At 38.1% G+C, this 122,804-nt stretch overlaps 3 protein-coding genes and 1 non-coding gene across 8 annotated transcripts; 2 read left to right on the top strand and 2 right to left on the bottom strand.

The window, feature by feature from the left end:
- Positions 1-18,471: 18,471 nt before the first annotated feature.
- Positions 18,472-56,842, bottom strand: LOC122295883 (transcription initiation factor TFIID subunit 10). 2 transcript variants are annotated; one of them, XM_043105149.1, is made up of 8 exons: positions 56,512-56,842; positions 55,795-56,106; positions 55,595-55,659; positions 37,438-37,500; positions 37,244-37,306; positions 36,970-37,027; positions 36,817-36,867; positions 18,472-18,851 (listed from the first exon to the last, which is right to left on the bottom strand). In XM_043105149.1, the coding sequence occupies exons 2-8, from the start codon at positions 55,885-55,887 to the stop codon at positions 18,771-18,773; spliced, it is 474 nt and encodes a 157-aa protein (XP_042961083.1). In that variant the 5' UTR covers positions 55,888-56,106; positions 56,512-56,842; the 3' UTR covers positions 18,472-18,770. The 2 variants fall into 2 exon arrangements, with proteins under 2 accessions (XP_042961083.1, XP_042961084.1); XM_043105150.1 differs by lacking the exon at positions 37,244-37,306 and having other exon boundaries at positions 56,512-56,831.
- A 10,427-nt stretch (positions 56,843-67,269) lies between these two features.
- LOC122297257 (peroxisome biogenesis factor 10) lies at positions 67,270-81,787 on the top strand. 4 transcript variants are annotated; one of them, XM_043107264.1, is made up of 12 exons: positions 67,270-67,280; positions 68,105-68,324; positions 68,411-68,442; positions 69,616-69,705; positions 70,099-70,193; positions 70,312-70,519; positions 70,868-70,937; positions 71,034-71,112; positions 71,902-72,035; positions 80,249-80,343; positions 81,022-81,116; positions 81,228-81,787. In XM_043107264.1, exons 2-12 carry the CDS (start codon positions 68,123-68,125, stop codon positions 81,328-81,330), a joined length of 1,203 nt encoding a protein of 400 aa, XP_042963198.1. In that variant the 5' UTR covers positions 67,270-67,280; positions 68,105-68,122; the 3' UTR covers positions 81,331-81,787. The 4 variants fall into 4 exon arrangements, with proteins under 4 accessions (XP_042963198.1, XP_042963196.1, XP_042963199.1 ...); XM_043107262.1 differs by having other exon boundaries at positions 69,613-69,705; XM_043107263.1 differs by lacking the exon at positions 67,270-67,280 and adding an exon at positions 67,348-67,369 and having other exon boundaries at positions 68,106-68,324; positions 69,613-69,705.
- A 20,973-nt stretch (positions 81,788-102,760) lies between these two features.
- LOC122295653 (thermospermine synthase ACAULIS5) lies at positions 102,761-107,318 on the top strand. The gene is made up of 10 exons (XM_043104742.1): positions 102,761-102,975; positions 103,184-103,250; positions 103,343-103,437; positions 104,776-104,878; positions 105,644-105,732; positions 105,854-106,010; positions 106,112-106,187; positions 106,319-106,377; positions 106,476-106,612; positions 106,866-107,318. The coding sequence occupies exons 1-10, from the start codon at positions 102,830-102,832 to the stop codon at positions 106,996-106,998; spliced, it is 1,062 nt and encodes a 353-aa protein (XP_042960676.1). The 5' UTR covers positions 102,761-102,829; the 3' UTR covers positions 106,999-107,318.
- Positions 107,319-109,243: 1,925 nt separating this feature from the next.
- On the bottom strand, positions 109,244-109,399 carry LOC122297939. The gene has a single exon (XR_006239002.1). It is a non-coding gene; the product is annotated as a 5.8S ribosomal RNA (ribosomal RNA).
- Between the last annotated feature and the right edge of the window lie 13,405 nt (positions 109,400-122,804).

The raw sequence follows: 122,804 nt of genomic DNA, 5'->3' as shown, positions 1-122,804 counted from the left end.
GTTTTCTAAGTCTTGGGTTGTTGATGGGTTGTCTGATTCTCTTACCAAGCATGCATTTGAGTAAGATTTAATTCTCTATGACTTTGAAATTTGTGATTGAAGATGGTTTTGAGAAAAATTTTCAAAAATTTCTTTTATGTCAAGTGGAGTTTTGTGGATACTTTGGTTTAAATCTTTGACCTTGAACATAATTGAGCACATAGTCGTTTTTCTCTTATTCTATTTTACTTATGAAGAGAAGAAGTTGAATTAATTGAAAGAGGGAAGTTCGATTTTGCTTTGCTCTAGAATCCGTCGATGGTCCTTGAGGCGAAATCCTAGTTGAGACTAAATATTAGAGAAATGATCTAGGCATTTCTTTGGCATAACCAAAAAGCTTTTACAACCGTCCTAAATATCATGCCATCATTACATGGTGTGTTTCCATAATCAACCCCCTTGAGCCTTCATAAGCCTTTATTTATTCTTTGAACTACATAAACCATGCCGGCTCTAAGCTTGAAAAACAATGAATCTACCTTTGATAGTTTGAGAAAATACTTTGGTGGAGAGTACATTTAAAAGAGAAAATTGGTTTCATGATGAACCGTATTATGTTTGCTCTGTTTGATCAAAGAAGAAGAATAAGGAGAAAGGAAGTGACTGAAAAAAAAAAAGAAAAAAAAAAGAAAGAAAGAAAGAAAAAAAAAAAGAAGTCGCTAAGCGGAGTATGTATCACCTCAGATTTTGTTAAAGGAATTGTTGGTATTGCTTCAGTGATTACAACAACAATAATGCCACAAGTATGAGCATATTGCCAAGAAAGAGCTATGATTTGAATCATGTGGGTATCTCTTTTAGTGTTCTTTTCACTAAGTATTTTCTCAGTTTGCTTTGATTTTCCATATCCAGTTCTTTCTTAACCCTCACCATGTGGCCTATCATTACAACCTTATTAAAGACCTTTTGATCTCTGATTTTGGTGTTGACTACATTAGTGGAGAGGATTTCTGAAAATTGGACTTATGGGGTTAAGTTTTAAGAGAATTCTTCTGATTTTGGTTGTTCTACTTTTATCTGAGTTTGCAGGTGGTTTGAAGTTAAATTGACTATAGCACACACACACTCAAGGTCTTAGCTTTAGGTTGAAGTAAACACCAAACTCTTGCTTGATAAATTGTAAAATTTTTTATTGATTTTCTTGCTATCTTTGATGTTAAAAGAGTGATGATACTTCTCTTTGGGGTCGAGTTGATATTGCCTAAACTATCATTTGCTTTTCTTTTTGTTTGTGAATAAACAAAGTTGTAAGTTTGGGGGTATTTGATGACTTGCAAAATTTCATATTGCAGATTTTACAAGATCGCTCGAGCGGAGGCTTTTGGCTACTCGAGCGAATTTAGGCAGATTCAAACGCTCGACTGCCGCTCAACAGTGAACTCAAGCGGGTTGCGGAAAAACAAAGATCGCTCGAGAAGAGACATTGGCCACTCGAGTGAAATCAGGCAGAGTCGAACGCTCGATGTGCGCTCGACACCCCGCTCGAGCGAACATCGTATTTTGACAGATCAAGGGTTTTCTACCGTCACACCATATAAAAGGGATTTTTCACTCTATGGCCGGGGCTGTTGACTGGAGAACACTTTTTGGGACAGAAAAACACAGCTAGAAGGATTCAAATAATCTGTTTTGGAGAGGGAATTCCAATTATTGCACGTACGTTGGAATCATACACGAGCACAGACGGAAGAAAAACATTGAATCATTTCCTTGAATTTTTAAAGACGAGTTGCGGCTGCGAGGAGTATTTTTCAGCGTTTATTTTCTTCCATTATTCTCAAAACAATTATGGTGAATTCGTTTATATTGAATTCCATTTCTAGCATGAGCTAAATTTTATTTATTTTAGGAAAACGATGTAACCTAGTTCCGAACTATGCTTGATTGTCTATGCTAATTTAAGGCAATTCTCTCTTTGTTTATCTGATTTATTCTGAGTTTATTGCTTCTAATTAACTGGCCATTGATTAGATGATATTTAATCTTGTGATTTGCTATCGAAAGAGGGAATCATAGGGTAGATCTTGAATATTTCAGCATAAGTAAGTATAGAGATCGAAAGACTTGTATGAACCTATGTAGTAATTAAATCATTGGTCTTATTACTTTCTTGATTATTTAATTTGCATATTCTTGTGTGAATTAATGAACAAGAATAATTTCCAATTGACTATCGAAAGAGGCTGTTGGATGAATTAGAGATTTGCTAATGAACAAAAAGAATTAAATTAAATTAGCTGGATGAGAAAAGTATAGTGAAGAATTAGGTGAAATCGATTTCCTAGAAGTTTTCTTTCCCATTAATTTGATCTTCGAACGTCAGTTTTATTTCCTTTGCGTATTTCTTTTTGAGTTGATCTTAGTTTAATTTGCAACTACAAAAATCTTAGTGATTCCTCTAGATAAAATCGAGATTAGTATAATTTTGGTATTTGGCAATAGTAAGGTACCAATCCCTGAGGACGATTCTCTTCTTATCACTCTATTATAAAACTACGATACTGTGCACTTGCAGTTTTGCACCGGTCACCTAACTAGGAGGGATATTTACATCCCTCTCGGGTAGGGGTGCTACCCGCACCATACGGTGCAGGGTAGGCCCCGCCCGCCCCCGGTGTGCAGGGGCGAGGTACCCCGTCCCGCATGACGGGGTACGGGGTGGGGGGGCAATCCGTCCGGCCCCCCGGTGTTCTTCATGTTGTTTTTGTTGTTCTGTGAGATGGGCTTCTTCACTGGAAGGAGTTCCATGGCAACCTCCTCAGCGGTGTCGTAGGTACCCAGCCACAGTCGTACACGTCTTGTGGGATCTCGAATCTCGGCCGCCCACTTTCCCCATGGCCGTTGTCGTACTCCTCAGAACTTCTTGCCATTCGACGGAGCCACCTTCAGTGGCCTCCGGCTGGCCGTGGCCTCTCCAGCAGATCGTTTCTGGGTTTTCGAAACAACGTTGTTCTTGCAACCGGACTCGATGTTGATCTCCTCGACGTACCGCTTCACATGTTGCCGGCCCAAGAAATCATCGTCCTCATCGCTGGACGAGTCCGTGGCGTCAGGGTCAGTCACCGATATCCGTACAACTCTCGGGTGGTTTGGCTCATCTTGTCGTTTCCGATGAGCATCAGGCACTTGTCTGTGCTTTATGAGTCATGGGGATCGGAGTACGAAGCAGAGGGAAGGTAGGAGAGAGGGGCGGGGCGGGGGAAAAACGGACCGGGGGGGTCCGTCCCCGTCCCCCGCCTCGCTGGGGAAAAACCATACGGGCCGGGGGGCCCCGCCCCAGCCCTGACGGTGCGGATGCCCCGCCCCGCCCTATGCGGGGGCAGGGCGAACGGGGCGGGGCAGCGGGTAACGGGGCCCCGCTGCCCACCCCTACTCTCGAGCTAGGCCAACTTTATCTTCAAAGCCTAGTGCTCAATAGTGCAGTCAGCCGATAAATTTCAAAAGGGAGAAGAGGGCCCACGGCCTAAGCAGAAAGCCGATTGACATGGAAAGGTAGGACACCACCTACCCTGACACTACCCTACAAAAACACGTAATGCTAGAGTCACACAGCATTTAAAGATCGAATATGAGACATGGACAAAGATCATGGCAAAACCTCATGTCACTGATAGAGTGCATAGAAGGCAGCCGCACCCACCCACCTGCCACAAAGGCATGGCCAAGGGAGGTCACATCGCATTAAAGATGATATCGTGATATCCCATACAGAACCAAGGCCTTTGACGCGAGATACAAAGTACCCTCTCACAGTATAAAGCCAGACGCCATGTTAGAATTTGGGACTTATGGTCTCTTGCTTACTGAAATTATATCTAAAGAACAAAAATCTAATTTAAGAATCTTAGGTGACCCTTCGACCTCAAGCCTTTCATTTTTTTTGTGTTGTAAGTAACTGAGTCCAGTACTCGGTGTGCAAAACACGTCAGCAGCAATGGCACCGTTTTTGGAATCTCTATAAAAATAACATGTCCTTCATATGTTGGCTACAACACATTCTTAGAAAACCTAAGAATAGAAAGTTTCATCAACAAACATGGAAGGAAGATTTGCAGAAATGGAGGACCTCATGAGGAAGATGGCAGAGGAAGTGGAGAAACTTCAGCTAGAAAATGAAGCCTTAAGGAGGAGGAACAGCGAGTCGTAGGAAGATGCAAGGCCGAGTCAAAATGAACACGCAGAATCTCAGAGTGTTGGCGGGGTAAACACCGACGAGGAAGAAAGAAAAAGGATGAACCATGAGTTACGGGCCTCATGGATAAATATAAGGAGATGGCAAAGAGGATGAGGGCTTCGTTGTCGGTCGACTAGCTGCTCATCAGTACGGACTTGCCCTAAAGCTCGAAGGTGATGGTCACACCACTACCTCCAAAGTTCTGAGCCCCCCAAATAGAGATATACAATGGGTCTAAAGACCCTCTCGAGTATTTGGAGACCTTTGAGTCGAACGTGAGGTCATTCAACTTGTTGGAGAAGACATATATGGACCTCACAGAGACGTGAAAGTGCAAGCCATCCCTTCTTGAGGCTTGGTTTAAGGAGATGAGAGACCTGGTGATGGGCTCTAAGGTAGATCAAGACTTAAATATCCATTGCAAGTTCCAAATGGGGCAATCACAAGATCGAGAGATAAGAATAGCAAGGAAGCAATGTAAGGATTGGTGCAATCCACTTAAGACGAGACTAGCAAGAACCCAATATTCAATATGGGCTTGAAAGAATGAGATCCAATTCTCATCCATGTGATACAAGCAATGGAAGAGTGCAACATAAATTATGGCCTATTATTATGTTTATGTGATTGAAGGTCTTGGACTTGTTTATTTCATTAAAATGACTTATTTCATTAGTTATAGGAATTAGTCTAGAATAATTGAGCTTGAGGATGCTTGGTCCACATATGTTTTACTTTGTTGAATTAGGGTTTCAAAAGGCTAAGTTACTGTAGCGGTACTGTAGCTGCGATACTATTCACTGTGAGTTGAATTTATCTCCTCTTATTCTTGAATGAACTTTTGAACTTATCAAAAGTAAACCACAACGTTTGTGGCATTCCTCCTTATAATCTGGGTTATTAAGACAAGTTCTTCAATGGGTTTAGTTTTAATATGATCTAGATTCTTGAAACGAGTTCCTCAATGGATCTAGATTTTTCCGTCCACTAACTTGATTTTGGCTTTCTTCGGTGAGTTTAAAATTTGATTGTGGGTTCAAGGGGTTCCATTCTCGCGGGTTCATATCATTTGGTATTCAGAGCTCGGTTTCCAATTAGGTCTAATTCTATCTTTTTATTCTTGCATCTTTAATTCTATGGATTCATTGTTCTAGGGTTGCAAAAAAAAAGAAAGGCTGGTTGAATATCAATTGGGGCTGCCGAAATTGCCCTGTTCTTTGATTAGGGTTGCCGTATATCATTGTCTTAGGGTTGCCATAACACACACACAAAAAAAAAAAAGGTGAGAGAAAAACGGGGCTATCGAAATTTGCATCATCTTAGGGTTTCATTGATTCTCTTCTATCTCCTTATCAATTTTTATATGTTTGAATTTCATTATTTGATTGTCATAATTGAATATTGTTGTTTGTGATTGAATTAGTGAGAAATGAAATGAAATGAAAATAAAAAAATGAAAAGATAAGAAATTTTTTATAAAAAAAAAAAAGTGAAAGAAAAGGATTTTAGGTATAGTTGTTTGAAATATTTTGCCATATGAAATTGAGTGATTTGGCATTGATTGAGACTTATCATTAAAGGGATTGAATACATATTTCTCGTTGGTATCTTGTTTTATAATTACTCTTTTCTCGTATCAATTCCTTGAATCTCGTGTCATTTTATTTTTTCTGTATTTCTCTTGTTCTTATTTCTTGGGCCTAATTACTAGTTGGAATAAACCAAGGTTGTATTGTCTTGATTAAGTTCAATTAATTCTTAAAGAATTTGAGTGGAAAAACTCTTAATGTAAAAGGCAAGAGAGTATGAAATCATTATCGGGAAAAAACCAATTAAAAGTGAAACATAAGTGAAGTGCCACTTTGAGTGTAAACACATAAGGAAGTGTATGAGGTTTTTACCACTAACATTATTTTTGTGCACTATATTATGATGTCTCATAATAATGACTCAATACTGAAGGGGGTGGCAAGCAATTTATTTTTTGTGTTGCAGTTCATGTAACAAAAGTTTGAAAGGTTGAATTTGGCATTGGGGGAAGTGAGGGATATGATGGATCACTAAGGTATAGTGATTAGAAATCTGCAATGTGGGAAAGATAGGAGGAGACGTGAGCCAAGTAATGAGAATGAGTGTGACTATGAAGAGTATGGTGAGTCTCTTATTGCCAGACATACTCTCAATACACAAATCAAGGTAGATGAAACAGAGCAGCAAAAAGAGAATATTTTTCATACTAGATGTCACATGAATAACAAGGTATGTATTATGATTATTGATAAAAGGAATTGTACTAATGTGGCTAGCACTATTTTTGTTGAGAAATTAAATTTACCTACTTTGAAACACCCTAGACCATACAAGTTGTAGTGTTTGAATGATTATGAGGAGGTTATGGTAAATAAGCAAGTGCTAATTTCTTTTTCAATTAGTAAGTACAAGAATGAGGTGCTTTATGATGTAGTACCTATGCATGCTGGCCATATTTTGTTGGGAAGGCTGTGACAGTATGATAAGAGGGTGATCCATGATGGAGTCAAGAACATATAAAGCTTTGTAAAGGATGGCAAAACAATCAAGCTTGCTCCTTTAACCACAAAACAGGTCCATGAGGACCAACTGAAATCGAAAAGTAAGGTTGATCAAAAAAGAGAGAGTGAAAGTGAGGTTCATCAAAAAAGAAAAAGAGAAACTGAGATTGAAAAAAAAAATGGTAGTAAGATTGAGGAAGAAAAAAATAGTGGGACCGAAAAGGAAAGAGAGAGAAAAAAGATGCGGGTGAGTCTAAAACTTCAAGAAAAAGAGAGAATGAGTCGAAAAATAATTGTGAGGTCGAGAGTTTAAAAAAGATGTTGAAAAAGAGAGTGAAATAAAAGAAAGTGAAAAGGAAAAAGAGAGTGAAATAAAATAAAAAAAAAAAAGTGAAAAGAAAGAAGAGAGTGAAAAGAAAGAAGAGAGTGAAAAGAAAAGTGAGAATGAAGAAAGTGAGAGAAAAACAAAGAGAGAATTAAGTTTTTATGCTAATGCAAATTTTAATACTAACGAACTTAACAAATTTTTACCTAGTGTTGTTATCTCTTTGTTGCAGGGATATGATGTCATGATTCTTAGCGGTATGTTTAATGGATTGTCACTTATTAGAGATATAGAGCATTACATTGATTTTGTGCAGGTACGATAATCCCTACCCGAGCTTTCTTTGAAAAATATGAGTCCTTAACACACTTGAATGGACAAGGTAAGTTGACTAGGATGCATGCCAAGTGGGAGAAATATATTGAGACTTTTCCTTGTGTAATCAAGTACACACATGGTAAGGAAAATTTGGTAGTTGATGAATTAGTAAGAAGGTATGACCTTATCTTTATTTTAGATACAAAGTTATTGATATTTGAATACGTTCAGAAATTATATGCTAATGATTATGACTTTGCTAGTGTGTGTGGAGTATGTGAGGAAGCATTATTTGGTATGTGTCATAGACTATATTGGTATTTGTTTAGAAAAAATAAACTTTGTGAGCCTACTAGTCTTAAGTATGAGTTGCTTATGCGTGAAGCACATGGAGGTGTTTTGATAGGTCATTTTGGTGAAAAGATGACTTTAGACTTGTTGCATGACCATTAGTGAGAGTATTATTTCCCATTCATTGAGCTTTCATATAGTTGGAGTGGTCACTTTAGTGTAAAGAAGATTTTAGGCGTATTGCATAAACACTTTTGGGAGTATGGTTTGCCATTCATTGAGGTCGCATGTAATTGGAGTAGTCATTTTAGTATAAGCAAGACTTTATGTGTTTTATGAATATTTGTGAGAGTATCATTTGTCATTCATTAACTCGTTGCATGAACGTATGTGAGAGTATTATTTGTTATTATTAGAGTTTGCATATAAGAGGAACATGCATACTACTATTTCTTATTCTTTTTTTTGAAATTGTTTGTGGCTTTAATCCACTTATTCCTTTTGATTTAATGCCTTTACATGTTGATGACAAAAGTAGCTTGGATAGAATTTTTCAAATTCTTGATAAAATTAATGATAATTCATATCAAGTGAATCTTTCAGATAAGTATCATGTTTATGCTATTTTTAATCTTGTAGATCTTTTTCCCTTTGATGCAGGTGGAGATTCGAGGTCGAATCATTTTGAGGAGAGGGGGAATGATGGGCTCCAAGGTAGATCGAGTCTTAAAGATCCTTTACAAGTTCCATAAGGGGCAATTATAAGATCGAGAGTTAAGAAAGTAAAGGAAGCTATGCAAGGATGAGTACAATTCACTTGGAATGAAATTAGTAAGAGCCCAATACTCAAGATGAGCTTGAGAGGAGGAGATCCAAGATACCAACTATAGTAATGTATTCAGCCCATTTGATGATGATAAAGCTCAAGCAAAAAAAAAAAAAAAAAATCTCTATACTCTTTTTTCTTTTTCTTTTTCTTTTTCTTTTTTTTTTCAGTTTTTCTTTTCTTTTCCTTTTTCTTCTTTTCCTTTCTTTCTTTTCTCACTAATTCAATCACAAACAACAATATTTAATTATGAAAAGCAAACAATTGAATTCAAACACACAAAAATTGACAAGGAAAAGAAGAGAATCAATGAAACTGCAATCCAAGCAAATTGACAAATTTAGAGATGCAAGAAACCCCAGAATTTTGAACCCTAGATGATGCAATTTTTTGCCTCTAATCAATATGGCAACCCAAGACCAAAACACAAAAAACCCTAATGATAGAGTAATTTGGCAGCCCTAGGAACAACAAAATTTCTGCACTTTTTTTTTTTGGCAACTCTAGAACAATGAAGCCCTAGAATTAAATTCATAAATATAAGAATTAAAAGATAGAATCAGATTTGATTGGAAACATTGCTCTGAATATCAAATTATATGAAACCGCGAAATTAGAATCCCTTGAACCCACAATCAATTTGGAAACTAACCCAAGAAAGCCAAAATCAAGTCAATGGGATGGAATAACCTAGACCCGTTGAGGAACTCATTTCAAAAACCTAGATTATATTAAAATCTAGACCCATTGAAGAACTTGTTTCAAGAATCCAGATTACAAAGGAGGAACGCCACAAAGGTTGTGATTTACTTTTGATAAATTCAAAAGTTCAATGAAGAACAAAAATGAGATAAACTCAACTCACAATAAATAAAATTCATCAAATTTCATAAACTTTCATAAAATGTTGCTACAAGGAGTTTAAATAACCATTCCCAAAACATAACCCTAGCTAAAATAAAGCTCATTCTTTCTAAAAATACCCTTAAGTGAATAGTGTCACGGCTACAATAACTTAGCCTCTTGAAACCTTAGTTCAACAAAATAAAACATATGTGAGCCAAACATCCTCAAGCCCAATTATTCTAGACTAATTTCTTTAACTAATAAAATAATTCATTTTAATAAAACAAACAAGTCCAAGACCTTCAATCACATAATTATAATAATAGGCCCTAATTTATGTTGCACTCTTCCATAGCTTGTATCACGTGGATGAGAACTGGATCTTCTTCTCTCAAGCCCATCTTGAATATTGGGCTCTTGTTAGACTCATCCCAAGTGGATTGCACCAATCATTGCATTGCTTCCTTTCTCTTCTTGGTTCTTAATCTTGTGATTGCCCCATTTGAAACTTGCAATGGATCTTTAAGACTCGGTCCACCTTGGAGCCCATCATTTGGTAAAACCATCTTCATGTACTTGAATGGCATCTTCGTCAACTTCTCCTAGGGTAAGTGTGTATACCTTGGCTTGCATAGGATACCTTAGACCTCCATGTCCTCCTCCTGGTGCCGTTTGCTGCACTGATGGTGCCTAGGGCCAATCCCAAATGAAATGTCCCATCTACCCACATCTATAGCACACATCTGTAGAACACATCTCATATTGTTGTTCCAGCATATCCGATATCTAGTTAAGTGCTCTAGCTAGCTCCCTCATGACTACTCAGCGTTCACTCTCCTTGTGGAACTCTTAGTCACAACATTGTTAAATCCTACAACATAACTCAAACCTATTACATACTATCCCAACTCACCGTCCTAAAGACAGATTAGCTTAACGCTAGAGTTTTCAACCTATCGCACTAAATCAACTCCTATTTTTTTGGTACTATCCTACACTTTTAAGAGTTGCCTAGAGTCACACATAAGCGTGGAACTCTGATACCAAGTTGTGGCGTCTCGTTCCTCATGAAAGACAAGGTGAAGTTCCGTGGTGCTAAAGATGTTGGCGGTTCAATCAACACCCCAGAGGAAATTTAGGCCTGTAGTAATCTTGAGGGAAGTACATGTGTAAGGAATTTGATTTATAACAATGTATCGGAATGTAAACAAAACACATTGTGGTGAAAACATTGGTTAGAATGTATCAGAATGCTATACTTCATAAAAAAAGGGGCTTCCCACACTTCATTAACCTGAAAACGTTACATCATCCAAAGTACATAGAGTTAGTCACCATAAGTGGTCAGCTGATTACAAATGAGCATTACGCTCACCAATGTACATCCTACAGGCACAGGGCAGCTACGGCGAGTGCTGGTGCTAAGACAGGTTCTAGTCTCCATAGTCAAGACTCGGGCAAGATTGACTCTTCTTTCTCAAGCATCATGCTAGAGTTTGTACCTATATCAAAGTCTATCGTCTCGATAACAAAACGATAGGTAGGTTAGGCAGCTATAATAAGACCATTAATGAAAGATAATGCTACCGAAGATACCATGAAAACATTTCATGTAAATACTAAAGAAAATATGTATATGCACAAAGAGGAATCATCCTCACTCTTGCAACTACATTCATCCTCAAAGCCAAGTAAGGAATCACTCTTTTAGTGAAAACACATATATATAGGCATGACGAGGAATCACCCTCTCAGGACATTGCCCTCTCTTTATGCAAAATAGATTAAAAAAATTTCATAAAAAAAAAACACAAAAGTAATATAATTGCTAGGAGTTACCCATCTCCATGTAGTTAGAAAACTAGTGAAAACCCAGTATTTGGCCTATTTTAGCCAAAAATAGGCCAAGCATCATTCTTTCTCCACACATTTGCTTGTCACACAAATATTTGCTCATATGCATTCATTCACTTGCTCATAGGTAGACATACTTGCTCATAGGTAGACACTCTTACTCATAGGCGCGCACACACAGAGAGAGAGTTGTTGCCTCGGGGATGATACTCTACCCAGCCACAACCAACTTGAAGATACCAACACGTGACATGCTGGGGGATCCCACATTCTGACAATCACGTAAGGCCAAGTACAATATTGTTCCACCCTCACTCCCTACAAGGTATTCTCCTTCTCATGTGATGTGCATGGCAACGCTTTGCGAAATGGTCTCGAGAAGTTCTCCATCCCATACCATGAATAAAGACTCACGTTGACTCCACGTACAAACACACACATCGATATCTAGGGTTCCACATAGGGTCTCATCATCAAATATAGAAAGTAGTTAAAAACATCAAAAACTTGAAACATTGAAAACCATCAAGTAAACATAGCTAGAAACATAGTGCTTACTTATTTATGCTTGTAGAATGGGGGAGAAATTATGGAAATATGCCATACCTCTTACACACAACATTCACCCCACATTAACACTATCTTAGAAGCTAACCTACCTTCCTACATCGAAAGTTCTCTCATTGCATCTCTGCTCCTTGCTTTCCACAATAGTCGTCTTTCATTGCAGAGCCACTCCAGATGTGACCTTTCAAATGGAATGTGACTTTTACATAAGGTGCTGACACTTTTTCGAGCCCTTTCGTGTCATCTCGGAAAGTTCTCATACTAGTTGTGTCAAGTCCTCGACCGTTGCTCCTCTTTGGCAAGTGATCCTATCTCGCCTTTGGGTAGGTAGCTCATATCTCACCCAAGCTCATCTGTCCCTTTAGCTCCTCATTCTCACCCTCACGATAGGCAACTTTTCTAGATCCTCTGCCATGGTTGAGATGCTCATCTCAACCTAGCTTTGGGACACGTTAGCCGGCTTCCACATAGTATTTGCTTACCCAGATATTGGACTAGCTTCACTCTGCGTCTACCGCTATTGATTCCTTAGACCATTGGAGTGTTTCTCATATTTGCCTTTCCTTCAACTCTATGAATGGTTTGTTCCATTCGCATTAGTCGAGGCCCTCACACTCGAGCAGTAAGTCAGGATATTCCTCACTAGCAGGTTCCAATGCTTGACTCCACACAACACAACATGATAATAAAGTCCTCTAAGCATTAGGATGAAGCTGGGCCAAGGTGAAACCCAAGTACTCCAAAACATCCCAAATTAGACAACAAAAGGGGAGACGTAACCCTATTAGGAACATGCTCATGAAAAGAGCCACATTTCTAGCAAACCCTTCCCAATCAATCGCCCCACGATCGGGCCCAAGCTCCTCCAACACAGCTGGATTGAAGACTCCTTTTGAGTCCATTGCAAAGCCCATATCAACCTGTGAAGTCATGGTGGACCAACAACTACCCTCGAAGTCGTCTAGGTGGTAGGAACTACCACACCTGGCCTTTTGAGGGGAGTATCGGGGGTGGAAAAACCGAGAGCCTCAAGAACTAAAATGAGAAGCATTGCATGGAGCCATCAAAAGCATATACAGATTATGGGTTGGGAAGAAGAAGAAGAAGATTTAGGGTTTAGAAGGGAGAACGATAGTAGGAAGTGGTTAGGGTTTTGGGAAGAATGTTTAACAGTATAAAACAAGAAATTATGAAAAGATGGGTTTAAGTAAGGACTGCAACGGTTAAACAGCCCCAATGACATCACGACAAGCTTAACTGACACAAATACAAAACATGCAAATCCCATAATCTGTGCTACATGAAAGAACGTGGAAGATGAAACGGCACATGCTGCTTCATATAAGGGAAGACGCACCACCAAAATTATGGGTTTAATAAGTTTGGTCCAAGGAGGTCATGAACCGAAAGTTTAGGTCCATTATTTTTTCCAGATAACACCATTAGCTATCGGTCCGATTCGGTCTGTGAACATTTTTTCCTCTTTTTTTCTTTTTTGACAAAAAAATTAATTAAATTAGTAAAATTAAAATTAAGTGATCTTTTTAACATTTTATATATGGTTAATGAATATTTAATAATTTTATTGTATATATGGTCTATGGTGATCCATTAGATAAAAATAATATTATATATATAAATATTTAAATATAAATACATTCGGTCGGTCTCAATTCGATTCAAAAAAATACACCCGAGATTGACCAATAAGACTATCAGTCCGATCCGAACTAAATCATTCAGTCCAATCGGTTTTTTCGATTCAGATTGATAGTCTTACACCCCTAACCAAAATGGTTAATACACCCAGAAGTCTAAGCGCCACGCCCAAGCCATAGGAAGCATTAATAAAGTCCAAATTGGAAATTCCTGACACACTCATGTGACAAGAATTTGCGGAATAACTAGAGGCCCACAAATAGACCCACGTAAAGAGTGAGCTGAGCACACTGTTACGAAGGCCCAACAACTAGAGATTTGAGGCCCACAAAGCAGTAATTAGAGGTTGGAGCTATTGTGCTCTAACATAGAATTCAAACTCCATCATCATTAATTGAGAATTAATGACGAAACATGTAAGATTCCTCCTGGCGTGATCTCCACGTGCAATACTCGCCCACGGTATCAATTCCTCCCAACGTGACAGCTGATTTGGAACTCAGACAATTCGCAATCCAGCAAGGATTAGAGAAGGCCAAGCCAAGAGACAAACTTTCTTATCGCATGCCCAACCCATATAAATAGAGGTCAAAAGATACATTTGAGGTAATTCTCAACACCCTGAAATTGGAAATTGAGGTAATTCTCAATACCCTGAAATTGGAAATACTCTCTATATTATATACTGACTTAGGCATCGAATGTGTCCCTAGACACATCCAACCCTTCTACTTTCTTATTGCAGACTACTAATAATTGTTGTCAGTGTGCTGCGAAGCACATCTTCAAAAAGGTATAATAGTTTTGTCTTTCCAATTATACAAAAATGCTTACATGAATCTATTTCACTTTATCAAATAACCTATAGAATCACAGCCACCACAGGCCCAGATAAGGTGGATCTACAAATCCATTATTTAAACATATTTTTGAAGTGGAATCCAAACTTTCCAATATCTATACTTATATAAATTGCGAATCCACTTTCTACAGTATTTTCGTCTAACTTTTCTTTTCCCGTTTTACCCTTAATTTTATTTGAAAATTACTATGGCTTTAATTTTACTTTTCTTTTACTGACAGACATTTGGTCTTTTTACATTCTTACCGCCTGATTTTTTTTCCCTGTTTTGATTTCAATTTTGCCCCTTAGTTCTATTGTTTTCTTCATTATATTTGTTGTCGTTTTGCTTCACTGCCTAAACGTCGTTGTCTTTTTACACTAGATCTTATCACTTCGCCTGACTCAAAATTAAAACGTAATATATGCATTCCGTTTATTTGTGTTCTATATTCAGACTTTCTTTAAAAAAAAATTGTCCGTGTCTTTCGAATTGGGGCGGCCTACTGGTGAATCTCGGCTGTTGTAGGTATGCTTCTCATTCTTTCTTCTCTCAATACTGGATGAATGAATTTATTACAGTATATAATTACATCATATGCATGTGCATAAGCATTACAGCAAAAAAAATATCGAAACAAAATAAAAACCATATTTGCATATTCGGATGTGATCAAGTGGATCAGTAGTTTACAGAGAATAACCAAAACAAAATTAAACAAATCCATACAGATAAACACGGGCCCGAAAAATCAAACAAATCGCATCTACTGATAAACACGGAGGTGGAGAATCCATGAGGGAGAGGGCTCGTGGGCGGTGACGAGCAGCCGTAGGTGGCAGATCTGAGGCAGGAAAAAATAAATATCAACCCAAAAATAGAAAAAAAAAATTACAAGATATTATTAACAGTCATACGCCGAACAACAAGAAATAAAAAAATAGAAGAAATCAAAGGCAAGGGGAAAAAAAACTTCAATCGAAAACAGAAAAACCTTAGGAACACAAATCGCAAGAAAAAACAATTTTTTTCTATAAATGTGAAAAATAGAAAGTGAATATACATGAAACGCAAGGAAAAAAAATTTTGCAAATCTGAAAAGTAGATCAACTCAGACGCAACCTAAAAAAAAAAACTAGATCAGCTCAGAGCAAGAAAAAAAAAATTTATGTAGATTAAATGTGTAGAAAGTGAATATACATGAAACGCAAGAAAAGAAAATGATTCTACATATATCAACTCAAACACGAAAAAAAAATGTTTTCTACATATGAGAGGTATACAAAGCGAATATACATGAAATACGAGAGAAAAAATAATTTCTGCAGATCTAAAAACTAGACAAACTTAGTCGCAAGGAAAAAAAAATTGACAGATCTGAAAACTAGATCAAGTCTGGCGAAAGGGAGAAAAAAAATTCTACGAACGAAAAACACAAAGCCAACATAGATGAAATGCACAAAAAAAAAAATTGTGCAGATCTGAAAACGGCAACTTCAAATTTGTAAGGTTTAAAAAAAATGTACTACGAACTGATAAGGATAGAAAGATTAAAACAGAGAGAGAGAGAGAGAGAGAGAGAGAGAGAGAGAGAGAGAGAGAGAGAGAGAGAGAGAGAAATGAAAAAAGTGGCAGGCGGAATGAGGAGATGAAGGCTTAAGCCGTAAGGATGAGGGGGAGAGGCTGAGATGAAAAATGTGGAAGGAGGCCGAGATGAAAAATGTGGAAGGCCGAATGGAGCTCTGAAGGCATAATGATGGTTTTATATCTATGGCCGTAGGGTTAGGGTTTTTTGGGTGTGAAAACGGGGCCGTTTTAGTGTTTTGGGCTGTTAGGTGGCCTAGGTTTTGTTCCTGATTTCAGGCCTAGAGTTGGACAGATTTTTTTTTTTTTCCCGAATAAGAAAAGATCCAATGTTACATGTTTGTAAATCTAGCTATTAACATATAGTTTCTTTAAATGTTTTTGCTGAGTGTTAGAATTTTACATAACATATAGTTTCTTTAAATTTTTTTACTTAGTATTTGAATTTTACATAAAGTTATATTAAGAATTTAAAATTTTGAAAAAATAAAATTTAAGTTATTCTAAAACTTTATTTTTTTTAAAAAAAAATTATGCTCTAATATTTATACCAAAATTAATAATAATGTTTAAAAAAATTTTGAATTTGTTAATGTCCTATGGACAAATATAAAAGATGATACATCAACTAGGGTTAGGCGCGAGATAGGGCGAAATGGGAAAAAAAAAATCACTAATGGGCCTTCTTTTTTATCAAATAAGAAAAAAAAATATTGTTATGTGTTTGTTTAGTCAATAGTCTGATTTGTTTCTACCGTTCCATCCACTATCTTGTTAATTAGTTTCTTTAATCTCAATAAATATGGTTGATTAGTTTCTTTGATCTCAATGAAAGAGTGATTGATGGTGCAGGAGACTTATGACACTAAATTAACAAGAAAAAAACCTATGATGGGAAAAAAATTAATCACTATTAATCAACTACTCCGCAACAAGCTTGAATTTACTAACTTAAGGTTATTTAGTAAATTGAAATATAGAAGGAAAAAAAAATTGTTTAAAATAATTTTGAGCATTAGATGTTATTACAAATAGTTAGGGCATATAAAAATGTTAGGCGAAAATACTTTTCCTCTAATAGTTGTATTTGTTTATTTAGTTGTTAACACATAGTTCATTTAAATTTTTTCACTTTATATATCAATTTTACACAAAATTCTATTAAGAATTTGAAATATAAAAAATAAAATTTAAAATGCTGTAAAAATTATTTTGTTTTATATTATACATTAATGATTATTGGAAATTTAATAATAATGTTTATAAAAAAAAAAATCGTTACTTAGCTATTAGCACATAGTTCATTTGTAAAATTTTTTTTATTTTAATTTATACGTTAATAATTATTACAAATTTAATAAAAAATGTTCAATTTAGTAATATCCTATGTAAAAATATAAAAGATGATGCATTGCTTGGGGTTGGCTGTGCGATAGGGGAAAATGGGAAAAGATTTCGTAAATGGGTTAAATTGAAATGCAGAAGGGAAAAAAATAGTTAAAAATTTTTTTTGAATATTAAATATTATTACAAATAATTAGGGCATACAAAAATGTTAGACGAAAATATTGTTCCTCTAACATTTGCATTTGTGCATATAGTAAATATTTTTATTATATTTTATTTTTTATATAATAAAAATATAAAAAACAAAATATCATAAAAAACACTATTATATTTGCATGAGAATTGCCTACATGAAAATCTTGAGAGTTCTCAGACTTTTACCATCTAATCGATTTGCAATAGCCTATATGGAAGGTTTTTTTTAATATTTTTTTTATAAATACTGAATTTATTTATATTATTTCTTATTATTGTTAAAAAAAATTTCTGAAGTAATTTTTGTTTTACATATTTGTCGCTTTTGCTTTGCTGCTCATAAATCTGGTTGTTATCTATTTCCCGTATTCACATGTTCTTTTGTTTCTCATCTACTTCCTGGTATGTTCTTTTCTATTTTATTTGAAAAGGTATTATTCAATTTTCTTATATTCATATAAATGCACTTGTAATTAAGATTAATTGTTGATATTATATCTTTGTTGTGTGAATATTTGTTTTTCTCAATTTATTAATTTCTTTTAATACATTTGTTTTATTCTAAAATTTACTATCTTATTTAATTCTCTAATATTTGCATTTGTATATATAATAAATATTTATATTATATTTTTTTAATATAATAAAAATATAAAAATCAAAATATAGTAACATTTTAAACATTAATTTATGTCAACTGGTAAGATGACATTATTATATTTGCATGAAAATAGCCTGCATGGAAATCTTGAGAGTTCTCATACTCTTGATCACGTAATCAATTTGCATAAGAATGTTGGCAGGAAAGCTAATTTTTACTTTGAATGTCTTTGATTTATATGGGCATCGTATATTTGTTATGTTACTATCATTTGCTTTTTCTTAGTTATTAATGCTACGGTTTGCATTATTTCTAAACAAAATGGAAGGTTTTTACAAATTAGACGCTGTGGAAAACGTGGTTATTTGCATTGTTTATCATGATATATGGTCTCCATTCTTACCAATAAAGCGCTGAAGAGAAGCATGAACCGTCAATGCCATGTAGGTTGTAAATACTAATACCTCCAAGCAGCTTTAAAAGTAATCTTATTACTAAGAATTGAAGAAAACAAAGATTGTCCAGTCAACATGACAATGGAACGGACATTTTTTTTTTCTTTTTCTTTCCCCCTAACCACTAAAAAAACAAAAAACAAAAAGCAGCATAAATAAGCAACGGGAAGAACCAGGTATAAAATCTCCATTCGACCAACATTCAGACAGAATAAAACTTAGATCGCATAGTTATTTTGCACTCCTGCACTTCTTCCACAACCGATATATATCATAGAACTTCAAAAACGAATTGAGTACAGATTCAACCCAAAGCTCATTCATCCCTTGAAGCAGGATCCATCCCAGTTGAAGGGCTATCAGCAAAATACTCTTGATGCTTCACATTCACGCCATGCTGCTCATCAATAACCAATGAATCAGTTCTAACATTTATACTAATGACAAAATCAGTACACAGGCTAAATTAAAAGCAATGAGTTCTAGAACATTTAAATCAGAGACCAGACATCCAGACCAGTTCAAACATCAAAGCACCAAAAAGATGACTTAAACTGGCAATGAACATTCAATTAATTCTAAAATCACTCATACAAATGGATCCAAAGCTATTGAAGAATCCTATTCGGTGTCAGAAATGGAGAGAAAGTATCCTTATATTTGTGCATATGAGTATATGACACTCATACGAAAGTCTTACGTTACTGTATTTGATGCTGGGTTAGGGTATATTTCAAGTAATATGCCTGCTTTTTTACCGTAAAATTTTTATTAATGGTGTCAGATCTAAGTAGTACAAGATTACTGAAAATGAAACGTTCCATTCAATGCACGGGTTACTGATAATTTAAAGCAAATTACAAAAAAATGACCCATTTTTTCTGGGTCATGTAATGGATCCGGCAGAAATAGTTTATTGATGGACGCTGCATAATGTCACAAATGCAACATCCCACCCTCTTGGTTCTTAAAATTGAAAATGGGGACAAACCAGGATAATCTAAAACCTGACACAACCATGGAGCAGCGTTGTTAAAAGCGAGCTTAAGCGCAATTTGCTAATGCCGAAGCACTTTGCTCATCAAAAGCATAGCACCTATACAGAAGCATGCTTTAAGGGCACTTTTTGGGACTTTTTGTGCAAGCTTAAAGCGGAAAAAAGCGCGCTCTTATGATTTTCTAAATAAAAATGATAAATATCATTCCAAGACCAAGAAAATGATGTAAACAAATATTCTTAAGTATTTTGATGATATTGAAGACCATTTAGATTCTATAGCTCAACATAATGTCATATATGAGGTATATGCTTTGAACTTGATATAATAGTCCAAATTGGCTCTCTAGATGGAATGAAATTTGATTGCTTATATTAGCATAGAAGTCAATACCTACTGTTAACCCCTAAAAATAGCACAACAGGCCGGAAGGGGAGAAAGATTCATTTCTGGCCCGCTGAGGCTATTCGGGCCTCAATCGGTTAGTGTGGAGTTCCCGACGGTGGACCAGTCGAACTGTACGACATCGGTGCATACATACATAGCAGTGAACAGTAAATAAACACTGGAAAAATAAGAGATGGGGGACACAACATTTACGTGGTTCGACATTGGCCTATGTCCACGGGTCGTTTGGGAGGCAAATCTACTATAATATGCTTATTTTACAGTCTCTCATCCTCACTGTACAATGAAGATCTAAGCTCTATCTTCTCGTGGAGATCCCATTGTTGCAATCCCTCTCATGAGGTTGAAGAATCTAAAGGCGTTGAAATCCAAGAAGAAGTCCCTTTCATCGTCTAGCAAAAGCCCCCTTTATCTCCTGCCCTCCCTTGCTTTATATCTCATCTCCAATTTTCCTCTTGACACCATTTCCCTTTCTCGGCATTTTGTCCCCTTCTTCCTTCCTCTCCTTCGGCTTTCTTCTAGTGAGGGGGCCCTTTGATGGGCTGGGCTCTTTATCTGAGCCTGAGATATTTTATCCTCTCCACCTACAATTCTTGAGTTTTTTTGGTCATGGCCCCTTCAGTATATTTTGATTTAAGCATGTACTTTAATTTGATTACGACTATCAAAATATATTTTTTAAAACGAGTGGCTATCAATATCATATATGTATATCAAGTAAAGCGCGAGAAATTTATAAAATGTTTTGTTTAAGTAAAGCTTTGTTTAAGTAGTTAGGGCATTCTTTGTACTACACATGGCTTTGCCTATTCTTTTATTAATACATTTTGTTTACTTATCAAAAAAAAAAAAGTAAAGCTTGCCCACCACATGGGTGGGGTTGCCCCTATGGTGACCGTTCCTCTAAGTTTGATACATTTAAATAAAAAAATGTTTTTACTTTAAAGCTTATATATTATTATTATTATTAAAAAATTTAATTATTTAAAATATTTAATTTGACATGTGGCAATTTGGAAAGTTGCCACATGCTTTCAATTAATGTTGATGGACGAAAAAATTAACAAAGGGTCCTCTTTCTAATAAACTCATAAGTCATATTAGGCATGCAACCCGACCAATCTAGTCTGGCTTTGGGACCGACCTAGCGATCAGGGCAACACAAACTGACCCAACCCAAGGCGGGTCAACCTATTATTATTAAGTGACGAAGCCGAAGGGATGGCCTAGCCCCCCATAAACTCCAAAAACCCAAAGAAATCTCCAGGCTTTGCAATAAGTTTTTATTGGTGTTTTGATCTTGTAATACCCCATATGATAAGGATAAGAGTACGTGGTGTATGGGATCCCACGTTGCTTGGAAATGAGAAGTTCTTGTTCTTTATAAGGTTCCAATGAGACTTTAATTGTATCATTGAGTAGTCATTTTGGAGTATAGGCCATGTGGTTTGGGCATTCCATTGGGGCGTTGCAAATGGTATCAAAGCCTATCCCAACCAGAAATGTGGGACTTGAGCCGTGCCACCTACGACGGACTGGCCCAATGAGGACGTCGGGAATTTAAGAAGGGTAGATTGTGATACCCCATATGATAAGAGTAGGTGGCGTATAAGATCCCACGTGAACGAGAAGTTCTTGCTCTTTGTAAAGTTTCAATGGGCTCTAATTGTATCATTGGCTACTCCTTTTGGAGTATATGTCGTGGTTTGGGCTTTCCATTAGGGCATTAAAGATCTCCCAAAAATTTTTCAATCTCAAATAAATGAGTTGACGTTTGATTTTTCACTATGAAGTTTCCTTCCTACCTCGTGTTTGTCCCGATTCATTCTCTCTCGCACTTCGATGCATGCACTCAATCTTCCTTTCCTTCAGCTCTTGTTGCATTGTTGAAATGGAGAGGCTGTCTCTTCTCTCTCCTCTTGCCATTCCCTTATCAGTTTATTCACAATTTTTTTTTTTTTAAATGTTGAGGAACATCTCCAAGGCAGGGCCCTTTGGACCCACCCTTGCAAAGTATCGATTTGGAAGGAAAAACTCAATATTCCAATATCTCAAGTAATGATTACATTCCCCTATATATATAGATGATAATACTCATCTATTTTAGGGATATTTACAACTTACCTAGGAAAGAATCAAAACTACCTAAAACAGAAAGCTATAAAAACGGAAACTCATATCTACGGATTTGGTAATAGACTACCAAATCCCCTAAAATCATGGGATAAGAAAACATGATCTGTTAGCTGTAGATCTCCTCAATCTTAGCCCCTAACATTGTTGACAGATCATCAAATTAAATCTCCCTATAATTCTACACAAAGTAAACCCTGGTCCCATGCATCGCACCCTCGAAAGTTTCCCTAAACGGAACTGGTTAAATCGCTGGTTTTTCACTAGGGAGTGTGGCCCCAAAAGATTGTTTGCACCCATGAGGTGTTGAATCTTAGATCTTGAAGGGAGTGATACTCCAAGACCAAGGCCTTCACCACTTTGGCCAACTCCTTGGTCTTCACAATGTTTTTGATATATTACTTGGGAGTTTGCATCTTTCTCTTCCTTCTCACCCATCTATTCACTCAGTTCTTACATAATTTGAGATTTTCTATCCGCAAAAGCTCGAAGGATCATGGCAAATTTTAAATTATTTTTTTATTATTTTTTATTTACAGCTGGGTTAAATTATGTAATTCTTGGCTTCTGCAGAAAATTATATTTGCAGAGAAATAAACTGGAAAATGATTCTAAAACAAGGAAGAATCTTTTGGGTTTATGCACCTTGAATTGCTGCTTCAGAATACCATGTTAGAAGCTTTTAGTTAGCAGATTGAGAGACCAGACCCTGGGTCTTAAGTATCATTTATCATTTTGTGTTTTCCTCTCTCTCTCTCTCTCTCTCTCTCTCTCACAACTGATGCTGCACTAATTCAGGGTCTTAAGTATCATTTATCATTTTGTGTTTTCCTCTCTCTCTCTCCTTAAGTATCATTTATCATTTTGTGTTTTCCTCTCTCTCTCTCTCCCCCCCCCCCCCCCCCCCTCTCTCTCTCACAACTGATGCTGCACTAATTTTCTCTCACAACTGATGCTGCACTAATTCAGGGTCTTAAGTATCATTTATCATTTTGTGTGTGTGTGTGTGTGTGTGTGTGTGTGTGTCTCTATCTCTCTCTCTCTCTCTCTCTCTCTCTCTCTCTCTCTCTCTCTCTCTCTCTCTCTCTCTCTCTCTCTCTCACAACTGATGCTGCACTAATTCTTCCTTTGTTATCATAGTATTATGGAGTTGGCATTATAGAGATGGATAGGAGTTTGCATATAGAATCCAAGGTATTTGTATTTAGGAGAATAGGAGGTAATGTGTTCTGTATTACAGACTCTCTCTCTCTCTCTCTCTCTCTCTCTCTCTCTCTCTCTCTCTCTCTCTCTCTCTCTCTCTCTCTCACAACTGATGCTGCACTAATTCTTCCTTTGTTATCATAGTATTATGGAGTTGGCATTATAGAGATGGATAGGAGTTTGCGTATAGAATCCAAGGCATTTGTATTTAGGAGAATAGGAGGTAATGTGTTCTGTATTACAGAAAAGGGTAGAAAACATACTATGTCTTTATATCTATCCGGTTGAGTGGTGGTTTGGTTTGCTAAGGAGATAGAGGTTTGTTGGAAGAATCTTGGTAAGATGGCAGATTATCAGACTAGAAGGGAGGGAGACAGTTTTTATGTTGCAGGGGGGCCATAATCAGTCTGGTAGGTTTCTGAAGATGTTAGAATATGGCACTGGTTCGGATAAAGGAATTTTTGTCATCCCTGAAGGGAGGAGTGGATGTGGATGGGCTGGTTTTGTGAGATTCTTACGAGAATTGGTTGGGTCCTCTTCCATTGCGACTTATCATGCTGATAGAGGTACGTCCAAGGTTGGGCAGGTTGTAAATCATCCAAGTAGTAATTTGATGGCTGTTACTTCTTTACATGCTTGTGACGATAAGGCTGGATGAGGTTCTTATGTGGCAGCATTGATGAAACCTGTGCAATTTTCAGAGAGATTAGGAGGTGCCAAGAGTAGGAAGGAGGTTATCTCACCGGAAGATGGAAGAAGGAAAGAGCCCGCGGGGGGGTACAGAACTCAAGCTTAATTATGGTGATAGTAGGAGTTAGAAGGTGTTGGAAAACATAGCAGAAGTGGAATGGACTCTTTGGCATTTAAGTTCTGAATTAATGGCATAGAAGGATAAAATTGTCTTTTTATTGAATAAGGTTGATGGAGGGCTGGGTTTATTGATGGGTTTGGGCCATAAGATGGAAGCCAAAGATAATAAAGTGAGGCTGGTGGAGGGGATAAGTGGGTCAAGTGAGGTAGGCTGTGGTAGTGGGCTGGGTAGAGGCCCAATCATGCGGTCTGTTTGTTGGAGGGCTAAGGAAAGCACTATGGCTCTTTTAGGCCCAAGAGGAGAAATGAAGAGTCGGCCCAACCCATCGTCGGCACCGATGGCTCATTGGTCAGCACTGAGGGGTGCGACAGAGGTTAGCGTTCCTAATGGGAGCTTTCCGATGAGGAAGGGCTCGAAGGAAAAGGTGGTACCGAGATCTATCGGCCTGTTAGAGGAGAAGGAAGCTTGATCCAACTGCTCGAGGGCGTCAGTGGTGGATTTGTCTGCACACAAAGGAGCAACAGTGGGAGGCAAGCAAGGTGGGTGTTCCTCAGCGATGTATGACACGATGACATCGCCGTCTCAAGGCATATCAAAGAGTCTGGATTCCGACAACCCGAGAGGAAGGGTGCCCAGATCAAGGGCTCGGTGGCTCTAACTGAGACCTTGACGTCACAGACTGGGTCAACAGCGGCAAGCGAGTCTCTGAGAGGCTCTCTGACAGGGATCCATCCACCGGCGATTGTTCAGTTGCTCATATCTAAGTTTTGGAACCCTGGGGGTAGTCTAGTCGTCAATGTGCCAAACATAGAAACCGAGTTAGAGCCAACTTCATATACACCCAATTTCTCACTTGCCAGCAATACTTCCATCTGAGTGGCGGCAGAGTAATCGTCGACAACCGGCAAGCACATCTGTGACATCCTAGCAATCGTCGAAGGGACATTGATGGGGCACCACCTATTGCCAACAAATGAGTCTATGACACCTCAGGAGGCGGAGCAACCATCAGTGCACGGTGGGGAGACCTGGATCTTGAACCCATTTTTGGGTTCTTGGCCCGCCAAACATGCAATCTACACCGTTTGTAAAGTATAGAGACCAATCATCTTACATGTTTACAAATTCTTTGAGTTCATAATCTATTAGGGATGAATTGCTCTGAACTAGGCTTATGTGATATATATATATATGTATGTATGGTTCAACTTGGGGGAGAGAGACGAGTTTTGTTAAGAGTTAAATTAATAAGGGAATTTGTTACAAGGGTAATCTGACTATATTGAAACCTATATATATAACAATAAGAGTTTGAGATTGGCAATGTAAGTGTCCTCTCTCTTCTTTGCTACTATGCAAATCTCTCAACACACTTTCAGTATTTTAGAAGAGTCATTTGACAGTCATGAGTCACCTAAGCAGAGGTAATAAAGTCCTTTCAATGATTAGGTAGCACCGGTTTTGTGTTCTAGCTACTACATATACATCTTAAGACGGGAAAATTATTAGGTACTCCCTAAGCATGGATGACGTGGTACTCCCGTCCTATCACAATATGCCATGTAATTAAAATTATTATGTAAAAGCTAACTTTTAATTGACATGGCATGTAGCAGAATGGGAGCACGACGTGTCAGAACTCTAGGAGTACCTAATAATTACTCTTTAAGAAGTAAGCTGTAATTTTTATCAGGGAAGAGAGAGAGAGAGAGAGAGAGAGAGAGAGAGAGAGAGACGTTCCTGGATTGAAAACAAACCGTAGGATTCCTTTATTTCTCAATAAGATATTGAATTAATTTCAATAACCAACAGCAATTCTTTACAAAAAGAGATCTGTTTGGTTTATTGCATCGAAGATGTAATTATTAGGTTCAAATCTTACCAACGAAAAAAAAGATTTAACGGTGGATCATTTGTGATGATGTGCTCTAAAAAATTTGCATCCAAAGTGACCACTGAACTACACTGATTCAAAACACATATTGTAACACCCAGACCCCCAGTGTTTTTATTATTATTATTATTATTAGATATGTTTTGAGGTAGTAATTTGATTTTGAATAGGATTCATCTTGATAATATAAATCCTTTTTTATTCTCTGTTTGATTTTCCTAATCAGAAAACTATTTATTCAAACAGTTCAAAATCTCTTATCCTTTCAGTTTTCCTTTCCTCGTGGGAGTAGTTGTGATGATCCGCTTTTACGTGTATTTTTACTGAACTGTTGTTTTTATTTTAATTAATATATTGGTTTATTTATTTTAAATTAATGTATTTTAAATTGGTTTTAATTTATTTGATGTTGTGTTTAATTTATTTTAGTCGTTTTACGGTTTTTAATATCATTTTCGGCGGATCGGTTTTTGGTCTCCGGAGTGAGGATTGGACCTCATTTCTTTTCTTTTCTCTTTTTCTTTTTCCCTTTTTCCTTTTCTTTTTCCTTCTTTTTCTTTCTTTTTCTTTCTTTTCTTCTTCTTTCTTCTCCTTTCTCTCCCGCGTACGCCGAATAGCCTGTTTTCTCCTTCCCGTCGCCGCCCCTTTGACCGCCCAGTTCTCCGCCGTCCGGCCACCGTTTGGTGCACCGTCACCACCATTCTCTTCCCCTTCCACCAGAGATCATCCCCACCAATTTTCAGAGCCATCGGACCAGCCGTTAGCTTTCGAGAGCCGCCGGAAGTCGCTGCACCTGCTCTGTTTTTGCCCCTGTCGCCGGTTGCTTTCGCAGCCCAAAACCGCCGCTCGCCAGCGGCGTGGCCTACACCACCCACCCAGTTTTCTTCCCCTCTCACCAGTGAACATCCCCACCAAGTTTCACCTCCATCCGAGCCACCGTTAGCCACCACGAGCTCCTCCAAGCCATACGGTTTTTCACCGATTCCGGCGCCGTCGCACCACCTCCAGCCACCATCTTTTCACAGCTTCTTCCCCTACCTCTTGCCGACCTAAACCACTCATTTCTGGCCTCGATCCGTTGCCGGAGCAGCTCCCACGAGCTCAACTCCGTTCAGCACCTTTTTGGCCTTCGACCGCCATTTCCACCACCACCCACGGCCAAAACTCGTTTCCTTTAGCTTCATAAATATCCCAAGACCATTCCCTCTCAATTTCGTGCATTGGTTTGTCCCCGTTCGAAAATGGGTAATTTATTACCCACGGCGACAGTGTAAATTACACTGTTACGTTGCTTTTCTTCCGCCGTTTGCAACGCCGCAAGCTTTCTAAAAATACCATATAGCGCTGTAAGTATTTTCCAAACCCTATTTTCATATTTAAATATATATTGCTCATTCAATAATTTTATCTGTTGGTTGGCTGATTCCGGACTGAGTCCGAGGAGTTCGGGGGTCGGATGGATGGAGGACGGAGTTGCTTATTTTATTGATATATGTTGGTTGTTTATTTTTGCGCATCGATATTGCATTTACATGGTGCATGCACGTGTGTTTTTGTTTAATTGAGAAAAGCCTGTTTATTGGCGTAAGTGGACTTACGGGTGCGTGTGTATCACGACCCCAAGCCGGGATGGGGTATTATCTCGGTGGAGCTCCTCTGGTCACTCGGGAACGGAATAAACTGAGTGATGTCCCCTGGGTCGTCGTTGGGCGACGACGGGAGCGGGGGCTAGGGGATGCTTGGCTACGAACGCGCCGGGCGCGGAACCGGGCATCGCCCTACGCACCGACTCCGTGGCCCTTCGCTGGTGAGGGCTAGAGGATGCTTGGCTACGAACACGCGGGGCGTGGAACTGGGTATCGCTCGTTAGGTGTCACATGCGTGGTGGTACTTTACGGTGTGGCACTGGAGCCAAGGTGTGCGGATGACCCCTAGGGGAGGTCATGGCGCATACGGATAAAATGGTTTTTGGTTTGAGATGAGTAAAGGCCAAATGTGACTTTTGGCGTGTTTTTTGAAAGGGTTTGTTGTTGGGCCAAATGAGATTTTTGGCGTGTGGAAATTGTGATTTTATGGGTTTTACGCATTGGCATTAATTCATGCATATTGTTTGAGTTCTATATGCTTTTATCTGGTGGTGTTTGGATTTTACTTACCTGCGGTACCATTTTTGGTTCCGTAGATTTTGGTGTAGGATTCATGGAGGAGGAGGAGGCTGAGCCCGAGGATGCGGCTCCGCCGGAGTTTTGATGTCGAAGTTATGCTTTATAGTTTGGTTTAAAACTATATTTGTGTTTTTGTAATATTTTAATTATGTATGTTTTAAACAGCTTGTATTATATTAAGAAAATTCTGGTACTTAGTTATATGACTTTCGTTATCCGCTGCGTGTTCATTCGTGCACATTTGTTGCTTTTGCACACACTTGGTACTCGTCGATAGGGTGGTGACCCGGGTTGTCACCATCCGGACGTCTCGATTTCCCCGTGTCCGCGCGTGGGGATTTGGGGGCGTCACAGTAGTTCTCCAAAGTTTAGTTGAATTCAAACTCTTACTCTAGACCTTATCCAATTTATCCTCAAGACTCACGGCATCTCCCTCTCCCTCATCTATAAAAATCCCACGGGACCTTCAGTTTTAAACACAAGAAAATCCAGTTGACACATAGAGAAACTTACCTGCACAGCCTCCTCATTTTTCCAGCCACCGCCAACCATTTTCAGTAAGTTCCTGACGGGATCTCTCTCTCTTGCCTCGCACCATTACTTTTTCATCTGCTGTTCTCTCACTAATATCACATGCTGCCTTTTACTTTCATCTGTTTATCCAGCCTTTGGAGTTCTAGAAATAAATTATGTGTTTAAGGAAGTATGCGTTGGGCTTAATTGTTTCCAGTCGGTCAAACTGAAACATGGGTCTCCTTTTATGGTTTATTTCTGTTTTTCTCAAAATATCCATGTTGTTTTGAGTTAATTCCAAAAATACCCATGAGTTTTTGTCGTGTATCACCAAATCTTATCTTTTAACTGCAGTAAGAAGTCTCTAGATCTCATTGATGGTGAAATTCCTTTTGTGCCCATAAAACTTTGCTGTTGAGTTTCCAAAAAGCCAATTATACTTCCAGCTTTTTAAGGGTATATGACTCAATGGGCTTTAAAGGTGTTTTTATTTACATGGGCTTTGCTTTATGGCTGGAGTTAATTTTAATCTTGGGCTGGGTTTGTTTTAAATTGGGCTTGATTCTAGTATATTTCAGAATTTTATCTTAATAGTTAAGTGAGTTGATTTCTTGTGGACTTGGTTATTTTTAATGGGCTGGTTGTATTTACAGAACTGTTTTAGTAACTTTAAATGGGTTTTTTCTGTATTTGGGGCTGGGCTGAGTTTTAAATCAGACCAAAGTTTCACTTAAATGAATATATTAGTCTTAGACCCTTTTTATAGAAAATATTTAAGGGCTTTTAAGCATATTTTAAAGTATTCTTTTATATTGTTTCAGCTTATTATTTTAGTTAATATTTTTTTGATAGGTAATAGAAAGCTTTATTAAGATAAAGATGGGCATAGCCCAAGTACACTGGAGGTATACATGAGCATACACCTATTTAGGAACTAGAGGCAGAAGCAAGAAAATCATGGAAGCTTAGGCCATTAAAGTCTAAAGCCATGGCCCACAGAAATAAAGTCTTCCATAAGAAACTCCAAAACTCTTCCAAGGAACGTTCATGATCCTCGAAAAGTCTCTCATTTCTTTCATTCCAAATACACCAAAAAATACAAATTGGAGCCATCCTCCACAAAGATGCAATTTGCGGAGTCCCGGAGATTCCTCGCCAGCTTGCTAAAAGCTCCACCACCCGACCTGGCATTACCCATGCTATTCCCATTCTGTTGAAGAAGTAGTTCCATATCTCACTTGCGAACTTACAGTGTAGGAGTATGTGGTCCACTGTCTCTCCATTGTTTCTACACAAACAGCACCAGTCCACAATAATAAGGCCACGTCTTCTAAGATTGTCAGTGGTCAAGATCTTCCCTAGTGCTGCTGTCCAAACAAAAAATGCAACCTTAGTTGGTGCTTTGCTTCTTTAAATATTCTTCCACGGAAACTTAGGCCTTTGTTGCATGGTATTGACTTCATAGAAGGAACGTACCGAGAATTTCCCCTTTCTATTTGGCCTCCAAACCATCACATCTTCAGTTGTGGCAGCAATGGGCAAGCTGTACAGTAAATTCATAAACTCCAGCAAGTCATTTACTTCCCAATCATTTGCATCCCTGGTAAGACTAATATTCCACTCCTGTGTGTCTTGAAAGATCACCCTCAAATCAGCCACCACAGCTGCTTTTTCCCGTGCAATAGCAAAGATTGTGGGATAGGCATCTTTTAGAACCAGATCACCCACCCACCTATCCATCCAAAAACTGATCCTACTACCATCCCCCAAACATAACCGGGTATTGCAAGAAAAGGACTCCCACCCCTTCCTTATATATTTCCAAAGCCCCACACCATAAGTCCCCCTTCCCTCTTTAGAACACCAACCCCCACATTCACTACCATACTTTATGTCAATCACTCCTTTCCATAAAGCTTCCCTCTCACAATTATACCGCCACAACCATTTACCCAACAATGCCATATTAAAGGCCCTTACATCCCTAATCCCCAACCCACCATCTCTCAACGGAGTACAAATCTTATCCCATCCCACCAAATGATACTTGAACTCTTCTCCTATCCCACCCCATAGGAAATCTCGCTAAAGTTTCTCCAATCTCTGTGCAATGCTAGCAGGGAGTGGGAATAAGGATAAAAAGTATGTAGGAAGGTTAGATAACGTACTTTTAATCAAGGTTATTCGTCCCCCTTTTGATAAGTATAACTTTTTCCACCCAGCCAGTCTCCGTTCGAATTTTTCCAGCACCCCTTCCCAAATAGATTTTGCTTTGAAAGAAGCCCCCAGCGGAAGGCCCAGATATTTCAAAGGCAAGGAAGAGACCACACAACCCAAGATGTTAGCTAGCCCCCTGATATTATTTACTTCTCCCACTACAACCATCTCCGTTTTAGCAAGATTGATCTTCAACCCGGACATGGCTTTAAAGCATAGCAAAATAGCCTTCAGGGATTCTATATGACCTGCCGCTACCTCACAAAATAATAAGGTATCATCTGCAAACAAGAGATGAGAAATAATGATGGAACCATGATTGCCCCCCACATTAAAACCTGAGAAAAATCCACCCCCTACTGCCGCTGACACCATTCTGCTTAGTGCCTCCATAATCAGAACAAATAAGAGAGGGGATAATGGATCTCCTTGCCGTAACCCCCGCGAGCTATTAAAGAATCCTACTGGATTCCCATTAACCAAGATCGAGAAACACACCGTTGATACACAGTGTCTTATCCACTGCCTCCATCTTGCCCCAAACCCACTTCTAACCAAAATATACACCAAGAAATCCCAATTCACGTGGTCGTAAGCCTTCTCCATATCAAGTTTACACAAAATACCTGGGATTCCGGACTTGATTCTGCTGTCCAAACACTCATTTGCTATAAGAACCGAATCTAAAATTTGCCTCCCCTTCACAAAGGCATTTTGAGATTTAGAAATGATCTTTTCCATTACCGTACTCAACCTATTGGCAAGAACCTTTGAAAGTATCTTGTACACGCTGCCCACAAGACTTATTGGTCTGAAGTCCGAAACCTCCATAGCCCCCGCCTTCTTAGGGACTAAAGCAATAAAAGTAGCGTTTAAGCTTTTTTCAAATTTTCCATGCGTAAAGAATTCCTGAAAAACCAGCATTACCTCCTCTCACCACCTCCCAACAAGATTGGAAAAAAGCCAAAGTAAAACCATCCGGCCCTGGTGCTTTATCCTTATTCATTTTCTTAATAACTTGGTGTACTTCTTCCTCTTCAAACGGTCTCTCCAACCAATCTCTGCTAGTTTGGTCTATGGTCTCAAAAGCTAATCCATCTAGGGTCGGCCGCCATTCATGCGGTTCCGCTAGCAAATGTTGAAAATGACTAACCACATGTTCCTTTATCACCTCTTGATCTGAAAAATTTTCACCATTAATGTTCATGGAATCAACGGCATTGAATCTCCTATGCGCATTAGCCATCCTGTGAAAAAATTGTGTACACTTATCCCCCTCTCTTAGCCACAAGGCCCTGGATGCCTCCACGATATTTCCTCCATTAGAATCAATCTTTCTAATTCAGCACTGACTTGAACTTTACGGTTATTCTCCTCCCCTACTCCCTCCAAGGTTTGTAACTCTAGAAACAAATTCTTTTTCTGAGCGGTTACATCACCAAAAACCTGTTCATTCCATATCTTCAAGTCCTTCTTCAATGCTTTCAGCTTATCCGCCAACACCTTACTCGGATTACCTTCGAAGGAGTATGAACTCCACCATTGCCTAATCAAGTCCACAAACCCCTCAACTTTTAGCCACATATTTTCAAACTTGAAAGGCCTTCTCCCCCTTTGTATACCACCACCATCTAGCATTATGGGAAAATGATCCGAACATAGTCTCGGGAATCTTTTCTAACTTAAGCCGGGATAATGTGATTCCCACGAAGGGGAAATAATAAATCTGTCCAACCTTGACCACACATGGTTGTTGGACCAAGTAAATTCCCCACCCATTAACGTTATATCCATAAGTCCCATCTCGGAGATGAAATCTGAAAAATCCACCATGGCTTGATTTTGACGACCCCCTCCTGCTCTCTTGCTAGAGAATCTTGTCACATTAAAATCCCCTCCGATACACCATGGAGCTTCCCACCATGAGCATAACCCAGCTAACTCCTCCCAAAGTAGCCGCCTCTCGCTATCTATATTAGGACCATAAACCCCAGCAAAGGCCCACAAAAAACCATCATCTGTATTTTTAAAGAGACATCCCACCGAGTGTTCTCCCACGTACTCATCTATGCTCTCCACCACCCTCTTGTCCCACATAACCAGGATCCCCCCGGAAGCCCCGTTTGACGGTAAGAAAATCCAGCCTACATACATACAGCTGGACAAACTTCTAATAATATTTCTATCAATATGCTTCAACTTAGTTTCCTGTAGACAAATAATATCCCCCTTCCATTGCCTTAATAAAGATCTTACCCGGAGACGTTTATTAATCTCGTTAAGACCCCTAACATTCCAGCTAATTATTTTGGGCTTCATTTAACAACTGATCCGACCCTCCCTTTGTTTCTACCACGGCTTGCACTCCCCTCCTTACCATCATAGTTAATGGACCAGGTCAATCTCCTCAACTCCCTTTCTCTTTTAGTCCCAGCCCCATTCTGGCCTACCTCAATGGCTATAATCAGGGCTTTAAACTATTCTTCATAACCCGCGCAAGAGATTCCCAAACAATTCTGAAGGTCCTCTATTTTTTTCAAAATCCAATCTGAAGATCTAGTAGGAGTTACCACACTGATAGGGGTTGGGTCTACCTCAACATCTTCCTCCCCCTCTAAAACACTGTCACACGGCTCAAACAGAACCAGATTTCCCTCTCCCTCTATTAACTCTTGATCTGCCGTGACCTCCTTAGTCACCATAGCTAAGGAATTCATTTCAACTACCTCCGGTACCTCTCCCATCTTACACACATCCTTCCAAGAACTGAAATTAGCCTGCATTAATTCGGGTGACAATGAAAAAACCACTCCTTCCCCTTGCTGTTCACGTACTCTCAGAGACAGCTTATCACCCTCAAAGATTTCCCCCTCTTCTATGCACAAGCTTTCACCTGAAGCTTTACTGGCCTCCATCGATCCCTTCTGTACCTGCTCAGCCTCAGAAAACAGAAGCAACTGTGGTACATTAGGCTCCCTGACTTTACCGAGAGAAGGCTCCCTCGCCGTCTCCTCCACCGGCGGCAGCGTCAGCGTCGCACCACCGCCAGACGACTCGCCACCCTCCATCGGCCCATTCTGTCCAAGACCCAGTCCAAGACTCGGGCCCCCTGGATGAGTATCGGGTCCCTTCAGAGAACCCAGAGCCGAAACATGTCGGCCTCCAGTGGGTACCCATATCTTCCGTGGGCTTTTGGCCGGCCCCTTACCCTTCTGAAGCCCATCTAACACTCCCTCATCCCCCCTTAAACCCATGTCTTCAGTATTCTTCTCAAAGCCCACCTTCATGGGCCTTACCTCTACCTGGCCCAGACCCACATTTCCCCCCCCCCCTTCAACGCTGCGTTTCAGAACAGCCAAGGACTCCTTCAAATAACCCACTTGCTTCTCCATATCAGCCAAAGCACGAACCACGTATTCCATATTCACCCCCGACATCCCCCTGCCATCCCCTACACGTGTGACTTTTCACCAGAGAGGAAATCTCACCTGCTCCCTCTGCATATTTTGGCGCTCGAGACACGGCTTCACTGTACGACAGGGGATGGTGTCCCTGCAATGATGAAGGAAGACGCCACAGGCAGCTACCCCTGTTTTGCACTCCCGGAACAGAGTATGAAGCTGTGAGTTCCTGCAGCAACTCATCAAGATACCTCCATCCCACCCCCTTTCCTCCTTCTAGTATCATTAACACACCATGACGTTTCCCATGGCCAAACTCTGATAAGGAGAAGAAACTCCCATAAGAATTGCGCTGTCTCTGCATTACCAGAACTTGAGGCCCACTTCTGCGTGACTTAATGAACTCTGATGACCCCCGGTGTGCTATCCCCTCCTTAACCATTGCAGCCAACCACCCCAAGGATCCATGGTCGAGAGAAATGTGATGTACAGCTCTACAACTGCTCTCTGTACATCTCCACCACCTCTCGCTAACCTTCTCAAACTCAAAACATTTCTGGTCAATAACAATGTTCCTAATCCACCCCATCTCAACACACTAACTCTAAATTATAACACTCACAAAGACTCCAAGACTAAACTAAGCATCTCTAAAAACAATCACCATCGAAATGGATCTGTATTTTCTCAGGTCTACAGAGAGAAAAAAGTTTGGAGAGAGAAAAGTGGCAGTTTTCCCAAAATTCCTGATAAATGCCTTAGTTAATATTACAATTAACCTTTAACTAGATTTTTTATAAAATTATTAAGTTATATGTTTGCACAGAACATTAAGTATTATGATATGAGTTTTGGAATAATATTATTTTATGTAATCTCTTTATATTTGAATATTTATTAAAATTATCTCTATGGTAGGATTTTAAGTATTTAGATTGCTACGACACGTTTTCTAGAAAAGTTTAATAACGTCTAATGCCTCGTATAGGTCACGAGTTACAACGTGAGATTGTGAAAGCAACGCTAAGAGGTAATTAGTATGATCATATAATTGCATGTGTATTGTGAATTCTCTAATGGTATATGAAAATATGATATTTGTCTACGCTACGCTACGAGCTAAGTCAAGGTTAGATTCCTTTTATGATTTTTAATAAATTATGACATTATGCTTGTATGAATGAATTTGTTGTTTGATGGAGTGAATGATTCTAAATCACATGGAAGTCATGAAATGTTCATGTAATAATTTTAAGTCTAGTATGCCATGTAATAAAATAGCCAGTTTATGTATGCCATGTTCATGTAGTACCTAGGTCATGTATGCCATGTTCATGTAGTGATTAAATCTTACATGCTATGTAATATCATGAGGTATTTAGATCAAGTATGTTAGGTAAAGTTCATATAGAACTCAAATCATGTATGCCATGGAATATTTATGTTTAGATCATATTATGCCACGTACAAAGATATGCCATGTTATGCTATGCCATTTGCAAGTATATGCCATGCTAGAAAAGTACATGATATTAAATAAGTTCTCATGCATTAAGAAAGATAAGATGGTTAAGGGTGACACGGACCTAAGCGTGCTCACCAAAAGCTATGTTAAGATGATGCCACGGACCTAAGTGTGGTTCACCATACGTTAAGTGAAATACGAACCTAAGTGTGTTTCACTTCAAGTTACGTTAAGGATGACACGGACCTAAGCGTGGTCATCACAAGTTAAGTTAAGGATGACACGGACCTAAGCGTGTTTATCACAAGATATGTTAAGGATGACACGGACCTAAGCGTGTTCATCACATGTTATGTTAAGGGTGACACGGACCTAAGCATGTTTACCACAAGTTATGTTATGCGGTGCCACGGACTCAAGCGTGGTTCACCTTATGTAAAGTGAAACATGGACTCAAGCGTGTTTCACTCCATGTCATGACAAGTTATGGGGTGCCACGGATCCAAGCGTGGTTCACCATATAATAAGTAAAAGACTAGATAAATAAGTAAATTATGCATTTACGTTTATATGTTCGCCAAGATCATGTATGTTTCTGCTCATGTTGATGATGAATAGACATGCTATGAGAATCTGTGAATGATAAATGTTTGTTTGAAGAGTCTTTCAAAGATTAAGTCTTGTTAAGTTATATTTTAAGGTATGATGTACTATTTACTGAGTATTCAATTCATTTTTGTTTGTTTCTTTGTTTGTTTGTTCTCTTCTATGCTTAAATGTCACAGATGATGGTTGTAAGGACGTAAAGCTGGAGGACCAAGAGTAGACCTAGTACAAGGACTTAGTTCTTTTATGTTTTTATGATAAAAAGTCATGCGTAAGGTTAGTTTATATTTTTATGTTACATTTTCAGTTTTCAGTTTTCAACTAAACAGTTATGTTCAGTTTAATTAATGTTTTCAATAAATGCGGTATTCCAAGATATGAATCTCTTTACCGGGCAATATGTTATGTACGTTAGTAACATCTCTATCCTACGGGAACGGGGTGTTACACATATACATCTAAATTTCATACCAAAAGAATATAACTACACTAAGACTGCTAAAATTGGCTATAAATGCAGAGATTATATAAAGCACTTCATGGCTTACCTCACGCAGTGCTCTTGAGAGGTCCTCCATCGTCAATATTAGGCGCTTATCCTGCTCCCAAGAAGGGAAAGAGAAACAAAAGAAAACACATTATACTGGCCAGTAATGATCATGATATAAAGCCACTGTATACATAGAGATCAGCTGCATCACCTTTTGCTGCTTATCCCTTTTGTCCTTAACTACTGCAGCCTGTCTTGCCTTGCACTGCCTGTATTAGCATATAATTTGTTAAACAGCTTAATTACAGACAAGAAAAGCAACTACCTAGTAGCTTCAACTTGAGTTGATAGTCTATAGGACAAACCGACTTGTATGGTCAGAAGCATCTCAATAGTAAGCCCACATTCCCATTATACTTCAGCAATTACTGGTTTTTTAGTTTGCATAAAAGCGTAAAATATTGATGTCAAGTATAAAACATCACCAGCTTCTGCTCGAACCCTTATGCCTCTCCTTCAAAACCTTGTAGTTGCATTCCAGATTACATCTCCACATCATGGAAAAGTATTGTATTATATAAAATTTGCAGGTGCATTTCCATACACACATGTCATATGTCTCTACATATGTGCATAAGTAATGAAATGGCATAAGAGTTCAAAGTGTTCAATAACGTACTGAAGAGCATCAGTTGCAACCTCAGCTACAAACTTCTGCGTAGCAACAGCTACCAGCCTAATTCTGCAAAAATAAAGCCAAAAAAAGGCAAGACAAACAGCGAAAATAAAAATTAACAACAAAGGCATAGGAGATTGAAAAGGAAAAAAAAAAAAAAGTCTTCAGACTATTTAGAGAGATGTGTTGAACTTTTGTAAACACCATTTCGTTTAGATCACCATAATTCTAAATAGTCTAGAAACTCTATTTTTTTTCAAAAAAAAAAAAAAAGTAACTAGAAACATCATTTTCACAAAGAGCCCCCATGGATAAAAGCAGCAATATAATCAAGATATAATATTCCTTCTCCAGATATTTGAACCACTAACTTCAACCAAAACCTCTTAGCTAAATAATAAATGGTAGCCAGCAGCAACATTGCTGGAAACAAGGCAAGGGCAAAAAAGAGCACAGGCAGAAAGAGTTCATCCAGCTGAGTGAATCAACTGGCATACCTTAAAAAATTTCCCCAACTGAACTATATACACTAAGTTGGCATAAGAGGATATAGCTTTCCTGTTAACTGGGCTTCTTTCAGAGTTTATTTGCACACTTGATCCAAGAGGGCCAAAACATATTGATAAGCCAACCAGATAACCGAGCATTGACTACACCATCATCCAGACTCAGGGACTACATTATCTGCTAATGAGACGTCAAGAACTGATGGCCCAGTAAGCAAAAGACGTATGAATTACAGTTAGATCTGCACTCAATCCTTGAGGTTAATTATTGGGCACCTACGATTAGAACATAGGATTATGGAGGATTAGTTTTATGAAGATTTAGAAACCCACAAGCCCACTAGGCCCATGTAAGGATGAGCAAGCCCAAGTATTATCCTTGCCAAGCCCATAGATAGCCCATGAAAGTGAGCCCACATAGGTTATACCCGAAACCTACTTGCACTACACTTCTAGTTGCAAGCACAAGTCTAGTTCTACTCAAACCACACCTCCTAAGGCAACCACAACTACCACACCCCTTGGACTCAACACCCCCCAAACTCTATTTATAGGCCCCATGATGGGCACCAAGGTGAACCAAGTATTAAAGATCTCTAATAAGTTCTAGATGGACCAATTACAAGATCAAGAGCTAAGAAGAGCAAGGAAGCAATGCAAGGATTGGTGCAATCCACTTAAGACGAGTCTAGCAAGAGCCCAACATTCAAGATGAGCTTGAGAGAAGGAAATCCAATTTTGATCCACGTGATATGAGTTATGGAAGACATGACTTGGGATTTATTATTTGGGCCTATTATAATATTTATGTGATTGAAGGTCTTGGACTTGTTTAATTCATTTAAATTGCTTATTTTATTAGTTATGGGAATTAGTCTAGAATAATTGGGCTTGGGATGTCCAGCCCACATATATGTTTTCTTTTGATGAATTAGGGTTTTTAGGAATTATTATTACATGTAATAAAGGGGGCCGACCAAGGGCTTTTGGGGAAGACCTCATTGTGGCGCCTAGGGTTTCCTGTGGGTAGTTATTTTAAGAGCTTGGGTTTATTATTAGAAGAGCTTAAGGGGGCGCCCTACCAGGGGTATTTTGGGAGTGTCTTAAATTTTGCTAGGGTTATGTTTTGGGAATGGTTATTTAAACTCCTTGTAGCCACATTTTAAAGAGTTTATGAAATTTGATGAATATTTTTTATTATGAGTTGAGTCTATCTCCTCTTGTTCTTGAATGAACTTTTGAACTTATCAAAAGTAAATCACAACTTTTGTAGCGTTCCTCCTTGTAATATAGGTTCTTGAGACAGGTTCTTCAACGGGTCTAGATTTTCTATAATCTAGGTTCTTGAAACGAGCTCCTCAATGGGTCTAGGTTTTCCATTGGCTTGATTTTGGCTTTCTTGGGTGAATTTTTAAATTAATCGTGGGTTCAAAGGATTTCAATCCTACGGGTTCAAATCACCCCATATGAGAGCCCACCTCCCATGACATGAGCACTAGCATGGCCCCAAGGCCACGAAATTCTCTTCAATTTTGTGGTAAAACCAAAAACCCTAAGCCCCATTACCCTTGCTACAACATTGACCCCCTAAGCAACAAGATCAAGATCCAAACCACCTAGCCAAGCCGTGTACTCCAACCCAACCTTTGGATCAAGCTCTTTGTTTAGGTAAAGCTCTCTCGATACGTATGTTAGGCTAATGCCATGAGATCATATGAAATTAGTGAAATTCGGATTTCACAAGGGGCTAGGAAATACACATGCTAGAATTAGGTTTATGGCATTAGAATGCATGTTTATTCTAATGCATGTTTATTCTAATGCCTGTTTATACACAGGATTGGACAAGTATACATATAGGAAGATTATTTGAATGAAGTCATGCATATATGAGGACTTGAACCCACAATTTTGATGGTCTAAACATTGGGAGAGATTCTGCAAAGATAGATCATGAGCAATTTTGGTGACATTTAGTCTATGCTTGAACATGGATGGATGCATTGAGGATAGGGTCATGTGAACTCAAATGACTAAGCATTAACAGCATTCATAGTCACATGTTTGCTTAGACAAGATTAGGTTTGAAGATCTTAGAGTGCATAGGTAAGAATTGCGATGGATGATAATAGACTAAAATTATTAACGTGATCTAGCAAAAGTTAAGGGCTAATTGAAGGTTTAGGAACTCAATAGGCATTCGGGGTAGTCCAACTATGTAACATACGGGTTATAAATTAGGAATTAGAATTTTTATTTTATAATAAGGATTATTACTATTATTATTATTTTATTTTTCTTTTGGGTGAGACTAATTGACTGATCTGCCGCCCTTCATGCCGTGCCAGCCTTTTACACCGCCATAGTGATTTCTTAGTCTGAAAGTTTTCTAGGCGGTAATCAACTTACATGCTGGAATCTTCACCTATAAGATCTCTCCTTCCTCCACAAAATTTCCTCCTTCACGCCAACAAGCCCTCACGGCCAGTACCTCCTGCAAGTGAAAATCGAATTTTTCTTCTACACAGTAAAGCCCATAGCCCCTCACATCAAGCCAAGCACTTACCTCGCCGGAAACCACCACAAAACACGCCAACGGTAAGTCCTATTCTCTCGCCTCCTTCGTTTTTCCCTCTCTCTGCCATGGGTAACAAATTCCTCAATGTATTCCATGGCTGCCACCGCCAACCACCACAGGGAGCTGGGAGTGCTCAGTTTTACTCACAGAAACTGTCGGTCAACCACTTTCCTTCAGTCCTCCACTGTTCCGATAAGCCCCCGCTGAGATCTCCCTCAGTATCGCACGATACTCCCTCTCCCATAAGCCTTTGTCTTCCCTTTTATTGTTTTGTTTTCAGCCTTTCCAAAAAGTGCATGCATGCTTTTGGTTATTACAAAAACACCCTTCAACCCAATGCCTTTAGATTTCTGTAAAAACCTCTTGAAGAATCCTTTTGAGTAATTACGTTTGTGCCCTTAAGTGTACATGGCAGATTGTATGTTTTAACCTTGGATCATTTATGTGGGTTGTGCTTGGGTTTTTTTTTTTTTATTGGCACCAAGTCCGAGAACAACGTCCCATCTAATCTTGGGAGTGCACAAACCCTCAACAAGTGTACCTCGGGTAATTCAAGAGAAAAATCCCCCAATCTGATGGCCCTTAGAAATTATTTGCACCCAAGGGGATTTGAACCTTAAACCTAGAAGGAGTATACCCTAAGCCCAAGGCCTTTACAAAAAATCCTCAAGGGATTTTCTTGTCTCTCTTGCCCCCGCCTAAAGGGGCAGTTTCTTGTACATACTGGGCTAGGCCTTTTCTTTAATTCATACAATTTTGATTACTTATCAAAAAAAAAAATATTACTAAGTATTAAATTTATGATTAGCCTATAGTAGTGTAGAGTCTATTTTATGAAGTTATATTTCCATTGTTTATTTTTTCAGATTTTGATAAATTATTATGTTAATACTTTAAATAGAAAATCAAGGAACATGTTATGGGTTTTAAATAATATTACTATCTATTAATCTTAGTATAACTAAATATTTATTAGATTAATTTCATGGTATGATTTTAATTAATTAAAATGCTATGGCACGCTTTCTTAGAAATTTAGTAATGTTTAGTGCTTTGTATAGGTAACAAACTGCGAAGTGAAGTCTTGGAAGCAAGGCAAAGAGGTAACTAGCATGATCATAATCTTTATGCGTGCTTTAATTATTCTGTTATGCACAAAAAAATGATGTTTAACTATGCTATGTACAGCCAATTCCAGGTTAGCCCTTTTTATGAACCCTCAATGAATTACAACGCTATGCTTGTGAATGAAATTATGTATGAAATGTTAATTGACAGTTTGATTGAATGGATGCTATGTCATGCTACATAACATTTTTGTTATGTTATGCTATGTCATGCAATGCTCATGTTAAGCCACGTCACGTAATGCTCATGTAAGTTATGTTATGAAATACTCACGTCTATATGCCATGTTAAGAAGTGCTATGCCATGCATCTGAATATGACACGTCATGAAAGTTCACGAAGTCAACATGTCACATGTATCATGATAAGTAAGAAATCATGTGAATAATAAGTAAGCTTTAAGAATGGCCTTATGTTATGGGTGGATGCGCAAGCCATGGACCTAAGCATGGTCCACCATAAGTGTGCTATGATGTATTTGGTGATACGGACCTAAGCATGCCTCACCATGTACTATGCTATGATGTATGCAGTAACATGGAGATGTACTGAAAGTAGCTGTCGTGCTGTAAACCATATATCCTTCGATCAAGGGGCATTGGGGTGGTTGGCCACCATGGTTAGGGAAGGTGTAGCTGTTGAGGGACACTCTGAGTTTATCAAGACACGCAGAAGTGGACCTCAAGTTCTGGTGCTGCAGAGAAAGAGCAACTCTTATGGGAGATTTTTCTCCCTATCGGAATTTGGTCAAGGTAAACGCCGGGGTATGTTAGTTATACCAGAAGGAAAGAAGGGGGTGGGGTGGAGAAATCTTGAGGAGATGCTGCAGGAACTATCAGGGAAATACTCTGGAGCGAGAGGACAAAACAGGGGTATTCCCCCATTACAGTTTACTCCATCGTCGCAGGGGCACCATCCCCTCTCGTACAGTGAAGCCGTATCTCGAGCGCCACAAAATACAGAGGGAGCAGTTGAGCTTTCTACTATGGTGAGGAGTCAAGGTAGCGTAGGGGATGGCAGGGGGCTGTCGGGGATGAAAATGGTAACAGTGGTGCATGCCTTGGCTGAAATGGAGAAGCAAGTGGGAAGCTTGCAGGAGTCTCTGGCATTATTGAAACGCAGCGTCGAGGAGGGGGGAGAGTTGGGCTTGGGCCAGGCAGAGGGAAAGCCCATGCAGGTTGGGTTTACGGGTAAAGGGAAAGAAGTGGTTTATAAGGGTGGGGGGGTTTTATCTTACGGGCCTCAGAAAGGGAAGGAGACATTAGGCCCTTATGGGCTGGGCTCGTCCAGAAGCCCACGTAAAGCCTAGAAGGCTACAGGGGGCCGGATCTCTGTATCGGCCCTGGAGCACCCAAAAGAGCCCGAGAAGCTCCTTTTCGGGCCAAGTCTGGGACCGGGTCTTGGACAGAAAGGGGCGATGGGGGGAGACGAGGCCTCAGGTGGTTGTCCGACGGTCGTGCTGTCGACGGTGGAGGAGACGGCGAGGGAGCAGCACCTCGGCCAAGCTACGGAGTGCTCTGAGCTGCAGATAAGGTCGGCTTCTGATTCAGGGCAGATACAGAAAGTGACGATGGAAGTTTGTGAAGTTGCAGAGGGTAGTGAGGGGACGGAAACAGGGGAAATTATAGAGGGGGAAATTTTGACTCTAAGCATATGTGACCAGCAAGAGAAGGATGGGGTGCAGCAAGGGGTGTTGTCGGGTGGGAGGTCTCTGAACATCTCGGAACCTAAGGGGGTGATTCTCTCTATGCCGGCTGATTTAGTGCAGGCTAACTTAAGTTCTTGGAGGGAAGTGTGCATTCTTGGAGGGGAATCAAAGGAAGCCGATGGAAATGCTTTGGCTATGGTGGTTAAAGAGTCTGCAACAGATCAGGAGGAGGTAGAGGGGGAGGGAAATTTGGTGTTGTTTGAACCGTGTGATAAAGCTATGGAGGGGGAGGAAGATTTTGAAGCAGACCCAACTCCCATCAGCATGGTAACTCCTAGTTTATCAGATGATTGGCTGCTGAAAAAGATAGAGGATCTTCAGAGTTGCTTAGGAATCTCATGTGTGGGGTATGAAGAACAGTTCAAAGCTTTGATTATAGCCATAGAGGCAGGTCAGCAGGGTGCTGGGTCTAAAAGAGAGAGAGAATTGAGGAGACTGACCCGGTCCCTTAACTATGATAGCAAGGAGGGGAGTGCAAGCCGTGGAAGAAATAAAGGGAGGGTCGGTTCAGTTGTTAAATGAAGCCCAAAATCATGAGCTGGAATGTTAGGGGCTTAAACGAGATTAATAAACGTCTCCGGGTAAGAGCTTTACTAAGGCAATGGAAGGGGGACATAATTTGTTTGCAGGAAACAAAGTTAAAACAGATAGATAGAAGTATTATTAGAAGCATTTCGAGTTGTATTTATGTAGGCTGGAACTTTTTACCGTCGAATGGGGCATCCGGAGGGATTTTGGTTATGTGGGATAAGAGGGTGGTGGAGATCATAGAAGAGTACGTGGGAGAATATTCGGTGGGGTGTCTCTTCAAAAACATTGATGATGGTTTCCGGTGGGCTTTTGCAGGGGTATATGGTCCTAATGTAGAGAGCGAAAGACGGTTTCTTTGGGAGGAGCTAGCTGGGGTATGCTCATGGTGGGAAGCCCCATGGTGCATCGGAGGGGATTTTAACGTGACAAGATTTTGTAGTGAGAGATCAGGGGGAGGCAGGCAAAACCAAGCCATGATGGATTTTTCAGATTTCACCTCTGAGATGGGACTTATGGATATACCGCTTATGGGAGGGGAATTTACTTGGTCCAACAACCATGCGTGGTCAAGGTTGGACAGATTTTTACTATCTCCTTCGTGGGAGTCACAATACCCCGATTTATGTCAGAAAAGATTCCCGAGGTTATGTTCGGATCATTTTCCCATTATGCTAGATGGTGGTGGGATACAAGGGGGTAGAAGGCCTTTCAAATTTGAGAATATGTGGCTAAAAGTAGAGGGGTTTGTGGAATTGATCAGGCAATGGTGGAGTTCATATTCCTTCGTTGGCAATCCAAGCAAGATTTTGGCGGAGAAGCTGAAAGCTTTGAAGAAAGATTTGAAGATATGGAATGAACAGGTGTTTGGCAATGTAACCGCTCAGAAAAAGAATTTGTTCCAAGAGTTACAAACCCTGGAGGGTGTAGGAGAGGGGAATAACCGTAAGGTTCAAGTCACTGCTGATTTAGAAAGACTGATTTTAATGGAGGAAATATCGTGGAGACAAAAATCGAGGGCCTTGTGGCTAAGAGAGGGGGATAAGTGTACACAATTCTTCCACCGAGTGGCTAATGCGCATAGGAGATTCAATACCGTTGATTCCATGATCATTAATGGTGAAAATATTTCAGACCAAGAGGTGATAAAGGAACATGTGGTTGGTCATTTTCAACACTTGCTAGCGGAACCGCATGTTTGGAGGCCGACTTTAGATGGCCTATCTTTTGAGGCCATAGATTCTTCTAGTAGAGAATGGTTGGAGAGGCCGTTTGAAGAGGAAGAGGTACACCAAGTGATTAAAAAGATGAATAAAGACAAAGCACCCGGCCCGGATGGCTTCACTATGGCTTTCTTCCAATCTTGTTGGGAGGTGGTGAGAGAAGAAGTAATGCTGGTTTTCCATGAATTTTTTGCGCATGGCTTTTTTGAAAAAAGCTTAAACGCAACTTTTATTGCTCTAATTCCTAAAAAAGCAGGGGCAATGGAGGTCCGTGATTTTAGACCTATTAGTCTTGTGGGTAGTGTGTATAAGATGCTCTCTAAGGTTCTTGCCAATAGGTTGAGTACGGTCATGGAAAAAATCATTTCGAAATCTCAAAACGCCTTCGTGAAGGGGAGGCAAATTCTAGACTCGGTTCTTATAGCAAATGAATGTCTGGACAGCAGAATCAGGTCCGGAATCCCAGGTATTTTGTGTAAACTTGATATGGAGAAGGCATACGACCATGTGAATTGGGATTTCTTGATTTATATGTTGGGTAGATGTGGTTTTGGGGCAAGATGGATGAAGTGGATAAGGCACTGTGTTTCAACGGTGCGTTTCTCGGTTTTAGTAAATGGGGATCCAGTGGGTTTTTTTAATAGCTCCCGGGGGCTGAGGCAAGGAGATCCCTTATCCCCTCTCCTTTTTGTTCTGATAATGGAGGCTCTAAGCAGAATGGTGTCGGAGGCAGTAGGGGGTGGTTTTTTCTCAGGTTTTACCGTGGGGGGTTATCATGGTTCTATCATTATCTCTCACCTTCTCTTTGCAGATGATACTCTTTTGTTTTGTGAGGCAGAGGCAGGTCATATTGAAGCTCTGAAGGCCATTTTGATTTGCTTCGAAGCTGTATCTGGGTTGAAGATCAATCTTGCTAAAACGGAGATGGTTGCGGTGGGGGAAGTAAATAACATCAGTGGGCTAGCTAACATCTTGGGGTGTGTGGTCTCATCATTGCCTTTGAAATACCTAGGCCTTCCGCTGGGGGCTTCGTTTAAAGCAAAATCTATTTGGGAGGGGGTGCTGGAAAAATTCGAACGTAGGCTGGCTGGGTGGAAGAAGGTCTATCTTTCAAAAGGGGGGCGGATTACTTTGATTAAAAGCACTCTATCTAACCTCCCTACATACTACCTATCCTTATTTCCACTCCCAGCTAGCATAGCAAAAAGACTGGAGAAACTTCAGCGAGAATTCTTATGGGGGGGGATAGGAGATGAGTTTAAGTTTCATTTGGTGGAATGGGATAAGATTTGTACTCCGTTGAGAGATGGTGGGTTGGGGGTTCGGGATTTAAGGGCTTTTAATTTGGCACTCTTGGGCAAATGGTTGTGGCGGTATAATTTTGAGAGAGAAGCTTTATGGAAAGGAGTGATTGACATAAAGTTTGGCAGTGAATGTGGGGGTTGGGTTTCAAAAGAGGGAAGGGGGACTTATGGAGTGGGGCTTTGGAAGTATATTAGGAAGGGATGGGGTTCTTTCCAGTGTAACACCCAGTTGTGCTTGGGGGATGGTAGTAGGATCAGATTTTGGATAGATAAGTGGGTGGGAGATATGACTCTAAAAGATGCCTATCCCACAATCTTTGCTATTGCACGGGAAAAAGTAGCTAGAATGGCTGATCTGAGGGTGATTAATCAAGACTCTCAGGAGTGGAATATTAGTCTTATCAGGGATGCAAATGATTGGGAAGTAAACGACTTGATGGAATTTATGAATCTACTGTACAGTGTGCCCATTGCTGTCAGAAATGAAGATGAGATGGTATGGTGTCCTAATAAAAAGGGGAAATTCTCAGTACAGTCCTTCTATGCAGCCAATACCATACAACAAAGGCCCAAGTTTCCGTGGAAGAATATCTGGAGAAGTAAAGCTCCCACCAAGGCTGCTTTTTTTGTGTGGACAGCAGCACTAGGGAAGATTTTGACCACAGATAATCTTAGAAGACGTGGCCTCACAATTGTGGAATGGTGTTGTTTGTGTAGAAATAATAGTGAGACAGTTGATCACCTTCTTCTACACTGCAAGTTTGCAAGCGAGATATGGAATTTCTTCTTCAACAAAATGGGATTAGCATGGGTAATGCCAGGTAGGGTGGAGGACCTATTAGCAAGCTGGAAAGGAATTACTGGGACTCAGCAAATTGCAGCCTTATGGAGGATGGCTCCAATCTGTATTTGTTGGTGTATTTGGAGAGAGAGGAATGAGAGAATTTTCGAGGATCATGAACGATCCCCGGAAGAGTTTAGGAGTTTCTTCTGGAAGACCTTATTTCTATGGGTTATTGCTCTAGATTTTAATGGCCTAAGCTTCCATGATTTTCTTATTTCTGTTTCTAGTACTTAATTAGGTGTATGTTCATGTATACCTCCTGTGTACCTGGGCTATGCCCATCTTTTATTAATAAAGCTTTATTACCTATCAAAAAGAAACATGGACCTACGCGTGCTTCACCATATGCTATGTTATGATTATGCGGTGCCACAAACCTAAGCGTGGTTTACCATATGTATGCTATGATGTATGAAGTGCTACAAACCTAAGTGTGGCTCACCATATGTTATGCTACGATTTATTCGGTCAACGACAATTGGACCAATGCACATATGTTATGATGGCTACTAAGTAAGTGAAAGACAAGATGAATAAGCTATGTAGGAATGATAGAAAATGTATGGCGTCAGTTATTCATGCATTATGTTACATGTATTGCCATGATTATGTTAATTCCGCGTATGTTACTAATGAATGATCTATATGCTATGTGTGTATGCCTATGCATAAAAGTTTTTCTAAATCAAGTCTGGTGTCAAGTTAAATTAAATTTACAGTATGATGTGCTCTTCCTAAGTTTTTGACTCATTTGCTTCCCTATTTTTATGTTTTAATGTCCCAGATGATGATTACGTGGATACAGAGCTAGAATGCCAAGAGTAGAATTAATTTCAAGAGACTTAGACCTTGAAAAAGTGTTACTTCCATATGGACTTAGTTTATGATTTAGACATTTGAACCAGTGTTATTATCAAATAGAACTAGTTATGTCATGTTGTTATGTTTTCAGCTTTTACATAATGAAAGACTGTCATGCTAGATAAGTTTTATGATTTAATAAATGAGGCATTTTTATGATGTCGTCTTTATTGGGCATTATGGTACGAATGTACATGACATTCCTGACTTACAAGAAGGTGAGGTACAAACTAAGAGAAGTTTGTCTTTAAAGTGATGGTATGTGAGATTATAAATTGATGGGATTACATATTTATTGGATAGGTGATTATGGATGCGCTAATTGATGTCTAGAGTTGCGAGGTAAGTAATATGATCATGCCCTTCATTGTCATGCATATTTTCTAAGATATGTAAGTAGCATAATCATACCCTTACTTGTATGGTAAACGATGTTTTTAAGGTATTAATGTATGGCCCTTTATTGAAAGCCTCTTTTTACATACTAAGTTATGATATGATGAAAGTGAGTTTCAAAGTCATGTTATTATACGTTTTACATGCATCATGATATGTTTTCATTTATGATTACGATAAGCTATGTCATTGTGTGTTCTACATGCATCGTGGTAAGAAAAAAAAAAAGACAAGTTATGAAAGAAACCTTAAGAATGGCAATGAGAGATGCATGGTACCAATGCAGTTATGGGTGGATATGTAAGCCACAGACCTAAGCGTGGTCCACCATGGTATGTTATGATAAGTTAGGTTTCCCTTGTGGCCATAAGTGGTGAAACCGGTGCACAACCCTACACACGGGGGTTAAGGTGTGCTGGCCATTAAAGAAATAGAAAGACAAGTTCAATGAGATATGCATAGTACATGTAACATGTTTATGTTAGTATAAGTATGCACATTTTTCAAAAAAAACCCTACGTGCATATTATTTTTACTGCGCTATGTATTACTTATTAAGTATTCAACTAATTTTCCCCAAGCCTCCTTTATAGTTTGAACACAATCTTCCTTTAATAACCAAGCAACTTCAAACCTTAAGCATTTTGTCTTTGGGTTGCCATGAATCCTTCTATTCCCTATAAAGATAACAAGTGGTGAATGGTCTGATTTTACTGCAGGTTCTACAAAGCAGCAGCCATCCTTAAACATATGCTTCCAATGGATTTGCTAGAGCTCGATTCAACTTTTCTTTAGTAAAGCTTCTACCGCTTCTATTGTTGGCCCAAGTGTACTTTGTGCCTCTAGTCTAAATCGAGTTTAATGAGCAACATTCAAGGGCACTCTAAATATTTCCATCTGTGTGTATGGCCTAGGGCAGCCTCCCTCCTCCTCACCTTGACAGGTGATTTCATTGAAATCACCACAGCATAGCCATGGTGTGGAGGCCACTAGTTTGATGGCCTTTAAAAATTCCCAGCTCCAGTTTCTTTTAGAAGTCTCAGGGTGGCCATAGAAGCCTGTAAGGAGCCAGGTTGGTGCTTCAGGGTCAGTTGTCACATGGGCATTAATATGCCACCTCAAGTAGTTGTAAATGACTACTTTCACATGACTCTTCCACATTAGTACAAGTCCTCCACTACTCCTACTACTTTCTACCACCAAACAAGAATCAAATTTTAACTTGCTGCAGACTTCCATCACTCTCTTTTTTGAACATTTCGTCTCCATAAGAAATACCATTTATGGGCGCTTATCCTTAACTAGGAGGTTAAGAAAGTTAACTGTCTGAGGGTTCCCAAGCCCTCGGCAGTTCCAGCTTATTAGGATCATGTCTATTAGCAGGGCTGCCTTGCAGCTCCCACCAATCCCATTTGCTCTTCATTTTCACATACTTCAGTTTTCTTGCCTTTCTTCTTGCACCTACTCTTGTCATGGACAAAGCCCACGTGAGAGCCATTAGAAGCTGTTAGGGAGGCTCTTTTCTTACCTACCTTCCTAGTGATCATGCTATCCTGAGGGTCCTCTAGCTTGCAACTGGAAGCACATTCATCACTCTCATCCCTCGATTGTGACTTCCCATTATGCCCTTCCTGCTCCAGATTATTAAGGCCCTCCACCTGGATTGCCACCTATGCCACCTCAGCAGCCTTGTAGCTTTGTAATAAAGGAGCTTCCACCTCAGCAGCCAAGACACTTACAGGTAGAGGGGGGCTGTATGTCGTCTTGTGCAAGGACCATAGGATGATCTATTAGCTGAAAATGTGTTTGTAGGTTGCTAAGAGCATGATTCTTGGACAAACCAGTGTCCTCAACAGAGAAGTCAGTTGCCTTTTTTGGCACCTCGAGTGTTGAGGACATTTCCCCATTTGGCAAGCTATCTTGACCTTTATTGCCTGCACTGGCAGAATTGCCAAAAGTGGAGTCAATTTGCTGGTAACAACTCGAGATCCCAAGGTTGTAGGCATCCCAACCCTGCTTTCCTGCTATTGAAGAATCAAAATCTTTCTTGCCCAAACCAACTCCCTTGCCATCAGAGGTGCTTTGCATGAGCTCTTCTTTATCCCCCGGATCTTTCCTGTTCCTTTGCTAGGCCTGGTAAGAACTCAACTGAGGACTCGCCCTGAGCTAGGTGCCATACGGGAGTTGTTGTTCATCTTATAGCCTTCCATCCCATGCAGGCTTAGAACATTTCTTCTTGGTGTGTTGAGTAGCCCCACAATGGAAGCAGAAAATGGGCAGTCTCTCATATTTGAATGATATCCAGGCTTTACTTTCCCCCATGTCGAGGAATCGACCTCTTGGTAGAGGCTTGGTAGTGTCGACTAACACTTTGACTCTCAAGTATTGGCCCCAACCCATTCCCTAGTCATCAACATCAACTAGCAGAACTTGACCAATGGTAGCACCCAGCTTTTCCACCCATTTTCTTATTCATACCCGCAAAAGGCAAGTTATGGAGTTAGATCCAGAATGGTTCCAACGTGAAGTTTATGTCTTGGAGATTTAGGCAACCAAAACAATCTTGTAAACATACAAGGTTCCTGTAAAAGGACCGGGTTGACCCTGCATCATCTTATGCTTCTCGTCTATATCTTTGAACTCGATCAGGAAACTGTTCTTCCCAACCTCTTTGAAGATTAATGGCCCTCTACTTTCCACACCTTGGTCATTGTGGCCTTGAAAGCACCCTTGTTGAGGTCCTTCTCTGATACTACCAGTGCTTCCAGACACTTCTTACTCTTCTCCTTAGAAACCAAAACATCCTCTTATAAGAGGTTTACAGATTACTGCTACTCTTCAGTTAACCATAGGCCCTCATACAAGTTGGAAATCTCGCCATCCGTTGTAACTAGAAACTGAAACCACTAATGACTCTGCAGATGAAACTGAGAGACGAACCTCTATGCTCTGCAAGAGACAAAGAAACCACCCCACCTTTCCTAGAGAGAGAGAACCCCCATGTCAATTCTCGCAAAAGGGAATATTCGATCCTTGAAGATCAGTCAAAAATTCATTGGGTCAAATGGAGCACACTAAACAAGTCAAAGGACCAAGGGGGACTAGGGTTTAGGAACTTTAATAGCTTCAATCTTGCCCTTCTACCAAAGCAAGGGCGGAAAGTACTTACAAGCCTTGAGTCTCTACCTGCCTCATACTAAAATAGAAGTACTTTCCACATAAATCTATTCTCGATGCAAAAATGGAGTGCAGACCATCACTAGCTTGAAGGAGTATGCAAGTTGGCCTAAAACTGCTAGAGGAAAGCCTGTCATGGAGAATTGGCAATGGACTTTAGGTAAAGGTTTGGGAAGACAAATGGTTGCCAAGACCCCATTTCCTTGTCCCTCACTCAAACAGCAATATACAACTGCAGTAACATGGGTGGCCGAATTAATTGACCCTATCCTCAAAAGATGGGACAACACTCAGCTAACTAAGTTGTTCCCTCAGACTATGGTGGACATTATTAAATCAATCCCCATCAGTTTGGGTCACAGAGGGGATCGATTGATTTGGGAAGGCACTAGCAATGGCATCTTCTCAGTGAAGAGTGCCTACCACCTTCATAGGGAACTACAAGCCAGCAAAGAAGGTGGAACCTCAAATGTTCAAGCACAATCTGATTCTTGGAAAGACTTGTGGAAAATGCAGGTGCCCAGTAAGGATGTTTCTTTGTAGGACATGTAATGAGTCACTACCCACCTTTAAAAATATGCAGAAGAGGAAACTTAAAGATGATAATCTGTGCCCTATCTGTCATCTAGAGGAGGAAACTGCAAGGCACATATTGTGGAATTGTGGGGGCAACTCAAGATGCGTGGTGTCAAACTAGTAGACCGCTACAAAAATTATCCCTAGATGGTACCTACTTTAATTCCACCTGGGATCAAACATCTGAAAGACTACCAAAGCTAGCTCTGGAAGAAGTAGGGATGATACTAAGACTAATCTGGTCTAGAAAGAATGAATATGTGCACGTGAAAGAGTTCAGACACCCTAATGCGATTATTAACAAAGCTTATGAAGACATGAAGTGCTTTAAGGCCACCAAAACTACTGTCCTTGCTACTACAGCCCCTATATGTTCCCATAGCTCTCAATGTTGGAAAAAACCTCCAGAGGGTCATTACAAAATGAACTGGGATGCCTCTGTCAATTCCTCAATGGGCTTAATTGGTATAAGAGCAATTCTCAGAGACTGCAACGGAATGGTTCTTGGTACACTAAGAGCTAGAAGGAACCTCAAACTTTCTCCATGCTCTGTTGAGGCATATGCTATGATGGTGGCAGTCCTTTTCTACAAAGAGCAGGGTTTCATGATATTATCCTTGAAGGTGACTCAAAGTGGTCGAGAGGCTGCAGAATTCCTTGGAGGGTTGGAGTCTATGCTATTTATTCCTTCCAAATCATCCCATAATAATTTTCATGCACAATCTAGATTAGGACCATAAACACCTGCAAAGACCCATTGAAACAATGAAATTGAAATGCATCGGCATAACCAAGACTAATCCATCTACAACATTCTTGAACAAAAAAGCCACCATAAAAGCCACCACACAATCTTCTATCTTTTCCACCACCCTTTTATCCCACCTCACTACGATGCCTCCTGAAGTTCCATTGGATGGCAAATAGAGCCAACCCAATTGACTACAACCCCCACAAACTTCTAATTATATTTAATGAAATGAGTTCCAATTTTGTTTCTTGTAAACATACAACATCCACTTTCCATTTTCAAAGCTAATTTTCTGATTTTGAGGTGCTTTTCTATCTCATTCAGCCCCTTTACATTCCACGAAATGATGTTAGGCTTCATCCATTACCCTTCCCTTTGATCATCCACTTTCCATTTTTAGTTCTCTAGCTCTTTTCTTTGTAGAAGTGAGCTTGTAACATACGAACCTAGAATTTAGGTTAAGTCAGTTAGAAATTATTTAGTTATGTTATGATTATATTTATTCTTTTTATTAATTACTTATTTATTAAATTATCTCTATGGTAAGATTTTAAGTAATTAGATTGCTACGACACGTTTTCTAGAAAGATTAGTAACGTCTAGTGCCTCGTATAGGTCACGAGGTACGACGTGAGATTTCTGAAGCAGCACTAAGAGGTAAATAGTATGATCATATAAATGTACACGTAATGTAAATATTATAATTGGGTATGATAATATGATATGGTTTTGATGGTTATCTACGTTGCGCTAAGAGCCAAGTCAAGGTTAGATTGCTTTCACGAACTTCTATGAATTACGATGATTTACATGAAAGTAAGCCTATATATATGTTATGCTTTTACGGATTGTTGATTGATGGATTGAATGTTACAAAAATCACATGGAAATCATGATATGATCATATAATAATTTAAGATAGGTGTTCTATGAATTAAAATAGCCAGATCATGCATGCTTCATTCATGTAGTACTTAGACCATATATGCCATGTATTGTTCATGCAATAACTTAAGTCAAGCATGCCATGTAATAAATAGCCCAATCATGTATGACATGTTCATTAGTTCTCAGATCATGCATGCCATGAAATGTCATAAAATGATTAAATCATGTTAGGCCATGTCATGCTATACTATACCATGTACAAGAATATATCATGTTATGCCATGCCATGTACAAGAATATGCCATGTTAGAAAAGTCTAAGAAGTCCAAGAAAATTATCATGCATCAAGAAAGATAAACATTTTAAGGTAACACGGATCCAAGCGTGTTTACCACAGTTATGCTAAGACGGTACCACGGACTCAAGCGTGGTTACCACAAGTTAAGTGAAACACGGACTCAAGCGTGTTTCACTCCATGTCATGCAAGTTAAGTGAACATGGACCCAAGCATGTTTCACTTCATGTCAAACAAGATAAGAGAAACACAGACCCAAGCGTGTTTCACTCCATGTCAAGCAAGATAAGTGAAACACGGACTCAAGCGTGTTTCACTCCATGTCAAGCAAGATAAGTGAAACACGGACCCAAGCGTGTTTCACTCCACGTCAAGCAGGATAAGTGAAATATGGACTCAAGCGTATTTCACTTCATGTTATGCAAGTTAAGTGAAACACGGACTCAAGCGTGTTTCACTACATGACAAGTTATGTGGTGCCATGGACTCAAGCGTGGTTCACCATGAAATAAGTACAATTCAAGATAAACAAGTTACTCATGCATTCACGCTTCATGTTTGCCATGATTATGAGTGTTTCCACCCATGTTAATCCATGAATGTTATATGAAAGTTATGATAAGGCTTTAAAAACCAAATTTATGCTAAGCTAGATGGTATTTTACGGTATGATGTATTATTTACTGAGTATTCGACTCATTTTTGTTATTTGTCTTTTTGTTTTCTTCTATGTTGATTGCCACAGATGGTGATTATGATGATGCAGAGCTGGATGGCCAGGAGTAGATTTAGTATAAGGACTTAGAGATGAATAAGTGTCATTTACACAAGGATTAAGTTTCTTTTATGTCATTTCAATAATTAGTCTTGTTTAAGATTAGCTCATGTTTTACTTTATTCAGTTTCAAGTTTCAAGACTATTTATATCCTTTCAGTTAAGTTTCTTTCAATAAATAAGGTATTTCAGAGTAATGAGTCTTTTTACCGGGCATTTTATTATGTTTGTTAGTAACGTCTCTATCCTACGGGAACGGGGTGTTACAGAGCTCCTATATATAGCATTTGAATGTGATTGAACAGCCTCTTCACTATCTGTGGGACGACTTCCTCCCAAGTTTCTTAGCTCCTAAGAGAATATTTTTTGTTCGAAAAATCCAGAAAGATTAGAGCCTCTTCCTCAAATTTTAAGCTCTCTCCCTCTCTCTCTATCTTCAAATTTGAATTAACTACTAAATTCAAAAAGAGAATTACCTAACACCATAATAATTACTAAATCTCCAAAAAATAGAATGCGGAAACATCAAATATAATTAACATTTTGCATTCTGCTGCATTCTTCTTTGTTCAATGCACTGACTCAATTTAAAAATTCAAAAAATGAACAAAAAGCACTTACAGTCGAACATCAGGACATTGAAACCCACTCTTGGCTAGGTAATGCTCGACCAACTCATCTGGTATCTGAAAGCAAAATAGAAAACACAGAAGCAAAAAACACAAAAGAAAATAAATTATGCAGGTGCATTTAAAAATGATTTTAGATCGAAATTTTCTGGGAAAAAAAAGGAGATTTTTGTAGGAAGAGGAAAGACTTACGGTGGGAGTGTAGTCCATTAAGGATGCGAGAAAATCAGAGAGCGCAGCGTCATCTTCATGCGTACCATCACCCGGTTGCTGATTATGATTCATCCTCGCTCTCTCTGTCTCTGTGTCAATGTGTTCTAGAGAGGAGGGGCGGCAGTGAAGGGTAAAGAACTGGTCCTGGTACTGTCTCTAAGCGTTTTCTTGAGAAAAGAGGGGGAGAAAGCACCGGCAAGGGTGATGAATTGGAGTTTGGGTGTTTAGGAGAGATGGATAATAGTTGTGTATTAGGAAAATTCTCTTTCTGTTTCCTTCCTACGCCTTCCCCTACAAAACAAACCAACCAAATTGAATTTTAACGATAGGCTCTACAAATAGAAAATATTTGCAGTGCATTATGGATTTGGGTTCACAACTGTTGTTCGCTGAAGCAAATAAAGCATACGTCACAACATCAAAAGCTTCGTGTGTCTCCTTATTGTTCATTTTTTGAATTTTAAAATTGAGTTAGTACCATGCCGACAGATTAGAGAGAGACATAAAGAGAGAACCATATCGACGGCAATGACGGCGAAGGAGTTAGGAACTTGGGGTTTACCCTCAGTTGGATTAAAAACAAATATTTCATAACAAGCCCTCAGTTGCATTAACAATAGATGAAGGAAACCATGGAAAACTGAAACTGAAATAACCAAGTCACTGGAAACCGATAGACAAAAACGTAAATCATACCTACGAATCTAGGGATCTGAGGTTCTGCGATGGCACACTCAGAGAAAGCAAGAGAGTGGCGGACGTCTGTGGGCAATGGCGTGAAGCGGAGAAGAAATGGTGTTGCGTAGTGGGTGAAGGGCTACGACGCGAGGTAGAGAGGTTTTCAATGTTCAACACTAAAAAGCCTTGAATGAGGACTTTTACATCAGGAGGTCGCGATGCGGGTATCTGGTATTGTTATGAAGGTAGGTAGGGGCAGAAAGTAGAATAAGGAAGAAGACCAGAAAAAATGAGTCATGAAAGAAACGAAGGGAATGCATCGCATGAGAAAGACAAAGGGAGCCACGGTGTCGTTTCAGTAAAGCCAAGGAAGTGAGAGCAGCAGGTGAAACGCTGTGTATCAAGTCCGATATATTGTAGTTTGGAATAGGAGTGTAACCGGTCCAGTTCGGTCTAGTATTAAGCATATTTTATAAGCGAACCGGTAGGACTGTTCATCCGGGTTCCAATCCGGATATATCCGGACCGGAACCCGGATTTCAAATTCAGGCCGAAACCCGGACCGCGTTAACCCGGGTCGAACATGGGCCGGACTCCAGATGCATCCGGGTTTTTTTAAAACCTGGATTCCAGGTTTCGGGTTCAACCCCTTTTTTTTTCAGATAAGGTTTAAAAGCATAATTTTGTTGATAAAAGCCTATACTGCATTAAAAATGTTGAAAAGCATAATTCTTCTAAATTTACAAAAAAAATTAAAAGTGTCTAAAATCATAATTTTTTATAAAAAGCCTATATTTTATGAAAAACTTTTCTGAGTCATCATTAAAAAGCATACTACTAACATTTTCCAGAATGATAAAAATATATAAAAATGAAAAATAAAATGCATGCAATCTACTACATATTACATTATTTTGTTATTTACACATTACATTACACTGCAAAATACAAAACTACATCATATGAATTACAAAATAATTCCGGCATGTAGCAACTTCCAAGTGATCTAGCTGAGAAATCCTGCAAATACTGTAAGCTAAAAAGGTCAGTACAAAATTACTAAAATGTGACAAGGGGCTAATACAGAAAAAAGAAAAATACTAAAATGTGCAATTACAAAATCACAAAATTAGTAAAAAATTAAACAATTATGTATAACTTTAATTATCACCATATTGAACAGAAATTAGCATCTATAGATTTCTGGAAATACCTTTATAAGTTGCATTCTGTAAAACTTCTATGCTCTACACATCTGTAAAACTTTTGATCTGTTTGGTGTCAATGACCTAGTGGGAAAACTAGTAGGCAAGACTGGCAAGTACAACCTGTCCAAAACCAGACTTAGTTTGCTATTGATAAATGCATGCTACAAATATCAGAAAAATAATCTAATTATTCTACTAACCCAAAAAAGAAAAATCATTTAAATAATGCCAGTGCAGAATATTATGAAGTGCTGCTTCTGCTACACATTTATCACATCCAAACACTCATTGGCTTATTCTTTTTCAAGTTCAATGCACATTCAATTTTAGCTTATAAATGATTAGAGGGAATTTCTTCTTCATGAACTGATATCAATGATCATGGTGGCTAGGCTTTCCACTCCCTTTATCTTTCCATATCTTCACTCTGCTTTAACCAGTTGTTCACAAAAAAATTTCCTCCCTTTATTACACTGCCTTCTAAAGCTTTTCATGCACTGACTAATTAGAAAATGTTGCCATATCTCGAGTTATCCACACTAAAAAAAACAGCTGAAACAGGTAGAAAACTCTTTGATGTTTACAGTTAGAACTGTCTCTCTCTATCTCTCTACACTTAACCCACAAATGACAAGGCTTGAGCACAATGTCATGGTATTGTAAAGACTACAGATCTTATTTATGGCCTAAAAAGATTGGCTTTAAAACACCATTGATTGTGCAAGGAAAACCTTCACCCTTTCCTCATGTCCAATAGGGGACTAACATCCCCGTCAAATATAGTGCAAGAAATAACTCATTTTTCATCTAAATCTTATCTGACTATTTGGTACCTAACATTCAAATGCATATCTGTCATCTTAGTATACTTTATGTATGAATGGTATTACGCATTAGATATTTAATGGCTGCAACACATCTTAACCCAAAAAAGACAAAAAATTGACAAATTAATAAATATCCACACTCATAGATAACCAAAATACTCAAGCAGACCAGGTAAACAAAAGCTAATATGCCTTCTGTCCAAATTTTTATATTTAGCAATAAACAAAAGCTAACTTGCACAAGAAGTCATTAATGCAATAGAAAATCAAGTTTACTTTGATTCCTGATGGATTTAGTACAACTAACAGAAACCCTAGCTCTTTTATGTACATAGCAACAAACCCAGTCTTTAGATCTAAACCCATTACCCACGGCTCTAGCATATTGCAGCTAACAAAATACTCCTCAAAACATTCAAACAAATCAACATAAAAATACTCAAAACATTCAAATATTCTCATAAAAAAAAAAAAACCCAAAATCATTTTCATTAATGATGGTCATATTTCTTTCCATTTGGAGCAGTAGTGTTTTTTTTTTTAAAAAGGAAATAAGATAAAAAATTTTAAAATAAAATGAGATGAACAAAACAACACCTTAGCCGTCTCGCATGTGTGATTCTTAAAGACTGGCATCATGTGAGATACAAGTGCGCGCGGCTTGGTGGCTCGAGTGGGCCACACGCTGATCTTTTGGCAGCAGTACTTCCACTTGGCTTTCAAGATCGACGGCCAATTAGCATGAGGACGATTTGGTGGCCAAAATGCGGTAGCTCATACTTATTGCCACGCGATCAAATTCGGGTTCCGGACAAGACGAAAGCGCTAGCGCTTGAAGGGATGAGAGAGAGAGAGATAGAGGAAACTGAGGGAGGGAGAAGAAGGAGTTTGCATCGCAAAGCAGAGACTGAGAGGGGGAAATCTGAATGTGGGTTGGGGGGGCGGCACGGCTAGAATTAGGTTTTGGGTTATGTTGCTTTAGTTTATAGCACTCGGGTACCGGGTTTTAAACCCGAGTCCCGGATTTAAAATTTGGTACCCGAACTGGATTAATCCGGTTTTTTAAATCCGGATGCCGGCCCGGATTTGACCCGGGCCGAAAACCAGAACCAGAATCCGGTATTCCGAGTTTTTCCGGCCCGGCTGAACAGCCCTACGAACCGGTATATACCGGTTTTGAAATTTGAAGGATTGATACTATACCGATTACACCCCAAAATCGATACTTCTGATTTTACCGATTCCAATCCGGTTTAGTCCTTTTTTTTCGGTATATTATATAGTATATATAATATATAATATAGTGATATATTATAATATATAATATATAGTGATATAGTATTAGTATAACTATTAACTCATTAGACTATAGTGATATAAGATTTTCTTTTTTATAGGTAAAAGATATTTTATTCAAAATAAATAGGCATAACCCGAGTACACAGGAAATATATAAGAAAATACACCTAAGTACAATCTAAAACAAAAACAGGACTAAGAAAAAGCATTACAAATGTTGATATCCCTCACAAGATTGTTCACCCAGAAATTTAAGTGTTAAAGAAAAAGTTCCTAAATTCTATCATTATGTATTCACGATCTTCGAAACACCTCTTATTTCTCTTAAGCCATAAGCACCATAATAAGCATAAAGGAATCATTCCCCACTGAGCAAAACTTCCTCCACTTCCTGTTGCACCTTACCAGCAAGCCAAAAATTCCATCACATGAAAATGCATCACCCAATCGATGCCTACCTTTACAAATAACTCATTCCACAAAATCGTCGCCATTTCACAATGAAGAAACAAATGGTTAACAAATTTACCATCATTTTTACACATGGTGCACTAGTTCATCACATAAAAGCTCATTTTTCCTCAAATTATCAATAATTAAAACTTTCTCAAGTGACACCAACCAATAAAAAATGCAACTTTATTGGGCACTTTAGCTTTCCAAATACACTTCAAGGGAAATGTTATAATATCATGACTAATTAACACCTTGTAATAGGATTTCACAGAAAATCTGCTCTAAAGTATCATGAATCCACTACATCATTTCATCCCTAGTCTGATCAATCTTAGAATCATAAAGTTTTGCATAGAAATCAGCAGCTTCACTCACTTCCCAGTCCTGTAAATCTCTAGTGAATTCCACATTCCAATTTAATATGTTGTTAGAAAACAAGTAAAAATCCGTCACAGTAGCCCTTTTACATTTAGCAATCCTAAAAAGGCTAGGAGATACTAATTTAAGAGCTAAATCACCACACCAAATATCACGCAAAAAAAAAAAAAATATTGGACCCAATCCCCCACTTTGAAATTAGTGTTTTTGATAAAATCCCCACATCCCAATCGAATGGACTTCCATAAACCCACGCCAAACACCTATTTTATTTCATCAGTATACCAATTCCCCCACATCCTTCCATATTTAGCATCAACAATCTATTTTCATAATGCATTATTCTCATTGTTATACCTCCAAAGCCACTTCTTGATAAGAGTTTTATTAAAAAACTTCAAATTCCGCACACCCAAACCTCTACAAGACACCAGAGTGCAAACCTTATTCCAATTCACCAAGTGATATTTTCTTTCCTCCCCAATACTATCCCATAAGAAATTTCTAAAAATTCTCTCAATTTTTGATTGCCCCTACTGGAATAGGGAAATTTAATATTATATTAATTGGTAATTTTCCATATAATACAAAATTATTTTATATAAAATTATATATAATATGAAAAATCATATAAAAGATATTTTATACAATATAAAAAATTAAAATATATACATAAACTGGTCTGATCCGATTCGGTTCAATGTTAGAAAAAGAAAAACCGGTTTTTTTTTGCACCCTAGTCTAGACGCTGCGTTTAGTGAGGTCAAGTCTTTGTGTTTTGTTATTTCAATTACAAATTATAATCCTCCACATGGAAGTCTAGAGTCAATGAGTACATAAAGGGAAATTGAGGATATTCTGGAGTGTGTTTTACTCAAATTGTCTATAGAAATTGGGTGCCTCAAAAAGCCCCAACGGTATTTATTTTACACTCTCTATAATTTATTTCCATTTTATCTCCATTAGTACTCCGAGTGGGATGCTACAGGTATTCACATGGTCAAACCGTATCCGGTTACAGATGCGGGCGGGTATAATATCAGTCTTATTCGCTTGGATCTAATTTGGGTGAATAATTGTTCGGATTCATCTGGATTTTTAAATTCCTGACAAAAAAAAAAAAACAAATCCAATCCGAATCTACAACCTTACAAGTGTCTTTACCCTTCAAAATATTTACAAAAATGACATTGATGTTCCAGCACAAACAAAACTTTCGTTTGAGCATTTTGAGTTTGATTGCATGTAATGAATTCTAAGAGCATCAATATTGGATTAGTTATCATAATCTTTAAAATTTGATTAATATATAATTTTTTAATTTTTAACTAATCACTTAAAACTTGAAGTGTATATTAGATTAGCAATCACACTTTTTATATTAATAAAATATTATTATTATTTATTTGTTAAATACTTTTTATTTTTATAATCAACTAGAGAAACAACAGCATAGAGATGCTAACTTTCATTGGATTGACAGTTTTTGGATGCACATTTATTTTTTATGCATCCAAAAAACTATCAGTTTTTTAGATATTCACAATGCTATGGGAAAGAAGTTATCTGATACAAGTAAATTTATTGATCACTCACTAAATTTACAAATAAATTATTAGCCTATATGAATTATTTGTGAAAATAAATTTATAACTTAAACTGACAGTAAATACAAACACATATATCAAATAATCGCTCCTGTTATAAAAAATTTAAAACATGGATTGGCTATAAGAATGAAATAAAAGGACACTTGAAACTTACAATAAATCTATAAGTGTTATTAATCAGGTCAAATAAGTTAAGCGTGTAAGTTCAATCCATTTATATGAAACGAGTTTAAATGAGTCATGTTAACCTATTTCTAATTAGCTATTAATCGAATGACACGATATGACTTGTTATTTAAATGGGAGGTTGGCTTAAGATTTAAAAATTTGACACGTTTAGTTTAATAGGTTAGGTTCAGACTAATTTATATAATCGAATGTTTATGATTTAATACAACACGATCCAAAAATACAATTCATCATCCTAAATAAAATAGGAATGAAATAAAAGCAAAATATGTACTATTTTTCTATTTTAAATCAAAAGTTGAATTTTACTTTAAGGCATAGTTTGTTTTCATAACACATCTCATTTCAATTCATCTAATTATTATAATTTTTGTAAATTTTTACATAAAATAAAATAAATAATTCAATTTTTTCAAATTCTAAATAATAATAATATTAAAAAATATATATTATAAAAATATTTTATTTGTTATAAAACTATCGAAAGGAGAGAGAAAGAGAGAGAGAGATAGAACTCAGAGAAGTTATGAAACTTATGAATTTCTTAAAGAATTCAACGATATATATAGGCGTACAAAGGGAACTATGCCAGTTACTATGCAGTACTATGCTGGCACTATGTACTGTGCGATGTCGGCCATTTACTATGCCAGTTACTATGCAGTACTATGCTGGCACTATGCGCACTGTGCGATGTCGGCCATTTACTATGCCAGTCACTATACAGTACTATGCTGGCACTATGCACACTGTGCGATGTCGGCCATTTACTATGCCAGTTACTATGCAGTACTATGCTGACACTATGCACTGTGCATTTGGCGGCTAGCTCAAGGTGGTCATACAATTTTACAATGTTATTTTACAACACTCCCCCTTTGGATGACCACATATAATGAATATGCCTCGTTAAAACCTTGCCAAGGAAAAACCCTGTGGGAAAAAACCAATGGCGAAGGAAAAAGAGTACAATATTCATGTGTACCGTAAAATGCTTTAAGATTGTCTCATTAAAACTTTGCGAAGGAAAACCCAGTGGGATAAAACCTTAGCGAAGGAAAAAGAGTACAATCAGCATAAGTCTTCAAGACGTTACTCCCCCTGAAAAGTGCATGATAAAAGGTCTTCAAGTCTCCGCATTCCAATGTTCTGCACAATCTTCTTAAATGTTGCAGTTGGTAATACTTTTGTGAATAAATCTGCCAGATTATCACTTGATCGTATCTGCTTGACTTTAATTTCACCTTTTTCTTGAAGTTCATGAGTATAAAAGAATTTAGGTGAAATATGTTTGGTTCTATCACCTTTGATATATCCTCCTCTAATTTGAGCAATACAAACAGCATTATCTTCATATAAAGTTGTTGGACTATCATTAATCACTGGAAGACCACACTTTTCTTGAATATGTTGGATCATTGATCTTAGCCAAATGCATTCTCGACTTGTTTCGTGAATTGCAATGATCTCTGAGTGATTTGAAGATGTAGCAGATAGTGTTTGTTTGACAGATCTCCATGATATAGCAGAATTTCCATAAGTAAATACATATCCAGTCTGAGATCTACCTCTGTGTGGATCTGAAAGATAACCTGCATCTGCATATCCAACTAATTGTGGACTTGAACCATATTGATAAAATAATCCCATATCAACCGTACCTCGAAGGTATCGAAGGATATGTTTAATACCATTCCAATGTCTTCGAGTTGGTGCGGAACTATATCTTGCAAGTAAATTAACTGAAAATGCAATATCAGGCCGAGTGCAATTTGCAAGATACATCAGGGCTCCAATTGCACTGAGATAAGGTATTTTAGAACCAAGAATTTCTTCATTGTCTTCACAAGGACGAAATGAATCCTTCTGCACATCAAGTGATCGAACAACCATTGGAGTACTCAGGGGATGAGCTTTGTCCATGTAAAAGTGTTTCAAGACTTTCTCTGTATAATTTGACTGATGAATGAGAATTCCATTTGGCAAATGCTCGAGTTACAGGCCGAGACAAAATTTCGTTTTGCCAAGATCTTTCATTTCAAATTCATTCTTTAAATATGTAGCGGTTCTTCTGATCTCTTCAGGAGTTCCAACAAGATTTAGATCATCAACATAAACCGCAATAATAACAAATCCGGAGTCTGATTTCTTAATAAAAACACATGGGCATATTGGATTATTCTCAAATCCTTCTTTCAATAGATATTCGCTAAGGCGTTTATACCACATGCGTCCGGATTGTTTTAACCCATATAAAGATCTTTGAAGCTTAATAGAATACATACTTCTGGATGTACTCAGATTAGAAGCTTCAGGCATTTTATATCCTTCAGGGATTTTCATATATATGTCATGATCTAATGATCTATATAAATATGCGGTGACTACATCCATCAGCTGCATATCCAATCTTTTTATAACTGCCAAACTAATCAAATATCTGAATGTGATTGCATCCATAACAGGAGAGTATGTTTCCTCATAATCAATCCCCGGTTTCTGCAGGAAACCTTGTGCAACAAGTCGTGCTTTATATCGCACAATTTCATTACTTTCATTACGTTTACGTATAAATACCCATTTATATCCAACGGGCATTACACCCTTTGGTGTTTGTATAATTGGTCCAAAGACCTCTCGCTTTGCTAGCGAGTTTAATTCAGCTTCAATAGCTGATTTCCATTTTGGCCAGTCATCTCTACATCGACATTCTTCGACAGTTCTTGGCTCAATTTCTTCATTACTTCTGGTAATGTCAAGAGCCATTTTATATGAAAATATGTTGTCAACAACAGTTTTATTTCTATTCAAAATTTCTCCTGTATTCATGAAATCTATCGAGATCTCGTTATTTTCAGGTACCTGTCCCTCTTCAAGGGAAGACATTTCATGAAATACCTCTTCAGGAGGTTCTTTCTCAGGAGATTTACTCTCTTCATGAACATCAATTACTCTTATGGCCTGTGTTGGTATGGACTCTTCAGGAGTACCAAATTCATTTTGTATTTTCCTCTTCCGAGGAATTTTGTCCTTAGCACCAATAAGCCGTCCACGCTTCATGCGTATCTTAGACTCGCCTATTGCTATTTTGGCAATTTGTCATTCAGGGACTGCAATCCTTGCTGGAACATTAACAGCAGGAATATATGATTTTACCACACCTTTAGTGTCAGTAAATGCATCCGGTAATTGGTTTGCAACACTTTGCAAATGAATAATCTTTTGAACCTCTAGATTACATTCTTTTGTACGAGGATCAAATTGGGAAAGAGCTTTATTTTCCCAAGTAATTTCTTGTCGTGCTTCAGGCACCGACTTCTCATTACACAATGTTTGTCGTGCTTCAGGCACCGACTTCTCATTACCCATTGTTGGAAAAATGGATTCGTCAAAATGACAATCCTCAAAACGTGCCTTAAACATATCCCCTGTAAGAGGCTCAAGGTATCTGATAATAGATGGAGAATCAAACCCAACATATATCCCAAGTCTACGTTGAGGGCCCATCTTTGTACGTTGTGGAGGTGCAATTGGAACATATACAGTACATCCAAAAGTACGAAGATGAGAAATATTTGGTTGCTGACCAAATGCAAGCTGTAATGGTGAATATTTGTGATATGCTGATGGTCTAACTCGAATTAATGATGCTGCATGAATTATAGCATGTCCCCAAGCAGAAATAGGAAGATTTGATTTCATGAGTAAATGTCTAGCGATTAGCTGAAGCCTTTTAATCAATGATTCAGCTAAACCATTTTGAGTATGTGTGTGGGCAACTGGATGTTCAACATCTATTCCTATTGACATGCAATAATTATCAAAAACTTGAGATGTAAATTCTCCTGCATTATCCAATCGAATAGTTTTAATTGGATAGTCAGGGAATTGTGCTCGTAGCTTAATTATTTGTGCAAGAAGTTTAGCAAATGCAGCATTTCTAGTGGAAAGTAAACAAACATGTGACCATCGACTTGATGCATCAATTAAAACCATAAAATATCTGAACGGTCCACTTGATGGTTGAATAGGCCCACATATATCTCCATGAATCATTTGTAAAAAAGATGGAGATTCAAAACCAACCTTTGAGATAGATGGTTTGATAATCAATTTACCTTGAGAACATGCAGAGCATGGATATTCATTGGGTAAGATAATTTTCTGATTCTTTAGGGGATGCCCATACGAATTATCAATTATTCGTCTCATCATTATTGATCCAGGATGTCCAAGGCAATCATGCCAAGTCATAAATATTTTGGGATCAATGCACTTCTGGTGCATTACAACATGTGATTCAATTGTTCTCATTTTTGTATAATACAATCCAGATGAGAGGGCAGACAGTTTTTCTAATACGAGCTTCTGGCTCGAAATTATTTTAGTAATGAGAAGATGCTCTTTATCGTCTTCGTTAATGGTTTCAATATGACAACCATTACGACGTATATCTTTAAAACTTAATAAATTTCTTCTGGATTGTGAAGAAAATAGAGCATCATTAATGCAAAATTTGGTGCCATTAGGCAACACAATATAAGCTCTTCCGGAGCCTTCAATTAGATTCGATGAACCAGAGATGGTATGAACATAGGCTTTACTCAATGTTAGATTTTGAAAATATTTTTTATCCTTAAGAATTGTGTGAGTTGTAGCACTGTCAGCCAGACATACATCTTTATTATTCATCTCGGAGATAGAAAGTTCATCAATAAGACTCATGATTTTGAAGTAGAGGACTATTAGCTTCAAGATCGTCAGAACTTTCGTGCTGATAACGTGTAATAAAACTATCGAAAGGAGAGAGAGAGAGAGAGAGAGAGAGAGAGAGAGAGAGAGAGAGAGAGAGAGAGAGAGAGAGAGAGAGAGAGAGAGAGAGAGAGAGAGAGAGAGAGAGAGAGAGAGATAGAACTCAGAGAAGTTATGAAACTTATGAATTTCTTAAAGAATTCAACGATATATATAGGCGTACAAAGGGAACTATGCCAGTTACTATGCAGTACTATGCTGACACTATGTACTGTGCGATGTCGGCCATTTACTATGCCAGTTACTATGCAATACTATGCTGGCACTATGCGCACTGTGCGATGTCGGCCATTTACTATGCCAGTTACTATGCAGTACTATGCTGGCACTATGTACACTGTGCGATGTCGGCCATTTACTATGCCAGTTACTATGCAGTACTATGCTGGCACTATATACTGTGCATTTGACGGCTAGCTCAAGGTGGTCATACAATTTTACAATGCGCACTGTGCGATGTCGGCCATTTACTATGCCAGTTACTATGCAGTACTATGCTGGCACTATGTACACTGTGCGATGTCGGCCATTTACTATGCCAGTTACTATGCAGTACTATGCTGGCACTATACACTGTGCATTTGACGGCTAGCTCAAGGTGGTCATACAATTTTACAATGTTATTTTACAACATTATTTAAGATTTAACTTAACTTTTATCTCAATTTATGTGAGAAAACTATTTCATGACAGGTCTTTAATTAAAAAAATAAATAAAAATTGGTGAATGCAACGATGTCGTCTCAATTGCTTTCGGCCTTTCGGGGCTTTATAGTTTATATAAAAATAAAAAAAAAGGGTGTGCTCGGTTAGATGGATAAAAGTTTCTGATAGAGAGAGAGAGAGAGAGATGGGATTGGGGAGGGAGGAGGCACCCGGTTCACGGGACCCGGGGTCCAGTGGGCAGTCGGGTCGGAGCAGCAGAGAAGGGTCCATACCACGAAGGTTCCCACTGGCGGCACAGCCGGAGATAATGAGAGCCGCGGAGAAGGACGACCAGTACGCCTCCTTCGTCTACGAGGCCTGTCGCGACGCTTTTCGCCACCTCTTTGGTCCTCTTCTCTTTATCTCTCTCTCCCTCTCTCACTCCCTCCCTCTTTCTCTCACTTTAACTTTACTGCATCTTTCTATGGTGTAGGTACAAGGGTTGCTGTAGCTTATCAGAGCGAGGTTAGCTCTTCAATTTTCGGTTTTCATTTCACGTGAATAAAAACAGAATTCAGGTTTGAAAAGTTCAGTATAGCTGATTAAAAATATAGTTGCTTTCTTCTGTCTGATAATTTATCAAAATGGCCAAAAACTTCTTTTTAATAATGCTTTTATTAGTTTTATATGTTTCTTTAGAACCCCTTTAAAGTTGGTCAGTAACTTAAAACTAGTCCCAGTATGGTATAATATAGTTATTAAAAGGATGTACAGAATGTTATAAAATGTTTTTTTTTTTTTTTTTCAGTTGTTTTGAATATGTTCATAATATTCTACAGATATATAAAATGTTTCTGTTTCATTTTATACCATTTGCCATAAAAATTTTAAAAAAAGAGTTGAGAAACCATCTTTGTGAATTTTTTTTTTTTCAAAATTTTTTATCTGCAGTATCATCGGTCATGTTTCTAAACTCATTCTTATGTTATTTTTTTCTTTATTTACTTATCAAAGTATTTTTCTTAATTGATTTTAAAATTCCAATAATATTTCTGAATCAGTTGGTAAAAAAACTAAAATGTCAATAAAGTTGATAAAACCAAAAAGACACGTGTTAAGGCACATGTTATGAAAACTAAAAGACTACTAATTTTAAATATAATTTTTTTTTTATAAGTCATTGTTCTTATGGGCGGGGGCCATAGTTTGTAATGGACTAAGTGTCCATGACCTTCTTCTTTCCATTGTAACCACTAGCTAGGCATTTTTCATGTATACTTCCTGTGTACCTGGGCTTTGCCTATTTCTATGAATATAATATCTTTGTTTACCTATAAAAAAGAATATAAAATTTTTAATTTAGTTATATGTATCATTTTTCATTTAATAAGTTTGGCTTAATGACATATGCTAATAATTGAATTAGAGAGTCAATGATGTGGTCTAGTAGGAGTATTTTCATGTACTAATAATGTAATGAGGCATTAGATGTGTGGCTTCATAGGAGTAAAGCTCCATGGTTCGAAGTTTTATAGTAATATAGATTATTTGAAATTTACTTCTTAGAAACACTTTGCCTTTTCATTTTCTCGAGATTAGTTTTGGGAGTGTACAGACTATGCAACTAAATAATATCTATTTTTGGCTATGGATTGTGAATGGCCCATTAGTAACGAGTTGTTCGGTTTTTATTAGCAGACAAAACTATTAGGGCAGATGCTGTATTTTATATTAACAACTGGTTCAGGCCAGCAAACACTGGGAGAGGAATACTGTGACATCACTCAGGTGTGTGAACATTAATTTCTTGATATTTTATCAGCTGTTGCTTTTTACGTGCTCTCAGAATCAGCTTTGAGTAAGCACTTTGTAGATATGAAATCAAATTTCCAAGGAAAAAAACATTTTTCTTTGGATGGCATGAACCTTTTGATATGATTAATAGGTCAATCGTCTAAATCTCTTAGATGGTCAACAAGGAATTCAATTAAGAGAAGATGTTTCATTTCCAATCTAAAGACCTAAATCATATGGAGCTCGTTAGTAAACTAAATTCACACCATCTGCAACAGTGGTCCTTTTTCCTGGTTGGATTCTTGTGTATTTTTTTGCACATATGTGGAGATTAGTATTTAATATCTCACCACTTCATTTAAAATTAGTTAGTAATTGTTTCAATAGGTTTCAGGACCTTATGGACTTCCTCCAACCCCAGCAAGACGTGCTCTCTTCATTTTATACCAGACAGCAGTTCCTTATATTGCAGAACGAATTAGGTTCAAGAGTGCCTACTCTTTGATTTTATAAATTTTACATTTATTTGTTTTTAACTGTTAAGCTATTACCCCTCATTGAAAAGTTGCTTATAGATACTTCTGAATTGCATATTCACAGTTCCAGAGCTGCTTCCCATGGAATTGTTCTTGCTGATTCACAGTCTGATGATGCCTACAATGACAATGCTCCAGGAAGTGGCCATGTTCAATCTTTGGTAGAGACGCATCTTTCATCCTCTACATCACGAGGGTCCATTTCTTTTGTGAGAAGGTTGAAAGAGAATCTCAATAGATTATGGTTGTTTGCAGTTCAAAGATGGCCTACGGTACAATTATCTTTAGACATGTTTCTCATTCAAGTCTTAATATATGCATTTTGGATAATCTCTTGGAATTAAGTCATCTTTCCATATGTATTTAGTTTGGGTTACTAATTTTGCTTTGAGCTTTTCATATGTCCTTAAACAGAACCCATGTCTGAAATGTATTTGACAGACTGTTGCCTTTAGTATGGGGGTCGAACGTGTATTCTTTTGTGGAATAATATCTGTCTTTCTCCTCTTTTATCCTCTATTTTTTAGTTATTAGTATTGCGACTTAACTGCCTTGTTCAATTGCTTCTTAGAACACCTGGTAAACTGTTTTCTTATTTAGTTCTATGCTACTGCATTCAGGTGCTCCCTATAGCTCGGGAATTTTTGCAATTGGTTCTTCGTGCTAACCTCATGTTCTTCTACTTTGAAGGTTATTTCTTCCTTCAGAGGTTTATATATTGCAGTAGAAGTTAACAGAAGGGTGGGACTGGGTTTTTTATGATTTTACTTTCAATATTCTCTGCAGGCCTCTATTATCATATATCAAAACGTGCAGCAGGCATTCGTTATGTGTTCATTGGAAAACCATCAAATCAAAGGCCAAGGTAATAGGGTTATATACTAGAATAGAATCATGATAACTCCCTAGCTTGTTGGTTTGCTTTATAGGTTTGTGTTTGTTACCCTTCCTTCTCTGACCCTCGTCCACTGCGAAGGGTAAGGTTTCTTTTTAAAATTCTTCCTACCAGCGTCATCTTATGTCATCATGCTGATCCTCTATCCAATGGATATGTATATTGCATATCTTATCAACCCCAATGCACTTTTATTGGCTGAATCAAGGACAGAACTTGAATATATGCAATGATCCAAGGAAAGTCCATGCCACATCTGAGTTAACACTCCAAAGGACTAGTCAATGTTACAATTGAAGCTTTTGGAGTTATCATAAACCACAAGAATTTATTTCTCCTAGGGAATGCTGTATCGAATTCAGCACCCTCTCATGCTAACTGTGGTGTATCGCAATATGTCTTGGTTTCTTAAATGCATCTTTATGTCTGGTAATTTTGATATCATGATGGCCATCACTTGTTAAGTTTTGTATTTGATTTCATCAGGAAATTCTCACTGACAGAAACATGTTACTCCCATTTAAAATCCTTTTCCTCTTTTCATTGGTGATCACTGTCATGGGCAATTTGGTGCCTGATTCGATTGGCTGGCTAATTCAGTGCTGTGCCTCATTTTTTCAAGAAAAATACTTTTGTATGTTCTTAACTGTTGTGAAGGAATAAAAACTGTTGCAAATATATTTATCACTCCATCTTGCCTTTAAGCTATGGGATTTAATTAGTCTAAACTATACACTTTTTGAATTGGCTTTAATGCAGATACCAATTACTAGGAGTATTTCTACTGATTCAGCTCTGTATCATTGCTGCTGAAGGATTGCGGCGTAGCAATTTATCATCTATTGCAAGTTCAGTGCACCAGACATCCTTTGGGACCCATCGAGGTTCAACAGGTTAGTGATTCCCTAATCTTGGAAGTCTTCATCTTCATATGTCAATATCTACACACTTTTGCCTTTGTGTCTCTTTTTCTTTTGAGTTTTTGTTGGGGGTGGGAGATGTCGAAGCTCACATGAAGTGTAACACCCTTTCCGCTTGGAATCTATCATGTATAATTTTCAAAGCATCTACTCTATTATCTATTGCACCATGTCATCATATTATCCTCATAAATACCATTTTATATTAGTTAGTTTATTTTATTTGTTAATTCAATCTTTAACTTGTGGATTTGGTACTCCATTTAATTCCTTACATAGTTATTGGTTGATTGTGTCAACACACTCATTTCATTCATACCCATTGATTTGCTTCTGTTGCATGCCATAGAAGTAAAATGATTTGACTTGAAATTCCATGAATAAAATTAAAACTTTTTATTTTTATTTTTATTACATTGATGGATGTCAAGTTTGTTCGAGGGACTTGAGCATGGATAAAAATTAAGGAACTATAGTGATTAAATTTAAACTTCAAAGACCAACCGAATGGAAATTTGTGCATAATTATCTATTACCTATATCATTTTCAAAGCAATGTTTTTTGTTCTATTTTGCGGCCTCAACATTTTTTAAACTTAATTTATTATAAATATACAAATAATTCTACATTTATAAAAAAAAAAAATACAAATAATTCTAATTTCTTACAAGTGTTTTTAATTCTCATTTAATTGTTACTTGAATGACCATTCGATACAAACAAAACCCTTTCTGTTTCTATTCCCAAAACACCCTTTAGTTTCTACCTTCCAAAATAATTGATCATAAATTCAAATGATTTTTAAGGATATGGAATTTTAAAGGTCAGAAATACTTTGCATTCTCTCATTTATAACATTCAATACTCAAAAATCCTTTCAGTTCCTATTCCCAAATGACCCTTCAGTTTCTAATTTTCTAAAATAACTAATCATTTTTTTTTTTTTTATTTTTTATGACGGGGAACCACCCTACGACAGATCCTTTAGGACTCACCCATGGAACTTAAACCCCCAAGGAGACTAGCACAACAACCCACCTCCATGGCCTCTCACTTAAATCGCAGTTTGATCCAAAGATGCTGGGGCATTCCTGCTTTGTAGAGTCCCAAAGATCAAAGAAGATATGCTTTGTAGAGTCCTAATTGCATGTTGCATTCCTGCTTCCAGCTTATTACTATTGCTCAAGGACAGAGCATCATAAGCTAAGCCAAACTGCTTGAAAGCACAAGAGCCATCTGATTTCACAAAGGATTCAACCACCTCTGTTGCTGACACCCTTGAGCGATAACCATGTAACCATAAGAAACTACTGTAGTAGGAATCAGTAAGCCCGTACTCGGGTAAAAATCTTCGACACTCATCTTTCATTTTTAGTTTTACCTTGAGATTCATGTACCAAAACTTTTCATTAGTTAACCTCTCATTAAGAAATTGATCTGTTAATGAAACACAGGCAACGAAAACAACTCATCTGTATTCTTCCTCAGAGAATTTGACACCCAGATGGATTTCCATGGAAAGTACCCGTATAATTATACTCCCTCTTCAGTTTACAAAACACATGAAGTGGGTTTTCCTTATTTTCTTCTGAAACCCTCCTCCGCTTCCTTGACCCACCACCATCATCCTCTTCCTCACTTTTACCATCATTCTCATCTTCACTGTTTGATTCCACATCGTTGATCTTTGAACCACCTGGATTGAAGGTTCCATACTGGTTTCCTAGTTTGTCTATTTTAGCTGTGACTATGGAAGATGGAGTTAGGTCAAAAGTAAACAATGATTCTGACAAAGGCGAAAGAGCCAGATTCGCCGCCATCAAGAAGCCTTATGAGGTTTCTCTACTGTGATCAGAGCTGGCGACCTAAGAGACCGAAGATAAAATCCACTAGTTCCTTTGAGACTCTGAGATTTCACCATCATGAATTGGGATCTTGTCTATAACTACTGATTTTTCTTTTCCTTCTGATGAACCTATAGCCTCTTTCTTCTCTTTAATTTCACAGAGTCCAAATCTTCACTCATGCTCATATCAAGACAGAGATACCCATCTTCAAATACCCTTGTTTTTCTCAGCGTAACATAATCTTCCTGTTTGGAAGTAGTTTTCATCTCATTTTGTCTCATCTTATCTCATCGTATCTTATTTCCTTCCTAAACATCACTCAAATACAAACACTTTCAAATTAATCTGATGTGAATCCCAATCGACTAGCTTTGAGATCCAACAACAAAATTGGAAAACCAACCCAAGAAAGCCAAATCAAATTAATGGATGGAGAATCTAGACCCGTTGAGGAATTCGTTTAAAAAACCTAGATTAGATTCATATCTAGACCTGTTGAAGAACCTGTCTCAAGAATTCGGATTATAAAGGAGGAACACTACAAAGGTTGTGATTTACCTTTGATAAGTTCAAACGTTCAATTAAGAATAAGAGGAGATAAACTCAACTCATAATGAATAAAATTCATCAGTGTTCATAAACTTTCATATATTGTCTGACCCCCTCAAATGAGGCTACAAGTGGTTTAAATAAACAATTTCCAAAAACCCTAAGTGAATGGTGCCGCTGGTACTGTAGTGTAAACAGTGCCACACTACAGTAACTTCTAAAACCCTAATTCAAATAAAATAATAACTTTCCAAATAAGTAAGTCATTGGCCAAATTATAAGGCATTCCCAAAAACTCTAATTCATAAGAAATAAGACGTGTGGGCTGGACATCTCCCAAGCCCAATTATTCTAAATTAATTTCTATGACTAATAAAATAAGCTCTTTTAATGAAATAAACAAGTCTAAGGTCTTCAATAACAATAGGCCCAAGTCATTTTTTCTATAGGATCTATAAGGCTTGGTCCACCTTGGGGCCCATCAATCTCTAAGGCTCGGTCTATTTTAGGGCCCATCATTCCCCATTTCTTCAAAAGGATTCGTCCTCGAATATCCACATGGATCAAAGGGAAAAATATTAGAAACATTGAAAGTAGCAGAAATATGGTACTTACTTAGAAGATCCACTTGATATGAATTATCATTAATTTTCTCAATAATGTGGAAAAGTCTATCCAAGCTATTCCTGTCATCAACAAGCAAAAAATCAATGCTAAAGGAGTAAGTGGATTAAAACCATATACAATTTCAAGATGAGAATAACAAATGGTAGTATGCATGGCCCTATTACATGTAAACTCTAACAAGGGCAAACGATACTCCCGCAAACGTTCATGCTACAAGTCAATGAAAGACAAATGATACACCCATAAACGTTCATGAATCACATCTAAAGGCTTTCTTACACCAAAATGACAACTCCGATTATATGCAACCTCAATGAATGACAAATAATATGGGACAAACGTTCATACAACACGTCAATGAATGGCAAATGATACTGCCACAAACGTTCATGCAACACATCAATGAATGGCAAATGATACATCTAAAAGTGCTTATGTAACACATCTAAAATCTTTGACACACCCAAGTTACCCAACAAACTACCTCTATGTCTATCACACACAAGCAACTTACACATAAAACTAGTATGCACACAGTCTTTTCTCTCTAAACAAGTACCAATTTAGTTTATAGAACTTACCAAACGATGCTTTCTCACATGTTCCATACACACTAGCAAAGTCATCATCATTAGCATGCAATTTTTTTTCATATTCAAATCTCAAAAATTTTGCATGTAAATTAAAAATAAGGACATACTTTCTTGCTAATGTATGAACCACAAAATTTTCCTCACAATGTGTGTGTGATTACATGAGGAAAAGTTTCAAGACAGTCCTCCCACTTAGCATGCATTCTAGTCAACAACTTACTTTGTTCCTTCAAGTGTGTCAATGACTCATGTTCTTTAAAGAAAGGTCGGGTAGGGATTGTCGTACCTGGCACAAAATCAATGTAATGCTTTATATCTCTAATAGGTGGCAATCCACTAAACACACTGCTAGGAATCATGACCTCATGTCCATGCAACAAAGAAACAACAACACTGGGCAACGAGTCGTTAAATTCGTTAGTATAAAAGCTTGTCTTAGCATGAAAACTCACTTTTGTTTTTCCTTTTCTCTCTACAATCTTTCTTTTTCCTCTCTTGGCTCCACTCTTTTTTCTTGACTTTCAGCCACCTCTCTATTTTTTTTTCACTCTCTTTCTCTTGATGTTTCAGTCTCACCATCATTTCTTTTCTCTCTCATTTTTCTCTCTTTCATTTTCTATCTCACTATTTCTTTCTTTCTCATTTTTCAAAACTGTACATGTACCTGATCCCATCATGGATTACTCTCCTATCACACTGTCACAGCCTCCCCAACAAAATATGGCCAGCATGCATAGGCACTACATCACAAAGTACCTCATTTTTGTACCTCCTAATTGAAAAAGAAACTAACACTTGCTTATTAACCCTAACCTTCCCACAATCATTCAACCACTGTAACTTGTATGGTCCAGGGTGTTTCAAGGTAGGTAAATTCAATTTCTCAATTAAAGTAGTGCTAGCCACATTAGTACAACTTCCTCCATCAATAATCATACTACATATCTTATTGTTGATGTGGTATCTAGTATGAAAAATATTCTCTCTGCTGCTCTGTATCATCCATCTTATTTTGTGTATTGAGAGCACGCTTGACAAGAAGAGACTCACCATACTCTTTATTCTTATACTCATGTTTAAGACTAGGCTCACGTCTCTCATCTCTCTCACTTTGCAGATTTCTAATCAATGTACCTCGTTGATCCTTCTCATCTCACTTCCCCCAACGTCAAATTCAACTGCTCAAACTTTTGTTGCATGGACTGCAACATAAAGAATGAGTTATCTACCATCCCTTTTGGTGATGAATCACTTTTAAGAGATATCGTATGCACTGCATAAAAAGAATGTTAGTGAAAAAAAAGACCTCACGCTCTCTCTCTTGTTTAAACTTAAATAATGGCACTTTACTCGTGTTTCACTCTTAATTGACTTTTTCCCCGTTAATGATCTCACACTCTCTTGCATTTTATCTCGAGTTTTTCCACTCAAGTTCTTTAAGAACTAATTGAACTAAGTCAAGACAATACAACCTTTTTTTATCCCAACTAGTAATTAGGTTCAAGACATAAGAACAAGAGAAAACACGGAAAGAATAAAATGACGAGATTCAAGGAAATGATACAAGGAAAAGAGTAATCACAAGACAAGATACCAACTATAATGATATGTATTAAGCCCCTTTGATCATGTTCAATCAAATTTTTTTTTTCAATTTTTTTTTCGAATTTTTCTTTTCCTTTTTTTTCCCCTATTCTTTTCTTTTTCTCTTCCTTTTTTTTTTTTTTTTTTTTTTTTTTCCCACTAATTCAATCACAAACAATTGATTCAATTGTGAAAATCAAATAATTGATTCAATTGTGAAAATCAAACAATTGAAAACACATGAAGTTGATAGGAATAAAAGAGAATCAATAAACCGGCACTCGAAGCAATTGACAAATTTAGAGATGCAAGAAACCCTAGAAATTTCAAACCCTAGACGGTTCAAATTTTGATAGCCCTTAAACAAGGAATTTAGCCACCTATGATGATGAACACGAAACCCAAATGATAAGAGTAATTTGGCAGCCCTAGGAAAAATAAATTTCTGCTTTTTTTGTTGTTGTTGTTGTAACCCTAGAACAATGAAGCCGTAGAATTAAATTTAAAGATGCAAGAATTAAAAGATAGAATCAGACCTGATTGGAAACTGAACTCTGAATACCAAATGATGTGAATCCCAATCGACTAGCTTTGAGACCCAACAACAATATTGGAAAACCAACCCAAGAAAGCCAAGTCAAATCAATGGATGGAGAATCAAGACACGTTGAGGAACTCGTTTCAAGAATCTAGATTATATTAAAATCTAGACCCGTTGAAAAACCTGTCTCAAGAACCTGGATTACAAAAGAGGAACGCCACAAATGTTGTGATTTACCTTTGATAAGTTCAAACATTAAAAAAAAAAGGAGATAAACTTTTTCTCAAAAAAAGTTTTAAAAAGTTCAAACATTTAAAATCGACAATGATTTTTCTAAAAAAAAAAGTTCAAACATTCAATTAAGAACAAAAGGAGATAAACTCAACTTACAATGAATAAAAAATTCATCAGTCTTCATAAACTTTCATATATTGTCTGACCCCCTCAAATGAGGCTACAAGTGGTTTAAATAAACAATCCCCCTAGGTGAATGGTGCCGCTGGTACTGTAGCGTAAACAGTGCCGCACTACAGTAACTTCTAAAACCCTAATTCAAATAAATAATAACTTTCCAAATAAGCTTTTAGCCAAAATACAAGGTCTTACCAAAAACCCTAATTCATAAGAAATAATACATGTGTGGGCTGGACATATCCCAAGTCCAATTATTCTAAATTAATTCCTATGACTAATAAAATAAGTCATTTTAATGAAATAAACAAGTCCAAGACCTTCAATAACAATAGGCCCAAGTCATGTCTTCCATAGGATCTCTAAGGCTGGGTCCACCTTGGGGCCCATCAATCTCTAAGGTTCGGTCCATTTTGGGGCCCATCATAATTATTACAACTTTTTCAAATTAATCCTTACGACTTTCCCAAACTTTCAAACAAAACATTCAATTTTTTCAAATCTCAAAACAAAAATAATATTAAAAAATAGTTTTCTTACAATATTTTAAATTTATAATATTTTTTATTCAACTTTTTCTCTCTCCTTTTCCAAGACCCAATAAATACTTCACTCAAACTTTCTCACTACAATTCACAAATCATCTTACTACTATTCACAAAATTCTCATCTCATCTCATTTCCCAAGCAATCCCTAATTCTCCTTACATCAATTTTTGTTGCTCCAATGGGATATATATGTCTTCCATAGGCGTATTCAATGTTCAGCTTCATGTATTAAATGGTGTAGGAAGGTTTGACTAAGATCAATTTTCACCATCTAAAGACTTTACTGTGATAACAACCCTTTCTCCAGGATCTCTATGTATTTCATCATCGATTGCACAATGATAATTCTGAAAACAGAGTTGAAGTTCTGCATTACTCAATTCAGCCATATCAGGATCAATTATCTGATACCAACCCCAAATGCTTGATAAAAAGTACACTAAGATTTGCTCACTTCGAGGGGAGCACCTCCAGCAAAGAAGAAGAAGATAGAGAAGAATTCAGAAAAGATCTAGTATATTTTTGATAGCCCCTTCTGAGCAGGGAACTGCTCCTTACATTGTGATGCCCTTACTGGGCCTAGCTAGATGACAAGAAAATTAAATGCAACGGATTCAAGTGTTGTGGGCCGAGGCCCAATATCTGTTACAGCCCAAAGTAAATAAAAGCAACTAATAATATAACAGGAAAATAAACGCTGGCCCATGGCCATCTCTTCCATAGCTCAATTTCTTCTTTGGGCTGTGACAGTTTATTTTGAAAAGGGGTTCTAAGAATCCTAATGGCTAGGAGTTCTAGGGTTGTTGATGCTATTCTTTGGATCCATTTAAGAGTCACAAATGGGGCTGGTTTCCAATAATTACGAATTAACAGCCAAAAATCAAATGGGTTTGGCTAGAAAATACTTGGCCTAAAAAAATTTGGGTCTGGAAGTTACAAAGGCATATTTTGAAGTTATCAAAAATAAAACTCTAATTTCGTAACTATATGTACTTGGGTGTGACATGAAGTCATATATATTCTAAAGTAATGCTAGCTTTGTTTCCTTGCTACTCATGAGGGTCTTTGGGGGAAAAAAGAAGCCTAGTAGCCTATTTTCCTATGATTATACACACTAGCTGTATTTCTTGTTTCACTTTCCATCAACATGTGTACTGAATTTTCTCCTTGAAAGTGCATGCATGTGTACCTATCAATGTATGTATGCTATCAGAGCTTACCTGCACAGTTATCCACATAAATTTGACCACTAGAGTTTGAAATAGAAAATAGCAACTTTTCAAATTTAGAGTGATCCTGTTGGAGCTCCTGAAAATAGCTAATGCAAAAATTAGTTTTTAATATTGCTGTTCTTGACGAAGATGAATTAACTGCCATCTTTCTTCATTTGTGACTTTTGGCATGTCTATTACCATTTTGGCAAATTGTTTTGCCTCGCCCATTTACAGGAGTATAATTTAATCTCTCCCATCTTGGGTTTGTAGTGCAAGGTTTGCCTGTTTTAAATGAGGAAGGCAACTTGATATCTGCAGATAATAACAAAGGAAGTTGGGTATCGGATTCTTCTTCAACGTCTGAGGTATATATTTGCAGCCTCCTACTTAAGCCATTTTTTGATGTGGAGGGGCAAGGGGGGTTATTTCTCTGTTATTGGGAGATACAAAAATCCAGTGTCATTAAGAAATCTGGGCCGTCTTGTCTGACTTCAATCGCAGAAATATAATAGAAGGGCATCAAAGAGCAAATAGCCAAATATCGAAGTACAGTACAATAATTTGTTCGGGTTAATTCACGGGTGGATTGGTCAAAAGCTCATCAATCTAATGCAGATTAAACAAATAAATGATTTTAGAAATTGAGTACAATGCCCTTGAGGAAACTTCTGATCTGATAGATCATACTCTTTAAAGAATAGCCTCACGGAAAGAGCTTAAACATTTTGTCAATTGTCATATAACTCAAAACGCACAAAGCCATAAAGAATAGGTCCTTATGGGGAATTTATTTGACTCCTTGTATATCATTTAGGCTTTATTTGCCAAGATTAGAAGAAACTCAAGGCATAAAACTCTGGAAATATTAGTGAGCAGATCAATGAAAAAAGAATATTTTGTCGAGCGGTGACATCAACATATCATACATCTAAATGGATTCAGTTAAGGGGCTTCATTGGATTTTTCTGTTGTATTGTGATATCTTCTAAGTGGCTTATAGATGACTAACTCATGTTTGCCAATCATTCTTTCAACTTTGGCAGTCCCAAGCAATGACTGGCGGGACTAGCAAATGCACACTCTGCCTGAGTAATCGCCAATACCCAACGGCCACGGCTTGTGGTCACGTATTCTGCTGGTATTTTCTCTTTAAATAATTTATGCAGTCTGCTGCTGTGCCCCCTCCCCACCATTCTTCTCTCTCTTTCTCTCTCTCTCTGCACTTTCTAAACATGCTCTATCTGTGTAGGAACTGCATCATGGAATGGTGCAATGAGAAGCCTGAATGCCCTCTTTGTCGGACCCCCATAACTCATTCAAGCCTAGTTTGCTTATATCATTCGGACTTCTAGGATTTGATTATATTGGATTGCAGTCTGTTTGATATATATGCAGAGAAAGAAAAGGAACGAATTGCAATTAAACAAGTCAATGCACGGCTTTCTCAAATGTCTCAAATGCCTGAAATCTGCGTTGTTGAGACTGGGTTGGAAGGCCAAGCGGCTCTAGATCAAGGTCTCTAGACTTCACTGCTTGATAAGAGTTTGCTTCACTAGCTCAGATAAATTAAGATGGTGATGGACAGAGCTCTCCACAATGGGTGTCGAAATGCACGTAGAGGTTGAATTCTTTTCATTAGATGTAAAATTTCGGGGCGGAAAAGCCCACATTTTGTGTGTTTTTTTTTTTTTAATAAATGAAAATAAAACATGACTAAAATCTCAACAAAGTGTAGTTTGTTAAGAAAGACGCGACTTATTTTTTCATACAAATTATATTCTTAATGAAAAATAGCATTTTAGCTCGCTAGGATTTTTCTCAAGTCTAGCCATTGGATTGTTTGCTTGTTCTTCAAGAACAACTCTTCGCTGTTTTCATCAAAGCTATAATCATCTGTGAGAAAAATATAAATCTTGCACAATAAAATTTATACATTGAGAAGGTTTAATATGATCTATCAATTATAATTAAATTTTCGTGTAAGATGCGGTCAAATTTATTACTTCTCCAAATTAAAGTGTAAATATTGTTTTGTTTTTCCAACTCCGAAGAAAGAAAGGGCAAAAGCAAGGTAGGGAACGCATATTCTTGATCTTCTGCTATAAGCAATTTGTTTGGAGTTAAAGCAGTGCGATATGGGAGTAGTACTGCAACAGATTTGCAACAGCTTGAATGGGCTGAAACCGGTCTTGTTAATGCGTTGTACAAACTGGCCTCGAATCATCATGATCATGGAATTTTAATGAACTTCTCCTTTCAGGAAGGGCATTTCATGTATTTCGACAATCTTCCTCCATATCACATATCACTATTTAATTTAATTTTTTTTTTCATTTTTCTTATAACTAGTGTATAGATAATAAGTAAAACAATACAATTAATTTAACAATAATAAAATAAAATAAAAATAATATTAAAATATATAAAATATTTAGTGTGAGATGATGAGTAAAATTTTTATTTTTTTTGATACTTTCTAGTAGAATTAAAAACCCCTCCAGAAGTTTTATTTTACTAGAAAAGTACATATAAAAAAAAAACTCACAGTAGAAACTGAGTACTTGAGGGTTTCTAAATATGTATTGGCCTGGGATTGGGATAGTAGCCTCGTTTATTTACCCAAATTTAAACTGTCTCATCTCATCTCATTATTATAATTTTTTCAAATCTCCAGATAAAATATAATAAACAATTCAACTTTTTCAAATCTCAAAACAAAACTAATATTAAAAAATTATATTATAATAATATTTTATTCAATTTTTAACAAAACATCTCATCTAAACTGTGTAAGCAAATGGGAATTCGGCTTAATTACTGGTAAGCCGAATTAAGCTGATTCGGATTTTGTGCTTCTAGTAATTTCTTTGCTGGCTATTCCGGGTGAGTTGCTTCCATATATTTGTTCTCTAATTAATTTGCAGCAGCGTAATTAATGTAAATATGTTCGTGGATGATCATTGGGTGAGTGGAAGTAGGGGTGTAACTGGTTCCGTTGGGTTTAGTTTGGACAAATTTTGAAACCGAACTGATATACATTGGCTTTAAAAATTTAAGAGTTGATATGGACCGATTTCTTACCAAAATTGAAACTTACAATTTTTCAAGTTTCGGTCTGGTTCGACTCAATTTTTTTGGTTTACCGTTTACATGTGTGGTACTGCATAAGTTAATAATATATGATAAAAAATGTAAAGATGTATTTATAAAAAAAAATATATTAAAGTTTATTATATTAAAAATGTATTTATTCTTGATAAAAGTAAGTTTATATTAATAACTTAATATTAATATTCATGTTTAAGATTAAAACTTTATATTATATTAATTTTATGTTATAAGATTAATAAACATGAATAATTAGATTAAATTTCTTATTATATTAATTAGCAATTTAGTATATATTATATATAATATAATATAAAAAATTATATATATATATATGTATGTATACCGGTCCCATTTAAAATATAAAAACCGATATTAAACTGGTTTGGAACCCAATTCAGTTCTTAAGAATCTATACCGGACCAGTTCTTAAGTGGGAGGCGTGCAGGGCTTGACATTTATGTATGTGTGCATATATATTATATACGCCAGGTGTTCGTTCTGATCTGAAAGGATCAAATAAATGACGTTCAATCATTAGCCCAATCTCTTATTTTGGGATGTGATGGTGGGTTAATCTCCACTTGGATTCACAATGCACCACTTTTGGGGTCAGAATTAATATGGTAATATATATGGAATAGGTAGAATATTAAAAAAAAAAAAAAAAAAAAAAGGTAAAATCATAATTTTAAATTCCATGCTGTACGGCCGGTATTTATCGTGTTGGGATAATGATTGGTATAGAAAATATGTTTCATGCCGAGTTAAATATCGACGGTATCGATGCATTTCAATCAATACCGGTCGATTTTCGATGTACCTATCAGTTTCAGTGCACTGACTGAAATTAATAAATTTTTTTAATTAATGTACACAGTTTGATTTTTTTTTCCATAATTTTCACTCCAATTATCATATTTGAAAACTATTTTCTTAACTTTTTTTAATCAATTTTTCTTAAGAACTGAAAATCAAAGTCCCTACTCCTCTTTTCATGATGAGGATGAATGATTATTATTTTTTAAATAGTTTGATTGAGAACTTAGAAGTGTTATTGAGTTTTATAAATGTGTTTTAACTTTTTAAAACTTGCATTGACATTATTTTGAAATATAATTTATACATATATAATTAATTATTTATATATTAACTATTTCGAAACGGTACAGGTACCAAAATATTTCGTTCTAGTGTCTTAACCGAAATGGCTACCGAAACGGTATTCAAAACTTTGGGTTGGTTTGTGTGGCATTCTAGTCCAGCCCAAATGAGGGGTTTTGTCAGAAAGGAACTGAGAGAAAGATAAGGGGATAATGATGAGACAAGAGACAGGAGGATGTTAGGGGGAAACAGGGACCATGAGAGACTGTAAAATACTCAAATTTATTGTAGATTTGCTATCCAAACAACCTGTGGACGTAACCATTGTGTTGAATCATGTAAGTCTGTGTATCTCATTCTCCATTTATATTTGTAGTATTTATTTTCTATTTGCTGCAATGAACTTATGTACGGAAACTGTATCACCGCTTTGGACAACCATATCACCCATTGTGGGCTCACAGGTGTCAGCGGCCATTGTGTGGATCGCCAGCAACTTCTATTACCATTGAAGTGGTCCTTGACCATGGAGGCAGTGCCCACCACACAAGCCGTGTGCATGGGACATGCATGAGGTCGTTGCCTCATGGCCCACCAACAATGGGACCAGCAAGGGTGCTGGCAACCACCATATGGATCGTCGACGTCTTCTAACTCTTTTGGGGTGGTTCTTGCCCATGAGGGCCATGCACAACGTGCTTGGTGAGTGCAGTGAGTGCACGTTGTCGTGCACGCACGAAGTCCCTCCTTTAATGGCGCTCGTAAGTTGGTGGGGCCACCACCAGCCTTTACCAAGACCATTGGTGATTTCTATCATTGGCAGGATGTTCTGTGACCCCAGTCCCCACCCCTGGGTAGCTCACACAAAGGGTGGGTGTAACATCGTCGCCACCCTCACACAATTGCCAGGTCAATAAAGGAAGCTCCTTGCCATGGTGGTTTGCCTTCTAGGGCGCAGTGGTCTGCTCGACCACCTCCTTGGCCCTGTGGTCTGATTGACCACCTACCCAAGTGTGGTGGTTTGCTTGACCACCTCCTTGCCACGGTGGTCTGCTCGGCCACCTTCCTTAGATGTGGTGGTTTGCTTAACTGTCCTCCTTGGCCATGGAGCTCCGTCTCTCATCCCAGCAGTATGGTTAAGCTCTATCTCTTGTAGCAGTAGCACGATCGATCTTTGTCTCCTACCGTAGCAGTGTGGTGGAGCTCTGTCTTCCATTGTTGCAGCATGATCAAGATATGTCTCCCGTCCGACTAGCATGGTAGAGCTCTGTCTCTCGCCCTAGCAGCACAGTGGAGCTTTATTCCCGCCCAAGCAGTGCGGTCGAGCTCCGTCTCCCACTCGACTAGTGCATTTGAGCCCCGTTTCTTACCAAAGCAATGTAGTTGAGCTCCGTCTCTCACCCTTGCATTGTGATGGAGCTTTGTCTCCTGTCGTAGCAGTGTGGTCGAGCTCTATCTCCTGTTAGGAGCTCTGCCTCCCACCCTAGCAGCATGGTTGAGCTTTATCTCCCACCCCACCAGATCAAATGAGCTCGGTCTCCCATCACAACAACATAGTAAAGCTCTGTCTCCAATCATTCCAAGACAGTTGAGCTTTGTCTCCTGCCCCAGTAGTGTAGTCGAGCATTGTCTCCCACCCCAGCAACATGGTTGAGCTATGTCTCCCTCCCCAATAGCATGATGAAGCTTTGTCTCCCTCCTAGCAGCACGGTGGAGCTATGTCTTCGTCTCCTACCCTAGCATCACGGTCGAGCTTCGTCTCCCGTCCCACCAAATTGGATGAACCCAGCCTCTCGTTGTAGAAGTGTGGTGGAGTGTCGTCTCCTGCCCCACCAGATCTGATGAGCTCGGTCTCCTACCATAGCAGCGTGATTGAGCTTTTCTCCCATCTCACCGGAGAGATCGAACCTTATCTCCTATCCTAGCAGCATGTTCGAGCTCCGTCTCCCGTCCCACCAAATTGGATGAACCTAGCCTCTAGTTGTAGAAGTGTGGTGGAGTGTCATCTCCTGCCCCACTAGATCTGATGAGCTCGGTCTCCTACCGTAGCAGCGTGATTGAGCTCTTCTCCCATCTCACCGGAGAGATCGAACCTTATCTCCTATCCTAGCAGCATGGTCGAGCTCTGTCTCCCTCCCTAGCAGCATGGTTGAGCTTCGTCCCCAGTTGTAGTAGTGCGGTTGAGTTCTGTCTCCCACCCTAGTAGCGTAGTCACACCCTGTCAATCCACAGTGGGAACACCTCTCTCAAGTGTCCCACTCCCTCCCAGCCATAAGTTGATGCTTCGCGCTCGCACCTCAGTGATCATAGAAGGGAACACCTCTCCCAAGTGTCCATCTCCCACCAAAGTCGATGTGGTCGTGTCCATCTCCCGCCAAATTCAATGCTTTGTGCTCACACACTAGCAATCAATTGAGGGAACAACTCTCCCAAGTGTCCCATTCCCTCCCTGCCATAGGTCGATGCTTCGCGCTTGCACCTTGAAGACCATTAAAGGGAACACCTCTCCTAATTGTTTCAGTCCCTCTTCGTGTAACGCCCGTCTTTGTGGTGAGACTTTTAGAAAATTATTTTAAAAAAGAGATGAGAATTACTGTTCATTTTAAAACTTTTTCCTTTCCTACCCAGGATACAAAAGACTCCAAGTTTAAAATAGAATATGCTTATTAAATTAAAGAGTTACAGCGGAAAATATTAAACTTTAAAATTAAAAGTCTTTCATACAAAACATCATGCCTTGGCTTCCATGCTCTTCCTCTTTGGGCCATGTTTATCCTGATGCCTTCTACTCATTTTGTCCCTGAGGGGGGCAGGGACACATAAAAAATAAAATGAGTGGATGACTTAGTAAGCATTGCTTCATACAATAAAACTATACTAACATAGGGTTTCATTCATGCATTCATCACTCCTTACATACTCTACATAAGACATATGTTAATTTAAAAAATTACTAGTTGGGGTTTTTCTTAAAAATGATTTTCTTTCGTAAAACATTTATTCACATCTTGTGTCTTCATTTCTTAAAGAGTTAGAGCACACATACATTTTCTTATCACTTTCCTTTGGCTGGTACACACTTTAATGTCCCATGTGTCAGGGTTAGCGGTCTTCCTTTGAACTTGGACTCTGCCCGTGGCCACGAGTGGGAATCTCTTTTAGTTAGAGGGCTGCACTAGGTCCACCACTAGTACTACTTAGCCGACATTGCAATTTGCCCATTGATTTGGTAATGATATGAACTCGTAGGATTGAAACTTTCATTTATTTAGTTATTTCTTTCATTCATTTCCTTTTCATTCTTTCAGTCCATTCATTCATAAACGTCAGTTAAAAGCATGAGTTTAAACATAATCTTCAAGGCATCATTTAAAACATCAGTTTATGGCATCTTTAAAGCATCATTTCATAGAGACGTTTTAAAACACTTTCTTTGCATCATTTAAAGCATCGCTTAAAGCATAAGGCATAAGCCTCATATTTTATTTCATGAAATATATACAATACGTACTACGTATACCATGCATTCACATGCATACAATTAATACTTTGTGGTGCATAAAAAAGGGTTGGCACGTTATACTTAGCATACTTTCGTAAAATGTCATTCATGTCATTTCGTAAAGTATCGTAAAGGAAAAACATTTCATTTTCATTTCATATCATTTTAGAAAACTCTAGAAGCATATGAACATAAAACTTACCTGGACTCCATGCTATACTCATTTCATGTAGTCTATTCATGTGCATGTCAGATGACAACCTACATGTATACACAACCTCAACGTCATCCTCCATCTAGTGCAAAGCAAGTAAACTAGAAAACACAGACAACACTTAGACACACTCTCCTTCTATCCCATTCTTCTATGTCTACCTTATCACGTTTCCTCTTTTTGGGATCCACTTGGATCATCTTTTCCAAACTTAGCGTTCTACTTTGAGATTTTATCCTTTAAAGTGAACCTCCATGATTCACTTTAGGGATAAGATACTAGTACCTTCATCTTACTCTTTCTATCAACGACATCCCGATGCATAACTTGGATGCATAACATGAACTGACCAAGTCATGCATCCCAATCTTAGTCCATACACATGTCACTTCCTTCCTACATCCTAGCCTATACTACATCTTCATTCCCATGCATGCATGCCACACAACTTTAAGCCGACTCTAAGGCTTATACATCATGTGCCCATGCTCAAACAGATTACCTATCACATATGGTAAATCCATCCGGCACATGTGTCTAACCAGATTACACATGTATCCTACTCCCTTTTATCACCTAATATCAACATATAATTTGTTGAACTCCTACTTGTGTAAACAAACTCTATACTCCGAATACCAACCTTCTACTCAAACCCAGCTAGCATGACTCTTTATACTACTCGTCCAACAACATAGCTCGTCCCAACACTTGACACGACAAGCTTCCATTCACAATTACACCTCCATTGCATCACGTAGCTTGGGACTAATCCCAAGCTACACTGTTATCCACCACTTCACCTGGCATCACACCACGTCACTTCAACACCAACTTCTAACTAATCACGAGCACAACTCCTTACGTGCTCATGCCACTACATGACATCCCGTCACATTTCCACTACGTCACTCCGTGACTTCACACATACGCTTGGCCATACCCAACTACACCATGACACTCGTCACTACAACAGGATCAAAACTACTCCGGGACACTATTCTATAGTTCCCGATACTACACAACACGCTCTACGCTCCTCAACTACGCAATCATCCAAACCTTCGTGACATGCCATCCAATGCATCACAACTTCACCACACACCACCACAACAGCACACACTTCACAACCACCATTACAACATAGTCCACAACAACTCACTACACTTCACAACTATGCCCAACACTTCTTTACACAACAAACTCTATAATACCAATAGCACAGTCCACAACCAACCAACTTCACAATAAAGCTAACGAGCGAAAGGGAAAGGGAGTTATACCATTGTCGGGATAACCCGTGCGTTACTTGCTGTCCGGCACGGCCAGTGGCGTTGAAAGCCACTAGCTTGGGTAGTAACCACTCCATTCTGGTCATTGTTGTGACCTTGGAATAAGGCTACTTCGGAAGGCCAGATATGGGATTTCTTGACTAGATCTAGGCTTTAGAGGGTGGATCTAGGTTGTGTGAGGTGGCCGAGGTCATGGGGTGGCAATTCACAGTAGTCCTACAGTGGATCTATAGGGAACCTGTGTATAGAGAGGGTTTTTGAAGGGGAGAGGAGCTCGGCTTTGGTTGGGCTATGGCTGGGAATGGGGGAACTTGGGAAGGGTGCGGTGGAGCTATGTGGCATGGGGAAGGCGTAAGGTGGCTATATGGTGGCAAATCTAAGCTTGTAAGGTGGAGGAGCCGTGAGAGGCTAGGGGCCATTTCGTGCTAGCTACGACTGCGTGAAGGAAAGGGGGAGGCTGGGAGAGGTCTTGGGTGGTCATGGTGGTGGCTGGAGGCCATGGGTGGTAGAGCTTGGCTGTGGGTATGGAGAACCTGTGTAGGAGATGGGTTCGTGCATGGGTCTAGGGAGGAGCTATAGGCTTCGAGTCAAGGGAAGGATGAATGATGTGGTCATGGCGATGTTGTGGTGGTGCTCGGTGGAGTTGGAGGCTAACGACGGAGGCGCATGGTAGCTGGGAGAAGAACTCGTTTGAAACCCATTTTGAGAGAGGAGAACTGCGGGGGAGGGAGAGGGGCTGCAGTGGCTTAGGATCGGTGACTAGGGTCATCGGAGGCTGCTAGGAGGTGGTGGTGGTCGGTGGTGAGGTTGCTTTGGGGAGAAGTTGTAGGGGGTTCGTGTGAGCTGAAGGAAGGGAGAGAGAGAGAGAGAGAGAGAGAGAGAGAGAGAGAGAGAGAGAGAGAGAGAGAGAGAGAGAGAGAGAGAGAGAGAGAGAGAGAGAGAGAGAGAGAGAGAGAGAGAGAGAGAGAGAGAGAGAGAGAGAGAGAGAGAGAGAGAGAGAGGCTAGGGTTTTCCTTTTGGGTATTTAATCCTAACTCTTCATCTAGAATCCCTAACCTAGATACAATGGTGGGGGTTAATCATAGAATTAAACTAACTTAAAATAGATAAATAAATATATAAATACATTAATACTAATTTAAAATCAACTTTAACTTATAAAAATAATAATCTTTCATCATTAAATAAATGATGAAGTTTGCTAAATATCTTTAAAAGAATAAAACCATCTTTAATGTAATTTAAATCTCATAATATATTTAAATAATTAAAATCATTTTGATTTTCTACAATTATAATATTTTTGGAGCTCTCAAAAATATTATAATTGTCTTACTTAAAATCAAGTTTGGTCTAATAACACTGGAAATAACACATATAAATATTTTCAGGACATTTAAAATATACAAGGGTTTAAAATATTGGACTCGCTTTAGAAATCACTTGATATTTTTAAAAATGCGTCATCAAGGTTTGGCACGTAGATCGAGACTTGTTACCATTGGAGAGAAAAATGAGTGGGTTGTTACACTTCGCCACTCAGCGTGGTCGAGCAATCCTCACAACTGGTTCAAAGCCGAGCTCTACGCATGCATCTAGTATTTACACTCGTGCCACAACTACCGCTAGTAGATTACCTCTGGGAAAGAGCCTTCAGGCTCCACAATGACCTAATGCAAGTCTCCTTTGAGAACGAGTTAACGGGTTCAGCAACAGCCTAAGATGGACCAAGGGGGTCGACAAGCTCCTTGACCACTTAACTGCGACTTACAATAAACAAACTATAATATCAAAACCAAAATGAAAATGTCAAACAACAACTCGCATTGAGGGGCGAAATTCCACTAATGCTATCAAAGACAACAACGATCACAAGAATACATAATCTTTTCAGCAACCACTGATAGGGGGTTAATAAAAGGGATTTGAGATTAGATATCAGGAATTTCTGGGTCACTTAATGTGAGCGCTTCTTCAACCTCTGGATGAAAACTCGAGTTTTATTTTCTCCAAGTAGTAAGGGTCATTGACCCCATTTGTACAGTGAGCTATGAGAGACTATAAAATATTTTCATTTACAGTTAATTTGCTCTCTAAACAACTTATAGACGTAATCTTTGTGTTGAACTATGTAAATCTATATGTTTCATTTTCTCTTTATATTTGCAGTATTTATTTTCAATTTACTGCAATGGATGTACATACGGACACAGTATTACCATTTTAGACAATAGTCATGGATTTCAAATGACACCAACGAAGGCCCATATCGTCACCATACACCAAGTATGACTCTCTCTCCCTCTCCGGCTGAGTATATATATATATATATATATATGTGTATGTATATATATTCTGGTCGATCTTCACAATAATGCTACTAATCTTAAAATCTATGCTATGTCTCAGATTGTATGGAAACTTAATTTAGGATAATATTAAGTTTTTCTTATTGGATTCGTGATATCTATATACTTCTAGGCAATATCTAAGCATCTACATGATATGCATCTCATTCTCTTGTGCCCTAACTAGTCGCACTAAGAAACCCATTGGATGCAATGCATTTGTCCATATCATGGAAGTATATATATGTATGTATGTATTGGGGATTCTCTCTTCTCGTCCCCCTTGTGATCACTTATTTACTTGAAGGGATAGATGTTGTTGAAAATGCTCCCACCACATCTACCAAACATTGATGTCCCTTTTTTCATCGCATTCAATTCAAGCACTACTAAAACATCGTGCACGTGTGCAAGACAATCTGACGGCAAAACACTCAAAGTGCCTCACTATATTTAGGATACCACTTGATGAGAAAACAAGGATTTGAACACAGAGCAGCCCTACATACAAAAAGAACATGATCATGTCCCCAGCCACCTATATATATAATACATATAGATATATTTATCGAAATCTTTGAAAAAATCTTCGGTATCATGTCTGCTGAAGCATACTGCTTGTAGTGGAGAGCAGCAGCCACCAAGCACGCCTGATGTCTTTTGTACTCTTGAATGACACTGCACACTCCATTATCCAAGAATTTAGTATAAAAAAATAAGAAAGGAAATGATATGTATGAAGACTTGTGAATATATATTATATTGGTATAGTTTAATCAGCACTAAGCGCTGTGAAATATAAAATTAAGTTTGATTGTATGTGTGTTTAGTACGATAATAATTAGATAAAGATAGGTTTCCATATTTTATTTGGCCAAGTGACCAGTCATTACGTCCATTATCGAATTGGCAATTCTGCATGATGTTATTCTTGAGCTGATCACATTTGTATGCACTTTAAAACATCTACAAAGGATACTTATTTGGGGTTGAGTAATTCTATATAAAATCGTGAAGTGTACACACTAATCGCTTTTAAAAAAGAGTAAGATTCATTATTAAAAAATTAATTTTCTTTTCATATAATTCTGTATATATATATTTAAAATAATTATGTGATATTTAAATATTTACGACTGTAAATATCATTTCCCTTCAAAATTTCTTATTGATTGGTCCACGACACATTATATTTGAATATGTCGACAAATAAAAATGATTAAGTTTTGGATGACTGTTATTTGTCACCTTTGTTATGTGAACCAGTGAAGCATGTGAAATCTTGCACTTGTGTGTGGGGTCCATTGGACAGAGGTGTAGTGTGGATGGTTAGATTTGAAAGATTTGATGTTAAAAGAAGATTGAAAAGAGTCATTCTACACACAATATCTATAAAAGGCAAATTAAAACTGCCTGCAATTACATCATCTATTAATTAATAATTATTTTGATTTTCGAGTAAGTATATTTGACATTTGAGTAATATTATATATAGTTATTTTTATATATTTTTTATGTACTCTATTGATATGATTGGTTGGATAAATTTTTTTTAATATACAACCAATCACATTACTTGAATGCATAAAAGAATATGTAAAAATGACTGCATATAGAATTTTTATTGATATTCTAACTTTCTTTTATAGCGAGTTTGTATAGTCTTAGCATTTTTTATGGTAAAACTTCATAGCAATAAATAAAACTCACACGCTTGTGTATAAAAATTATGTCTTCCTCTTTTCATCTTATCCCATAAATAGGTGCCTAGAAAACCCGAAGGAGGTGACATATATTGCTTGGAAATGAATAAAACTCAGAAAAAACAAAAGAAAACTTGAAACTAATGGCTTTTTAAGCCCTTAGTAAATGAAGGGAGGAGGTGAAATGCATGGTATCATATGGAAGTGCCAAGCTAGGCGTGAAAACGATTCATGATTTTATACACTTTATTTTGGGGATGAAAAGACTACTTACCTGTACTTTATGCTGAAGAAAATGATGAATAAGACGACCTTTTATCCTAATTAGCTAGCTCTTTGAATTTACTAAAATATGGACGTTATTCTGCACATTGTCATGGAAAAAAGGTTTTGACTTGCGTAGTGGCCCCCATCTCTTCTGTGTTAATAATGCAATTGACTTTGTAAATTAGGAAATTTCGATCAAGGTGCCTTTAATTTAATCAAGCATTACAAAGGCTCCGAAAATGATTGCGAACCGTCCAAGCAATATTGGATTATTGGATAGAGACCCAAAACAATTTGCGCATATTTTTATATATATAAAACCATTGTATTCTTCTTGTCTCCCCATTACAAGGAAAGGCTGCAATATTACCCAATCCCAATTAAGAGCACTCTCTATTTTATATGTTTCTTGACTATTATGACCCTTTCAACCGAACACGTCTCTGCTAATAGCCTCGAAATAATAAATATGGCTGAAGAGTGAAGCATAATATATTATTCTTTTGAGAGAACAAGTGGGAGGGCAGGGCAGCCGAGCAGCTCATTTCAAGAATATATAATTCATATTATTTTTCCAATCACTTTCACTATCTAAAATAAATAAATAAATAATTCTAGTGTGAATTGTTGTCATTTTATGTTAAAAAAATGTTAAATTTATAAAAAATTTACCTCTTTATGTGATAGTTATATTGATATGTTAAAAATTATAAAATTTAAAATAAAAATATTAAAATGAATTTTATTCGTAAAAATTTAAAATTATAAATATATATAGCATCTTTTATGCTAACTAACAAAGACCGGCAAACTAGGCATGAGTTGTTTTTTCTCATAGAAAAATTAAGATGGATATTTTTATTTTTACAGAATCTCGCATTTCAGAAAGGTTGTGTTATTAGAGAATTTTATAAAATTTTTTAGACAGTATTTGACACAATACAAGTTGTGTGCGGGGGATGTATAACCGATAAATAATTGGTTTGTAATCATGACTTGTTCCCAGATTTATTGGTTACAGCTGTAACTTCTTTTGTTCATGAATTAAATTGAAATCTATTTAAAAAAAAAAAAAAAAAAACAAAGACCGGCAAACTAGGCAGTATGGTAATTTGGTTGGAATATGAGACAAAAATATATGCACGCATGCAAAGACAAAAGTGGAATATGATGAAAGATAAAAGAGTGGACTCTCCACAAATATTCTAAGTGGAGTCTCCCCACGCACAACTACTGCAACAAAGGGGGATCCTTTCCTCCTGCTCTTCTTCGTTTCTTTCTTTGGCCCGCATATATGGTGAGTGGGATTATATGGTAATCTCCACTTCCTGCACAATAAAAGCTCTCGTTTGTTTGCGGGCATTATCTCATCTGGATGAGCTTGAAGATGCTGTACGTACAGAACGAGGCAATTACATATTTCAATTTCTATAAAAAAAATAAAAAACATAAACAAAGTTCCACTCTTGGTGCAACGCTAACTACTGTATTCATTTCTCCCCCCTCCCAACAAGTGTCTTTGGTGCAATAAAAAACTGCCACCTGTGCTCTAGTGTTATCCACGTGTCAATGCATGTGCACCCACCACCACTAAAACACTGGGACTTACATTTTCTTGTCCTTTTTTCTTCGATAAACTGCTGGAGGAGACGATAAAGAGTGTCTGAAAATTATAGTTTCTGAGCTAAAATAAACATTGAATTTTTCCCTACTAATAGACTAAGAAAAGAAATAGAAAAATTAAGTTGTCTTCAAAGTGTGGTTGCAAATCAACACAGGGATCGATCACCTTGTTTTGACTTCACCTATGATGATGATAAAAAGATGAAAACTTGGACAACAACTCCCTGTACTTTATTCCATTTGAGAATCAGTCTCTCTGCAATTTTTCTTAGTTTTAATTTTATTTAATTTTAATATCAACTTATCTCATCTCATCTTTAAAAATAACTTATAGATCGTAGTGTTATGACAAGTTTTAATTAGATAAGCTCCCTCTGTCCCAAATTCCATCTACCTTAATTAATAAAAGATATATGTCCACTGTAAAGTTGTAACATGTTAAGGAAGGAGAATCCTCTCTTACCAACCACCATGGGTGGCTGAATCTGGCCATCCTATGGTGACCCAAAGCTAGGGGATGGGTGGTTAGATATAGCCACCCTGTGGGCTTGGGTCTCGGCCACCCTGTGGATAGTCACCAACATACTCTAAATGACTAAGAGAAGTGCTAAATTGTGATATAGGGCCAGTTGAGCTAGGCTGAGCTAAGTGGAAATTATTTAGAAATTCTACTTACACTTGATGTAGTAGAGAAAACAAAGTTTAAGACAATTTTTTAGTTTGCTTAATATTATTAGGTATAGAACACAAAAGAATTTTCCTCTTATCCTTTCGAATCTCAACAGTTGCTAACCACCAATTGATCATTCTAATTCACTATAATTTCATGTGCCTCAGCCACAAAATATCCATAGAAAATTAAGGTAAATAATTTTATTGATATCTTAATTTTTCTAGCTCTTGATCGTTCTTTACCAAAAAAATAATTTGATATCTTTTATTTTATTTTTATTTTTATAATAGGAAAATGAACCTTTATTCATCTGAAAATTCAATTACATCATAGAATCTGATCAAACAATTTAGAAAATACACTCAGGTACTGAATTCTACTAAACTGACATGTCTTCAAGACTCCATGCATGTTTTGCCAACCTATGGGTTGCTTCATTTGTTGTACGCCTTATATGCTGAATTGAGCATCTTCGAATCATATTATTCATCAGGTCTTTAACATCATAGACTAAATTCCCTAACAAAGACTAGTTCTGACCAGCATCAAGTAAGTCATTTACCACAAGAAGGGAATCAAATTCCACTATTAGATTTTACAAACCCAATGGAACACATAATTGTAAACCCCTTAGAATGGCTAGTAGTTCGATTTCCATTGGCTCATTGACTCTTGCTTCCTTCCTACTTGCTGCTATAAGGACATTGCCTTTGTCATCTCTCAGAATTACTCCAACCCCTGCTTTACATTGATCATTGAAGATTGCACCATTGACATTTAACTTCACACAACGTGTAGTAGGTGAAACCTAACCAGAGATGGAACCTTTGGCATGACTTGATCCCTTCTTAACCTAAATATGCTCCTTATAAAAAGCTAGGGCTTGATTCACCACTTGATCTGGATGAATGAGCTTTCCTTCAAAAACTTTCTGATTCATTCTATACCAAAAGCCCCAAGCTAGGAGAAAGAATTTGTCTAAGTCCCCTTTAATACCTTGGCTATGCACCCTCAGAGCTAAACTCAGCATATTAGTCTCCTCATCTGCTTGTACTAAATATGAAAGCTGTTTATCCCAACTTTGTCGAATTAGAGGACAAATGAATAAGGCATGAGAAACATCTCCAGAGTCCCTATAGCAGAAAGGGCATTGATCATCCATTAGCACCTTCTTATTCAGTAAATTCTTCTTTGTAGGAATTCCATTTTTGCAACATCTCCATGCAAACACCTTAACTCGATTTGGGACCTGCATTTTCCATAGCTGCTTCCATAAGGCTTTATTTCCTTTTGTATTAGAGCATTCCCCTCCATTATTCCTTCTTTGTGTTTGAAGAAAAAATCTGTATGCACTTTTGGCACTATACACTCCACTGCTTTCATGTTCCCAAATTAAACTACCTTCCCTGTTGCCCAAGTTGGATTTTAAGTACCTCAATTGCCTCCCTTTGTGGTAAAACTCTCATACCACCCAGTATTTGTATCAATAAGACTCTCAATCTTTGCATCTTCTTGATAGTGTGCTTGATTTTGAAATCTTGGGATAAGCTTGTGATCAGGTAGCTATAAATTAATCCATATATTAATTAATTTGCCATTACCAACTCTCTATCTACAACCCTTGAGCAAGTATTTCTTTGCTTCCCATATGCCTCTCAAAGTGTATGATGGGGCTGAGCCTAGTTTAGACTTCTAGAAATTCGAATGGGGAAAATACTTAGCCTTATAAATCTTGTGCACCAAAGAGTCTTCCTCTCGATACTCTCCAACCCTGCTTGGCCAAGAGGGCCAAATTGAAAATCCTTGAAGGCCATTCCACCCCTTGATTTTGCTTCACACATATGCTTCCAACTGATCCATCTGATTTTGTTCTCTTCTTTCCTCTGACCCCCCTAGAAATTTGCCATCATACTTTCTAGTTCTGAATATAAACTCAAAGAAAGTTTGAAACAACTCATAGTGTATGTTGGAACTGACATGATAGTAGCTTTAAGCAATACCTCTTTCATTCCTTGATACAACAACTTCTCTTTCAAACACTGAAATTTCCCCCAAACCTTATGCTTTAAATCAGAAAATGCATGGCGCTTAGCCCTACCAATCATAGGAGAAAGGTCCAAATATTTATCATATTGTTGAGTGGCTTGAACACCCCCATAAGGCCATGATTTTTTCTTTCTGTCTTGTACAAACATTTCTATTAAAAACCATACATGTCTTTTCTTTGTTCACTTTCTGACCAAAGGCTCTTTTATATCACTCTGACTGGTGTTGAATATTCAGGTTTGTTTGCATATTGGCCTTGCAAAAAAATAAACTATCATTTGCAAATAATAGGTGATTTATTTTTGGAGCCTCTTTGCAGATTCTTACACCCTCCACCCTCTTTGTAAGCTTAGCCTACTTTAGTAAAGTGGTCAACCTTCTGTGCATAAGAGGAATAAGTAAGGGGACATGGATCCCCTTGTCTCAACCCTCGAGATGGGTAAATGAGCCCTTTAAGAACACCATCAATCAAAACTAAATAAGAGACTATTTTCACATATAACATTGTCAACTGCACCCATTTGTCATTAAAGCCCATCCTTCTCATTACTTCTTCCAAAAAACTCCACTTCACTTTGTCATAAGCTTTACTCATATTAAGTTTTAAAGACATATAGCTTGTTTTTCCTTTCCTTCTCTGTCTTAGAAAATGAACCAATTCATAAGCCACAAGTACATTATCTGTTATAAGCCTTCCAAGAACAAAAGTACACTGTGATGGGGATATCAATTTTGGTAGTATAGCTTTCAACCTATTGGCTAGGCATTTAGACATTAGTTTATACATAATATTACATAGACTAATGAGTCTATAATCAGCCACCCTTTCAAACTTCCTTTTTGTTGGAATTAAAGTAATGAATGTATGATTAATATTATCAGGCATTTCACCACTATTGAGTGCCTTCAGAACAGCCACAACCACATCAGTAACAACAACTTCCCAGTACTTTTGAAAGAAAATTGGAGCCATACCATTAGGACCAGGTGCCTTGTGAGGGTCCATCTACTTCAGTGCCTCTTTAACTTCATTTGGACTAAAAGCCTTGCCTAATTGGTCATTCATTCCAGTTGTGAATTTACCTACAATTTCTTCAAGGAAAACCATGTTGCCTTTATAATCTACTGTCTTGAATAGATCCTGAAAGAAATCTAGGATGACTTTATCTCTTTCCTCCTCCACTTGCCACCTTCCAGCCTCATCTTTAATTCCTCGATTGCAATACTTCCTCTTTCTTTTTGTAGCTTTGTTATGAAATAAATTTGAGTTTTGATCACCCTCTTTCAACCATAAGGCCTTGGATCTTTGTCTCCACGTAATCTCATATCTCTTAGGCCACTTATTCATTTGCACTCGAGCTGCATCATATTCTTCATTCTTTAGACAGGTTGGGTCAAGACTTTGTAAAAGATTTAGTTTTTGTCTTGCCTTCTCAATATTCTTCCTCATGACTGTACTCATTGTTGCAGGTCCAGATTCGACATTCCAAGCCTTATCAATGATTTTTTTTTTTGCAATCTTTAGTTCCAACCCACATGACTTTAGATCTAAATATCTTTTTACTCCTCTGTTGATACAATTTATTATGCAATTTCAATAATAAAGGCAAGTGATCTGAATAATATACTGCCTTATGTTCAACCCAAGCCATAGGGTACAAAGATCTCCACTTCATGTTAGCCACAAAGCTGTCCAATCTTTCACTAATGCAATACTGACATTCTCTTCCATTGCACCATGTAAATTGAGGGCCTTGAAAGACTAAGTCTACCAATTCACAATCATCCAACAAAGATCTGAACTTTGCCATTTGTCTCTCTAGTCTAGGCTTCCGACCTCTTTTCTCTCTTGCACTTACCAGCTCATTGAAATTTCCAAATAGTACTCAGGCTTGATTAGCCACCACTTGCAATGATCTTATGATAGACCAAGTCTGATGCCTTCTTGAGATATCTGGTTGTCCATAGACACCAGTTATATAACACCATTCTGAACCATCATCCTCAAACATTGCCTTCGCATGAATATGGGACTTTGAAAAGTTAATTATTGCCCATGTTCCCTTCTTCTTAGTACCCGAGTAGTGTCTTATTGGTCACCTCGACTTGCCTATTGGATTGCGGATGCTCCAGGGAAGAATACTTGAACTTGATCCCTAGATCCCTGCACCAGTCATGATAATGGTTCGAGAAGAAATGCCTCTCGTTATCTGATATGAAAAAATGAGGGATGGATGCCAAATCTGCATACAACTGTCTTTTATAGGAACTGGGTAATATTGCTTGTTGGTATTGTTGGCAGAGCCTCATCTTCAACCCACTTAGTAAAGTAGTCCACAACCACTACTACTAATTTTACCTTGCCTTTACCCAGGGGAAGGGGGTCGACCAGGTCAACGCCCCATTGCACGAAGGGCTATGGTGATGCGATTGATGTCAACTCCTTTGGCAGGAAATGGGGCATCGGGGAGAACTCCTGGCGCTTCCGACGTTTCTGAACAAACTCTTCTGCATCACTTTGCTTGCAAGTGCTTTTCCTCCTGAGTGGTTACCGCATACTCATTCGTGCATTTTTGCTAGGACGTACTATGCTTGCTCAAAGGAGACACCTTAAGAGTGGCATGGAATAGCACTGCTTGTACAGAGTCCAGTCAGTCAAGATGAAGCGAGCTGCCCTATTCTTCCCACTTATCTTTAGGGTAACTCGTTGGCATCGAGGCACTTAATTATGTCCATAGCCCATTCTGGGGCCCCTAGTCTCATTTTCGAGATCTCGACCCCCATTGCAAGCATCTCTACTATGTTGACCACTACTTTGATAGGGGCGAGTCTTCCTACCTGGATGCAACTTGTGCTGGTTTGTCTGCCTTTTGGTTCTCGATTCTTGGTATTTGTTGATTCTAGAAGTATCTGAAGTGGCCATGCTTGTTTCCCACAAGCATCAAGTACTTTTTTAACTTTTCGCTCTTTGCAATGAACTCCCCTCAGACCTAGTTGACGACTAGGTGTGAGTCGGCTATCACCTCTATCTCATTTGCACCCAGCAACTTAGCAACTTCCAAGCAGCTAACAGTGATTCGTATTCCACTTTGTTATTGGTAGTTTTGAACGCCAATCAGTTGGTGTAATTATGCTCTTCTCTGGCATTCATAATAATATGCACCCCCACACCCCTTCTAGCTTGATAGGATGAGCCATCGATGAATATTTTCCATGGTATTGCAGCATGTGCATTCTTGATCTCTTCCAGGAAACTGGTGAATTCTGCAATAAAGTCTACCAGTGCATGTTCCTTGATGAAGCTCCCGGGAATGTACTCAATGTCAAACTCACTCAACGCTATCATAGAATTCATAAGCTAGCCTAAGACATCTAGTTGCTCTAAAATCTTCTTAAAGGAGGCTTCAGTTAGGACTCGTATCGAATGTGCTTGGAAGTATGATCTGAGTCAGCAACGGTCATCACAAAGGTGAATGCGAATTGGTCCATATAGGGGTATCTCGCTTCGGCACCCTGGAAAGCACAACTGATGTAGTACATTGGTTTTTGGGAGCCCTCCAAGTCTCATACCAAAGCCGTGGAGGCTGTACACAGAGAAATGAAAAGGTATAGGCTCAGGACCTCTCACAGGTCAGCTTGATTGAGTAGCGGGAGACTGGTAAGGTTTTGCTTAAGGTTCTTGAATGCCCGGTTGCACTCATCATTTCAAGCTTGGGCCTTTCGTAGTACTTAGAAAAATGGCAAGTACTTGTCTATTGATCTAGACACAAATCGATTAAGAGATGCCACTCAACCAACAAGTCTCTGCACGTCGTTGATGCTTCGAGGTGGGGTCATGTTGGTTATATCCTCCACCTTTTCCTAGTTGGCCTTTATCTCCTATTTTGAGAATGTAACCCAAGAACTTTCTATATTCCTCACCAAACATGCATTTTGCCAGGTTAAACTACAATATAATATAGATGTGTTGTGCTTTTTGGTGTTTTGATAAACTAGATACATATATATATACATGGAAAATACTACTTAGCCCCTCTCAAACTTATTTTTTTAACGGTTAAGAAAGTGCCTATTAATGAAGTTTTATTTTTTTTTTAAATTTTTTTCTTAATTATTAAAGATGTTAAAAATATGTTAAAAAAATAAAATAAAATAATTTACACTAACGATATGCTCAAATATAAATATAGAGAAGCTGAAAAGCACTTGATTAAATTAAGGCCGTTTGTCAAATGGGGTTGTTGATTTAATTCTTAAGTGGAAAAGATGCTACCGAAAATTTTGTTTTTAGGTAGGATCGATAGATTTACAATTTTTGCCTCCAAATAACTTTTATAATTCAATCAAATGTAATCCTACCATTATTAAGGTTTAAATAAATCCACTAATGGATAATATTTATTATTAGAAAGGTGATATAACCATAAAAATATTTTATAAAAATAAATTTATAATATAATATGTTAAATTTAATTTATAATAATTTTTTTTTTTTATAATCTAATGTATAGGTTAAATATTAAAAATATTTATATTATTATACGAAACCTTCAAAAGTACTTAAACATTAAAAACAACTGGGTAGGTAAGTCAAAAGCTCATTTTGTCATAATTACTTGAAAAGACTTAGCTTTGTTTGGATAACGAGTTATATTTTGACTAATTTTATTTTATTTTGTTTAATTATTAATTTTTTTTAAATTTTAAAAAATAATATTAAAAAATACATCCTAATAATATTTTATTTAATTCTTTATCTTATTCTAAATCAATTCACTTTAATAGACGAGAGTGGTCTGTCTGCAGTGGAAATATCATTCCCCCTGGCTTGATCACGTGCCGTTTTAGATTTGAAGGTTGCTATAAAAGCACCGTAAACCCTTTCACTACCACTCAGTCACTCACTCTTCCTTCCTTCCTTCTTTCTTCTTCTTAGTCTCTTTTCCTGTTCCTGCTTTGATTTCTTAAAAGATGGGTGAGGCTGTGGAGTTCTTCCATACCAATGGGTTCACAAAGAATTGTGTTAATCAAACACTGATCAATGGTATTCATAATAACGACTGCTGGTTTGAAGAACTGATTGACGTTGATCTTAAATGGTCCTTTGCTTTGAATAGGTTCGTACGATCCCTTCAACTTTTATATGCATGTATCTGATTAATGTCGTAATCTGAAAAGAACTTCTGAGGCGATAAATTAATATAAACACAAGTTGTTTCTGCAAAAGAAAGAGACACAAAATCACAGTATTTTAAGATCATGGCTGCTTTTTCCTCGGAATTATTTTACTGTTCTTGTCGATGTCTAATCTCTCTCTCTACTCAGGATATTGTATAAAGGAACGAGCGAGTACCAGGACATAGCTCTACTAGACACCAAGCGTTTTGGGAAGGTATATTTACGAAACAGAACTAAGTATTGTTTGGTTTTGGCAAAGGCAGATCGATGTTCCATATTCATCAGTGCGTTTGGATTGGATAATAGGTTTTGGTGATTGATGGGAAGATGCAGAGTGCAGAGGTGGATGAGTTTATTTATCATGAATGCTTGATTCATCCTGCCCTTTTATGTCATCCTGAGTGAGTATATTATCCATATACCTCATTCATGATTCATTGTTTAATATTACAAAAATTCTATATATAATTACTTTTGTATATTTTTTACATATTCCATTAATGTGATTGACGTATACTATGTCACTTTTTTTAAAGTATAAAATAAATAATTTAGTCAATCACATCAATAAAGTGTACAAAAAATACACAAAAATAACTTTATGCTGGTTATCTTAGTAATATTCATCTAGGCACTCATCCTGATGGTGTACAACCCAGGACTAAAATTTGTGTTGTTGTTCCTCTCTCCCTTTGTTTTTGGTTTTTTGTTTTTAGATCGTTCTTTTTTACCTTTAGGTACGTTGTATGTATACTCTTGGAACTCTTATACATGTTTTTCCATGTATACTACACATGATCTACATGAGAAATTAAGTTCTAATTTGCAATCACCCTCAGAGTATCTATTTTAGCAATTATTATTAGCCCCCAATCTATCAAAAAGTTGCAATGTGATGAACTTAAAAAAGATTTTTATATAAAGATAAATATTTGGTCTACACACAAATGCTTGTAAGAAAGTTTATATATCCATACGATTTAATATAATCCATCAGATTGCACATTTCCTTTTATTATAAGGTAGATCTAACATATTTCGTTAAGTCACGTTAATATATAGTCTTTCTTGCATAAAATTTATGTGTAAACGTAATACCTCTCACATGTAAATAGTCTTGATCAACAATAGGAAATTAAAAATTAAAAAAACATAATAAAGATTTTTCAAGAAGATAAGAAAATTTGAAAAGAATAAAAAAGTAATTTTTTTTAAAAACTTATTAGTAATATTATTTTAAAAATATTTTTAAGCTTATTTTGTCATTTTTAGAAGTTTTAGTTGTAAGGTTTTGTTTTAAGGGAAAGGGGTTACATTGTAGTTTTCTAATAGTTTGGGGATGATTGACTAAAAGGAAAAAATACTGCTTAGCATCTCATTTGACGACTCCCAAAATTGATAGTTCTGTATATTTTCCAATAATTCCGCGGGACTAATTAATTCATGAAACTTCACATGACCACACCATACCCTTAATTAATCTCTTACAAGGCTTGCATATCGGAAACATATGTTCTATAATTACAGACGAGATTTTGAAATTCTCTGCACTTCATTTGGGCTCCGAGTGCAAAGTCCGTGGGATGATCAAGAAAAACAAACTATACTGTTTATTCTTTTTTGTTTGTGTCGTGCTTTAATTGAATAGTACCTTTCTCTTGTTGGTAGGGTTATGCGGACTAAACTTATAAACTTAATTAATAATAATTTAATTAACTTTTTTTAATAATGTGAATTAGTCCCAAAACCGTATTTATAATGGGTGGGGGCGAGGGGTCCGCTGCAAGGGAAGCACTCAAGCACAAATCAATGGAGAAAGTGGTTATGTGTGATATCGACCAGGTAACTTACTCGTTAACATGATATATATTCAACTATAAAAGAATTTTTATGCACTCATTTTTATGTATTTTTTTTGTGTACTCCATTGATGTAATTAGTTGTGTATTAAAAAAAATTGATACAGCTAATCACATTAGTAAAATGCGCAGAGAATACGTAAAAGTGACTGTATGTAGTATTACTCATTGATCTATATGCATGAAAAACTTCACATCGAAGCCTTACATCATACACCTCTATCTAATTTACATGTGATTTGTCATTTTCTTCTTTCTATTTTAATGCTTAAATGTGTGTTTAAATAAAATGATAAAAAATTACAAATCACATGTTAGTTCGATCGATGGATGTGTGCAGTGTAAGACTTCCTTGTATCATTTTTTATACTACATTTAAGTTGTTCCAGGCTGACTTGGAATTACGTTCACTACTTGGAAATTTTCTCGAATAAATTAATCATCATTTGTTAATATCTTACCTTATATAGTACAAATTGAGAACTTTTACATGAAAATATAATGATCAAAACTATTCTCCATCCTTGATTTTATCATTCTATTCACCTGATGAATAATTGATATGATCCAATTTAGGTGGCTTCTACAATCAACTATATTAATAAAAATTTATTTAATATATGGCATATTAATTCATCTACAAAACTAAGGATAAAAGAAAAAATGTAAGAATATATATATATATATATATATATATATATATTTATGTATAGAAGTTTTATAATATTGTTTGGATGGCATATTGCAGGAGGTAGTAGATTTCTGTCGTAGATACTTGACTGTAAATGGGGATACCTTTCGCCACAAGAAGCTTGATCTTGTCATTAATGATGCCAAGTAAGTGCTTTTCTGGTTGTTAGACTTTATTATTATTATTATTATTATTATTATTATTAGAAGTATTAGAAAAACACAATGGCTTATATATTAGAAACATGCTGCTATTTATTTAATAAAGGGCTGAATTAGAGGAGAGCAACGAGAAATTTGATGTCATAGTTGGAGATTTGGCGGATCCAGTTGAAGGAGGGCCTTGCTATCAGCTCTACACAAAATCATTCTACGAGAAAATTCTCAAACCCAAGCTCAATGTCAATGGTATCTTTGTGACCCAGGTATGTAGGTCAATATATATATATATAGGAATTACTAGGTCATGTTCTGTTGCTTGCCCAATATATAATATGACCGAAAGTTGGGATCTTGTGTTGTATAGGCTGGACCAGCAGGCATTTTCACCCACAAGGAGGTCTTCACCTCTATATACAATACAATCAAGCAGGTCTTCAAGTGTGAGTCTCTCATTAAATCCAAAACACATATATATAGTTCACTCAGTATTTTGTTTCGGAATAATGTCGTCGATATATATATATATAAATTTTATAATTAAAATCGTCGAAACTCTCTGCATGCATTGCAGATGTTATGGCATACACAGCTCACGTGCCATCTTTTGCAGATACATGGGGATGGGTAATGGTATGCATGTCACATTATTCTAATTGATGCCATTTTTCTATTTCTTTTTAATTTTAATGCTTTGTATTCACTTGTTTTGAGTTTGCTTAATATTACAGGCCTCAGATCAACCTTTCTCTGTTAATGCTACCGATTTTGATAGAAGGATCGACGCAAGAATTGATGGCGAATTACTCTATTTGAATGGTGCTTCCTTCTTCTCCTCTACCACCATGAATAAGACTCTTGCTTCATCGTAAGTATGCCTCCTTCCTTAGGTGTGAAATCCACAGCAAGATCGGAACAAGAAATTCTATTGAGATTATTTTGAAAAATAATTTGGACCAAAAAACTCAACTTTTTATGTGAGTTCTTATTGTTTTTTTTTCAGAAAGGCCTCAATTTGCACATTCTAAACTCATATTTAACCTTACTACTCTTTTTTGTTCGTTCGTCGTTAGCAATGAAAACCCCGGCCCATACGATTTGATATTTTTATGTCATTTCAGGTTGTTGAATGAAACTCATATCTACACTGAAGAAAGTGCAAGATTCATTCATGGGCATGGGCTCGCTTACCGCCATTATTGTCAGGAGCAAGAGAATGGAGGGAATCATTATGATGAAGAGGAAAGCGACTGAAAAAATATTGCAGTAGATATCAGCTTGATTTGGCTATTTTACAGAATTCAAAGAGAAAAGTTAGGATAAAATGTTTGATCTGATATGAATGAATATTAGGCATTCTGTTACAATCCTAACCCAGGTTATTGATTTAAGTTTTATTTCATCTAGGAGTCAGTTGGTTAGGTATAGTTAAATATTGGGTTTTATTAAAATTGAAATGTTGGTTATATGTTAGGATTTTGAGTTAGTATTGGAATATGAATAGGAATTTCAAATTTATTGGAACTGTAGTGGCCTACTTGCTCTATTAATATAACCCTTTTATTTCAATAAAATTATCGTTCAATATTATTTTGAAAGGAATAGTTTAATTTGAAAGTCTTTACGACGCATATCATCCAAGTACCTATAGACATCGGTGGTAAAAATAAGGATATGTAATGAATGAGATTTCATATTGAGAAATTCTTGCTCTTTATAAGGTTATAATTATATCATTTACTAGTCATTTTAAAATAGAAATCATGTTGTTTAAGTCTTCTATTGGGACTTTACATAGATGATAAATAATAAAATCATTATTCACATATCATTTTTATAATTAAAATTACATTAATGTTATTGAGAAAATGCTATGGGCTAGCCGCTAGTTTCTATCGGATGGGAAATATTTTAGGGGCTGAAGTGGCAAAGGGAAAATTTAAAAAATAAAATTGCATGGTTCATGTTCTCAGTTCTCTGTATTGCTGAACAAATTTTCTACGGAATCGTAAAACTTGAGCTGGGTTCAGCGGTATTTAAAGGTCTCTTCTTCCATTTTCGAACAGAGCTCTTCTTCTAATTTTATTTGCGCAGTTCCTTATTCATCCTGAAAACCTTGAACCCAAAACAAACTACGTTGAAACAATTTTCCATCGACCCAAATCTACCTGAAAGGGATATGTTTACAACCTCTACCGTGCTGGGCCTAGCTCTAGATTGGGCCTAGCCCTTTCTTGAGTAGAGAGGTAAGGGGCTTGGCTATAAGCCCATCGTTTCTCACAAATTTTCTATAATATCCCGTCAATCCCAATAATCCCCTCAAAGCCGACACATCTTTAGGCAAGGGCCAATCAACCATTGCTTCTATCTTTCTTTGGTCTACTTTCACTCTTTCACCCGAATTGAAATGCCCAAATATTCAAGCTCTTTTTCCATGAAGGCACACTTAGAAGCCTTTATGAAAAAATTGTGCTCTTCTAGCACCCTCATCATAATTCTCAAGTACTCCTTATGCTTCTCCACGGACATGGAGTAGACCAATATGTCATAAAAAAATACAAGTACAAACTTATTCAAGAACGGCTTGAAAATGGTGTTCATTGCAGCTTGGAAGGTGGAAGGGGCATTACTCAAACTGAATGGCATCGCAAGATATACTCATAGTGCCCGGAGTGAGTTCTAAATGCCGTCTTGTGTATGTCCTCTTCCTTCATTCTTATTTGATGGTATCCCGCCCTCAAATCAAGTTTGGAAAACACTATGGCCCCATGAAGCTCTTCAAGCATTTCATCAACCGTGGGGATTGGGAACCTATCTTTCACTGTGGCCTCATTTAGAGTCCTATAGTCCGTGCAAAATCTCCAAGTGCCATCTTTTTTCCTCACCAATAAGACTGGGGAGGAAAATGGACTAGTGCTAGGCCGTATCAATCCCCGTTTCAACATATCCTCCACTTGCCTTTCTATCTCTTCCTTTCGGAAGTGTGCATACCAGTATGGAGGCACATTCACCGGCTTGTTCTCATTAACCAGCATAATCCGGGTGGTCAAAGGGTCTAGAGGGTGGTAAGGTAGTAGGCACCTCTAGCACCCCCACGATGGTCCCTCAAAACCTCTTGGACTTCCATGAGCAGCAAAGACAAGTCATCTTGGGTGCTCCCCTTCTCTCTCTTCTCAAACTCAAACAATGAATCATCCTTGGCTAGGATAATGGCGAAGCAATGAGCTCCACCCTTGCACAATTTCTCAGATGTCATCGCCTCACAAGACTTCACCTCTTTAGAGTCGCAAGAATGACACAATAGGGTCGAGGAGAGCCTTCAAAGCGTCGAGCAGCACACGATGGGGCACGGTGGTTTTGTCAACCACCGATTGTAGTGGTGCTTGTCGCCTAGGACTCGCTTTTAGGCTAACCGTGAGCAACGCACACGGGAGGCCAATGTCTGCCCCGCACCACACACATCCATCATATGAGGTGTTGGGGTGGGGGCAACAATGCGTGACACCCAGGCAGATGTGCCCTCAGCCGAATGGCTTCGGGCACAACTTGTGTTCAAAGACTTGATGATTTGCAAGATTATGCAATTCACACCAAGTATTGTATTTCGCTACGTTCTTCATCGATGTGAGAGCCGAGATATCTGTTGCCGAGAGTCTTATGTATCATGGTAAGATGTCACCAACGGCACGCACATTGTTTCCGGGGCGACCGTGGTTACTTCTTGTTTAAGTTCCTTGGCGTAGACAGCGCTGGGGTTCATTGTTTGACTGGGAAGGGAATGAGAAGACTGACCCACCACACGCGAGGAGTGGTGGGCAGCTTTCAACGTGCCTTCCCAACCATTTTTGGGAGGGGGCATGACACCCTCACCTAGAAAGTTATTACAAGTTCACGGGTTGTTCTGCTGGATAGGTATCGACAATGATCCTTCCACAGGTTCACCCACGAAAACCTTGTTACGACTTCTCTATCCTCTAAATGATAAGGTTCAGTGGACTTCTTGCGATGTAGGCAGTTTCCTGTTGCCGGTAGCGAACTGCCTACATTGCCGTGATCCGAATACTTCACCAGACCATTCAATCGATAAGAGTGATGGGCGGTGTGTACAAAGGGCAGGGATGTAGTCAATGTGAGCTGATGACTCGCGCTTACTAGGAATTTCTCGTTGAAGACTAACAATTGCAATGATCTATCCCCATCACAATGAAATTTCAAATATTACTCGGGCCTATCGACCAAGGCTATAAATTCGTTGAATACATCAATGTGGCGCGTGTGCTGCCCAAAACATCTAAGGGCATCATAGACCTGTTATTGCCTCAAACTTCTTTGGCCTAAGGGGCCATAGTCCCTCTAAGAAGCTGGCTGTGGAAGGTCACCTCCGCATAGCTAGTTAGCAGGCTAAGGTCTTGTTTGTTAACGAAATTAACCAGACAAATCACTGCACCAACTAAGAACGGCCATGCACCACCACCCAGAGAATAAGAAAGAGATCTCTATCTATCAATCCTCAGGAAGCTTTTTCATTATATGCCACAAGCAGAAGCGATGGCTGGAAGTTGGAAACACCTTTGAAATTGCAATTTCCATGGCCTTGTCTTGGTCTGCGATGATTGCATTTGGCAGTCGGCCATTCATACACTGCAACCATGACTTAAACAACTAAGTGGCGTGTCCCCGTCAAGTGGGACTTCAAAACGGGAAGAACAAGTGGGGTCCCTAGCATTATTCTATTGCAAAGAACTTTTACTTGGAAAATGATCGCGACAAGTACCAAAAGATTTCAATAAGAAAATTGGACCAGATCTTTGGTGTCTATGGGCCCAATTCGTATATGAGCTTATAATGCCCTTAAGCCTAATAGCCTATGGTAGCCTAGGCATAGGGCATTATCTAGATAAACACCGTTGCCAGGTAATGAATGGATCACTACAACTAATAACGAAAATTGTTGAGGATTTACTCATGGGAAATGGCCATCTTCGCTCAGGGAGAATGGTTGTCTTCATTCATGGAAGATGGTTATCTTTTCCTCCAATGACTCTATAAATAGCCTACAGGAGATAACAAATACTTAACTTGACTTATCACATCTTCTGCATACACTTCCCATCATATTATTCTGACTTTGGCATCAGAGTGTTCTCATGCCAACTAGTGCCGCCCCTTTATTTGTTGCAGGTCATCTGTGTGGTTGGTGGTATTAAACACGTCATTTACAAAAATAATCACATAATAGTAGGAAAATAGAATGAGCCAAAAATAATCAAAAGAAATGGTCTAATATAAGAAAAAATATATACGAACCCTGGACTTCTGTTGCATTAACAGTTAAAATTATTTCTTCCAAAATTATTCTTCTCCTAATTCTACCCTTATCATATAGAATCCAAACACCTACGGACTCTCACTTGAACACCAGGGAAGAGTAAGGTACACATTAATACAAAGACATTCTGCTCGGAGAAGAAGACAATTACAAAAACATCCAAAACAAACTTTAGCTTTTCAACAGGACGCCAGGCGTTGCTGGGTTTTGAACTAGTGAGTCATGAAGTATCAAGAGCATGAAAACCCTCTTTTGATCTACTACGCCATCTTCGAAGAATTTTCGTTCTTCTTTTCACTAAGGCGCTGACGAACTGCTCGTAAAGCTGCTTTTGCAGTGGAAGCTGCTTCGGTATGCCTCGAAATAGCTGTCGTCAAGTCGTTGGCCATGAGGGCAAAGGCTTCAACTTTTGTATGTGCTTTGACGGTTTCCTTAGAGATTGGGAGATCGGATGGGGGGGAGTCGTTGAACCCCCAGTCTAGAAGTTCTTCTCCATAGGAATGACCTTTCTCAATACACTCAGTTCTTCCCCTGCCGTCACTGTTCTTTGAGGTCCAACAAATGCCTTGGGTGACGAAGAGGATCGCATCAAGTGGATCTCCCTTCCGAACAATGTAGCTGCGTTCATTGTAGTGCACTAGCTTGAGATATTCGCAGATTAGTAGGAGCTTTTGTTCACTCTTTGCTTTAAGCGTTGGCACCTAGGTCCCCATAATTCGAGAAAATCAATATATAATGAGAAGATGTCGGCCGATGTAGATTTCTTATTGAGCGTGTATGGGAACTCAATGCCAAGAACAGAAACAACTTGCAAATTATTGCCTGCAGGCCGATACATCCATATATGGGTCTGGAAGTTACTTCTTTTTCGTGCCTTACAGCCTTAAAAGTTCATTAAAATTGTTGATTCCAGCCAGAGGACGACGTGGTACATGCGTGTTGCCATTTTAATACAGAAATAGCTAATTTGGATCTACATATTATTTTTTTAATGTCTATAGGGATATAAGTGTTTGGTTATACACCTCTGTTTTTATGTGCTCTGTACATTGTCTTTATGCAAGGGAGTCAAGGGACTTTGTATGGCTGTTAATCTTAGGGCTGTGAATATTAGGTTTGAAGTACTTCATTTTTGTCAGAAAGGTGATTCTTCAAGTGATGATGAGCAACAAGTGGAATATGATTCTTTTCCTAATATACGTGCGGAGGGCATAAAAAGAAATGGGAAGAATAAGAGGATTTTAGTGCGCTTCGGGAAATGAAGTTGGGTAGAACAGTAGAAAATTAATCAAGTTCTAGCAAATCCTAAGCATTGAGTAAACCCTATTATAGAGGGTTTCAATTAAAATTTTCAAGTGGGTAACCCTGTATTAATGTACCCTCTTTCAAGAAAAGGTTTTGCTGTGCTTAAGGCCAAGGGTCTATGAATCCATTTTGTTTGTATTGAACGCTGTTAAATCCTGAACATTAATTTGTGTTAGAAAGCACAGCGGAAAGTACCTCAAGCCCAGCTTGTAAAGTTGCTCAACAAGTTTCTCCAGATTGACAAGAGTTTTGACTTGGTGGTAAAGCGTACTACGTAGTATAAAACCAGAGTAACGCTTTAACACTCCACAGCCTAAATACTACTTAAGAGAGAATAAAAAAGAGAGAGAGAGTTTTTGTGAAGTTTTCTGTGTTCACCGTATGCACTTATCACCACAGGGGGGGGGGGCTTTTTATAGCCCTACATGGCTGGCCTCAAAGGCCAGCCTCTGCATGCAACGCATGCAAGTCATTTAACGCATGGCTTAAAGCCATGCGTTAGGTGAAACAGGAAAAAAGTGGGTCTGCCCACGTGGGCGGCCCCATCAATTAACATCTCCCACTCGCACATAGTGGGCATGACCCCAGGTCAGCATCTCTCTAATGTTCTCAATCTTATTCATACAAGTAAATAGGCCGTGCGACCACCAAGCATATCTATAGAAATGTGGGAGTACATACACTAAATCTCTCCCAGAGAAGACTAGCATAGCAACATCCCCAAAATGTTTGGTTATGTCCTAGACTCATTTGATCGCATCAGTTCAAGTATTTTCGAAACCCTCTTGAGTTTTAGAAAAAACTCAGAACAATGGTCGACTATCTCTAAATCATTTCAATATGTTCACAACCTTAGTCCCTACCAATATGTAGCGTCATAGTTGACGTCAGCAAACACTATTGAAGATGCGATATCAAAGAATCTTCCCTTTGCACTCATATCATTCAACTTTGGTTAAACCGCTTTCCCAGCAATGCCTCTTTAGATCGTATTGATCATGGCCATAGACAACATGCCAAAGTAGCAGACATCATAACCTCCATCTTGTGACATAGTCAAAAGTAAAGGACACAAAAAAAATGAGACTCACACAATGAGAAAGAGGGGAACCATTTACTCACTTACTCATTTGGTTGCATAAGCACATGTAGTATGAAGCACATGCTACGGTGGATTTCTCTTTCTCAAAGAGCATATGTCTATATCAACACCGTACAGATCTTAGTCTAGTCGCTTCTCAAGCGTCTAACCTGAGTTCCTCCATTTGCCCGCCTCCAAGGCGTCAAAGAGGATCTCACATCTGGCTAACCACAGGCTACATAGGTTGTGAGGTAACCCATGCATAGTCCACTCATTGGACCTTATTTTAGCTCCCACTAAAACGACATATCTTTGTGTCAACTAACTTATCCATTTGGACAAGTATCTTAGAACACAATGTCTCATCTCTACTCGCTTCTCAAGCGCTAGAGGCGATCGCTCGTGTGAGTGAGCCGATCTAAGCCTGTTGACATATCTTGTGTGTGAAGACAATACGATAAAGACAATTACTGAATCATATTGTATTAATATCCCAAAGGAAAGGTTACATCTCAATGTCATAAAAAACATTTACAATCTACGCAGTCCTAGATCCCTAACATGAGCCTCAAAGACATCTCTTGCTATGGGCTTCGTTAAGGGATCAGCAACCATGCGACTCGTAGAGAGATGTTTCAGAACCACTTCCTTTTGCGCTACCATGTCTCTGATGTAGTGATATCTGATATCTATGTGTTTGGTTCTTCAATGGTACTTAGAGTCCTTAGCATATGCGAGAGCAGCCATGCTATCACAGAATATTGTCACCGGATCCGAATAATCCGTGCCAATGTCTAAATGCTTGAGGAATCTTCGTAACCAAATAGCTTCTTGAACTGCTGCAGAACAAGCTATGTATTCTGCCTCCATAGTGGATAAAGCTATACAAGGTTGTTTCTTGCTGCTCCATGTAATGGCGCCATTATTGAGCAGAAAGACATACCCAGTGGTTGATTTGCGCTCATCTAGGTCACTGCCCCAGTCGGCATCGCTATAACCTTTTAGCTGCAAATCTAAACCTTGATAGCACAGCACATAGTCTGCAGTTCCCTTGAGATATCGCATAATCCTTTTGACTGCTTTCCAGTGAGCCAGTCCGGGGTTAGATTGGAATCTACTCACTAAGCCAACTGCATAGCATATGTCAGGTCGAGTACACATCATTGCGTACATCAGACTACCCACAGCATTAGCATAAGGGACATGGGCCATCTTTTCCTTTTCTATTTGAGTCTTAGGACATAACTCTTTAGATAAGTTCTCGCTTTTTGCAACAGGGGTGTCAATGGGTTTACATTCATTCATTAGGAAACGCTCGAGGACTTTCTTTATGTAAGTCTGTTGGGACAAACACAAAAGTCTCTTTGAGCGATCTCTGTAGATCTTAACTCCCAGAATGTATTCTGCTTTACCCATATCCTTCATCTCAAAATTGAAGGATAACCACTCTTTTGTGGCGACTATCAACCCTTTATCATTTCCAGCTAGTAGTATGTCGTCAACATATAATGACAACATAATGAAACTCTTCTTGGACCTTTTGACATAGACACAATGGTCCTCTGTGATCATCGTAAACCCATTCAAAAGAACGGCTCGATGGAATCTGAGGTACCATTGCCTAGATGATTGTTTTAGGCCATATATTGATCGTTTGAGCTTGCACACTTTGCGCTCTTGATCTTTGACCACAAAACCCGTTGGTTGATCCATATAGATCTCCTCATCTAGTTCTCCATTGAGAAATGCTGTCTTAACATCCATTTGGTAGAGTTCCAAATCCATGTTTGCTACTATAGCTAGAATCAGGCGAATTGAAGCAAACCTCACCACTGGTGAAAAAGTTTCCTCATAGTCTATACCCTCTTGCTGGGTATATCCTTTCGCCACTAAGCGAGCTTTGTACTTATCTATTGATCCATCCGACTTGCATTTGACTTTTAGAACCCATTTGTTCCCAATAGTCTTACGCCCTCTCGGTAGATCAACCAGATCCCAGACCTGGTTTGTCTTCATAGACTAATTTCATCATTAAGAGCTTTCATCCACTCATCTTTAGTAGAAGATGAGAGAGCCTCATGGATTGTCCTAGGCTCATCATCATCATGCGGAGCTACCATAAAAGCTTCCCCTTCAATCTCAAAATGACGACGGGGAATACTTTCACGTGTGCTTCTACGCGGCTGAGGTTGTTGTGATTGATTGACAAGCGGTGTGCTCCCACTCGGATTTAAGTTTCTTTTATCATTTGTAGGAGCTCGAAGAATTTCTTCCTCATTCTCAACTAAATTCCTTGGAGCACTTTCCTCTTTTTCCACAATCTCATGAAGTTCCAAACTCCTATCAACCTCACCTCTACTTGGAAATTCATTTTCAATGAAGTCCACATCTCGTGATTCAATCTCAGTTACACTTCCATCAGTTTGTTCACCTATTAACACATACCCTTTAGAGTGTTCCGAGTACCTTATAAAGATACACTTCTTCCCTCTAGGGCCTAATTTTCCATACTTATGAGAAAGATCATGAACAAAACCCGTTGAACCCCATGCCCGCAAGCTACTCAAATTGGGTTTCTCGCCGGTCCATAGTTCATATGGGGTGGAAGTTACTGATTTGGAGGGCACTCGGTTAAGAATGTAGGCAGCAGTCAAAAGTGCATCCCCCCAAAAAGAAATTGGTAGGTTTGCTTGCGCCATCATTGACCTAACCATCTCAAGCAATGTTCGATTTCTCCTTTCCGCCACGCCATTTTGCTGTGGCGTACTTGGCATCGTTAACTGTCTTTTGATTCCTTTTTCATCACAAAGCCTTTTAAATTGCTCAGAGAGATATTCTCGTCCTCGGTCAGTTCTTAGAGTCTTTAAACTCTTATCTAACTGATTCTCGACCATTCTTAGATATCGCCTAAAACATTCCAATGCTTCAGACTTATGGGAGATTAAGTAGACATGACCGTAACGTGAAAAATCATCTATAAAGGTGATGAAGTAGACACCTCCGTGTCTTGCCCTCACACTCATTGGACCACAGATGTCTGAGTGGACTAATTGCAGTGGAAAAGATGCCCTAGTGGCTTTTCCAAACGGTTTTCTCTTAGCTTTTCCCATTAGACAATGTTCACACGTGGGCAAGATGACCTTAGCGAGATTGCCTATTAGGCCTTCTCTAGCTAATCGAGTCATTCTATCTTGCCCTATATGGCCAAGCCTAGCATGCCATGTGTATGAATCCAAATTATCAATTGATGAAGAAAGAAAAGCAATGGATTCATTTATATTAGAATAAACCAAATCCAATATCATAAAACTGTCTTGAAGAAAAGCTTTGCCATAAAACACATGCCCCAAAAGCAAGGAAACATAATTGTTTTCAAAAACAATTCGAAAACCAAGTTTCAATAGAGTAACAACTGAAAGTAAGTTTCGTCGGATCTTGGGAGCATATAGCACATTGTGGAGGAAAAGAGTGCGGCCACCCCGCAAGTCCAGCTTGTAGGTACCAAGTCCCAGTACCTCCACGCTAGCTCCATTCCCCACTTTGATATCACGGCTCCCAGTTGAAATCCGGCGATACTCCACAAATTCGACTCTATCTCGCGCTATGTGCTCGGTCGCTCCTGAATCAACAGTCCACAAAGGATAGGATTCAGCAACCATCACATGGCTAGTTACAAAAACAATGCGAGAAAAGTCAGAGTGTACCTTCTTCGGCTCAGTGCAGTCACGAGCGAAGTGGCCAATCTTTCCGCAGTTGAAGCACTCTAATTTTAACTTGTTTTTCCCGCGCTTGTCCCTCTTGGTGCGCTGAGAAATTCCTGACACTTTTTTAATATGTCCAGCGGCTACTCCATTCTTGGACTTCTTGCGCTTAGGCCTTGATGCCTTGCGCGAACCAGCATTAGCCACATAGGCCGTATGATTGGGCTTAGCAGCCTCTAGGCTCTCAGCCTCCAATTCCAAGTGACGCGAGACATCATCAAAGTCTTTGATATTCTCGTTATGCATCAAGTTCTGGCTCATATTCTCCCAAGAATTCGGTAGTGATCTTATCACTGCCTGTACTTGCTGTTCATCTGTCAGGTTGTTTCCTGCCGACCTAAGTTCACGGATCATAGTTGACATAGCCCTAAGATGCTGCTTCATCGTGTGGTCAGAGCGCAATTTATAGGAGTCAAACCTCATGGTTAATCCACGCAACCTAGTGGCTGAAGTTCCACCAAACTTCAACTTCAAAGCATCCCACATGCTTTGGGCAGTGTCATAGACCTCGAACTCACACATTAGATCATTGTGCATGCTGCTTAACATAATTATGTGTGCGCACCGATTTTTCTTAGCCTATTGGGTATAGGCTTGTTGATCTATCTTGTGTTGTTCCGAGTTCCCTTCCCCGGGCTTAGTAAGAGTGTGAGATAAGGCCTCCAAGACCTCTTGCTCATCTAAGACATATTGGATCTTGCGATGCCATATGTCATAGTTTTCCCCATCTAATTTCTCCCCTTTGTTTAAGTCGGCAACAATACTCTTGGATGCCATTTTACTACAATGCGCAAAGACGGGATATTATTCACACACCTAAGAAATCTGCCGCGTCCTTTCAAGTTAGAAAAATAATAATTTAGACATGTCGCAAGATCGAAAAATCGCTAGGCTTCAAAATCATCTCTTGCGCCACAATATCCAATTATTAGATTTCTAGCTCAATTCCCGCGCAAATTTTTTAAAAAAACGAATATGGGAGAATTTATCATCATAAATCTCAACCATACTCCCACTATCTTAAGTAGTCATCTAGATCTAGTCACATGTAAATACATAACTTACTAAAACCTGCAGTAACCTTTTGGGCCAATCTACAAGGACAGCTACCCAGACCATGGCAACCTGTTGGGCCAGTCTACAAAGATGGTTCATATGAGACCATTACAGTCCATTTTTCTTGTTCCATCAGTGCATTTACAGTTCTTATTGGGGTCACCATGGTCTTTTGGCTATACAGTGCATTTACAGTTCTTACTGGGGTCACTGCAATTCTTTCAGCCTATCATTCACACTGACAATTTTAACTAAGACTACTTAATGGGATTTTCTATTTTATCACTGAAAGAAATAGAGACTAATGTCTAAACATTCAAGTCTCAAACCCAGCTTTCATAGATGATAAAATAATCATATTTCCACATGTTCAATACACACATACATGTTATCACATTTAATCTCAAAATTAAATAAAAGATCACATGTAATATAACATTATGGAAAAAAAATAGCATGAAAACAAATATTCACATGTTATCACATTTAATCTCATTATTAAATAAAAGATCACATGTAATATAACAATATATCTAAACATATATTGAATCATGCCAATTTTTTTTTTTTCTTTTTTCTCGGGTTTAAAAAAAATACAGAAAAAAAATTCTGGGCTTAAAAAAACAGCCCATTCCTTTTATTCTGCTTAAACCCAAAACAAAGTGGCCCAAAGGGCCCAAGCCCAGCCTGGCCCATCAGAGGATAGATGACTCAAGTCATCTTCTTCCTCCCGCGAGTTATTGTTCACGTGAACAGTAACTCTAAAAAAAATTTCTAGCTGCTGCTTTTGGACATCACCGGCGCCCCCGATCGCCGGAAATCGCTTCCAAAGGAAGCTGGGTGCTGCCGCAGCACCTAGGTGGTGCTGGCAGCACCTCACGATGCGCGCAGCACCGAGCGGTGCGCGTTGCACCGAGCTGGTGCTGCTCTGGCGCAGCACCGCTGCACAGAGCCAGTGCTGCTCTGGCGCAGCACCTCACGGTGCGCGCAGCACCGAGCCGGTGCTGGCAGCACCCCTCTAGTGCGCCCAGGACCGAGGTGGTGCTGCATGGTGCCCCCACGGTGCACGGAGCACCGTGGGCACCTGCTGGTGCGCACGACACCGTGGTGGGCGCACGGTGCTCGCAGGTGGTGCTGGCAGCACCTCACGGTGCGCGCAGCACCGAGCTAGCGCTGCTCTAGTGCATGCAGCACCGAGCCGGCGCTGCTCTGGTGCGCGCAGCACCTCACGGTGTGCAGCACCGAGTCGTCGCGGTTCTGGTGCTGGCAGCACCCCTCAGGTGCGCGCAGCACCATCCTGGTGCGCGCAGCACCGAGGCGGTGCTTACAGCACCGTCGTGGTGCCCCCACGATGCTCCGTGCACCGTGGGCTCTCACCGGTGTTTGCTGCACCGTGGTGCACGCAGCACCGTTTGTAGTGGTGCCGCGCAGCACCCTACGGTGCGCGCTGCACCATCGTGTGTGGGTGGTGAGCGCTGCACCACTGCAGCGGCTTCGGCCATATATATATATATTTTATTAAAAAAAATACTGCAGCATCACATATGCGCAAAAAAAAAGGCACAGTTTACATCAAAGAAACTGGAAGCAATAATTAAATGGCTCTGATACCAATTGTTAGAAAGCACAGCGGAAAGTACCTCAAGCCCAGCTTGTAAAGTTGCTCCACAAGTTTCTCCAGATTGACAAGAGTTTTGACTTGGTGGTAAAGCGTACTACGTAGTATAAAACCAGAGTAACGCTTTAACACTCCACAGCCTAAATACTACTTAAGAGAGAATAAAAAAGAGAGTTTTTGTGAAGTTTTCTGCGTTCACCGTATGCACTTATCACCAGAGGGGGGGGGGGGCTTTTTATAGCCCCTACATGGCTGGCCTCAAAGGCCAGCCTCTGCATGCAACGCATGCAAGTCATTTAACGCATGGCTTAAAGCCATGCGTTAGGTGAAACAGGAAAAAGGTGGGTCTGCCCACATGGGCGGCCCCATCAATTAACAATTTGGATCAGTAATAAATGATGCAAACCCAAACTAATGCCAGTGATCCGGGATCATATTTTACGTTGATAGTGTTCAACTACCTCAAGAAAGTAAATATGTGCAAATGAAGCAATATATGCCGAATCTTCCTTGTATTAGGGCAATATTAGTTGTTTTCCCCCTAATTATCTACTTACCTTAATTTTTGCCATTTTAAAAAATATTTCATTTCCAATTTTTGAACTGAGTTTGATTTCGATTTTGGCAGATTTATTGTTTAATCATGATTTTAATTTGAATTTTGAAGCTAATTAAGCACGGCTTATTGGCTTCATTAAATAATTTTAAATTTCATTATTAATCAATATTTTTCAGAGTTTTCTTTTGTGTTGCATATTTTTTTAATCTCACTTCCTAATTTTTGTTTATTAACTAGCAATCAAAATAATTCTAATTATGTCTAATGTCAGTTAACATCAAAGCTTTAGCGTTTTCCCGAGGTGATTTCTCATCAAGTTTAATGGCTAGTGGTAGAGGTCATGGTGCATAGGCACGTTCAAAATGAGAAAGTCCCTTACTGTGATCGTAACAGAAGGAGATAGCAGAATTAACCTAGTGTCTAAAGGCGCAAAACATGAAAGATCCGATAGACGACCATGATTGTTACTCTAGCTTTGAGATTCCGTATCATAATCATGCTCAATTTTGATAGTACCATGGTCGGGGAGGAACAACATTAAAACCTAGGCCTCAAAGTTAATTTGCCAGAATTTCTTATTATTTTGCAAGCTGAAGGTTTCGCTAAATTGTTACATGACTTTGAGTGGATTACTCTGACCAAGATGACTTTGAGGAGGATTCTTCCATAAATTGGAACTCTACACTTATCTACAATATATATCTTGACAAAGATAACCAGGTGGAGATGGTAACTATTATTATGGAAAACATAGAAAATTTTGAGAAAGAAGATGGTGAAAATTTGAAGTTTGAAGATAGAGCAACTTTTGAAACAATTAATTATGTCAATTTTCTTGGAGTTTTTTTTTTTTTTTTTTTTCATAAATTCTCTTATGCTAAATATTATTCTTGGATTTGAAATATTGAAAAGAAATTTAATTTTGGAGTGCAAGATGCTAAATATGTTTTAATTTTGAGCTAGTCATGAAGTTAATTTCAATTTTACCATGATTATTGGGATCAGATTACAAAAGAAAATAAAGAATGGTTTAATTGGGCATCGAAAAGATTGAAGTAAAAAAATTTAGAATTTGAAGACAAATTTTCTCTAACCTAGTGAGAATGATGCAAACTCAAACTGATCATGTAGGGGATTTGGGGTGTCCAGATTTTACATTAATAGGGTTGAATTGCTTTAAGAATTAACTATTTTTATGATCATTTTTACCATCAAAATCGAACCTGAATTACTATATCCAAGAAAAAAAAAAAAAAAGGGAGCGAAAGAAGAATAATGGACTCACATTCTTTAGCAAGGGCAAGCATATTTGGCGCTTAATCTTCTTTCTAAGTTCGGGATGAAGATGAGCGAGCGGATTCTGTGGATCAACATCTTTATTGTCTTCTAGTGCAAGCTGCATGCAGGATATGATTTCCTGTTTTATCTTCACATCGAGCTTGTGATTGGAAATCCACAACTCTATTTCCCGTTCTTTAATTCTCATCTTTTGTATAATCTCTTCCGACCTTTCAGTTTTCAATTGCATGTATGTCTGCCAAGCAAAAGTTTAACGTACGCGTTCATCGATCAAATATTACTGACATATTATAATCTCAAAAAGCTTAAATTTATAGAATATAATTAATAAATTAACTCGATCATTTTATCAACATTCTAACTCCAAAATTAGCAATTGATCGTCTTGTTTAATTTGTAGATGACAAGATCATGCGTTGAAACATAACTGTTTCTTCAGCCACGTCTAACCACCAAACTTAATAACGCTGAAAATGGCAGTCTTTTGTTCATAATATTCCAGTTTTGATGAGAAAACCAGCAGTAGTAATCCGAGGAATGGACAAGCAAACAGAATATTTATGGGTTAGCATTTAAACCCAATAAAAAGGGCCGTTAGGAGTTTGAATATAGAACTTAATAAGCATATATGATACATCGATCACATCAAAAGCTAGCACTCCTGCAAATACAAATGATCAAGTCCCCTCAACTTGGCGGGTTCCACCAACTAATGTTTATAAGGTCAATTGGGATGTGGCAGTGAATAAAATCAATTGCAAGGCTAGTTTTAGAGCCATCATTCGTGGCTGGGAGGGCTCTGTGAAAGGCACATTGAGGAGGAATTATGACTTATATCCTGATCCTATACTAGCCGAGACCATTGCTGCATTTTATGCATTCAAATTCATTGAGGAGCTAGGCTTTAAGAAAGTCATCTTGGAAGGAGATTCTCTGCAAGTTATTGAAAGGATTAAAAAGCAACAAGTTGATGATACACTTGTTGTGGAATGTTTATAGCAAAATCTTGGAGATTTTGGCAGGTTTAGAATATTAATGGTCAGTGGAACATG

This window comes from Carya illinoinensis, chromosome 15 (genome assembly GCF_018687715.1).
Source record: "Carya illinoinensis cultivar Pawnee chromosome 15, C.illinoinensisPawnee_v1, whole genome shotgun sequence".
Lineage (NCBI taxonomy): Eukaryota > Viridiplantae > Streptophyta > Magnoliopsida > Fagales > Juglandaceae > Carya > Carya illinoinensis.
The sequence above is the reverse complement of the archived record's forward strand: the minus strand, read 5'-3'. Positions and strand labels throughout refer to the sequence as shown.

Bases quoted from the DNA above. Each gene is read 5' to 3' on its own strand.
- LOC122295883 (XM_043105149.1), bottom strand. From the start codon at position 55,887: ATGAATCATAATCAGCAACCGGGTGATGGTACGCATGAAGATGACGCT. The intron at 37,307-37,437 runs GTACGTTATTGA...CATGATGTGGAG, and splicing joins GTTGCAACTGATGCTCTTCA to ATGTAATCTGGAATGCAACT. The intron at 18,852-36,816 runs GTAAGCCATGAA...ATTGATGAGCAG, and splicing joins TCTCAAGAGCACTGCGTGAG to CATGGCGTGAATGTGAAGCA.
- LOC122297257 (XM_043107262.1), top strand. From the start codon at position 68,123: ATGGGATTGGGGAGGGAGGAGGCACCCGGTTCACGGGACCCGGGGTCC. The intron at 68,325-68,410 runs GTCCTCTTCTCT...TCTATGGTGTAG, and splicing joins CGCTTTTCGCCACCTCTTTG to GTACAAGGGTTGCTGTAGCT. The intron at 71,113-71,901 runs GTAATAGGGTTA...GCTTTAATGCAG, and splicing joins CCATCAAATCAAAGGCCAAG to ATACCAATTACTAGGAGTAT.
- LOC122295653 (XM_043104742.1), top strand. From the start codon at position 102,830: ATGGGTGAGGCTGTGGAGTTCTTCCATACCAATGGGTTCACAAAGAAT. The intron at 103,251-103,342 runs GTATATTTACGA...ATTGGATAATAG, and splicing joins ACACCAAGCGTTTTGGGAAG to GTTTTGGTGATTGATGGGAA. The intron at 106,188-106,318 runs GTGAGTCTCTCA...CATGCATTGCAG, and splicing joins AATCAAGCAGGTCTTCAAGT to ATGTTATGGCATACACAGCT.